Source organism: Dama dama, chromosome 28, assembly GCF_033118175.1.
Source record: "Dama dama isolate Ldn47 chromosome 28, ASM3311817v1, whole genome shotgun sequence".
Taxonomy (NCBI): Eukaryota; Metazoa; Chordata; class Mammalia; order Artiodactyla; family Cervidae; genus Dama; species Dama dama.
The window spans coordinates 23,857,118-24,001,296 of record NC_083708.1 but is presented as its reverse complement, the minus strand read 5'-3'; the positions used below and the strand labels follow the sequence as shown (position 1 = coordinate 24,001,296).

The following is a 144,179-nucleotide window of genomic DNA, read 5'->3' as shown; positions in this document are numbered from 1 at the left end:
TCATATGTATAAGGGAGCTGGTAAAAATGAGAATTCTTAAGAACTAACAAGAAACAAGAGACAGCAAGTAAAGGTTAAAACTCGTTTAGTTATCTTAGCCATTTTAAAATTTTAATATTAAAATTATTAAAATATTAATAATTAATACAACCTTTAGCGGTATTAGGACAACAAATTGTAATGCTATTGAGTGTATTTGTAGACAAAGTGAAAACAGGAAATTAAAGAAAGACGTTCCCAAGAGGGACTGCAAGATGAGACCAATTTTTTCATTTTATTTAAGATATAAACACTTCCTATTCCTCTCTCTCTTTCCTACTAAGTAATTTTTATTTTTTCATAATGGTACCTCAAAGTATGAGGGGGCATTTGAAGAAGGAAAAAAAACAGTCATTGCCACCCTCTTTAGCAGAGTGGGACAAATCTCCAATAAGCTTGGGGAGCATTGCTGATTGTGGAGGTCAGAAGACCTGAGGAACTTGGTGAGGTGGAGCTCTGAACTCTTTTCTAGAGGATCAGGCAGTTAAGTAGGAAAGGAACTAATTTTTATAGAATGCTTAATAGAGAGCCAGAATCATTCTAGCTGTTTTCCATATTCTTGGGCTTCCCTTGTGGCTCAACTGGTAAAGAATCTGCCTGCAGTGCAGGAGACCTGGGTTAGATCCCTGGGTTGGGAAGATCCCCTGGAAAAGGGAAAGGCAACCCACCACAGTATTCTGGCCTGGAGAATTCCATGGACTGTATAGTCCATGGGGTCGCAAAGAGTCGGACACAACTGAGCGACCTTCACTTTCACTTTCAGTGAGCCAGAGAGTGCTATTCTCATTCACAGAATAGCCTCACAGAAGTCAATTTTACAAAAACCAAATATCGAGTAAGTAGCAAGCATAGGGATTTAAATGTGATTAAGTCTGACTCCAAAGCTTGTTATCGCTCTCTCTATTCCACTTTCTCTTTATCCGTAAGATGAAATGACTGGCCTAGATATTCTCTAAGACCCCTTCCAATTCTAACATTCTCTGCATCTCCATCATGTAACCACTTCACTGGACAACTCATTTTATTTTTTCCTTGCTGGCAAAGCAAGGTTTTATTTATTTATTTATTTAATTTTTTTTTTCAAAGCAAGGTTTTAAAATGAGTTCTTTGACTGGTACTATGAGGGCATGAGGGCTTCCCAAGTGGCTCTAATGATAAAGAACTCACCTCCAATGCAGGAAACGTAAGAGACATGGGTTTGATACCTGTGTCAGGAAGGTCCCCTGGAAGAAGACACAGCAACTCACTCCAATATTCTTGCCTGGAGAATTCCACGGACAGAGTAGCTTGACAGGCTACAGTCCATAGGGTGCCAGAGTCAGACAGAACTAAAGAGAGATAAACTAAACTAAACTAAACTCACGCATGCCTGAGTGCCTGATCTTCCTTAACTTGCATTTCTTTCATTTACAAATGCATCCTTTATTTAGTATATGAAAGTGAAAGAGTTAGTCGCTCGGTCATTTCCGACTCTTTGTGACCCCATAGACTGTAGCCTGCCAGTTTCCTCTATCCATAGAATTCTCCAGGCAAGAATATTGGATTGGACTGCCATTCCCTTCTCCAGGGGATCTTCCTGACTCAAGGACTGAACCCGAGTCTTCTGCATTGCAGACATTCTTTACCACCCAAGTCACCAGGGAAGCCCTATTTAGTATATATGTCATATTTAATTTTATAAAAGTTCCCTATCTGAATCTTTGCCTGTTCCTTGAAAAGTACTAGCAGGCTAGACATTAAGTGAGAAATGATTCAGATGGTAACGAATATATGTTGGGAAATTCAGGTGATACTTTCTCTTTTATTTACTCCATTGGTGTAGAATACTCAAAATGTGCTTCAAGAGTTCTGCATTCTGCAGGAAAATTTCTAAAAAATCTACAGAAATGTGGAGCTTGAATAAAGTTGAGATTCTACCTTAATCATTTCATTTTTTAGGTGGAATAACCAAGGCCCAGAAACATGAAAGCAATAGAGTATTCAGTAAACACATGGGCTTTGGAATGACACAGCTAAGACTAAATCTTGGCTCATAACAGCAATGGTTTCTCAGACTCAGTCTTGGTCTGATTCTCAGATAATTATCTATAAAATGAGGATAATTTTAGTATCTACCTGATAAAGTAGTTGAGATGATTACATAATTTAATATATGTAAAGCCACAGTGCCTGACCTGGGATAACTGCTCAGTTAAAAGTTTTTGTTATTCCTACTATCACCTTCATTATCAACAACACTGTCAATATCAGCAGCAGCAGCCTTGTTATTCAGGGCTAGTCAGAGGCAAAGCTCAAACCTAGGCCTCATGAGTCCTATCTCATTATTCTTTCACTTGAGTTTCAAGGTACTCTGCAGAATTCTAAGTTAATAATATTGCACAAAACTGCTTAAAAAATGCCTTCTTTTTGGATACCTCTCTCAACACTGGCAATTCTGTTTCAGTAAACATCACCATATATGTACTTTCCCCAACCCTGCCAATTAGGATGAATGTCCTGATAAAAAGCAATAACAAATAAATCTTCATTACAAATGCAAATAGCAATATTAGAGAGCTGAGACAATGAAATGCATAACCAGTGAGTGACAACTTGAAGTTGACATTTTTCATCAGTCTGGCTGTCTGTGGCACAACTGTTGTCTAACTGTCCCACATTCTTCAGATGGTAGAATCTTTGCATAGAGCTATTTTGTTTTCAGAAAAGTTTTCAACTCATATCTTCCCATGTGAATCTCATTATTCCATTTTACAAGTGAGGATAGTGAAGCTGAGAAGTGACTTGCTGTATATCACCATATGTGAAATAGATGACCTGTCCAAGTTCGATGCATGCAACAGGGCACTCACAGCCGGTGCATTGGAACAACCCTGAGGGATGGGACGGGGAAGGAGGTGGGAGGGGTTTCAGGATGGGGGACACATGTACACCCATGTGATTCATGTCAATGTATGTCAAAAATCACTACAACGTTGTAAAGTAATTAGCCTCCAATTAAAATAAATAAATAATTTTTTTTTTAAAAAGTGACTTGTTCTAGGTGATCCAGTTGGTAAGCAGCTGAGCCTTCACTGAAACCCTGAAATTCTGACCGCAAGTGCATATATGCCCTTCAATTAGACAGTACTCTCCCTTTAGCTTGATTTCTTACATAGACAATTATTTACCAGACCATCAAAACGAGAGGCTTCCCCTGTGGCTCAGCGATAAAGAATCTGCAAGCAACGCAGGAGCCACAGGAGACACGGGTGTGATCCCTGTGTTGGGAAGACTCCCTGGAGAAGGAAATGGCAACCCACTCCAGTATTCTTGCCTGGAGAATCCCATGGACAGAGCAGCCTGGCAGGCTATAGTCCGTGGGGGTCTCAAAGAGTTGAAAATGACTGAAGCAACTTAGCATGCACACAAAATGGGATTTCTATGTTCAGACCAGGTCTCAAGTACTGAGTGGCCAAGCACATTCTTAGAGTAGCAGAAAGATACTAGCATCCTACAAAATAAGTTAGTCTTAAACAGAAAGAAATATTAGTATGGTTTTCTGAGGGGTTCATCGTAGCTGTACTCCTTCCAGACAGAACTAGATACCTGTGAAGATAAAGCTATGAATCTTTCTTTAAAGCCTGGAAACAAACATAGTAACCTTTCCAATGAAAAAAGAAAGAAAGAAAAACTTCACAGAGCAAGCAAGCAATGGCCATCTTTCTAAGTTGTTATCAAGACTTCTGTGCAACATCTGATTCTGGACTCTGTCACTGCCCAAAGCCAAGAAATAAAGAGACAGTGGGAGTCAAGTCCTTTGTAGAAATTAGTGGAGCTGCTGGGGGCTTTGTTCCCTTCCTTCTGCCAAATGGGATGGGACTCTGGCAGCAAAACTTTATAAATCACGAAAACAGTTCTAAGGGCCAAGAAATGACTTCATAGGGAGAGGGAAGGCGATAGAGAAGGAGGTGCTGGATCCCTGGAGCAATCAACTTACGTGCTTCGATATGAAGTTTGATTATCTTTATCTGATTTTTATTACTTCAAACACTCTTGGTCACCAAATACCTTGCATTTTTAGGATCTCTGATTCACTTTTTAACCTGGTGACCTGTATCTATATCCTGGGTATGTGTTCAGTTTTTCCCAACCCATTCAGTTGGCAATACCTCCACAATCCTTGAGGGCATTATCTTGACTTTTGTTAACTGGCATTGGTTTTCATTTTTTATTCTTTGATTCCAATTCATTTTTCAATATTAAGCTAAAACAATCATAGCAGGTTATCATGCAGAAAATGCTGAATTTAATGTAGGGAGACTTGAATTGAGGTCCTGGTTTTGTCATTAATTGTATGACAGTGTTAAGCTTAATTGTATCAAGCTATCTTTAACCCTCAGGAGTTCAGTTTTCTCCTTCATTCAGGGGGGAAAAAATGTTTCTTTCTAATTTCTAAGGCATTAGTACATTCTATAATTCTACATATTTCTGAGTTCCAAATAATCCATAGAAATTTCTATGTAGCCAAACACTGAGGCAGTATTTCTAAGTAAAACACACTCTCCTCCCACTCCAGTAGATTAGAAGAATTTATAGGCTACAGCACATATAGCTAAGGCCACATTTTATTCCAAAATATTTCTGCCCAGGTAAATTAAATAAGCATATATAAGAGCAGTTAAGATTTTATGTATTTGTTCATATCTTGTTTTAATTTGTAACTTTAAAATATATATAATATGGAAATATTAACATTGAAAAATTAAAATAAGGAAAATTCAAGTTGAATAGAAGATCAAGACCATAATGGTAGACAGAAAACAGTGTGTGTGGATTGACAAGGTCTTTAATTGTTATTAACACTGATCTTCATGTCAATCCTCACTGTATGTTTTCCCCTTACTTAAAGATCACAAACTTTTGTATGGGGCAACGAAGTTAACGTTTATTATTTCTGAAGTCAAACATTTTTAAATATTTGTGGTCTTTCCTTATAAAATATCTATCTCATTCTGAAAAACTCTGTCCATATTTCACAGGTCCCAGATCATATCTGAAGCGCTCAGGACTGGACAATTTTATATGTCTTAAGAAAATAATGTGTGCTCTATACTTTTTACAGCATATATATCTGATCCATAATTAAATAGGTTTTAAATCCAAGGTCTGGATCTTTATTGAAATGGTTTTCAAGATAGACCTCCCAGTTATATATTACTATTTGATTCTTTCAACCCCACAGAAGATACACACCAAGTAAAAGCTTGATGACCATCTGGTGGGGATCTTACCAAGGGTGTTCATGCTTAGGGCAGAGTCTGGCTTCTTTTCATAAAAGCTGGTGAAAACTGGGTGTGGACTTCAAGCCTGTGGACCAGTTCTCAGGAATGAGATAGAATCTTGGAGTCCTGGCTAGAAGAGGTCTGTTTTGCAGAGTACTGGACAGCAGATACAAACCAAGGAGAAAGCACTAGTTTTATCACAAGGATTATCAGTCACTATTGGAAGAATTTTATTAAACAGAAGATCCAAGAAACAAATGTACAGACATAGACAGGAAATAAGGCAAAATTCAGGAGCTAAAGAGATCGTGAGCAAGTCAGAAATCAGAGTGGATGCTGGCATATAGTGAAATGTTTATGATAAATGCTATCTTGTCCACAAACAAATGAAGCAAGGCTGCCAGGACTTTTTTGGGAGGGAGAGTGGTACAGGGGATGTTGAATGGTAAATAGATTAGTCAGCTTAAAAGAGCATTATCTTGGATATATAGGTTCACCTCCCCCAACCCCCCACAGTTACCCAGTAGAGAAGACAAAAGTGTCAAACTCTCTTCAAACATTCTGGACCCTCTGCAGCCATCTTAGCACCATTGCCCTGGCAAACTAAATGTAATAGGCCTCTCAGGTCACTCAGTAGTTTAAGTGCAAGATATCTAGAGGATAAGCATGTTTTTGTCCAATTTTGTTTTAGGAGAGAGTTCTCCATGAGCCCATTCCATTCTTCCACATCTTGGGAGCAGAGGCACTTTCTATCGTTCTTACAGACTATCTTTTCAAGGATATTTCTATAACAAAGAGCCTTTGGAAAATAAAGACAGGTTACATACCAGAGCAAAGGGCAGGTCTGTCTATTGTCCCGTATAATAAAAAGTCTGTCCCTTTTCAGAGTAAAGAGCAAGAATGGTTACTGTCCATTATAAAAGATTCGGGTTTCCTAATCTCAGGACCTTTCTCCTTTAATACAACTCACTGCATGGACAGGTATTACCTAATCTTTTGTACTGTCCAATAAGAATGGGGTGTGGGGAAACAGTACAAGAAAATGCTTGATACTCTGGCTTTGGTATTGTTGATAATAAGGCCCTTTGTCTCTGGAGCAGGAATCCTGTGTCATCTGCCAGCATCTATGAAAGTATGGCAGGTTAGCTTAATTTGCAAGGAGTATAAAATCTCAAACAGAATAAAGATCAAAATTACTTGCTTATAAAAGAACTATCTCTGTTAACTGCCTCCAGGTGAAAAGTGATTCTTTACCATAAGCTCTGAAGAGTTTGAAAGCTTAAACTAACCACTGTATGTACTTTATGTGATAGTTATCTATTATATTTTATACACCAAAAATACTGGCTTTATATAACTTTACTTCAAGAGGCCGATGTATAACTACTGAAAAGAAACCCATTTATACCTAGAGAAACATTGAGTACATTCTCTCCAACATACTAAACGAAATTTCCTCTTAATTGATAAAACTTGGATTTAGAAAGGGGCTTCCCTGGTGGTTCAGATGGTAAAGAATCTGCCTGCAATGCAGGAGACCTGAATTCAATCCCTGGGTTGGGAAGATCCCCTGGAGAAGAGAATGGCAACCTACTCCAGTATTCTTGCTTAGAGAATTCCATGGAAAGAAGAGCCCAAATCCTATAACTTTTCCCCCTTGAGTTTCACCTCAGTTATTCTTGATCTCTACTCCAATTTGCACTGAATCTTTATTTATGTCTTTAATATATTCAGTACATTTGCAAGGCTCAAATGGTAATCATTTATAATTATACCAACATGTTGTTTTCCAGTTATCACATCTACAAGATTTATTGGTCCAGGTCAGTCCTGTAAGCCTTTCACTAAAAACTGGAGGAAAAGTGAACTATCTCTACGTGGTACTCTTTTTTTTTTCTTTCTTTCTTTTAACATGGTACTCTTTACATGTAATTTTTTAACTCATTTTTTAAATGTTATTGGCGTTACGGCTAGATTGGGTCAGTCATCCTGGAATATTGTGGGAGAAAGATGCAGTGCAACCAGACAGAATGAAGGATCATACTATATAAATACAAAGGAAGAAACAAAATGTAGAGAATTACATTGAATTTTAGTCAAAGAGGTCATTAAATTCAAAAGGGGTCCAGGAAGTGAGGAGATAGAAGGAGCAGAGGTGAAGGGACAGGTTGTGACCTGGGGCAAACATTCTAGTCCATCCCAAGCTTAGATTATTCTGTTTTATCACTTCCTTATCCCAAACAATTCCATCCATACAAATGTACCACCCTATTCACTTCAGCAAAGCTTGCCAACACTCAGTAAGTTTCAGTTTAAACACATCACACAGATGTTTACATTCAGCAGAGAAATTTGAGAATTTTCATCAGGATATACAAAAATTGAGTCTGGAAGTTTGTGGTCTAACAAGTCCTCCTACTTAAAGTCATTATGGCTAAAAAGGCTGTTGATGAGGGGACAGAAGGACTGAGAGGTTTTACAGACAATGGGAAATATCACACTCATCCCAACTAATCTGTGTTATGAATCAAGTCATCTTTCTGGCCACACCAAATTATCCAAGACCATATTTCTGTGTTTCCTCGATTTAGTGTCATAAAAAAAAAAAAAAAGAGGAATTGTTTATTTCAAACACTACACAATGGAATTCATGGTTTTGGTTTTTTCAGGAATGCATGCTAGGACCCTGAGTAAGCAGGTCTCTTATTTCTATCAATGGAAGTTTTCCCCTAAAATACATGTTCTAAATTGTCATTTCCCTTTTAGTTTCTCATTTTTCACTTTCTGCGCTTTATGCAATAAAAGTCATTGATGACCTACTATATTTAAAGCATTTCACTTAGCACAGAGTACCCAGTGATGAATAAAACAAAACCTCTGCCCTTAAGGAACTTAAAGTAGACAGTTATCTTTGGAAACAGACCATCATAGAAACAAACACATACTGCCATGCCAACAAAAATATTTAGGTTGTGAGTTGGTTTAACTTGCCACATTTATTAAGTGATTTCACCTATCAGAATAAAATACTTTATATTACATATATTTACATGTATATAAAATTGTTGCTATACTTTTATGAAGTTGGAAGTGATGCAAAATCACAAGCGGCCAGACTCATTCTTGCCATGCATTTCTATTAAATAGTAAGGTAGTAGAAATGTAAAAACTAGCTTGAATTAAAATACAGTAACCATAATGATGTGTGGTTTATCTATAACCGCTACAATCCCGTCTCCAGTCAGGCACCCAGCACTTGGTCACTCTTTTTCACCTGTATAAAGGAACAGCTAAGTCATTCTTATCTTATTGTGAATTCATTCCCATCATGAGGTTTGCTTTTTTTTTTTTTTTTTTAGTAAATCCAAAGAAAGTAATCTAAGGAAAGTTTCAGATAGCATGGTCAGGACAGAGATAATACAGGCATTGAAGACCCATCCTACAGCCATCAATCAGCATCACACAGTCATCTGATAAACTCACCTTTTGGGTTTAGCCTTTCAGCAGCCACCTCTGCTTTTACACATAAGATAATTATTACATTGACATCTATGGGCTTCTTAGGTGGCTCAGTGCTAAAAAAAATATCCTCTTGCCAAGGCAGGAAATGCAGGTTCAATCCCTGGGTCAGAAAGATCCCCTGGAGGAAGAAATGGCAACCCACTCTAGTACTCTGGCCTGGAGAATCCCATGGACAGAGGAGCCTGGTGGGCTGCTGTCCATAGGGTCACAAAGAGTTGGACACTGCGGAGAGACTCACCACACACACACACACAGAGGCTATACAGAAACTGCAGCTAAGAAATCTGTATCAGATCTATTAGGAAACAAGGACAAAAATTTAACAATCATTTTCTCCATTGTCCTTCTATCCTAACACCCTCTGCATCAGAGAGTAAAGCCACCTCATGTTCAGTCATATATGGTCTGCACTTAATATCTGGAGCAGCAACCCTAGAGGAGAAGAGAATAAGCAAATAAAATCTAAATGCAAGCATCTGCACTATTGATACTATGTACAAAATAGGTAACTGATGACAACCTACTGTATAGTTCAGGGAACTCTACTTAATGCTCTGTGGTGACTTAAATGGGAAGGAAATCCAAAAAAGAGGGGATATATACATATAGCTGATCCACTTTGCTGTACAGTAGAAATTTAACAAAGGCTTCCCTGGTGGCTCAGCGGTTAAGGATCCACCTGCAACGGGCAGCCCTCTTCTCTGTAATCCTCTTATGAATGTTCACGTTTTGTCATTTGGGGTTAAAACTGAATGTATTCTACTAACTCTTCTTTCTTCCTCAACCTCACTTCCCACCAATGCTCTTGCCATGGTGATACCATACCAGCACAACGTTTCTAAAACACACATAGGTAATTCAGTATGAAACAGCTAGAAGTCTGATAAATCTTCTCACCACTCACCACCTAAAAGAAGTGAAAAGTTGACATACACTGGGAATTAAGACTGACAGTGAACTAACGCCAGACTTTAGGAAGCATTGGGGAAGAATCTTAAAAGGAAAGTTGATGGCACTGCCCACCACAAGGAGAGAAGAGAATACTTATTTATTGAGTACCTCAGTTCAGTTCAGTTCAGTCGCTCAGTCATGTCTGACTCTTTGTGACCCCGTGGACTGCAGCACACCAGACCTCCCTGTCCATCACCAACTGCCAGAGCTTGCTCAAACTCATGTCCATCAAGTCGGTGATGCCATCTGACCATCTCATCCTCTGTTGTTACCTTTTCCTCCTGCCTTTCCCAGCATCAGGGCTTTTTCAGTGAGTCACTTCTTCACATCAGGGGGCCAAAGTATTGAAGTTTCAGCTTCAGCATTCTTCCAGTGAATATTCTGGACTGATTTCCTTTAGGATTGATTGGTTGGATCTCCTTGCAGTCCAAGGGACTCTCAAGAGTCTTCTCCAACACCACAGTTCAAAAGCATCAATTCTTCGGCACTCAGCTTTCTTTATGGTCCAACTCTCACATCCATACACGACTACTGGAAAAAAATATAGCTTTAACTAGCCAGACCTTTGTCAGCAAAGTAATGTCTCTGCTTTTTAATATGCTGTCTAGGTTGGTCATAGCTTTTCTTCCAAGGAGTAAGTGTCTGTTAATCTCATGGCTGCAGTCACCATCTGCAGTGATTTTGGAGCCAAAAAATATAAAGTCTTTCACTGTTTCCATTGTTTCCCAATCTATTTGCCATGAAGTGATGGGATTGGATGCCATGATCTTCATTTTTTGAATGTTGAGTTTTGAGCCAACTTTTTCACTCTCCTCTTTCACTTTGATCAAGAAGCTCTTCAGTTCCTCTTCACTTTCTGCCATAAAGGTGGTGTCATCTGCATGCCTGAGGTTATTGATATTTCTCCCAGCAATCTTGATCCCAGCTTGTGCTTCATCCATCCTGGCATTTCACATAGGGCTTCCCTGGTAGCTCAGACGGTAAAGTATCTGCCTACAATGCGGGAGACCTGGGTTCGATCCCTGGGTCGGAAGATCCCCTGGAGAAGGAAACAGCAACCCACTCCAGTATCCATGCCTGGAAAATCCCATGGACCAAGGAGCCTGGTCAGCTACAGTCCATGGGGTGGCAAAGAGTCAGACACGACTGAGCGACTTCACTTCTACTCTACATATAAGTTAAATAAGCAGGCTGACAATATACAGCCTAGACGTACTCATTTCCCGATTTGGAACCAGTCTGTTGTTCCATGTCCAGTGCTAACTGTTGGTTCTTGACCTGCATACAGATTTCTCATGCTTTCTCATACAGGTTTCTTATATTGAGTAGTAGCTGCTGCTGCTAAGTCGCTTCAGTCGTGTCCTACTCTGCAACCCCATAGACGGCAGCCCACCAGGCTCCCCCGTCCCTGGGATTCTCCAGGCAAGAACACTGGAATGGGTTGCCATTTCCTTTTCCAATATTGAGTAACTACCACATGTCAAATCATCTAGTGGGTCTTTAGACAGGAGTTCAATTCATCACAATCCACTGGATTTGAAGTGTATCAACCAGAAGGAAGACCTAAATATCCCTGGTGGTGTGTGCTGAGTTGCTTCAGTCCTGTCCCACTCTTTGCAACACCCTGGACTGCAGACCACCAGGCTCCTCTGTCCATGCCATTCTCCACGCAAGGATACTGAAGTGGGTTGCCATGCCCTCCTCCAGGGGATCTTTCTGACCCAGGAATCAAAACTCTTATGTCTCTTGGAAGGCAGGTTCTTTACCACTAGCCCCACCTGGGAAGCCCATCCCTGGTGGTGTGTGAGTGTTAGTCGCTCGGTTCTGTCTGACCCTCTGTGACCCCATGGACTGTAGCCCACCAGGCTCCTTTGTCCATGGGATTCTCCAGGCAAGAATACTGGAGTGAGTTGCCATTTCCTTCTCCAAAAAAGCTGATGAAAGTATGTAAAATCAAGATGATAACCGTACTTAGCAGCACAGTCACAATAAAGCATCACTGAGATCTGATTGATCCCTGGTGGTAGGTGCAGGTTTTTGAAGCAGGCAAGGGGCTTCTTTCCACTTCTACTTCCCAAACCACCAGAGACCTCCCTTTCTGCATCTTGGTCTAATCCCGCAAACTCTAGAAAATCTGGGTAGGGATAGAATGTGAACACAGTAGTAATGACATATTTATTTCTAGAAAAGATAATTCTTACAAATAAGATATTGTTACATTTTAGACATAGGTACAGAGCATATTAAAAAGCAGAGACATTACTTTGTCAAAAAAGGTCCATCTAGTCAAGGCTATGGTTTTTCCAGTAGTCATGTATGGATGTGAGAGTTGGACTATAAAGAAAGCTGAGTGCAGAAGAATTGATGCTTTTGAACTGGGGTGTTGGAGAAGACTCTTGAGAGTCCCTTGGACTGCAAGGAGATCCAACCAGTCCATCCTAAAGGAGATCAGTCCTAGGTGTTCATTGGAAGGACTGATGTTGAAGCTGAAACTCCAATATTTTGGCCACCTGATGCAAAGAACTGACTCATTGGAAAAGACCCTGATGCTGGGAGGGATTGGGGGCAGGAGGAGAAGGGGATGACAGAGGATGAGATGGCTGGATGGCATCACCGACTTGATGGACACAAGTTTGAGTAAACTCCGGGAGTTGATGATGGACGGGGAGGCCTGGCTGCTGCGGTCCATGGGGTCACAAAGAGTCGGACACGACTGAGTGACTGAACTGAACTGAACTGAACTGAACAGACAAGATTTGTGGAATATATTGAAGATTGTAGTTTTTAATGTCCTTATGTGTTCAAAATGATGTATAGCAGGCAGTGGAATATAAAGACAGATCAAATTTTTTACAGTGACACTAGATAAACAGTTGCAGTTAGTGAAAATTGAGAAAGAATTCCCTGTACTAACCAGCCATTAAGGCCAGGAGTCTGAGAAGTAGACTTAACCATCACTAAAGTAAATAGACTCTGAAGCCCAAGGGCAATGCACACAGCCAGTGTGTTAGCAAATACCAAGAGTAAATAAATAGAAAAATAAAACAAAAATAAAGCAAGCAAGCTGGACTTCTGGAGAAAAATAAAAAGCAGTGGCAACCTGGGAGAAGTTACATCAAGTTTAAGGCCCAGTGAAAGAAAGAGAACTTTGAAAAAATGTATTTAAGATGTACATATTTGGTACTTTAAGACCCAAGGACTTAGAACAAATGGAGGAGAAAGCCATAAGGGAGAGATGGAAAACCAGCATAATATGAAAAACAAGGAAATAGGTAAGAAGAAATCACTTTCTTAAGCTAAAATGTAATAACAGAATTTAAATTCACATTGGAAGACATAAATTAATATATTAGCACTGTGAGAAATCAAATCAGTGATGTAATATACATACCTGAAGCAGTCTTCCAAAATACTTTGAAAAAAGAAAAGACTAAATGGTGGTATGTAGACAAAGTAACAAATATCTAAACATGCAGAGCAACTTTCAAAGCACTCTACATGCATTCCACTTTCTCATTTCTCTCAATAATCCATTTCATATTTATAGATTTAGCAATTGAGGGGAACAATGACTAGCTCAAGAGCACAAAGCAAATAGGGAAAGACTTACAATGAGGCCACTGGACATCAAAGTCTGCTGTTTATTAGTTGGTATGCCATAATTTCCAAGGGAAAAAAGTCACATAAAAAAGAGAATTTAACTGATAAGGGATTTGAAACATTACATGTGGATTTATTACCCATAAAGATAAACCTAGAGAAGAAATTTACATGATGACTATAAAGAAAAGGAATAGCTGATGTAAATTTTTTTCTGTAACAATAGTTGGCAAAAAGATCTAAGGGAAAACTTGTCCCAATAATTTAATATTCAGACAAGTTAGTATTCATCTGTGAAGGCAACTGAAGACATTCAAAGGTTCAGAAGCATACCTTCCTTGTAACACTTATCAAAAAATATATTGACATGTTTAACAAATGTTTACATCATACAATTGTGGCAAAAGTAAATTATAAAATAACAGGTATTATATGTCATTTTTAAATATATATATATCATTAGAGACATATTCACTGAAAATATCTTAAAAGTTATATAGCAAAATATTTACATGAAAGTGTTTTTTAGCCTCATGTGAATTTCCATATTTGTAGTTTGTAATTGCTTATGTCATAAAATAATAATAAAAGTTGAAGTTTAAAAAGATTTCTGAAAGCTAAAAGAAAAATCAAAACTTCATAAGTAATCATATTATTTAGAAAGATTCTAAATGCTGAACTCTGGTTAAGGATAGGCAGGCAGTTAGCTGAGAGCAACAAGAGTTGGCCCTTCAGCTAACTATCCAAGAGCTATCTAATCCCACCAAGCAGTTTGCAAGCCCCACCCTTAACACACCCTTACCAGTACTCCAAAAATAGTCAGAGGAGGCAGAAAAACCACCCCCACTAGCTTCACTGGCAGGACTTCCCCTACTCTAGCACATGCACAAACCTCACATTATTCTGCACTAAAGTAACCTTTGGTGGCCATTGGACTCATTAACTGCTCATAATTATTCCATGAATACATACATCTAATTATAACAGACTGAATTATGGGAAGGACATCCACAGTAGAGCATCTTGTTATATAACCTGCAGTGGTCAATCAAGGCTGTCAATCAATGGCCCCCTGGATTATGCAAATAACCCTGCCTTAAAAACTCTGTACCCCAGCCCTCCAGGGCCATTTGACTCCCCTGGCGTGGTCCACCTCTCTCTTGCAGTGTTCTCTTTGTTCTTTCTCTGTGTCTGCTCAGTCACTCGGTCCTGTCCAACTCTTTGCAACCTATTCTTTCTTTCTTTATTGTTAATAAACTTTCTTGCAGGGGCTAAGACCTTAGATTCTTCTTTGTGTCCTAAACAAGAACCAATGCCTGCAGGAGGAAGGGTCTCCAGACTCTCCTACTGCTAACAGAATCAAACTGAAATATATGATAATAAAACCTAATGAGAAACTACATGAAAAAATAATTATTTGCTAATAATCTTACATAAAAGTCAGTATTTATGAAAAATAAGTACCTCAGTAGCAGGAAAGGCTGAAGAGTGAAATATTCCCTAACAGTTCATAACACATGTGGGCCCAAAAGCTATCATGAGGAAAGAATAAAAGCAGGCACTTTTAGAAGAAGCAATTTTAGTGGCTGGGAAAATATGGGAAGCTATCTGTCTTCTTTAATTAGGCAAATATAAATTAAAACAACAATGAAATTTTTTTCACATATGGGCTTGGCATAAAGTAAAGATTTATATTATCCAGTACTGTTGAGTTTGAAAATTGCTGAAGTTGATCACAGTAAAAATATGTGCAGATGATGGAAGATGTGGGATTTCAGAGTAACAAGTAAAATTTACAATGTGCATGACATTCATCTCCAGCAATCTCACTCAGAACTTCTGTCTCCCAGAGAAATAAGTGAACATGGGCACATAGCACATAGAAGCACCTGCAAAATATTTATTGCAACATTATGTGTAACAGCAAAAAATTTGGAAGCATGTAAACATAAGTTAAAAGGGAATGGCTTAGACCTTTGTGGCTCATCCATACTGTGGAATACTGTGTTTAAAAGAATGAGATAGAACACTATGTACTGGCATACAACAATGTCCAAAAATCATAGCTTTATGAAAAGATTAAATCTCAGGAAAATGCATACAAGATTATTGCATTTCTTACGAAACTCCACAGAGAGATCCTAAGTATATGAAAATGTTTACTAAAAATCTGGAAAAGAGGGGCTTCCTTGATGGCTCAGCGGTAAAGAATCCACCTACCAATGCCGGAGACAGCAAGTCGATCCCTGATCTGGGAAGACCCCACATGCCTCTGAGTAACTAAGCCCCAGCACCTTCACTACTGAGCCTGTGCTCTAGAGCCTGCGAACGGCTGCTATTGAGCCCACACGTGGCAACTGCTGAAGCCCATGTGCCCTAGAGCTCACACTCCACTACAGGAGAGACCACCACAGTGAGAAGCCCCACACCAAAACCAGAGAGTGGCCCCTGCTCACCGCAACCAGACAAAAGCCTGCACAGCAACACAGTCTCAGGACAGACAAAAACAAGGAAATAAGTAAACAAAATTACTATCTTTTAAACTAAATGTTAAAAAAAAAAAGAAAGAACCCTTACAATTCAATAATAGAAATAATAGCCCAATTTTTTAAAAAAAATCTAGAAAATGAAAAAAATGGGAATTATTTTTTTAATTCCTACATTTTTATATTTCAATGTAGGACTTAATTTAAAATAAACATATATCTGTCAAAACCAAGATTTCCTATAAACAGAGGCTAAGTTAAAGATTAAATCTTACTAGCTTCACTTGGGAAAAGAATGCAATCAGTGGCTACAAGAATGAATGAGAGAAACCAGCAGATGAGACAAGGAAGTAAGGAAGCAGAAACAACATGGACTGGCACAGCTTCACAGGAAAGTGTGGTTGGGGACATGTCCTGGCAGGCCACATGGAACATCCGTTCGCACGCTGAAATAGTTGGGGATGAGATGGGAGTGAACTAGAGAATCAGCTCTCTCTCATCGCCTATTTCTCATTGGTCAACTATCCCTTCACAAGTTAACTCCTCTGTCCTTCTGGGTTGTATTAGTCATCACATCTGAAGAGTCTTTGGGAAAGGCATATCTCATGCCCAAAGCTCAGCGCTCAGCAGAAAGCAGAACTAGTGGGAAGAGAAAAAATTGTCATGCATTTAGTCAAGTTGAGCCTGCTTTACATGCTGCTGTAGATCTCCCTCCATCAGGTGCAATAAAATCTACCATCTTGCCAGGGGAATCTGAGACAACAAGTGATATTTGGGAATGAGGCAACACTATAGTGTGGTGGTCAAAGATCTCCATTGAGCAAATAGCCAAGACCCTGGAAGTACATGGCATCAAGTGAATGTGAGAAGATGCATGAAAGTTTAATTCTACCACAGATATATTAATTATGTAAATTACTAACTACAGAAATAAAAATAAATAACCTAAAAAAATGAGTTATTAATATATTTTTTACCTTCAATATAAGAGACACTAATGAACTAAAGCATTTTTGAAAGTATTTTAATTCTACTAGTTAAGCAGGAGTAAAATTTAAAGTGGAATGCTTACTTTCCAAATTTCTAGACAAGTCAAAACCAAACTATAACTCATCACTAGTAAAAAGGAGACTCCAAGGGAGCACAAAAGTCATGAAACATCAAACAAAATACTAAAAAAGAAAGATTTAAATTTTGCTGAATGGTCAACCTCCCTGTTAAAAGGAAAAATACACAGTATCAAAGCAAACAAATCAATACCCAAACATTTATTAGGAAAACATTCCTCATCAGTTCTGAGACCTCTCAGAGCACATAAATGAAAAGATATTAATTTTATTTAATGCAAAACATCTCCAACTGTCAGTAGAAAAAGTTAGTCCCCAAATGAGTAGATGAATACAGATGCCTATGCATAAAATCTAATGGCCAGAACTAATTCGGAAGTTTGAATCTAAATGCTTTACTTAATTATTTTTAATGGACTGTATCTTGTCTATAGTAATATAAACATGATTATATTTCCCTGTTTTCTAATATGAAAAAAATGATCATTTTATAAATCATGGAAACCACAGTGGCACTGAGATGTTTTGATGGGGTGAGGAGAGACACAGCACAGAAAGAGTGTGAATCCTCATGATTATGGAGAAGATCCTTTGAGAGCTTTACTTCTCTATATGTTTTGCATTTTTTAAAGTCTTGGCATGAAACTGAACAGAAGTATAAAGGCAACAAGAGAAATCTGTCAGTAACAATTCAGATAAGATTTTTAAGAGAGTTCATTATGATTAAGATAAGCTCCTTACTTCTGTGCCTCTGCTCCAACATAGCTTTTTTTCCCTATAAACATTTTACATATTTTTCTGCATTATTGTAAATGAAACTTCATTTTTTTTTCTTCTCTACTTCAAAGACTTTTAGTGGCTTTCCCAAAGCCATGTCTAAATGTTTGAGATAATTGTCGCACTACAGAAATTTACATATGTTGTCGAAGTCCTTACCATTTACCCTCAGGAAACTTTGCAGTTAAAAGATAGTTTTTTCTGTGTCATCATTGCTATCCTTGATATAAGCTGCACCCCAAAACATAAAATATGAAGGATAAAAAACCATATATGCAGGATAAAAGCAAAGACTTATGACTATAAGTAATGCATAGGTTACTATGAAGACTACTCTTCTGACACTAACTTTTTCCCAAGGAATGATCTTGGCGCTGCCTTTATATATCTTTATAGAAAAACACATTAACTATGATGTGTTTAGTTCTAGATTCTGAACATTTTTATGGTATTAGTGTCATTCTTCCAAGATATTCAAGCACTAGCTTTATCAGTCATTCATTTTGAGTTTCAAAACAGACTTGGGTCCAGTACACGTGAACACATCAATTTGCCAGTTTATCTATACTTTTCAGCCATTAAAAAGAAACGAAGAGGGATTAAAAGAAAGAAGGGAGATGATGACACAAATCTAAAATCCTGAAATATTGAGAGCAGTTCAGTTCTATGAAAACATCATAAAATTTATGTTCATTTTATCAGTATTGGCCATATATACGCTATACTTTACCAGCAACTGACATCATTATCAATAGCATGAAGTACCTGCCTGAAAGCCAAGTCAGCTCTGAAACCAAGAGAAGAGAATGATACCAACCACCTTCCGAGGGCAGAGAACCAGCTGCTCCTTAGTAGAGTCACAGTGGCTTTAACACTCAAAGTACTCCTCTGTCATTTAAAGACACACCTTAAACTGCAAAAGGAATCATCAGAGACACAGAAACGAAGCCTCTAAAATCATAGATGATACTATCTCTATTGTGAAATTCTGCTCAGAGTTTTGATGTAAAGGATAAAAATATGTTTCGTTTTCTGCCATATCAATAGATTGATTTTAAATGAAAACATCTTCCTTCTACAAGGAAGGCCTAGAAATTAACCTGGAATATAAGTTATCACAAAGCCTCTGCAATCTATGTTAGACATTGGACACTCCACACTGTTCAGCCTTCTGGAACACCAAAAAAAATCAGTTGAATAAAACATCAATCCAAGGTACAGAACTCAAATACAGAATGCCATGAACTCCTACCAGAGCTCATCTTTGCAAATGGCATTTATCCCTCTTTAATAGTGTTTCAACCTGGCCTTTAACATCAATCTTTTTGACACTTCTGATTCTAGTATATGATATTACCATTAATATAAGATGTTAATTTTCTAATACATATTTAAATGGAGATGAAGTTCTCTTACCCTGGTCATCACACCAGTCCAGAAGAGGCACAAAGAACTATGGCAGAAGGATGAGATAGGAATTAAAAAGAATGGATAAGAACTCTGCCTTCGGCCCTGCACTGAGCTCAGAGGTGAGGAGGCCTAAGTGAAAGAGAGTCAGCATCAGGGTAGAAGGAAGAACACTCTGCCACACTCACTGATAAAGCCATAAATGTTCATGGTATGATAACGTGAAGGACATGATGATGCACAAAGCCTTCAGGTCCAGAAATCTCAACCCTGCCACTTAATATTTTATCATCAGGGATTTATGCCTTTGCAATTACCAAGGGAGGGGATCCCACAGTGTAAGTTGATGGCCAACAGGAGTGAAATGGTAGCCACTTGAAGAAAGAAATACAGAAGAGCTAAAATACAGGATGAAAGGTTTGTGATGAAAAAGGCCACTGAGGGAGGGGGGATCGGGATGGGGAATATGTGTAAATCTATGGCTGATTCATATCAATGTATGACAAAACCCACTGAAATGTTGTGAAGTAATTAGCCTCCAACTAATAAATAAAAAAAAAAAGAAAAAGGCCACTGAGAGGGTAGGTAATTTTGCAAGTTACAAAAAGAAAAAAAGATCAATTCTACATGCATCACTCGTTTCCCTGGATAAAAGTCCACTCCCTAGTAGAGGAAAATGACCAGTAAGAATCAAAACAAATAAAACATGTATTGAACACCTAGCATATAATTTAATTGGAGAAGGAAATGGCAACCCACTCCAATGTTCTTGCCTGGAGAATCCCAGGGATGGGGGAGCCTGGTGGGCTGCCGTCTATGGGGTCGTATAGAGTCAGACACTACTGAAGCGACTTAGCAGCAGCAGCATATAAACGTCTTGTCATGGCTGTGGGCTGTAAGGAAGAAACAAAATGTGGAAACCAGAACAGGAAGAAAAGGAGGCATAATAACAGAAAGTTGCAATGATTAAGAAACTGTGAAGCAAAAGTTTATACACATTTTGTGCTAAATATAAGAATTTCTAATTTCATGTCCAGTTCTACTTGGAGATGTGATCCTGTTGTGATATGGAAATAAATTGGTATCTGATGAGAAAAATCCTGGCTACTCCTCATCCCCAAGGGCTACATCTATAAGAATGAACTATATGAAAATGTTTTGCAGATCTTAAAAGCATTCACTCAAAATCTGCTTTGAGTAAATACCAGCTTATAGCAGCCAGAGAATAAAATAGAAACTATAATTTCTTAGAAATAAATATGTAAAGTACACTAGAAAAAGATATTCAAAATAATTTTTCCTCCCTTGATCCCTAAAGAGAGAATTTCCTAAACCTATTTCCTCAAAAATATAGGAGCTGTCTCTGCATTCAAGGAGGAAGCATGAAGAATTGCAATTAGTGATACTAAAATGAACTCCATGTCTCCTTAAGTAAGTTTCTAAAACTAGGTGGTTTTTTTTTATTCAGTAGCATTCTTTTATTCATCCTTGAATAAATATTTGAGCATTTCCTATGAGCAAGTCATGCTGCTTAAAATGAAGAATATAATCAGATCTACACTTAAGGAGCTTTAAGATGTGCTGAAGATCCCTGGGTTGGGAAGATCCCATGGACTAGAAAATGGCACCTCACCCCAGTATTCTTGCCTGGAAAATCCAATGGACAGAGGAGCCTGGTGGACTACAGTCCATGTGGCCACAAAGAGTCGGACATGACTGAGCATGAAGAGGTAAGCCATGTCCAAAAAACAATTATGAGGCAAGATAAAAAATGATAATGCCAAAAGAAAAATGAAAGCAAAATGCCAAGAAAGTTCAGAGGAAGCAGAAATCATTCCCATAATGTTGGAAGGTACGAGGTGTTTTTCATGGAGCACACATCAACTGAGTAGGGCCTTGAAGAACATGGAGGATTTCTATAGTTGCAGAGAGCAGCTGGAGGAATTCCAGATGAAAAAAAAATACTGACATAAAAGGAGCAAAAGGCCCAATAAGTGTTTAGGAGAAGAACATGTAGTTCAGTTATGTATGTTCAGTGATGGTCCAAGTATTTTAAGAACAAAACACTAGACATCCACAATTTATCTAGAAGTTCCTGGCTCATTCTCAGATTTTCAAGGCAGGCTTTTATACAAATGGTAAATTATCTTCTGTTGAAATAATATCCTAAAATTTAGATCTGGGTCTTTCTAACTCAATGCTCTATTTTAGCAGAATTGAAAAACTGACTTTCGAAGAGGATAATGGTATTTCCAACTTCATACAGCTAATTAATGGCAATGTTAGGACTCATAGTGGAGCTTATATTTTGATGTGGAAGGAAGAATTTCCCTGATTCATAAATACTTTCCCACTCCACTCTTTACCTCCCCAATCATGCCAAAACATGCATTGGCTCACAGGCTGACCCATGCAGTCTATAACGAAGGAAGGATATTTTCTGTATAAGATGCTACTTGGCTTGTATAGGGAGTCAGTCCCCACTTTGGCCTCATTGGCTCCAGGTTCTTATCACCTCCTGGACTGGACCTTTATTAACTAAGGGGGCCAAACAACAATGTCACCAAGAAAAGGAATTTCTAAAAAGAACCAATAGCAGTTGAAATGCAGGAAGTATAACTTTCTTAGATTTGACTCCCTCTAGAGTATGCTGGAGGAAAAGACTTGATCCAGTGAATTCTTTTTCAATACACATTTTAAAACAAGAAAAGCTCTTGATACAATATTCCCCCCTTCTTCCACAAAATCTACAAAGTTTCTTAAAGAAGAAAAGCCATAACAATTCCATTATTCTTAATGGATAGAGCTAAAATGTTTCTGCTGAGGAAACTATTGATTTATATCTCTAACTCAGCACCTGCTGGTACCAGGACAAGAGGTCTCTAAAGTCAAGTCGTTAAATACTGGCTTTGTGATTTATAGTATTAAAATTCCAAATTCCCAATAATATCTTTAGTGTGAGGCAGCTGGTGGTTTTTCCAATGGGCTAGCATTTGATAAATGCTATCAAATAAACCTACCAAGAAGCCTTTATTTCTACAAATTAAAGTTCACTAACCAAATTCAAATATATTCAGCTTTTTCACATGTATAATGAACATACAGTTACTTGTAAATGTGAAAATGTTATGCATTTTATTATGGCAAGATATATATGTATTAGTTCCAGACTGCAAAAACAAAAATCAGGGACTTGCTTAATTCACCTAATATCTTAACATTTGGGTACCTTTAAGAGATTTCTTCCACTTGTTTTGCATTTTCAATCTCAAGTAGGTTTATTAAACAGAGAAATTTTCTCAAGGTCATTGAAACCTTAAGTATCATACATTGATAACAATCGACATAACTATGAAATCCCTCAAAGGAATAATACTTTTGCTAGGATAATCAAATTATATCTAACCACTTTTGTTCTTTCTAGCAGGAAACCTACCTAAAGTACATCTATATATGTGTGCATGCATACTTAGTCTCTTCAGTCATGTCTGACTCTTTGTGACTATATGGACTATAGCCTACCAGGCTCCTCTGTCCATGGGATTCTCCAGGCAAGAATACTGGAGTGGTTGCCATTTCCTTTTCCAGAGGATCTTCCTGATTCAGGGATCGAACCCAGTCTCCTGCATTGGCAGACTGATTCTTTAACAATGAGCCACCAAGGAAGCCCATTTATGGATATAGATACATGTTTTAGTGACCTGTTTAGTGAACTTCTGCTATTCTAGGTTGGTAAATCCTATTTTAATGTTATTTTATTATCTACCATCCCCAAATTTAAATAGTGCATTTGAGGGGACAGGGGTGGGGGAGAATATGTGCAGCTTTGCTGGGTCTTAGTTCCCGGACCAGGGATCAAACCCAGGCCCTGGTAGTGAACGCATGGCGTCCCAAACACTGGACTGCCAGGGAATTCCTGAAGAAACCATAAAATCTTAATTTGAAAATGCCTTAATACTCATCCGAATTTATGTAGGAATTCTACTCTGCAGGAAAACATATTCCACTTTAGGCAACTCTCATGGTCCAAAGCAACCCTTATGTTCTTCTCTCTCAACAAAGCTCCTATCAGGAAAGAAATCTCTCTTTAGGCCTTGGGTCTCTGGCTACTAGTTGATTAGTAAAGTATTTGGGCCTGTCAACTAATATTAATAATTAACTTGATTGATTAACATACATTAAAGAGACAGAGAAAAGTCATGCTGGTGGGAACCTATATAAACTGGTTACTTATTTGAACACTACGGTATATTGAGAGTTCATTTTGACTTCATTGAATATTGCAAAGCAGATAACTGCTCAATTTCTGCAGGATTTAGAGGGGGAAAAAAACTTTTTCATAAGTTGCAAAATGTAGTGACTAATCTTTATTATATTGTATTACACAGTTGTATGATCACTCCTGATGTCAATAGACCATTTCCCATTCCACAGACTGGACTCACTTGACTTTCTGTTTATTTAAGTGACACTTTTGTTTGAAATTCTTGGTGCTTCTTATCCCTTTGAGTCACAGACTGCGTCTGGGAGCCTCTGCTCTGGCACTTTTAGCACCTCATTAATTACTAACTGTAGCAAAGTCCTGCTGTTTTGCAACTCCTCTGCCTTTGTTGGGAAATCACAACCCCTTTCTAGAAGGAGAAGGCAGGACAATAGTTATCTGCCAAATGTCCAGTTTGGAAGCATATTACAAAGGCTAATTATCTTAAGGTCTTGTAACTTCCCTAGATATCCAAGCTTAGCAAGATAACTCATTGTGGCTCTGAAGTACCTTTAAACTTAGCACCAGAGACACACCCAAGAAACCTTTGCATTCAGCTAACTGTTTTTAAGAGAAGTTAAATAATTATTAAAGCTCTAAGTGAGAAAAAGTGATGAAACAGAGTAAGTCTCCAAGTTCACACAGACATCTTTTAGAGGGAGAAGCCCAAAGCATAATATCCACAAGCTTAAGAGAACCCCCAACTTCTTTAGCACTTGTCTGAATCTCCCATTTGGCTTTCAACATGTGCTCTGCTTCACAGTTGTTTATGTTTTTGTGCATACAAGTTCTGACCATCCCACGCCCCCCACTTCCAATAAATTTTAAGCCCTTCAGAGGCAGGGGTGGTATCCTTTAATATTCTTTTCATCTGCAGCACCTAGTGGAGTACACTGCACATTTCTCTACGTAGGTATTTAAAATACACGGTATTTTCCTACCACAAAAATAAAACAAATAAAATCTAAATAGTTCTATAAATGGATGCAAGGTCTTGAATGACAACTAACAATTTTATGAAGGATTCATCTTAGATACCAATTTGGTGCTCTATGTCAAGATGGTTGATGTATTGAACGGATGTGAGGATCATATCCACACCGGTATTAGAAAACCAGATCTGAAAGAGACACATGCAATCCAATGTTCATCGCAGCACTGTTTATAATAGCCAGGACATGGAAGCAACCTAGATGCCCATCAGCAGACGAATGGATAAGGAAGCTGTGGTACATATACACCATGGAATATTACTCAGTCATTAAAAAGAATTCATTTGAATCAGTTCTAATGAGATGGATGAAACTGGAGCCCATTATACAGAGTGAAGTAAGCCAGAAAGATAAAGACCAATACAATATACTAACGCATATATATGGAATTTAGAAAGATGGTAAAATAACCCTATATGCAAAACAGAAAAAGAGACACAAATGTACAGAACAGAATTTTGGACTCTGTGGGAGAAGGTCAGGGTGGGATGTTTTGATAGAACAGCATCGAAACATGTATATTGTCTAGGGTGAAACAGATCACTAGCCCAGGTTGGATGCATGAGACAAGTGCTCAGGGCTGGTGCACTGGGAAGACCCAGAGGGATGGGGTGGGGAGGGAGGTGGGAGGGGGGATCGGGATGCGGAATACATGTAAATCCATGGCTGATTCATGTCAATGTATGGCAAAAACCACTACAATATTGTAAAGTAACTAGCCTCCAACTTATAAAAATAAATGGGAGAAAAAAAAAAAAGTATTGTTGCCCTTTGTTTCAGGAATAAAAAGACTACACATTTTTGAAATCAGTATTCCTCAACTTGGAGGCAAAATAATAAAAGAAATCCACAGAATAGCTTTCCACAGTACTGAAGAACGCCTACTCATTCCTTTCCTATTGAATCCTAAGACTCTCAATCACATTATCCATTCTGATTTGCTCTCTGTCTTCCTCTAAATATTCTGGTTATCTTCTCTGAAATGTTACCTTTCAGCACCACCCCTTTCCCAAACAAAGTGATTCAGAGTTGTTGAAAATCATTCACTGATCTAGGTGCAGCAATGACTCTTGATTAAGATAAGGGGATGCAAACTGATTTGAGCCCCACCCACCTCCACCTCTGCTTCAGATCAGTTCAGTTCAGTCGCTCAGTCATGTCCCACTCTTTGCGATCCCATGGACTGCAGCACACCAGGCTTCCCTGTCCATCACCAACTCCCAGAGCTTGCTCAAACTCATGTCCATTGAGTTGGTGGTGCCATCCAATGATCTCATCCTCTGTCTTCCCCTTCTCCTCCTGCCTTCAATCTTTCCCAGCATCAGGGTCTTTTCCAATGAGTCAGCTCTTCACATCAGGTGGCCAAAGTATTGGAGTTTCAGCTTTAGCATCAGTCATTCCAATGAATATTCAGGACTGATTTCCTTTAGGATGGACTGGTTGGATCTCCTTGCAGTCCAAGGGACTCTCAAGAGTCTTCTCCAACACCACAGTTCAAAAGCATCAGTTCTTCAGTGCTCAGCTTTCTTTATAGTCCAACTCTCACATCCATACATGACTACTGGAAAAACCATAGCTTTGACTAGATGGACCTTTGCTGGCAAAGTAATATCTCTGGTTGATAATAGGCTGTCTAGGTTGGTCATAGGTTTTCTTCCAAGGAGCAAGCGTCTTTTAATTTCATAGCTGCAATCACCATCTGCAGTGATTTTGGAGCCCAAGAAAATAAAGTCTCTTACTGTTTCCATTGTTTCCCCATCTATTTGCCATGAAGTGATGGGACCAGATTCCATGATCTTAGTTTTCTGAATGTTGAGTTTTAAGCCAGCTTTTTCACTCTCCTCTTTCACTTTCATCAAGAGGCTCTTTAGTTCTTCCTCACTTTCTGCCATAAGGGTGGTGTCATCTGCATATCTGAGGTTATTGATATTTCTCCCAGCAATCTTGATTCCAGCTTGTCCTTCATCCAGCCCAACATGTCGCATGATGTACTTTGCATAAAAGTTAAATAATCAGGGTGATGGTATATAGCCTTGACCGACTCCTTCCCCAATTTGGAACCAGCCTGTTGTCCCATGTACAGTACTAACTGTTGCTTCTTGACATGCATACAATTTCTCAGGAGGCAGGTCAGGTGGTCTGATATTCCCAACTCTTTCAGAATTTTCCACAGTTTGTTGTGATCCACACACTCAAGGCTTTGGCATAGTTAATAAAGCAAAAGTAGATGTTTTTCTGGAACTCTCTTGCTTTTTCAATGATTCAACAGATGTTGGTAATTTGATCACTGGTTCCTCTGCCTTTTCTAAATCCAACTTGAACATCTGGAAGTTCATGGTTCACATACTGCTGAAGCCTGGCTCGGAGAATTTTGAGCATTACTTTGCTAGCATGTGAGATGAGTGCAATTGTGTGGTAGTTTGAACATTCTTTGGCACTGCCTTTCTTTGGGATTGGAATGAAAATTGACTTTTCCCAGTCCTGTGGTCACCGCTGAGTTTTCCAAATCTGCTGGCATATTGAGTGCAGTACTTTCACAGCATCATCTTTTAGGATTTGAAATAGCTCAACTAGAACTCCATCACCTCCACTAGCTTTGTTAGTAGTGATGCTTCCTAAGGCCCACTTAACTTCACATTCCAGGATAGCTGGCTCTAGGTGAGTGATCACACAATCATGGTTATCTGGGTCATGAAGATCTTTTTTGTATACCTCTGCTTAGATCCTATCAGATATTTTGAAACATATATCTTATCCCATATTCTCTCTTTCCTGTGTTTACCTCCCTGCTTTGTGGGTCTATTCTCTCTTACCATCTGGTAAAAGGATATAGGGGCACTGACTAGAAGGAGGGCAATGCCAAAGAATGTTTGAACTACCGTACAATTGCACTTATTTCACATGCTAGCAAGATTATGCTCAAAATCCTTCAAGCTAAGCTTCAGCAGTACATGAACCAAGAACTTACAGATGTAGAAGCTAGGTTTAGAAAAGGCAGAGGAACCAGAAATCAAATTGCCAACATTCATTGGATCCTGGAGAAAGCAAGAGAATTCCAGAAAAACACCTATTTGTGCTTTATTGACTACACAAAAGCCTTTGACTATGTGGGTCACAAAAAACATCAGAAAATTCTTAAAGAGATAGGAATACCAGATCACCTTACCTGTCTCCAGTCAGTTGTTCCATATCAGGTTCTAACTGTATGCAGGTCAAGAAGCAACAGTTAGAACTGGACATGGAACAACTAACTAGTTCAAAATTGGGAAAGGAGTACAAGGCTGTATATTGTCACCCTGCTTGCTTAACTTCTATGCAGAGTACATCATGTGAAATGTTGGGCTGGATGAAGCACAAGCTAGAATCAATATTGCCAAGAGAAATATCAACATCCTCAGATATGCAGATGATACCACTCTAATGGCAGAAAGTGAAGAGGAACTGAAAAACCTCTTGATGACGGTGAAAGAGGAGGGTGATAAAGCTGGTTTAAAACTAAACATTCAAAAAACTAAGATATGGCAGCCAGTCCCATCACTTTATGGCAAATAGAAAGAGAAAAAGTGGAAGCAGTGACAGATCTTATTTTCTTGGACTCCAAAATAACTGCATATGTGACTGCCGCCATGAAATTAAAAGACTCTTGCCCTTGGAAGAAAAGCTAGACAAACCTAGACAGCGTATTAAAAAGCAGAGACATTACTTTGCAGACAAAGTTCCTTATAGTCAAGGCTGTGGTTTTTCCAGTAGTGATGTACAGATATGAGAGTTGACCATAAAGAAGGCTGAGCGCTGAAGAATTGATGCTTTTGAATTGTGGGCTGGAGAAGACTCTTGAGGGTTCCTTGGACTGCAAGGAGATCAAACCAGTCAATCCTAAAGGAAATCAACTTTGAATATTCACTGGAAGGACTGATGCTGAAGCTTCAATACTTTGGCCACCTGTTGTGAAGAGCCGACTCATTGGAAAAGACCCTGACACTGGGCAAGACTGAAGGCAAAAGAACAGGGGAGCACAGGATGAGATGGTTAGATGGCATCACTGACTCAATGGACATGAATTTGAGCAAAGTTCGAGAGATAGTGGAGGACAGAAGTGCCTGGCGTACTGCAGTCCATGGGGTGGCAAAGAGCTGGACATGACTTAGCGACTGAACAAGAAGAAGAAGCACTGACTAGAACCTCCTGGGAAATGTTTCAATCATCCAGGTGCCCAAGCACCAGAGATTCTGATTTAACTATATTGAAATAGAGCTCACTAATTAGTACTTTGAAAGTGTGTTAGTTGCTCAGTTGTGTCTGACTCTTGGTGATGCCAGAGACTGTAGCCTGCCAGGCTCCTCTGTCCATGTATTCTTCTGGCAAGAATACTTGAGTGTGTTGACATTCCCTTCTCCAGGAGATCTTCCCAACGCAGGGATAGAACTCAGGTTTCCTGGATTGCAGGCTGATTCTTTACCGTTTGAGCCACCAGGGAAGTACCTTGAAAAGCTCCCTTAAATGATTATATTGTGAAGCAGCTTCTCAACCCTGAATGTACATGCAAATCACCCAGGAAAATGGTTGAACTGATCCAGTAGACTGATTCAGCAGATCTCGGGTGGGGCCTGAGGTTTGGCATTTCTAGTAAGGCGGTCTCTGGGGTGTTGCTCATATGAGCAGCAGGGCTTATTAAATTGACATCTTCAGGAACAGAGTCAGAGCTAGAGCTCGGCCTTAGTCACCAGCCTCTCCTTCCCTTCTCCCTCTCACCTACACACATCACTTATATATTTTAGATTCCAGTGGTGAGTAAGACTAATAGCATGGAGGGAAAGATGAGAATAACCTGCCGACCTGTCTCAATGGAAAAACAGTTGGGTGAACGAATGTGACAACATGCCAGAGCGCTTTACATAGTCGGTAGAACTGAGCTCTCAGGAACTGCTGCTGAAAGGGAACCTGAACATTCTGAAGGAGCAGGTACACAGACTCAAAGGCGAGAGAGAAAGATTTGAGCCCAAGTGTTTCCTTTGAACAGTGAGAACTTCAGCACCTGAACTCCCCTTTCCCTATATCTTTATCAGATTTGCTTCAAAATCTGGCTTAACACTCAAATCTTCAAACACTGACAGCTTGACTGACTGACCTAGTTCTTCTCATTTCTCTGTAGTCTAAAGAGTAACCTTTTTCTAGGGATAAGAATATATCCAGAGCACAAGATTTCCATGGTTCTTATATTTCTTTATGTCTTCTTCTTAAATAAATTATGAGTTCCTGGGGACCTATGTCCATCATTTTTTGGTATAATTTTCACAAGGGTAATAAATTCATGTTTATTGTTCACATGGCAGACACAGTATTCTCACTAATCAGCAGTGTGGAAGCAGAATCCAAGTGGCTTTTTTATACATGGAACTAATTTGAAAATCAATGACAATTTCATCAGTACAAGTATAGGGTAATACATGGAATAAACACATGGCCTTATTCAACTGAGGAAATTATCATTTTTTTTTCCCCTTAAGTGCAACTGAAAAAACAGGGCCACTTGTATAGCAAATTCATATTGGAATCCTATATTATAAAAACAAATATGAGCCTCAGGAAAATAAAAACAGAAATATTAGATCTCCCTTCTATTATATTCAGAATTCATCTGACCCTAGATTTTGCAAATACAAGTAAATGAAAGTCTATGAGGAATTATTAAAAGAATCAGAATTAAGGTGTTTAATCCAAGGAAATTGGTAAATTCATAATATTCTCTGTATGAAGAGTTCTTCCTTTGAAAGTGGTAATGAGGATCAATGCAATACCCAGAGAAGGTAGTTAAGGAGTGTTGGATAAATGGTAGCACACAAAAAAATGAACTAGTTAATGAATGTGTTGTTTTTCCCCCATTGATGTGAAACAAAAGGATACAGATTTCTAAAATAGTGATGAAACACTGAACGCTAAATGAAACTACATGTAGAATCTTGGTGTGGTCAAAAATATCCTAGAAATGAGAGGGACTGGGCTTTAGTCTCAGCTTTGCCAGTGTGATTTTGGGCAGGTCATCTAATCTTTCAGGACTCAGTTTCCTCATCTATAAAACAAAATAATATATACTAGGTGATCTCTAAGAGCACTTCCAATTCTAGAAATCCATGAATTTTGCAAGTCGAATTAAACTAAAACTTTCATTAAGAATTGGAAGTGTTACCAGCTTCGGGGCAGTTTTTGGTTTGCCTTCAGAATTTAAATTCAGGACAGAAACTTTATGCTGGCACAAGTGGCATTAGTGTTAGTTGCTCAGTCGTATCCGACTCTTTGAGACCCCGTGGACCGTAGCCCACCAGGCTTCTCTGTCCATGGGATTTTCCAGGCAAGAATTCTGGTGTGTGTTGCCATTTTCTCCTCCAGGGGATCCTCCTGACCCAGGGATCTAACTTGCCTGTCTTACGTCTCCTACCCTAGGAGGTGGGTTCTTTACCACTAGCACCACCTGGGAAGCCCATAAGCTGCATTAGAGTGAAATAAAATTTGTTCTGTACTTTTTTAAGCTTGCAAAGAAGACTGGAAATCCCTCCCACCAAGGTCTCTAACAGCAGAGCAGGCTTTGTGTCTCAGGGATTCCTTAAGCATTCTGCCTCAGGTTCTAGTGGCAGCAGGTTTCCCTATAGTATTCCAGCTCCCATCTAACACGGTCATAGCATGGAGGCCTGTATATAAAGTAATCCTAAAGCCCCTTAGGGCTTGGTGTTCCAAAGTGCCACAATCACAGTCAATGGGTGCACTTCAGAGGGCGGGAGCTGTAGCATCAGAGTGAAATATTTGCCAATATGAAAAATTAGAGTAACTACCAAACCCTTCAAATTCTCTAAAACGTGTTCATAGCAAACATATCCTACTCCAGGGAACCAGCTATGCAATCTTTCAGTTAATTTTGCCCATTATCAGTAAGAAACTATTGAATCTTACCTTGTAAATGATTCATTATTATTATTTTTATGGAAATTGTATATTTTAATTCTCTAATTTATTCTCCTTCTGCACACTTATTTTCATTCACATATGCTAGGACCTATGGAGAAGGAAATGGCAATCCACTCCAGTGTTCTTGCCTGGAGAATCCCAGGGACGGGGGAGCCTGGTGGGCTGCCGTCTGTGGGGTCGCACGGCGTCAGACACAACCGATCGACTTAGCAACAGCAGCAGGACCTATGCTGACTGAAAGAATCAAAATCTGACTTTAGGGAAATCTTAGTAGCCCACTAACTACAAAGTTTTGTTTCTCACTCCTGCTGCATGTCCAACTTAGCCATCAACAGGCTGGGAGTAAGAAGACTGGCCACCATAGTCCCCCAGGGACCTAGTCTGATGAAGGCTTCATTTTGTCAAAATTATTTTTAGGACAATCCATTCTTTAATCTTTGACACAATCTTCTCCTGTGGTAAGGGAATTGCAATAAGGTATCTAACTTAAATTTTCATTAATGCTTCATTTGCTCACCTCTAGAAAACTAAGTTCATCCTTGAAACAGTCACATCTCCCCTTCTGCTGCTTTTTTTTTTGCAGCTTCTGTTTCTGTCCTTACTTTTCAACCTCCCATAGTCACTGAGCATGCTTATTAGACACGTCTCCCACATAATCACATTTCATAATGTCCTGCACATGCTGATCTTCTTTCCTTGCCACATGTCAGAGATCTGTTAAGAAAAAACAACCTAATTAAAATAGTTCATTTGTTCTTAACTTTCTAGGGGGTATGAGCATTTAAAATTAATTTTTAATTATGATGATTTCAAGTAGTATACATAATGTTGTGAACAATTTCAGCAATGGGACTGAACAGGTGAAAAATATATATAATCATGAGCACACATAGAGGAAAAGGTAAAGCAAGCTATATATACCAATATAATTACTTGGGGGAGACATCCTCAGGTTATTACTTATCTATTAGAAGCTGAGCTGGCATCAAATTTCTAACTACTATACCATATGTCTCTAACAAAAACATGAAAGACACCATATTTTATATAATTTATGATGCTACTAAAAATTTTAATTCTTATGACCACAGGTGATGAAAATTCACCATAAAGTCAGGCAAAATCACTGTGGCATTCTTAAGTCAGAGAATCAATGAACACCCAGGGAGTAAAGATGTTGGTTTCACCTTATTAAATTCCTTATGTTCCTCTGCACTAAAATGATAAGTCCATTTGTCAGTGTTAGTAGGCAAAAGGAAGGCTCTCAGGAAGAAGGCATTTAAACAGTGGTTCTTTTTCATAAAGAGGTCTCTATGCTGTATTCACAAATCTTAAGTCACGCTTATCTTAGCCCATGAGACAAGAGAGAAAGGAAGGAAAATAACAGGCCCGAGTTACCTCCATATAGGGAAGCTCTTATGACTCCTCCCAAGACAACAATGCCCCAACAATTTTTTCCTCCATGAGTTCCAAATGATAACAGCTCTCTACTTTTGGACTTAAGTCCAAAATTTTGTCCTACAAATGTCCTGGAACTCTGTTGCTATTGCTCAGTGGCTAGGTCGTGTCCAGCTCTTTGCAACCCCATGGACTGCACCTTGCCAGGCTTCCCTGTCCTCCACTAACCCCACCTGCCAAATGGGAAAAAGTCAAAAGCAGGCTAGCATCCACACGCCAGAACCACCAGCAAACCAGAAACTTTTCTATTCCTCATACAGGTTTAAAAATGTCTATATTTGGGACATACCCCCCAGACCAATGTGAAATCAAACTACGTTTCTAGAAAGAAAGGCTTCTGTGAGGGAAGAGAGGAAGGAGACACTGGCAGAGCTAAGTCCATCCTTTATCACTAATGTGTGAATTAGACTTAGGTTTCAGAGTAAGGCGCTTCTAAAGTGGGGGAGGGTTAGATCAACCAGTGGATGAGACTCTGCAGGGGATGTATGGGCAAGGTGGGGTGACCGAAACACTGTCTAAGAGAACATGTTGCAAAGAAATACTTGGACGTCTATGGAATGACGGAGCGCAGGGCTGGGGCAGGAGGATGAGAGCAGCCGGACACCAAGGAAGACTGACTTTCATATTTTGTTGTTGTTGGTTACTATAAATATATGCAAAATACTTCTAAGAAACTGGAGAAACGAAATGTCATTTTTCTCACATGAGTGGAATCCACCCACAGTGCAGCTATAATAAACTGGTCAAATCATTAACCCACAAAGACCCCTGCATAGGTATCAGCCATTAACAATACTCCCACATAGTCAATACTGAGCCACATTGAATTGCTGGAAGAGGAGGAGGCCTGATACCACTCCAGGAGTACGGCCTCCTCCCTAGCAAGCAGGCAGCCAACCTTGACCACTGACCTTCACAGAGCAAAAAGAAGGAGAGCTTATCCCTCCACCTTTGAGTTAGGGCCAGTCTAAGCAAGGGAAGGAATCCTTCCTTATCTGCATTAAGGTTCACTATTAGTCCTTTAAATGTTGCCCATCTTAGACACAGAGCTTATCACACCCCGCCTTCCCCCAAAGCATTGTTCCTCTTTCCTCTTCCCACAACATGCCACCAGCCTTATCACACAGTATTTATCTCCTGGAAGCTTTCATGGTTTATGTGGCTCTCTCCCTCACTGAGGGGCTTCCTGGTGGCTCAGTAGAAATGAATCTGCCTGCAAAGCAGGGAAATGCAGGAGACAGTGGCTCAAGTTTGATCCCTGAGTGAGGAAGATTCCCTCAGAAAGGCTGGCAACCCACTCCAGTACTCTTGCCTGGAGAATCCCATGGGCAGAGGAGCCTGGCGGGCTACAGTCCATGGGGTCGCAAAGAGTCAGACACAACTGAAGCGACTTAGCACACACGCTCCCTCACTGAGTGTTCTCTACTTGAGGGCAAGGTCCTAGTCTTCAGAGTTTTGTATCTCTAGAGCCTAGCATGGTGCTTACCATATGGTCAGTGAATGCTGAAATAAGGGTGACCAGTTGACCAAAACCAGCTACCTAAATGTATTGATTAACAATCAATGTGAACCAGAAGCAGCAGGTAAATATATAGACGGAGAGAGGTTGTTTCTGTTCTGTTTGTTTTGCTTTTTAATAGAATTGCTTGGATGAGATATTTCCTTAAAGCTTGTTGAACATGCCCTTATGTGTCTCTCCATGACATTCTATTTCTGTCCTAAACCATTACATTGTTTTTAACCAGAACGCCAATACAACCTACACAGTCATCACTTCCACATTCTGGTCTTAAAGACTGTGCATGAATTTCTGGTCCAGCCTGGTGTCCTTCAAAGGAGGCACCATCAACGTACACTTGTGAAACAAATGGGTACCTGATTTACCTTTCCTGTGTAATCACCTTATTTCTGATGCCCAGCTATAATTTTGTATATGAATTTCACTTTGCTCATTGCCATTCTGATTCTAGTTATTCACTCTGGTTTAACCCACAGCTTTGCTCCAAAATCTGTTGTATGCCTGCTTATTTACATCAGAAGCCTTCCTGGCTTGGAACCCTGCAACTTCGCCTATTATCCACCCCTTTACCTATCTCAGTTTTAATCAAGAGTACATTCCTCTGGATATGGCTGATGACATGGTCGAAAAAGCACTGACTAAGTCAGATGGCCTAGTTTCAAGTCTCAGCTCTGACACTTATGTGTCACTTAGGGAGGGACCTTGCAAGAATTTTTGAATAGGTGGTGTTTTTGTTTTTCGTTTCTTTTTTTAAAAAAGATTATTTATTTGGCTGCACAGGGTCTTAGTCATGGCATGCAGGAACTTTTAGTCACATCAGGTGAACTCTTAGTTGCAGCATGTGGGATCTAACCTGGGATCTGACCAGGGATCGAACCTGGCCCCCCTGCATTGGGAGCACAGAGTCTCAACCACTGGACCACCAGGGAAGTCTGGAACCCCACAAGAATTTTTGGAACATACTTTTACAAAAAGGACTATTTATGATAGCACAAAGGGGAGGGAAACAATAGGAGACGTTAAGGTACCCAGGAACTAGCCATTTTCACTCCTAGGTAAACAGACAGGGAGAGCCAATGTTGTTATTGAAACCTGATTAAGAACTAGGGCCATAGAAACGGGGCTGCTTGACAGAGCTGTGGTCGCCCCTATGGATACAGCCACTTCTAGAATGATGCTGAAGCTGAGAGGGAGCAGAATCACTCTTTCCTCCCATATTCTGATCTCCTCCTGGTGGTCCCATTAACCAAACTGAATCAGGAACCAGAGGAAGAAAGTTCTGGTGATTAGTCCATAGAAATCAACAACTTGGGGGTCAGGGAGAGCAGAGAACATAGCTCTTGAGGGTGACATAGCCAAAGAGTGTCAATATAAGTTTAGGCAAACAACTTTATCTTTCTGACTTATGTTGTCTCATCTATGAAATCATGTGCTTCGAGGCTGTTTTGAGACAACACATGCAAGAGCAACAGCGAAAAAGTTGTTCATTAAAATTATCATGTAGCCTTGCCCATGACATCTTATAGGATTTGAATGTCATTGACAGTAATCCTTCCACCTACATCTGTGACCACAGCCACTCAACCTTCACCTTTGACTTCCTGAGCATTTCCTGGGACAAAAGAGACATGGATATCAGTCCTCATCCAAAGACAGGAGTAGGAAAAAGAAAGGAATAACACAGAATAAAAGGAAAGACCACACACTCAGTGAAATCCATGCGCCTTCCCCACTTACAATTCCTAAAAACAAAAAGAGATTGAGCAGTATCTCCAAGAGGCGCGGAAGTCCTTTTCCCTAATCTCTCTGGGTGTGTGCTCAGAATCCAGGATTAAAATTTGTTCCTCTTTGTCCCCAAGTCTAGAGACATCTAGACAAATGAAACTAGTCCTGGATCTGACTTGCCAGGCCAGTCATCTAGGATTCTTGTAAGGGCTTAGGCATTTCCAGAAAATCAACACATTTACAGGCAGATTTCTAAATCTGGGCCTATTCAGTTAAACATAATTCTGTAAGTGAAAGCTGTGATGTCACATAACTAGAAATAGCGCTGACATTTGCAATTACAAGCATGTCTTTCTTTTTTGGATACATTGCCATTATTTTCAGAGCTAAGAGGGACTCCGCAGATGATTGGATTCAGAACAAGGACCCACCTTGATCCCTAGATTTCTTGCCCTTCGTATCACAACACACAGCCTCTTTCTATTGATATTCTGTAGCCAAACAAAATTTTCTGAGGTAGTAAATAATTTATATTAAGTACTACCAGACATTCACTATTTAAATGAGCCAGTAATCAACTGATTTGTGAAAGGTTTTTAAAAACAGGCACACCAGACTGCGTGTGCGCACAGTTGTGTCTGATTCTTTGCAGCCCCAGGGGACTGTAGCCCACCAGCCTCCACTGTCCATGGAATTTTCCAGGCCAGAATACTGGAGGAGCATTGCCATTTCCTACTGCAGGGGATCTTTCTGACCCAGGAGTCAAACTGGAGTCTCTTGCATCTCCTGCATTGGCAGGCAGGTTCTTCACCACTGTGCCACCTGGGAAGCCCTTACACCAGATGGTGCTCACCACAACTTTCCAAGTGTCCCATAACTTCATCTGGGAGGAAGAATATTCTTTCTCGTTCACAGAAAGTAATTCATCATGGGTCTTGATTTTCTCATGTTCTTAGTGCTATATAACCATTTAATCATTTTTTAAATTGCTATAATAATTCTGTCTCCTCTGTTTCCCTCTCTAAAAATAGTCATTTCCTTCATCTACTCATTTCAATGGCTTTTAAATACTGCTGTCTGCTCTCTGTTTCAGGAGCGACTTCCAGCTGCATCAGTTACACAGACCCCACCCGCAGTACCCTGCTTGACTTAACTCACTCAGATGCCGCCAGATCTGAGTAACTGGAGAGCTGAGCGTTTTCAGGGTCTGCATGTTAGCTCTGTGGTATAATGACTGATGTCAGCCCGAACTTTGCCAAACATCTCTCATCACTACCAGTGATGTCCCATTCCAAACTCTAGGGCTTGCTCTGTCTTTCTGGCGCATGCCTCCACCACCACCACGGCCCCCCACCCCACCTCACATATTTGCAGTATGGATTCAACAATATGACAGTCATTTTCTTTCCTTAAAGTGCCACTGCTGCAAGGGACAAAAATAACTTGTTACTGTTGTCACTGCCTGGGAGGGGGAAGTAAAGAAAGGAGAGATGAGAAGCTGCAATAACTAGTCTGGATGTGTTTAACCCTCTCTCTTTGTCCAAAACTCTTCTCTCCTCATGGGCTGACTCAAACTCCTGGTTATCTAAACTCCCTGGAACTGTAATGTTTTCTGGAGAAAAACAGACAGCAAGCAAAAGTTGACTTCTAGGCTAAGCCTATGGCTTTTAACTTGCTTTAGGCTTGGGCCCTAGAATCCATCGGCAGCCACATACTTCTGTGAGCATCATTTTCTTGATTAAAAAAAAAAAAAAAAAAAAAAGGACTATGTTGTACAAAATAGGCCATGGCAAGCTTTCCATAAGCTGCAAGGAGAGTGGAGGGGACATAAGACTCAGCCAGGCAAGAAAATACGCATTTAATAGTATGATAACATGGATCAGGAAAAAGTTATTCTAATGCATAGCGTCAAGAAAGAATACACTCGCCATTTATTTAATGTTTTCCTTATGTTTCCTCAGAGCAGCACTTACTCCTTGACAAGCTTTTCCTGCCCACTGCATCTTTTCTGGGATGGCTCAGGAACTGTAGCTTCTCACTGTGTTTGTTTATTTATTGACAGGGCCATTCCTGCCCTCATCCAAATGAACGTATGTCTGCACAGCACACAGTGAAAAGTAAATGTCTTTCTTCATGTTTATTTCCCTGAACTTGTTCACCAAATTGCTTTTTTACATCCCCTTTTTGCAACCTCACCCCATCCGGCTCAAGTATCTAGGATTAGAAAAGCCCTCTCTGGAGTCCTTTTCAAAGGGAGCCTCCCACAGCCTTTAAATCCCCATGTTTTATGGTGCAGATATTCAGGATCTGAGGCATTAAGGAAGAAGGAAAGCAAAGCTGGCTGAGAGGGGCACAGAAAACTAGAGTAGCTTCTTCCTTGAACAATCAGTATTGGAATTGTCCTGTTATCTGCAACTTTTCTGGTTCAAAATAATAGACTCAGTCATTTGGAACAGGACATTATGCAACAGATAAAGGAAGGGAGTGTTTGTGTGTGTGTGATGTATAGAGTGTGTGATGTATAGAAAATACAGCTCCACCATGGAAAGAGAAATGTTGCAAATGACAATCATTTTTAAAATAAGCCCCAAAAGATCACCTTGATGGGTTGTTGTTTTCTGCAGAATAAAGAACCTAAAGAAAACTATTTCTACCTTCAAAATTCCCATGCAGGTATGCAAAGTAATAGATGATATTTAATTAAGGAATTCACAAGGAAAGGCCAGTCTCTCAGATTCTAATTTTTAGCACCTTCACAGGAGTGTTTATTTCATGCTTCCTTCCTATTGCTTCCAGGTCATTTCATCTCCTCACTTTGGGGATGAATAACAGCTACATCTTCATAGACACACAACAATTTGAATGAAGCATTGCAAGTTTGCAAAATGGGATGGATAGAAGCAATCACTTTTTTTTTTCTCCTCTTATTCATCAACATATAAATTAAGGCAATCCAGTAAGAGGGATTACAAATGGATAAAAGAGAGAAAAAGACAGACCTTACTGTTTTTCTGCAAGGTGTTACCTATTTTCTAAGCCTAAATTTTTGAGCATAAGCATTAGCAAGGTGTCTTTGAATCAGGGACTTTTTCAAAGCCACCTCTAAGAAGCCTGGGGCTGTGTACAGTTGTAAGGCCATAGAGCAGAACCCTGGAGACAGTCTGAGTAATACAGCACAGAGGACAAATTAACATCAAAATCACTTTGGGGGCTTGTGACTTTCAGCTTCTTCAGTAAGTACTGAAAGCTCTTCGACTTGTGGTACTGGAGAAAAGAGATGGGAAGCTACCACTGATTAATAAGAGCCTGGGTGTACCCTGCTCTGAAGGGCCAGCCCTCAACTTTCCCACCTCGGGTAGGGGGGGCGGCGGTGGGAGTGGGGCGAAGGCGCGGGAGAACAACGAACCTTATTTACTGCTGCCAAGGACCCCTACCTGCACTGGGAACAGGAATAGCGGACCTTCTCCTCCTCCCCCCGCCCAAGCCGGGAAAAATCTTTCCCAAGATCATTCCCAGTCCCCCAGATGAGAAACCAAATTGCACACAAGATCTTCTGGAGAAGATTGAGAGAGAGAGAGCGGCGCAGAGCGAGGGCGAGCTGACTGCGGAGGGAACTGCCCGAGAGGAGGAGGAATCTTCCAGAGCCCCGGCAGAGACTCCCTTTGGGAGAAAGTCGCAGCACAGTTGAACTTCCAAACGGTGTGTGAGAGCACACACCTCTGAGACCGACCCGCGTCGGGCAGGTAACGGGCGGTCAGACTGACCGCGAGTGTCCACCGAGATTCCTGCGGACCAGCCGCCCTGCGCCCGACCAACTGCAGCGACTTTTATTGAAAAGAAAGAAAGGAAAGGAGAGACGCAACCGAGGAGGGGCTCGAGAAGACGGGGAAGGAGTCCGCAGCCAGAAACCCTCCAGCGATCTGCCCCGGAGTGCGAGGAGCGAGCTGCCGTGCGGCCGGGGTTGCGCGCGGGCGCCGGGAGCCGGGACGCTCGGCCGCAGGGAGGAGCGGAGCGCGCCCGGCCTCGGGCGGCGGAGACCCGCCCAACTCGGCAGTCGGGCCCGGGGGGGCGGGGAGGGGGGGGGGTCGAGGGGCGGGGTGGTCTCGCGGCCGCTGGACCTTCCACCTCCACACTCGCAGCCGGAGCGCGCCCACCTCTCCCCGCGAGAGCCGCCCTTCGGAGGGCTTCCACTGCGCTCGCAGTGCCTCCTCGGCTCCCCCCACCCAGGCTCTCGTTCTCCCGCCTTCTTCGCCGCGTCCAGAGATGCTCCGCCGCAGACCCGGGACCCCTTAGGCGCCTCTTCCCGTGCCTCTGCCAAATCGCGACGCCTGTACTTTTCCAGCTCCCTCTTTCCCTCTTGAAATTGAAAGTTATTGAGGTCGCTCGGGGTTGTTGCTCCAGCAGTTTCCTTCCCCGCCCCCAAGCTCCCCCCGCCCCCCGCAGCCGCCCCCCTCCCCCTCCCTCGCCCTGTCCCTCCCTCGCGGCCTCCCTCCTTCCCTCCCTCCACCAGTGGAGCCGCTCCTGCTTGCGAACGGCAGAAGCAGCTCGGGGTCTCTCCGCCGCCCCTTGGCCATGGCCGCGGTGCCCACGGCGCCCGCTCCCCTCCGTTCCCGGGACCCCCGCCGCTGCCGCCGCCACCTCTAAAGCCCGAGGGGCCGCCACCGTCGCCACCGCCCGCCCGGAATCCCGCGCAGCCGCGGCGCACCATGCTACCTGCGGCCACCCTGGCGAGGCCGCTCGCTGCTTCTGGAACCCTCACTCGCGGCACTGACAGCCACCGCACGGGAGCCCCCGCAGCTCAGGGCTCGGACAGTTTGAAAGTACAATAGTTGGTTTCCCCGACCACCCGACCCCGCTGCGTTTGCCATCCCGGCTCGCCTGTCGGATCTGAGTGGAGAAGTTGTCCGCAGCTGGGGTTAGCGCTTGCTCTCTCCGTTACGCCTAACACCTACGTGTATTTCTGAAACAGTCAATCTTAATTAACAATCAAAAGAAAAAAAAAAAGGAGCAAAGGAAGGGAAACATTATTGGGTTACTATGCACTTGCGACTGATTTCTTGGTTTTTTATCATTTTGAACTTTATGGAATACATCGGCAGCCAAAACGCCTCCCGGGGAAGGCGCCAGCGAAGAAGTAAGTGCAGGCTTTTTTACGCATTTGCTCCCTCCGGCCGCGTTCACCTGTCGGGTCGCTTTCCCTTAACTTGAGTCGGCTCACAGCAGCGGCAGTCCTCGCACCCACACCCCACGCCTGGAGAGGAGGTAACAGTTTAGGCTCCGGTGTGTCACGCCTTCCCCTCGGCGGCCCCTCTCTTGCCCCGCATCTTCCTGGGTGCCATAGCCCGGCGGACCCGGCGCTCCTGTGCCTCCCGCGCCCCCATAACCGCAGGTTAGCGGAAAAGTTCGCTCCTTGGTTAAGACCAGCTCAGGGGATGTGTGCTTTCCTCCCGAGACTGGGACCGGAGCCTCCAGCCCCCAGGCATCGCGGACGCCCGGCTGGCGGGGTGCCCCTGAGCCACTGTGTGACCGGCGGGGGAGGCGCGGCCGCGGCGCCCGCTCACCTTGCGTCGCCGCCTCGCGTGGGGAGACCTCGCGGGGTCCTCCCGCGGCGCTGGGGTCGCGAAGAGCTCTCCCGCCACTCGGGAAACGGAGAGCCAGCGCCTGCGCGGCCGCTACCCTCAGCCACGCGCGAGTGGAACGGTAGGGCGCGCCGGGCGCTCTGGGTTCGCTTGCCTGCGCGCTGGCGGAGCCGCGCGGCGTACCCCTCGGGGGATCGCGAGGGCTGCCGAGCCAGCCGCTGGGAGCCAAGGGCGCCAGGTTTCCAGTGACAATCTTGCCTGTCACCCGGGACGGCTTTTACCGTCTCAGGCCCTTTCAACTGGGTCCCCTGGGGGCAGACACATAGCGAAGCTGGGGTTTCTCTAAAGACTCTGGTTCGCTTCCTCGCTTCCCCTTATCCTGACTCCAGTTCCTCGGAAGGTTGGCTGGTGTAGCCTTCCTAGGACTGTGCGGTAGCTGGGATGAAACGGGTACCCCCAAGGGCACCCCCAATGCGGCTTGGTCTGTTTCAAGGTGGCGTCTTCCACAGATGAGGAGACAAACCCGAGAAAGGCACCTCTCCTTGCTCCCGGGAAGCCTGGCGCGCCGGGCGCTCTGGCTTCTGTGCAGAAGTGGGGTGTCCCTTCTTCGCAGATAGAGCCAGAGCGACCCGGACTCCAGTGTAGGAAGCGCTGGCGGGGACCCGGAGGGAGAAAGCTTCCCGGGGCGCAGAAAACGATGCTATTGCCTTAACCAACTCAGACCGCCGCCGCCGGGGAGCCAATGACGCTTGGCGGCGCCTGCTCCGGCGCGCAGAGCCAGCTCCCAGCGCTGGCCCGCGAAGCCCCTCGGGGTACGCGTGGGTAACGGCGCAGAAGATACAGCGTGGGCTTGTGTGAGATGGAGATTTAGTAATCGCTTGTCCGCCGCTGTTTGTGCCCTGTCCCTGGACGTGAGGGTCCTCTGAAAGCTCCCTTTGTGCCGCTTGCCTCAGGCAGACAAGGTTTGATTCACCTGAAAATTGTCTTTAAAAAACATAGCTGAGCCAAAGCGCCCGGGGCTCCCGCCCAGCCTCGCTGCCTCTGGGTTCTCGTGGCAAGAGGCAGGAGGGCCTAATCTAAACACGTCAGGGCATCCGATTTGTTATTCTTGGCCTCTGAAAGGTTGGTCTTCGAAACTCTTCGACCTACCTTTCCCCTCGAGCCTTGCGGCTGCCTCACAAAACAAATGGCTTGGGACTCGACCCTGGTTCCTGGCAGCCCCCAGGTCCCCTTCTTGCAAAGTCCGGCCCGAGGGACTGAGTCTCTCCCGCAGGTCCGTGGGGAGAAAGAGATGCTAGGCACAAGTGGCAGCCTCCTGCCTTCCCATCCCTCTTCCAGCCAGTACCCCACCCGGCGCCCATGGCTCACACCCTCTTTCACCCTACCGAGCATCCCAGGGCAAGGAGCCCCGCAATTGCAGGGGAAGGACAGGGTCTTGTGTGTCAGTGTTAGAGTTGTCTCCGATTCCGGGGTCAGGGTTGGGGGGTGGGGGTGGGGGACTGTTTGCGATGAAATACACCGGCAAGAAAGCTGACCACCATTGGTTCTCACTTCCCCAGCAAGGACAGCGGTGCAGGAAGCTGCCCAGTGGTGCTACCCCAAGTCTTCTAGGAGCAGAGGGGGATGATGCACCTTTGATCTGCCTTCATCGTCTCAAGGCCAAGTCAAAGGCGCCCTCTTGTTGTGCAGCGGGGATGAGAGACGGAGTGGGTGGAACTGTGTTGAAATTCCGATTGTGCTGTGGGTGTGGGGCCGGGAGAGAATTCCCCTAGCAGGGGATGCTCCTTGCTCCTTCACGCTTGAATCTTGCCTTTGCTACTGGGGTTTGCTGGTGCAATTATGGGAGAGGGGCGACCCCTTGCGTTCTTTAAGGAGACAGATTCTCTTGGCAGGTGTAGCATGGGGCTTGTTTGTTTTGAGAATGGGGAAGGGGAAAGAGGGTAAAGAGAGAGATTTGTTCCAAAATCCAGAAATTCAAGGTCAGATTGCATGTTCACATACTCATTGTTTGGGAAATCTCTGGGGGAAAAAGTTTTCTCAAATAGGGACTGGTAAAAGGTTGTTTCAATGAAAAATAAGGTAGTAGAGGTATTCTAGAAAGAAACAGTCTTTCCCCCTTTTCTTCAAGAGACAATTAAAGTATTTAAGGGTATCCATTTTGTCCTTAGAGTTAAATAGCTTCACTCTCCTAAACTTTAAAATCTTAACTAATGATAGAAAATTGAGGTGCATGCAAGAACTATTTTTCAAAAATTTTAAAGCGATTTCTTGAATGTTTTTGTGGAAAAGTTTCTTGCAAAAAAAAATCATTTGCAGTGTTAAATATTATTAAGTATAAGGAGCCATGACTAATCCTCAGATAAAGGAGATAAAGTTATATCAATAATTTAAACAGGAGTTTGATACTCTAAAAAATACTTATTGGGTTATGGATAAAGATCTGCCTGCAATGCAGGAGATGTGGGTTCGATCAGGGGTCAGGAAGCTCCCCTGAAGAAGGAAATGGCAACCCCCTTCAGTATTATTGCCTGGAAAATCCCATAGACAGAGGAGCATGGCATGACAAGAGTCCATAACATGACAAGAGTCAGACACAATTTAGCCACTGAACCACCACCACCATGGTGTTATGGATGAAAAAATACCCAATAACTTTATTATTTACTTGGATTCATATACAGCTCCTAGAGTTGACTAAGTTGAATTTACTTAAGATAAACATGGAATACATCCTCATTCAACAGTCCTCAACCAGAAATGTTTTCAGAGGATGTTACATAAAGAATCCTCAATCCAGTTTTAAAATCATTTCCCGCTCAGCCTTTGCTACTTGATAGAGTTAGCTTCTGAATTCTAGATTATCTGCTAGTAAAAGTAAAGGTTGTGCTTGCCATAATAACCACAGTGTCTTACAATTGCACCACACTTTAACTTGAGTTATTTGCTAGGGACCCTATATAGCCACTTGAGGTATAGAGGCTGGTATTAATATACCCATTTTACAGGGAAAGAACCCAAGAAACAGAGGCTAAGTAATCTATGCAAAGCCATAAGATACTGAATGGAACTTGTCTCCTGCTATTTATGCTATATGCTAATACATGTCTGAGAGTAGATGTCAGGACTATTAGATAATAAATCTGATTGTCTCCAAACCATCATTTATCCTGTGTTTGGAGAATAAGCTCTTATGGTTGACTGGACATTTTTGAACTGTTCTTTATATGTATTATACATTAATGATCTGTGTCAAAGAGTTAAATACCTGATAGTTCGCTAAGTATAATATATTATTTGGTTATTAGGAAGACATTGTAGGTTCATATTATGCCGGAATACTATTGTGAGAAACATCAGATGCCATTATGGTATCCTTTTTATTTGATGCCATCTATTAATTCATTTTTATTTGCTTAGATTCCAGATAGATCCAAGTTTTGGCAAGTCATTGTATGCACAATAATTACCAAGCACCCATTGCGCAATCTATAAAATTTTTTAAAAATATTTCATAAAGATGTTTGAAATAAAGGAGTAAGAACACAAGAGAAATCCTTTTAACGGTGACAGACTGAAAAATGATGAATACAGTGGCCATTGCTCATGATATCTTGGATGCTGAGCTATTCTCTGAAGTTATGATACACTCTTGATGATTAGGGCTTCCCTGGTGGCTCAGAGGTTAAAGCGTCTGCCTGCAGTGCAGGAGACCCGGGTTTGATCCCTGGGTCGGGAAGATCCCCTGGAGAGGGAAGTGGCAACCCACTCCAGTATTCTTGCCTGGAGAATCCCACGGACAGAGAAACCTGGTAGGCTACAGTCCATGGGGTTGCAAAGAGTTGGACACAACTGAGCGACTTCACTTCACTTGATGATTACATAACTAACTTGGAAAATAACAGGTTAACTGTAAGACAGAAAAATCATTCATTCTACTATACATTTTGTAATATTAATTTTGAATGAAAGTGTGTCTGGTTTGGATATTGACTACAGTGCATTTTTTTCACATAGCCACTTTTGTCACCAGTCTACCTTGTTTTTGAGAGAAACACTGTTTAATGGATGGAGATATGAGCAAAATTTGCTAGAGAAAATATATTCTGCAATATATCATATGATATCTTCATGAATCAAAGCCCCAAATTCAGACTCTTAAGTAAGCAGTGATGGCAACACCTAAATATAAGCAAAGATCTATTTTTGTGAATTCTAATTTAATCATTATTACACTATCAAAATTGTTTCTTAAAATATCTCTTTGTCATACTATTTTAATCCTTTATCACTTCAATAGAATGATTTTACTAAGAGCATTAAGAATGATAGTTTTTAAATACTGTCTCTTTAGTCCCAAGTTATTCTATGTAAAGTCATTGACAATATAATAGGCATAAAATTGATCAATGTCATCACTTCAGTATTTTTTAAGCATGAAATATGAACGGTTTTTTAGCTTGTAAGTAAATAAGCTTTGTTCAATCGTTTCTCCATTAAGTATCTCCTGGAATTTGATATTCTACAAATTAGGTCCCCAGAAAGTGATGAATGGGGAATTACAACATGTAGTTAATTTTGATTTTCAAATTATGGGGAAACTTTCGCCACACTACTGCAAAACAAGTTTATTAGTCATCTGATCACTTGAGGCTATTTTAATCTGAACAGAGATCTCCAGATTGCTATTTCAAATATTTTCTAGTTAAATGGTTAATCTTTTTTTTTAAAAAATGCAATCGTTCTTTTAAATTCTGTGTATTATTGATAGAATACTGTGCGCTGTCAGATCCCTATGTAGAATTAAGACAACATGATCCCTCTGCAATTACAAGAATAAACTATCAAAAAAATAAAACTATTCCACACAACAGTTTTCTAAATCATCTTCCCCCTGCTTTATCTCTATCCAAATGTTTCACTTTGGACATTGTCCTAACCTCTCTTCCCACTTCCTCACTATTCACTCTCCCCAGCCCCCAAAACATTTTTTTCCAAGTAGTGAATTCTTGAAATGCCATCAGAGTGGGTATTATGTTTCATGAAATGTAAGAATCAACTTTGGTTACCATTAGGAAAACATCATTCAGTTTTGAGAGCATGGTAAAGATCATGTAAGACAGTGTGTTGAAATTATATGTTTTACTTGGTTAGGACTTTTTCTTCTCTGAACAGTGCATTGTACACTGGCATTCTTTTGAGAATGATCATTTGTAAGAGTGTTGCATCATAAATTATATAGATTTTTTTTTGTCTTGCTTTTGATTTTGAGGAAAGATGTGGGTTGCTTTCTTGATTGTGAATTTTTTCGTAAGGTTTAAAATGATTGGATTATCTTAAAATTTACCATATGTTGGCCAACCTAGTATGCTTGAAACGCTTTGTACCTATATCTTAGCAAACATATAGCATATAAACATATAAGGTATAAAATACATATCTGTAAAAGATGCTGTCCATTTTTTCTATTTACTTAATTCTATCCATCAGATCTTTCCATTCAGGATTACTACTAGTATTCTGATTAAAGTACGTATCCAACACAGCTGAAAAGAATGGAATGTTCCATTCTCAAGGATTGTAGGGGTGCTGATGATGCCATTGAGTATTAAGAAATCCCACTTTCTGCTCCGAAGGTATTTCAACAACATGAAACTTTTAAGAAAAAGACCTGAATTCTTTTTACCTAACTTCTCTTCCCACTTCCTCACGATTCACAATTATCCAAACCATAAAATGTTTGAATAATTTCAAAAACTCATTTTAAAAAACACATGGTTGCAGGTGCCTCTTATCTGATAAGAATGTTTCTGCCTTATTTGTAATCTTGGCAAGGGAACCAGTACCATCTGCTGTCACTAAAATTCTTCTGGAAGTTTTTAAGGAAAATTTAACGGTCCTAAAGGATATGATTGCCCAATTAAATACATATTTAATAGCCTTTAACTCCCTCTATGCTTTATGCCTTATGCAAGTATCTAACCCAGTCTTCAAATTACTACCTTATGAGGCTCCCCTCTGACCTTCATAATGTGATGGATAACAGCAAACATCATAAATCCATGCTAGAGCCTGAGACCTAAGACATCACTGAGGGAGAATTCCAAGTGTGTTTTGGGAAAAGTAGACAGAAGTAGAAGACCTGGGTTCTAGGTCCAGCGCTGCTAGTAATATCTGAATAGCCCAGACAAACCCCTATATCACACAAAGCTTCAGTTCCTCATCTGTGAAGTGAGGTGGTTGGTTAAAATTTTAGATCTAAACGATTCATATAGTCTCTTCAACCTTTAATCTTTTGGTCTAAGAGCATGAACCATGAGCAGAAGTGGGGAGTTATTTCTTCTAAACTTAGCTATCTTATTTAACTAAGTTTAGTAGATGAAGAATATAAATGAATATAAGAAGTATTCATTTATTGTAAGTAAAATGTAAATTCATCATATAAACATTAATAAGTAACTTATCAACATAGAGACTGAACTAATTATGTTATCCCACACACACCCCCCACATCACAATTTCTAGTGCCAGAAGACTGTAGCCATAGCATCAATCCACACACTCCATCTCCAGCATGTTCATTTTGTCCTTAAGCATAAGAGTCACAGGGAACTGGTTTGGAATCCCAACCAGAGAGATGCTTCAGAACTCCCTTTCATGACAGGTTTTTAGAAGGGGCCTGTGCTGGGGGTGGAAGTGGCAATTACAGTGATCCAAGTTTAAGTTATAAAACCCTGTGTTATGAGAGTGACTGAGCAGAAGAGTGCCTGTGAACGGAAAAGAGGAAGAGAGCCACATTTGTCACCAAACTCTGGAGTATAACGACTCAGGTCTGATGAAAAACAAGGCACTTCATCTGGGCTTCCCTCATGGCTCAGCTGGTAAAGAATCTGCCTGCAATGCAGGAGACCTGGGTTCGATTCATGGGTTGGGAAGATCCCCTGGATAAGGGAACGCTACCCACTCCAGTATTCTGGCCTGGAGAGTTCCATGGACTGTATAGTCCATGGGGTTGCAAAGAGTCAGACATGACTGAGCAACTTTCACTTCACTTCATCTGTTTTAAGGAACCTAATATATCATTCTCAACTGTGGTTTCTCATTTTTGTAGCCCTGTTTGTGCACATAAGAGAGTGGTCACTGGTATCAGGAGCTTTAATTTTACGTTGCCAAGACTTCCAACTGAAGATCATACTTGTAAGTCTCATCAACTGTGGAGCTGTATTAGTTTGCCACAGATCTTAGGAGACCTAAAAAAGTTTATAGTAAGGAAAGATGTTTCCTAAAGTGTAAAAGTGATTTTTTATGTCATGCCACTTGGATCTAACATCTACTCATAACATTCTACTTTCAAGCAGAGTTTTCGAAGGACACTCTCTTAAAATAAGAAATTCCCCAGTGGGGAAGAATGGAGGGAAGGCTAGTTAGGGACTTTGGGATGGTCATGTACACACTGCTCAATGTTACGGGGCAGCCTAGATGGGAGGGGAGTCTGGGGGAAAATGGATACATGTATATGTATGGCTTAATTCCTTCACTGTTCACCAGAAACTATCACAGCAGTGTTAATCAATTATATCCCAATAAAAAGTTTAAAAATAAAGTAAACACAAATTCTCAGAATGGATTGAAACTTGAAGGAATTCAGTCCATCTATATAGAACATGAACTACTTCTGCAACATGCCCATTGAGTAATTGTCTAGCCTCAGTAACAACCAGTTAGGGCTTCTCTGGTAGCTCAGATGGTAAAGAATCTGCCTGCAATACAGGAGACCTGGATTCGATCCTTGGATTGGGAAGATCCCCTAGAGAAGGGAATGGCAACCCACTCCAGTGTTCTTGCCTGGAGAATCCCAAGGACAGAGGAGCTTGGCTGGCTACAGTCCATGGGGTCGCAGAGTCAAACATGACTAACACTACTCAGTAACAACCAGGTCCCATGCCTTTGCTTGCTAGTCAAGTTGGGTCTTCTGTATCAGGAAAGAGATTATGTTTTCTAGCATGCCTGTTCTTCTTCTGAGCAGTTGACAGGGGCATGAGATTGAGATTTAGTTACGTTAAAACTTCTTTCTAAAATGGATACACAATAATTCAATGCACCATATTCACTCCCAAAAATTGCCCTTAGAAAACTAGCTGGTAAGCACATTTATAATTATACCCCAATACAAAGCACATTCCTGAGAGTAAGTGGTAAAGCAGCCCCCATTTTATAACCACATAATACAAGCCACCACCACACAATATAAAATGACATAATTTGTGAAATGCTTATTTTAGAACACTCTTTTCTTAACATATGCTTGATTAGCTGGTAAGAAAAAGAGCAGCTATTTTCCCATTGTTATGTACCCTCATACAATGGGACCGGACATATGTGAACACGGTCATCTCACCAAAGGCTGTTCTATAAGAAGAGGTGGCATCAGTCACATTTAGATGATAAAGAGGTGAAATGTTATGACAAAGTGTGTATAGATACCGCATGGCAGCTATAGTTTTATAGTTCTCAGAACCACTGTTATATTCACATGCATTCTATCTGAATGTGCATGTATATTTATTTATTAAAGTGAGTAATGTGATGATGATGATTTAAATAGGTGCTGTGTGTTAATCACCTGTGGGTGCCAGACTTTGTCCTTGATGTTTTTGCAAATATTATCTGAGTGCTCACACTTAACCTGTAAGACAGGTGCCAATAGTCTCATATCAGTTGCCTGAGGTCGCTTGAGTAAGATGTGGTACCTGGGCTTCCAGCTCAGGACTGACTCCAAAACTCATGGCCCTCCTTGATTTTTTCATGTCACTTCAACTGTTGGGATTGGAGTACTTGAAGCAATCTTGGCGGGGGATGGGGCGGGGGCTCTCAAACCCTACCCTACTTTTTTTCTTTCCCTTCCTCTCTTGCTTAGTATCTCTTCCTCCTCATTTAACAAACCACAAGCCTTCTTCAGACTTTTACTCCAGAGCTTGCTTCTGGTATTCTAATACTCTTTCCCACATCTCTTGCCTTTCTTGGTTGTTTTTCCTCTCCTTTCTTAAACCTGCCCTACGATAGTTTTTAAACATAGAAAGTTGCTTAGAAGCAATAGAATAGCACAGTTTATATGAAGTACTTGAAGATTATTCTTCCCATCTATAGTGTGCAATTCAAGAGAAGACTAACTAAGGCATGAGAATGTGGGCAAAGTCTGTAATTTTGCAGTTAAATATCAAAATCCTTCTATGTAATTTATAACCACAATAGATATTTCACTGGCTAGTGTTTGTTATCCAGAAAAGTTATCTTTATGGTGCTTCATAAAATCTCTTATTTATTTTCCTTTTACCATGAGCATTAACAGTAACCTCCACCCTGAATTCTTGCTTTATGGGCCTTGGTACAGTGATTTTCAACCCTGATTTCAAATTAGAATCACCTGGGGATCTTTAAAAAAAAAAAGTCAGACTCCACCCTAGACTAGATACAACCATCTCTGGGGATGAGACCTGGACATATGCATTTTCAAAAACAATCCTGGTGATGCTAGTTCAGTTCAGTCACTCAGTCGTGTCTGACTCTTTGCGACCCCATGAATTGCAGCATGCCAGGCTTCCCTGTCCATCACCAACTCCCAGAGTTTACTGAAATTCATGTCCATGGAGTCAGTGATGCCATCTAGCCATCTCATCCTTTGTCATCCCCTTCTCCTCCTGCCCTCAATCCCTCCCAGCATCAGGGTCTTTTCCAATGAGTCAACTCTTCTCATCAGATGACCAAAGTATTGGAGTTTCGGCTTCAGCATCAGTCCTTCCAAAGAACACCCAGGACTGATCTCCTTTAGGATGGACTGGTTGGATCCCTACGCAGTCCAAGGGACTCTCAAGAGTCTTCTCCAACACCACAGTTCAAAAGCATCAGTTCTTTGGCGCTCAGCTTTCTTCACAATCCAACTCTCACATCCATACATGACCACTGGAAAAACTGTAAGCTTGACTAGACGGACCTTTGTTGGCAAAGTAATGTCTCTGCTTTTTAATATGCTATCTAGGTTGGTGATAACTTTCCTTCCAAGGAGTAAGCGTCTTTTAATTTCATGGCTGCAGTCACCATCTGCAGTGATTTTGGAGCCCAAAAAAATAAAGTCTGACACTGTTTCCCCATCATCAAAACTGAGAAGTTCTATTGAAATCTTCATCTGAGGATAACACTGAGAGCTGAACAATTTGAAAACAATGCCAGTTTCATGAGAGTTAGACAAAATAGACTTGTGGGGATTATGATAAGAGATGAGAGCTGTGTCATTGAACAGATAGTAGTTTAAAATGTAGAGCATTTATTTATCTGATAGCCCCAGTTTGTTAATCAGTTGAGTCCTGTTCAAACTTGTGGCGCTGACTGGTACGGCCGAGATCATGTGATTTAGAATTGTCTTGTTCAGAGAGTCTAAGGAGAGATACCAAAGTGCCCACAGTAGGACATGATGGAGAGTGTAACAGATGCTGCTGTTGGTTTCCCTGATGGGAACCTTGCTGCCAGGAGAAGTGGATTCAGGAGTCAGAGTGCTTGCTGTTGAACTACAGCAGGGGTGAGGGAGGCAGTAAATAGGATGGAAGATGAGGTATCAGCCATACCAAAGATGTTCTTCAGAGCTACATCATCATAAACAACTGTTTTCAAGTCTTACAGATGATTGTGCCCTAGAGTCCTCTTTGTTTTCAGGAAAAGCGAAATGGTTAGGAAATAGCCTCTAATAAAAAATAAACATCTTTTTCTTTTATGGTTTCTACAATTCCCGACTAACTTTAGATTGACTACTGGTGATCAATGAAACTACTATAAACAGCATAGTTTTAACTCTGTCTTAATGGGTGAAGTTTTGCAGTAGGTTGTTTATCCTTGAACTTACTGTTCTTCCTTCCCTCCTAATGTGCTCTTCTTTAAGTGGTTATCTTCATTAAATCTTGTTTATTATTTTCTAGCCCACGAACGATGTTCAGACCTTGCCATAAGCCAGGGAAAACTCCATGTAAAAGTGAAGTGGAAGTCTGGGCTTCCTGTCAGACTTAATTCTGCTTGTTAAGGGGGCTCCTTGGGAGAATTTGGGTTCCAGTGAGTCACTAGGCCAAATCCCAATAACCACAATTGCCAAAAGCAATTAGACTGAGGAAAGCCAGGCTTTGGGGGCAGAGGGTCATCACAGCACGCTTGAGCCATTGCTCCGTGGTCAGACCTAGTTACTTGTCCCTGGGGATTGGGAGCAATCATGAGTTACAGACAGCAGGAAACCCACCAGAAAACAATGCTTTTCCACCAATTTTTTTCCTCAATAGGTTATTCACCCTACGCATGCACGAGATGGAAACTTGCCGCCAGTATACGTGCCCAGTGCAAATCACGGTCATCTTATAAACCACCTTGTCTGCCTGCATGAGGGCAAACCACACATACAGAACTCCAGATGTCACCACTGTACGCGCTCCTCCTCCCTTCCTGAGTAGATAAAAAGAACTCCAGGAATGCAGCCTGAGTCTTTGTACAAGAGGTGTCCGATTAGGATGGGGAGGGAAGGGAAAGGATCTTTGTAAACATCCTAAGGCCAATTTAGATATAATATTACTGAGGTAATATTTGGAAATAAGAAAACAGAAGTACATTACACAGGATAGGAGCTCTAAAACCTCTAGAGCTAGGAAAACACCAAGAGCAAACTTAGGATTTCTTTTACTGAAAACAGTACCATTTTAAAGTGTGGCGCTGTCCTTAGCTAAGTCAAAATTATTAAGAGCTAAGTGGTGCTCTGATTTTAAGCTCTCAATATGTTAGAAAGTAGAAGCTCTAGTGGTAAAGAACCCTCCTGCCAATGCAGAAGACGTAAGAGAAGTTGGTTCGATCCCTGGGTTGGGAAGATCCCCTGGAGGAGGGCATGGAAACCCGCTCCAGTACTCCTGTCTGGAGAATCCCATGGACAAAGGAGCCTGGAGGGCTAGAGTCCACAGGGTCACAAAGAGTCAGGCATGCCTGAAGCAACTTAGCATGGGAGAAGATTGTTAACCTTTCTATAGGAAAATACTCAAGTAGCACATATATATCTATCCTTAATAATCTCAGTGAAAGTTCACCTTTGAAACTATTGGCATTGCCTCAAATACCCAGAAAGGTTACTCTGTCACCTCGAGTGTTGGATCTTTAATTGAACAAAGACACAGAGTCCCCACTGATCAGTGTCCTAAATGTGGTAAGTCTGACATTCTTTTATGATTCAGAATGACATCCGTATACTTCAGTACTCCCATGATCTTAAACCTTAGACTCCTATGACCTGAGTCTGTCTTTGTTTAAACATGTGGATGGGTGAGATTGCTTCTTTTTAAATCCACAGAAAGGCAGGAAGTCAGATTCTTATTCTTGCCAGCCTTCTGTGGCAACTGGCAATCTCCAGGTAACACTGGGCAAGTAAACTCTGAACTCATACCCTTTGCCAAAGAGTTATCATGAACTGCTATCAATATGATGGCAGTTTAATGAATCATGTATTTGATTTTCTTTGGTCTTAAATTTGACCATGAACTGATTTAAGAATGGAAGAATCTTAACTTTTGGAAACTTAGCAGCAAAATGTGCTTACTTGTATCATACTTTTTGATGACATGTAGTTTCTGCCATGAAATACAAAAGATATAGACTAATGTTGCCTGACTCTTGAGAGTCTTGAGAGACTCTTGAGAATCCCTTGGACTGCAAGGAGATCCAACCAGTCCGTCCTAAAGGAGATCAGTCCTGGGTGTTCATTGGAAGGACTGATGCTGAAGCTGAAACTCCAATACTTTGGCCACCTGATGCAAAGAGCTGACTCATTTGAAAAGACCCTGATGCTGGAAAAGATTGAGGGCAGGAGGAGAAGGGGATGACAGAGGATGACATGGTTGGATGGCATTACTGACTCAATGGACATGGGTTTGAGTAAACTCCGGGAGTTGGTGATGGACAGGGAGGCCTGGCATGCTACAGTCCATGGGGTCGCAAAGAGCTGGACACAACTGAGCGACTGAACTGCACCTGAACCTAAACGTTGCCTGGCCACAAACTAAAGGACCACATATTGAGCCTCTTCCCCGGTGGCTCAGACAGTAAAGAATCTGCCTGCAATGTGGGAGACTTGGGTTAAGTCCCTGGCTCGAGAAGATCCCCTGGAGAAGGGAATGGCCACCTACTCCAGTATTCTTGCCTGGAGAATCCCATGGAGAGAGGAGCCTGGTGGGCTACAGTCCATGGGGTCACAAAGAGTCGGACACAACTGAGCAACTAACAGTTTGACTTTTCATTGAGTCCCTGAAGGTTTGTCTCTTACAGATTTCAGTCTTATTTTCCAATGTATGACCAATTTGTTGATCTAAGTTTAAAAGGACCCTCATTACTATTAGATAACAAGAAGTAAAGCCCAAAAGTAGTATCCTTAAGCCCCTCTGGTCTCAATTCACACACTCATTTGATGCCAATATTAAAATGTTAACTTGTAGCCCCCTCCACAAAGACTATTGTAATTTAAAATGGGCAGTGTCTCCTGTAGCATATTTCTAAGACATCCATCTAGCATTCCAATTCTGTCCAGAGCTTCATGTAAATCCAAGCTTTTAACATAAATCAGTGGGATTCCCTTGGAAGCCAGCTAGACTTGCAAGATCATGCCGATGCATTCTTGGCCCTAGTTCAATCAATAGCATGTGCCATTCTACCAAGCATGGAGCCTCCAGGAGCCAGCCCTAATTCATATGTGTTTTCAGACTTGTGACCATTATGTGTCCATACCTCAACATTTAATTTTTAATAGAATAAGGGAGATTTCCGGCAAGAGTAGCTCTAGACCATTTCAGGCTACTTCTAGTTTTCAGTACCCACATGGACATCTCCTTGACTTTCCCGGAATTCATTGTCAACTGTTTGCCTTTGAACTTAATAAACTGCCCATACTATAATGGAGTGCTTACAAACCCAGAAACCTTTGTGGAATCGTTTTTTAACCAAACTACTTCTTTCATAGACTTTGGGGGCAGAAGTACCATCGTTCATCAGATAGGAACACATTTCAAGTGAAAATTGCCGAGATTTTCCAGTGTAGGATATTTTCTCTTCCCTTTCTAGCCCAAACTTAACTTCCTCATCAACTCCTCAAATTCTAAACCATTACTAAGATGAGTCAAATAGCCTTCATTTTAGGCTCTTCCAAAGAAAAAACAAACACAGCGGAGTTAATTTATAAAACACTGCTACATTTATCTTGGCAGGTTTCACTTCTCTCCTGTCTAACTCTTGCATGCTGACTCTCTCGCTCAGCAATTCATGGAGGGAACAAGACATTTCTATATATTAAAGCACCTTGAGGGCCATTGCGTAGAATGATTTCGATGTTTCTTCACAGTTCCTGTACAAGATTCTTTCCTCATGTACAGTTTGTTTGCTGGGTCTCTGAAACCTAAACCGTCCCTTTTACTTTAAACCTAAAGCCAATAGAGAGCCATTTTTATAAGAGCAATAAATGAAAGTGGCTGTTCAGATACTTCACTTGAATTGGTCTACACACTAAAGTACCTTTTTGTTAATACAACCCCCTCATGTTCCAGCAAGAAGCTTCCTGAAAATCTAGGACTGCTTAAGATTAGACAACCAGGGGCCAGGAATTCCCCCCTCTCCCCAACACCAGCTCCCTGCTCCTGGGAGTATGCCAGCAGTTTTGCAGGATTCATTCTGACAACTGTTCTGGTGTAAATATTTAGAGAAATCCTTTCCATTAGAGATGAGACAAAGTGTAAGTAAGTGTTCCCAAATGATAGATCTTATTAATGTTTGCAACAATAAGCCTTATGCTATCTGATGCCCAGATCCGATATGGGACACTAGAGACAATGATGAAGGGGGAAAAAAATCAAGACAAGAGTTAGATTGAACTCTATGGAACCTGAGCTGCAAAATATTATTTTAAGTTATCACCAGAGAGATGACAGATCCGATATGGGACACTAGAGACAATGATGAAGGGGGAAAAAAATCAAGACAAGAGTTAGATTGAACTCTATGGAACCTGAGCTGCAAAATATTATTTTAAGTTATCATCAGAGAGATGACATGTTTTAATGTACACAGAATGTAGGGGAAATGAGTTCGATTAAATTGAGAATAGTAAAACTTGGCTACTGGTGTTTTTAATGATTTAATAAGAAGTGAGGGGCAATTACAGATTTTTTTTATCAACCCTGCCAGTTAAATACAGTTCTTAGCTATTTCTCCATATTCCCAAGAAAATGAAGTCATACATCTGAGATCCTATCTGATGTAAGTTCTCATTTCTATATTATTCAAGAACTACTGAAAAGGATAATGGCTGGGCTCTAATGCTTATATCAAATATCACTTGTTAAAACAGGGTGGTACCCTAGCCTCAATGGGTAGAAGAACAGTAGCCCACATCTGTGCTTTCCTGTTTGTATGGCGTGTTCAAGTGTTTTCTTTGTTTTTTTTTTCTTTTTTTAACTTTTTTTTCAAGTGTTTTATATACTAGGAGATTACCCAGCTAAGTAATTTAAAGCATTGGAGGCTTCACTGACTGAATTTTAAATTAATTCTACTATATTGATGATTACTGTGATACTTGATTAGAAAAGGTATTCATCCTTTACACCAATTATTGTTTCTTTCTTCCCTTGATGATTTAAGGCCTACATTAAAAAATTAAAAGCCAAGAATTTTAATTCAGTTTCTATATTGACAAGTCACAATCTGAGATTTCTTATTAGTATATGTCATTTTTTCTTCTTTATAGGAGTAGGATTCTTCTTCACTTTCCATAGGATTTTTTTTTCTGCTGAAAATCATTTTAGAAGAACAATGCTCTATAAAGAATATTATTAAAATATCTACAATGAGATTTTATTCCTCCTTGTTTTGAGTCTAATTTATTATGACAGCCATTTGATGCTGAGTCTCCAGTTGGATCCCACTTGAATCCTGTATTTGTTGATGATTTAGCAAAGAAAATAGAAAGAGATTTAAGGAAGATGAAATGGAAACTTGGTAAACTTCATTGAAGGAGAATATCTTTTTCCTTGGCTTTTTAGAATCTTGATCTTTGTGAGTTTGGACTATGGTTAGAGAAATGCCACACAAGAGGGTGGGTGAATTGATTTCTGATTAACACTCTGCTGTATAATTTAGACAAATCATTTAGTCTGTGATTCAGTTGCAGCCATTATAAAATCTGATTTTTAATCTTTTTTTTATTTGAAAGCAGGAGACTGATCTTGAAGTCCCTGTGACAGTAAGATCAAAGAACTTTCCCTTTCTTCCTTGTAGCATTCTCTAAACTTGACAACTATTCATCAAAACTTAAAGAATATGGAGTTAGGGCTTGAATGCAGCGTAAGTTTCTCTTTGTACTTTCATGGGGTTTTTTAGATCGTATTTTTAAAAACTAACAAATGGAAAAGAAGTTCTATTGGGGGAAAAGTTGAAATTAAACCTAGCCCTTATCAAAACAGCATAAATTCATTCATTTATTCATTCAACAGTTATTTATTGAACATTTAGTATGTGCTGAGCTTACAAAAGTGAGCAAAGCACATGTGAAACCTGCCTTCGTAATACATCACAGTGGTTAAAGGGAAAAGAAACATGAAACCAGAATTAAACAATAATCAGCTTACAATAAATGAGAACTGTTAAGCACTCTAAGCTGTATAACTTTTCTTTTTTAAGGCTTGCATAAATATAACTGGAAATCAAATTGTTTACAAATAAGCCAGATTAGCAAGACACGCTAAGCTATATAGCTTTTCTTTTTTAGGGCTTGTTTAAATAGAATTGGAAATTGAATTATTTACAAATAAGCCTCATGAACATCCAGGTTTTTCTCTGGAGAATAAGGACAGTAGATCTATTGTAAAGAAAACACAGGAAAGTAGAAGACAGATCAACAGAAAACACTGGAATTTATTGAGTCTCCTGGTATTTTCTTGTTTGAAAATTTATGACCAATGAATAGGAGTCATCATTTAGCATGACCTTTGTGACAATCATAGGAAGTTTGCCATGCAAACCATAAAAGTGGTTGACATTGTTAGGTAAAGCTTGTAATGGAGCGGCATGGTTTAGCTGAGTGAATTTCTTTTTTTGTCACTGAACAATATCTATAGTTGAACTTTCACACGAGTTCATTAACTGGAATTTTATCAAACAAGCATTAAAATATTGTATGTTTAAACATAGTGCATTTTTGCTCATATCTCAGAGGCATTTTCCAAACCTTTTATAGTAACCTTTGACCACTCACTACATGGAACATACAATCCAATCTATTAATACTTAAAGCACAAGTTTGGCAAATGCATGTCAACAAGTTATTTGGATTTCTCTATAAGTCTGTTAGTGATCTTTCCTAACATCACTTGATAGCTTTAAGTCGATCAGTTGTCAGAATTCAGATTCCTGAAAATTATATGACCCGCTTCTTTTCTGTGTGTTATTACTAGCCTGTGAAGGATTTTGAGTAAAGAGAGGTGACCCTCAAGTGTTTTATGTGTGTTATCTCATGTAACCTTCACCCCAGTCTTGTACAATATCAATATATAGTTAACTATTTTAGAAATGAAGAAACTAAGGCTTAAACTAATTAGGAAACAGATCAAAATGACATAGTCAGCAGGGGTCAAACTAAGTGTGTACCCAGATCTTCTAGCCTGAAGCACTGTTTTCTCCGTTACACTCTGCTTTTCATTAAGTCCATTAACCATGAAGGCCAGAGGAGGTTTAAGTGAGGGAAATTCTCTTTCTGCTACTGAGACAGAACTACTAACGCCTTCTTAGACAAGTGAGGTTGAAAGAGTAAACTGGGCTTACTGGCAGAAGTGGTTACTTGGGAAGTATAAGCCTTTAAACTGTTGTTACAGCAGGGGCCTGATAAGATCACAGCTACTGATCTGAAAAGTCCACTGTCACTGCTCAACAGGAGTAGAAGTGGTGGTAGGAAATGGAAGATGTGAGCTCTGTTCATAGCAAAGGGATTGGGGAGGGGAATGGGGAGGGCGCTTGGCTCTCTGGCTCTAGCCAATGGGTGGTACCATTTACTGAAATTGAGAATACTAGAGAGAGAGCCATGTGGATTAGGTGTACAACATGTTTTAATAGCTAGGAAGATTGGAGGAAATTATGTCTGTGGTATAATTCCCTTATGTAACTTAAGAGGAAAAAGAGAGGCCAGAGAAGTGAATTACTTGACCAAACTCACTTTGCAGTGGAGCCAAGAGGAGAAACAACTCCTGTGGCCATTCTGTAACACCAAACACCACACAGCAGATGGTTCCAAGGACTGATATTCCAGAGAAGTGCTCTGTGGATCTTCCAGCAATCTGATTTCCTATTTGTTTAATTAATGGTCATTTCAAAGAAAATTATCTGTTCACTGGCTATTTATTTCACAATCTCTTCATTTTCTTACTCCAAGATCTAAACCTTAAAAAGTCCCTAGTGTAACAAGACTCACAAGAGGACACAATTTAAAAAAAAAAAAATAACTCAATTATACATATTCCTATAAAATAAAGTTGTCAGTTTTCTTGTCAAATGTATTCTTATTCTATTCCTGGGAATGGTAAGTTCAAATCTGGTCCTGAGATGGTAGAGTACCATCATGCCCATTATTAACAATAACAAACATATCAATATATTAGCTTGGTCAAAAATTTCATTCAGGTTTTTCCATAAGATGTTATGGAACATCTTACATCTTATGGAAAAACCCAGACGAACTTTTGGGCAACCCAATAATTTTGTGTAACTTATAAGCACTTTTTCATATTTGTCTTGATTTTTTCAATATCCTATGAAATGAGCAGAGCAGGTTTTACCATCCTCACTTTATAAATAACGCTCAAAGATGTTAAGTGATTTGTATAAACATCATAAAGGTGGTAAGTGGCAAACCTCAGCCTCAGGTTTCTTACAGGGGAATATGTCTTTTGTTTTGCTACAAGTTTATAGCCTTTCCTGCATTGGCAGAATCCTCTTTTATCTTCCTGTGAAATTACTACTATTAATAAAATTTTCTTTGAGTCTGACAACAAAGGCATATAAATTAAGGGAAATCTTTGTTATGGATGAGATTATTCTTACTGACTGATAAGGTGAATTGGTGGTTCTTGAAGTTGCTTTCTCATTGTAATACCCAAGCGTGAGCTCATCCTGGAAGGTGGGATGTGGGGAAATTCTGAGGGAAAAGGGTACCCCAAAAGGGGGACCATTTTAAAGAATGAACAAAAATGCTTTTAAATCTAAGAATAAAATTCTAAACCCATGACTCCCTCAATAGTCCTTATAGGCTAAAAGAAACTAAAAATACAAATTCATAGTAATGTATTAATTTATAAAATTATTAAAGATAAAATACTTTCCCATTTTGTTATTTCATTGTCTATAATCATTTACTTTTGTTATATATAAGGTCATGAATTAGGACCTTGAAATTAGCTTCCTTATTAAAATTGACTGAGAGCTTTCTGATGATACAGTATCCAAAGGAACATGCTTATTGCGGGCATGATAGAAAATGAACCAATTTGGATTTCTTTTTGTTACTAAAGATTTTGGCTCTATAGTCTCAATGGAGACTGATCACTTGTCATGGACCACAGGAACATTTCTTTCATCCAGTAAGGAAGATAGAACATCAGAGGTATAACAGTCAACTGTCTGTGCTCCTACTCTGGGCAATACTAATAACTAACTTTCCAAGACCTGTCTTCCACAATGACTAATCACAGGGAAATGAACATCAGGGAATGATCTCAAACCTTGGAAAATGTAATGGGATATTGATCCTGTAAGAAATTACACTTAGTGTCAGCATTTTAGCTCTCTTTGGTTTTGGAGAACTCTTAGATTCCATTCCTAAGTTCTCACATGCTCAGGTGTAATGATTAAACTGCTGGATCACAAGCACTGTGATTCCCAGCTTTGTGTTCTGAACTCATATAATGCAAGAACAACTTTTCCTAAAGTCCCATCACCTTTCAAAACCATGATGTATCCTTGTTATCGTCATGGTCAGCTCCTTGGCCTGCTTCCTATGTTTAGTCTTAACTTTCTCTCCCCTCTATTTCTCTCCACAAATTTTACATTCCAGTCAAACCAAAAAAAAAAAAAAAAAAAAAAAACCCTGAAGAGTGCCACTAATGCTAGGAGATCCTTGTCAAGGCACCAAACTCCATAAACCTCAGCTTTTGCTTTTTGGGGTTTGACTTTTCTTTTTAATAAAATGAGGGGGGTTAGGGTATTATTCTCTATGGTATATTGTGAACTTGTTAATATGCCTTGTCCTGTGCTATGGCTTTGGGATATAAGAGAAATAAGGCAAGTCCAAGCCCCAGGACCTCAAAATAAAACGATCATTTTTACCTACTTTTCTCCCTCCCTCATCACTTGTCCTTCTGGCTTGCTTTCTGAATTCCCTTATCTCAGTTACCACATCGTTTTATGCCTGGTCTCCCAAGTTAGAAACCCCCAACTCAACATGTATTACTCCTTCATTTGCCCATTGAAAACTAATTGTCAAATCCTGTCAGTCCTGCCCATCTTCTTTGCAAATAACTTTAAGATCTGTGCTTTCTTTTTAACATCCAGTTAATGCTATACTAATTGAGCTGACAGCAATGCCAGGTGCAGAACAGAACATCCTACTGACTCCTTCAACTTTAGTCTTCCTTCTCCAGTACATCTCTTCTCACCATCAGAGAAGATTCACTTAAAACCAAATTAGATCACATCTTGGATTTGTCCATAAACAGTTCGTCCAAATTACACTTAAGATTAAATTCAAACCCCCCACCCAGTTTCTCCTTCTTTCTCAAAATCCAGCTCAAATCTGCTAACTAGGTGTTTTCTTTCTGCCTGGTTTGTACACAGAGTTAACCACGCTGGCTTAACCGAGTTTGTAATCTCTAACCATACTTGAAACTCCTAGGTCTTATCTATCTTTCCATCCTAGGCACTGGGTATTGTCTGACAAACTGTCTTAAGGAAAACAGAAAGCATATTGAGCATGGTCTATGGTATTAGGTTGGTGCAAAAGTAATTTTGGTTTTGTGTTGTTGAACTTTGCCATTTGATATTGGAATACATTCTTAAAATGTGGTTATGTTCTACATAATTTTAATGTGCATTTCTTTATGTTTTTTGCTAATGAATTATCACTTGCTGTTTATTTTATATGCATTTTAGACTATGGAAATGATGTTAGACAAAGCAAATTCAAGCAGTTTTCTTATTTGAGTTTAAAATGGATTCATAAAGCAGCAGAGACAACTTGCAACATCAGCAACTCATTTGGCCCCAAAACTGCTAATGAACATGCAGTGCAGAGGTGGGTCAAGAAGTTTTGCAAAGGAGAGGAGAGCCTTGAAGATGAGGAGTGCGGTGGCCAGCCATTGAAAGTTGATAAAGATCAGTTGAGAGGATCATCGAAGCTGATCCTCTTAAAACTACACCAGAAGTTGCCAAAGAACTCAACATCGACCATTCTACAGTTCTCTAGCATTTGAAGCAAATTAAAAGGTAAAAAGCTCAATAAGAGGGTGCCTCATGAGCTGACCACAAATCAAAACAATAGTTGTTTTGAGGTGTCATCTCTTCTACACAACAACAATGAACCATTTCTCAATTGGATTGTGACATGTGACGAAAAGTGAATTTTTATGACAACTGTTGATGACCAGTTCAGTGGTTGGATGGAGAAGAAGCTCTAAAGCACTTCTTAAAGCCAAACTTACACCAAAGAATTTATGGTCACTGTTAGGTAGTCTGCTGCCTCTCTGATCCACTACAGCTTTCTGAATCCCAGTGAAACCATTACAGCGAATCAATGAGATGCACTGAAAACTGCAATGCCTGAGTTTGGCATTGGTCAACAGAAAGGGCCCAATTCTTCTCTACAACAAGAGCTGACTGCATGCCACACAACCAGTGCTTCAAAAGTTGAATGAATTGGGCTACGAAGTTTTACCTCCTCCACCATATTCACCTGACCTCTTGCTAGCTGACTACCACTTCAAGCATCTCGACAACTTTTTGCACAGAAAATGCTTCCGCAACCAACAGGACTCAGAAAATGCTTTCCAAGAGTTCATCGAATCCCAAAGCATGGATTTTTATGCTATAGGAATAAACAAACTTATTTCTCATTGGCAAAAATGTGTTGATTATAATGGTTCCTATTTTGATTAATAAAAATGTGTTTGAGCCTAATTATAATGATTTAAAATTCAGGGTCCAAAACCATAACTACTTTTGCTCCAACCTAATAGTATGCTTCAAAGGGCCCCTAAAACACCCCCAAAGAAAGATATTTAACTGATTAAGTTTATTTGGTATGTTGGATTACTTGGGAAGTACTGTCAAATGAGGGCTTCCCTGGTGACTCAGACGGTAAAGAATCTGCCTGCAATGCGGGAGACCCAGCTTCAATCCCTGATTCAGGAAGACCCCCTGGAGAAGAGAATGACAACCCACTCCAGTATTCTTGCTGGGAAAATCCCATGGACAGAGGAGCCTGGTGGGATATAGTCCATAGAGTCACAAAGAGCTGGGCGCTACTGAGCAACTAAGCACATGAACTTTGTGAAAGACAGATTTACGTTCACTGTGGGGAGATGTTTTAATATGTTCAATATGATGGGATGCTGTAAAATAACTACATTGTTTGCCCCCAGATATCATAAGATTTGCTTTACTAAACATGATTAAATAGACTGCTCTGGGGAAGCTGTTTGAACTAAATCCCTCTAAAGTTCCAAAGGTTTATGATTCTATCAGCTGGAAGCTGGTTAATTTTATGGGTGTCAGTGTTCTCATTTGAAATTTAAGAGAGAAGGAAGAGTTCTAAGATCCCTTAAAATTCCACAGCTTTATATTCACCATTGTCCCAAATATTCTTTTTATATTCCTGTTATGAACATTCCTGTTCATAACATTCCATCTCTTTCCATTTGTCTAAGTTCTTCTCTTCCCTCAAGTCCCATAACTATTCCTAATTGCTCTCTGCAATCTTCAAATACCTCGACCATCAGTAATTGCGCCTACCTTTTAATGTCTGCTGTACTTCATTTCTAAACTATATATTTATAGCCCTCAGAAGATAAACAGACTATTTTACTATGGTATTATAGAATTCTTGAGCCAGGGACCATGTTTTGTTTTCCAGTCCCTAGTAGAGAATTTCCAGTAATCACTGAGTAAGTACCTAGTTGGGAGGATGGCCATGATTTGATACTGAGAGTATGATATTAGTATCATCTCCATCACATTCACCTAGAGTGCTTGTTATAGATGGAGCTACCTAAGCCCGCCTCTTCATTCCCAAAAGCAAAGAGTTTTGGAGTGAAACCTGTGCATCTGCATTGTTAACAAGTACTACAGGTTGTTTTCACACATAGCAAAGTTTAGTCTAGATTTTAGTCTGGACATACTCTAGAACCTTCAGGTTTTTTGTTATCATTCTGGTACCACTTCCATGGCATGCCTGACCTCTTTCCATCTGTTTAGCAAGTTCTTGTCTTCAGTGGATTGCTAGAGTCGCAGAGGACCTCTTGCTCAGAATGTTGTATAAGACCATCTTGGATATTCATTAAAAGTTGTGTCTGCAGTCCTTAAAAAGTAGCCCCTCTCTAGGACTGTTAGTGAATCCTTGGCTCTTCAAGGTTCCCCAAATCTCCTATCTCCTTGCTTGGAGGCTTTTGAAGAGTTATTATTGACCAAAGCTCCCAGCTGCCTTGAATAAAAACGGACATAATACAAGAACGTGGTTGGTACTTCTCAGGTAAAACAAAATGTCTTACACTTACTGATCTGTAACAGGTACCTATAAGAGTGGGCTTCCCAGGTGGCAGTCGTGGTAAAGAAACGGTCTGCCAATGTAGGAGACATAAGAGAGGTGGATTCCATCGCTGGGTCAGGAAGATACCCTGGAGGAGGGAATGGCAACTCACTCCAGTATTCTTGCCTGGAGAGACCCATGGACAGAGGAGCCTGGCGGACTGCAGTCCACAGGGTCACACAGAGTCGGACACAACTGAAGCGACTTGGCACGTATGCACACACACCTGTAATAGTGCTGGGTGCTTACACAGGCTCTCACTCAATTCCCTCCCCCCACCCCACTCTGTCTATCAGGTAGATATTCTCAGGTTACAGGTGAGGAAGCTTAGGTTCAGAGAGGTTACACAACTGTTGTCTATCTAAATAAATAATCAGACTGTGAACTCTTCGACACAGATTATTGGTTTTATTCATCTTCGAATGTTCACCAACTTGCCCCATGTCTGGATGTTTAGAAAACTCAATCGCTTAAATGAATAGCTAGATGAAGAGGTGCATTTTGCTTTTCCAGCTAGTAAATGTCAGAACTCGGTTTAAGTCCAAAGCCAGTTCTCCTCCTCCCAGTCCCTGTGCTCCTCTAGGAAGCGTGGAAGCCCCATTTCTGACTGAGGCAGTGCCACGGTGAGTGGTACACATAAGTACGAAAACACATCCTACTCACAAAGGTGCATGTCTGCACCTTCTGTTGTGTCAGCAATTTTGTGAACCTAGGAAAAAAATCCACTTTTTTTTTTTTTTTTCTGCTCAGGATTTCAGATGTCAAACATAAAGCTGGATTTATTTAATGGTATACCCACTATTTGCACATCTTCTTGTGCCTGTTAAAATACCACAAGTCCCTTGCCTGCTGTTTGCTTATGCTAAGACTTCAGCATGAGATATGCCACTTGAGCATGCTATGTGGTGAGAAGATCCAAGTTTATTCCTAATATAACAAAGTGGAGTTTGTTTTTAGCACAAACTGAAGTTTGTTTCATTCAAGAATGCAAACTTAGTAGTTATGGAATCACACCCATGCAGATTCATTACCATTAAACTATCACATTTTCTGTTTATGTTGATTTCTAATTAATTCTCTCCTTAAAAAAAAAAGGAATGGCTCAGCCAGACCAGAGCACATAATGATTCCCACTGTTGGATGAACACTGTTGGATCTGTCTCATGAAAAACGCTGCTATTACCACCCACTAACTCATCAACAGGTCCTGGCTCTCTACAGAATCTGGGTCTCCGTTACCCCCATCCACGCCTTCTTGTCCTCTATTCACCTCCACTTGGGAACATAGCCACTTGGAGAAGGGGAAGCTCTCCGGCTCCTACCAACAGCTGGAGATGTTGATTTCAGTACCTTATGTATTACACCCATAGCAGAGTGCATTAACTTTATAATAGATTTTCTACTTGTAGTTAAGGGGAAAAAATTCCACTATTTTTGATTCTACAAATGCTTTTTGCTGCAGTTTCAGCATCGACTACAGCTATTGGTAGGTCACATGAAAACTTATACGGTTTTCACTGCGTTTGAAGAATCAACTTTGGAATTAGCCCTTAGGTTATTTTATTCATTTAATGGGAGGAAAAAAGGACATAATAGTGGGATTCTAAAAGGAAGGTTAGATCATAAGTGAAAACGATAATGTTGTTGCTCTAAATTATTTAGACTGTGTCAGTATGTGTCATTAATGGCAAGAATTCAGAAAAATACACACAAAAAAAGATTATATGCAGAATGTTTTACTTTTTCAGAGTTTGTTCTTATGACATCTTATATATTTCATAATGTTTTTGTTTCTCCTCACCACTACCAAGGCCCCCTCCCCTCCCCCCCCCCCCCACACACTCCAGTACAATAGAGTGAAAATTTAAAACCCCAAGGAAAACTAAAATTACTGCTAGAGAGAGATGGGAGAAACAAAAATGAAATGACATCTTCCCAAGAGCAAAGTACAGGTAGAACAATGTACAGGCTCTTTGGAGATTGGAATCTGAATGTAAATTCCTAAGTTATGTCTAGTTAGAACATTATCCTTTAATATAAAACTTGGGACTTCCCTGGTGGCTCAGATCGTAAAGCATCCACCTACAATGCAGGAGACCTGGGTTCAATCTCTGGGTCGGGAAGATCCCCTGGAGAAGGAAATGGCAACCCCCTTCAGTAATCTTGTCTGGAAAATCCCATAGATGGAGGAGCCTGGTAGGCTATAGCCCGTAAGAAAACCTTTGTTTGTGGAATACAAGATGTTGGTTCTGTTCTATAACCTATAAAGTTAGCGAAAATTAAAGTGGATGACTAAATCAGGCAAAAATGTGTTCTTTCCTTTCCTTCTGATGTCTGCTTAGCAATGCAGAGTCTAAAGGGTCTTGGTAGACATTCCCAGCTATTTACTTTGGTCATTAAGGGTCTGTAGGATCTGGTTCTAACCTCCTTTCCTAAGCTCGTCTCATACCAGTTACAGCGCTGCAGCCTCATTGGTTCCCCTTGGCTATTCCTTCTGCCCTGTTCTTTCCCACAGTCTTTGTACTGACTGAGGCTCCACCTGGAGTACTGGCCCTCAGATTTTCATGGCTGAGTCCTTCTCATCCTCCCGGTCTCAAAGAAAGGGTAAACTTCTTAAAGGGGCCTTTCCTGACCACCGTATTTAAAGTAGATTCCCAGAGTTATTTTCTGCTTTATCCACCTGTTTACTTCCTTCACAACACTCATCACAACCTTTGACCATTTAATTTTTATGCTGACTTGCTTATTAACTGATTAACATCATGAGATTGGGAACCAGATGTCTTATTCACTCCTATGTTTTCTGTACCATGTGTAGTGTTGGGCACATGGAAGTTATCTGAAATTTTTGTTAAAAACCTTAGCACTGATCTCCACTATATACATGTGTGTATAATATCATATATATGTATATGTTATATATAATAACATATGATATATAATGTATATATAACATATGTAATATTATATGTAATATTTTATGTAGTACATATGTATTACACATAATACTATATATACTCTTGAGAGTCCCTTGGATGGCAAGGAGATCCAACCAGTCCATCCTAAAGGAGATCAGTCCTGGGTGTTCATTGGAAGGACTGATGCTGAAGCCGAAACTCCAATACTTTGGCCACCTCATGTGAAGAGCTGACTCATTGGAAAAGACCCTGATGCTGGCAGGAATTGGGGGCAGGAGGAGAAGGGGACGACAGAGGATGAGATGGTTGGATGGCATCACCAGCTCGATGGACGTGAGTTTGAGTCCTAACTGGGCTATATTCAGCAGCTGGTGAATACATTCCTCTCTGAGATTGCTAGGAATTTTGTGAACCCATTGGTCTGGGCACAGACTTTCAGAGTATCAGAAGTTGATTCACTGGGATAAAAGATGTGGCAGACTCGATTATTTTAACTGCTTCATGTTCATCACCGGGAGTTGGTGATGAACAGGGAGGCCTGGTGTGCTGCGATTCATGGGGTTGCAAAGAGTCAGACACGACTGAGCGACTGAACTGAACTGAACTGAACTGATACATATATACACACGATGCAGCCCACTTTCATCTTTCACTTCTAGTTCTGATACTATAGTCTGTGGATACACAAAGCACAGTCATTGGCCACCAACTTGGCATCTAGTTCCAAATATTCATCATATCTTAGATTTCGGGAAATCTATATCTGCCATCACTTGCTAGCCATGTTCTTAATATTTTGAGCTGGCTTGATTTTAGTGGAAAGTCTAGCTAATTGCTACTTAATGTTAGGTCTGTTTTATTGCTGTGGTTTTATTTTAAAGTATTTATAGAATATAAATATTAGACTCCCTTCAGGAAATTATTATTCAGTAAGAGAACAAGAAAGATCTTCCAAGTTTTCAAAGAAATAGTTTCCATTAAAAACAGTATGTTTCCCACATAATAATGGTGGAGTCCTAACTGGGCTATATTCAGCAGCTGGTGAATACATTCCTCTCTGAGATTGCTAGGAATTTTGTGAACCCATTGGTCTGGGCACAGACTTTCAGAGTATCAGAAGTTGATTCACTGGGATAAAAGATGTGGCAGACTCGATTATTTTAACTGCTTCATGTCAGCTAATGTCTGTAATGTTGATTTAATAAAATACCAAATAGGATGTGTGAATGTCATGTGTCTAACACAAAAACATGTGTACATTTGTATATTTACATAGCATAGGTGAATTTTAATACATTTAATGATGAAAACATTGGTATACAAAAACATTAAAATTATCAGATGATGCACAGTATTTCAACAATAGAATATATATGTATGTATATATAAACATGTCACTCTTTCAACAAATTATTAGTTAAATATAATAATGGATGACTATGCTAGACCTCTGTTATCCAGATATCATTATTTAAGAATGTATACAAGTACATATGCAAATATTATACGTATATAATTGTATACATTGTATGTATACAAATGTTTATGTATAGAAGTATTGTACTTATATGTACAACAAGTAATCATATTTATTCAAAAACTTTTGATATTTTGATGTTATACCTAATAGTCCCAAGTTGCCCAAATGGTTCTAGAGATCTTAACTATAGTCACTTCTGCCCTAAAAGATTTAACTTAGGAATAAATAAGAAACATTGACTCTCAATATTTTCTGGGGTTGAATCAATAAAATTTGAAAGAGACTGCCAAGTTATTCAAATTTTTAGTATTAGATTTTTGTTAAAGTGAATATTGCTAAACATTCCAGAGGAACCATGGAACATCTTTTTCTGTGACCAAAACATTGCATTAAACTTAAAAATGATTCTATAACAATTAAGTCTCAAGATATGATAGAAATTTGCTGTCCTTACTTAGGCAGGAAAAAGGTCTACATTTTCTCTAAGTGAATTGATAACTGAAGTAAATGTCACCTAGAAAACTCTGTGTGTGTGTGTGTGTGTGTGTGTGTGTGTGTGTGTGTGTGTGTGTGTGTGTGACTGAGCCTTGCAGCACGCCAGATCCTAGTTTCCCAACTGGAGATCAAACCCATGCCCACTGCATTGGGAATGCCAAGTCTTAAGCAGGAGACCACCAGGGAAGTCCCCTAGGGAAGCTTTTATTATATTATTTTGAGTGATTTATTTGATAATTAATGAAGCAGCCTCAGAATATATGCAATATAAAATCTGATTTCTTTACTATATGTTCATAGATACAGTTCATTTAAAATCAATTATTGGGCTTCCCTAATGGCTCAGATGGTAAAGAATCTGCCTGCAATGCAGGACACCTGGGTTCGATCCCTGGGTCAGGAAGATCCCCTGGAGAAGGGCAAGGCAACCCTCTCTAGGCTTCAGCAGCATGTGAACTGAGAACTTCCAGATGTACAAGCTGGATTTAGAAATGGCAGAGAAACAAGAGATCAAATCACCAACATCTGTTGGATCATAAAAAAGCAAGAGAATTCCTGAAAAATATTGGCTTCATTGACTACGCCAAAGTATTTGACTATGTGGGTCACAACAAACTATAGGAAATTCTTAAAGAAATGGAAATACCAAACCACCTTACCTACCTCCTGAGAAACCTGTATGCAGATCAAGAAAAAACAGTTAGAACCAAACATGGAAAAACAGACTGGTTCAAAATTGGGAAAGAAGTGCGTCAAGGATATATATTGTCACTCTGCTTATTTAACTTAAATGCAGAGTACATCATATGAAATGCCAGGCTGGATGACTCACAAGCTGGAATCAAGATTGCTGGGAGAAATATCAATAACCTCAGATATGCATATGACACCACCCTTATGGCAGAAAGTTAAGAGGAACTAAAGAGCCTCTTGATGAAGGTAAAAAAGAAGAGGGAAAATGCTGGCTTAAAACTCAGCATTCAAAAAATGAAGATCATGGCCTCTGGTTCCATTACTTCATGGCATATTGTTTAGTTCAGGTTCAGTCGCTCAGTCATGTCTGACTCTTTGCAACCCCATGGACTGCAGCACACCAGGCTTCCCTGTCCATCACCAACTCCCGGAGTTTACGAAAACTCATGTCCATTGAGTCGGTGATGCCATCCAACCATCTCATCCTCTGTCATCCCCTTCTCCTCCTGCCTTCAATCTTTTCCAGCATCAGGGTCTTTTCCAATGAGTCAGCTCTTCTTATTAGGTGGCCAAAGTTTTGGAGTTTCAGCTTCAACATCAGTCCTTCCAATGAATATTCAGGACTGATTTCCTTTAGGATGGACTGGTTGGATCTCCTTGCAATCCAAGGGACTCTCAAGAGTCTTCTCCAACACCACAGTTCAAAAGCATCAATTCGCTTTTTCCGCCCGCTCCCCACACCCCTACCCCCACCCCCACCCCAGAGCACCGCTTCGGCCTCACTGCGCTCGCTCTGAGCTCCGGGCTCCTGCTAAGCCAGCGCAGCTGTCGCCTCCCTCCAGTCACCATCATGATCATCTACCGGGACCTCATTAGCCATGACGAGATGTTCTTTGACATCTACAAGATTCGGGAGGTCGCGGATGGGCTGTGTCTGGAGGTGGAGGGGAAGATGGTCAGTAGGACAGAGGGTAAGATCGATGACTCGCTCTTTGGTTGAAATGCCTCCGCTGAAGGCCCCGAGGGCCAAGGTACTGACAGCCCATTAATCACTGGTGTAGATATTGTCATGAACCATCACCTGCAGGAAACCAGCTTCACAAAAGAAGCCTCCAAGAAGTACATCAAAGATTACATGAAGTCAATCAAAGGGAAACTTGAAGAACAGAGACCAGAAAGAGTAAAACCTTTTATGACAGGGGCTGCAGAACAAGTCAAGCACATCCTTGCTAATTTCAAAAACTATCAGTTCTTTATTGGTGAAAACATGAATCCAGATGGCACGGTTGCTCTGCTGGACTACTGTGAGGATGGTGTAACCCCATATATGATTTTCTTTAAGGATGGCTTAGAGATGGAAAAATGCTAACAAAGTTGGCAGTTACTTTGGATCAATCACCTGTCATCATAACCGGCTGGCCACTGCTTTTCATCCACACAACACCAGGACTTAGACTGATGGGACTGATGTCATCTCGAGCTCTTCATTTGTTTTGAACGTTGATTTATTTGGAGCAGAGGCATTGTTTTTGAGAAAATGGGTCATGTAGGTTGTCTAAAAATAAAACGCGTTTAAACTCATTGGGGGAAAAAAAAAGCATCAATGCTTCTGTGCTCAGCTTTCTTTATAGTCCAACTCTCACATCCATACATGACTTCTGGAAAAACCATAGCCTTGACTAGATGGACCTTTGTTGGCAAAGTAATGTCTCTGCTTTTCAATATGCTGTCTAGGTTGGTCATAACTTTTCTTCCAAGGAGTAAACGTCTTTTAATTTCATGGCTGTAGTCACCATCTGCAGTAATTTTGGAACCCTTGTGGCATATAGAGGGCAAAAAAATGGGAACAGTGAAAGACTGTTTTCTTGGTCTCCAAAATCACTATGGATGGTGACTGCAACCATGGAATTCAGACGCTTGCTCCTTGGAGGAAAAACTGTGACAAACCTTGACAGTATATTAAAAAAAACAGAGACATTACTTTACCAACAAAGGTCTGTCTAGTCAAAGCTATGGTTTTTCCAGTAATCATGTATGGATGTGACTCTTGAGAGTCCATTGGACTGCAAGGAGATCCAACCAGTCCATCTTAAAGGAAATCAACTCTTGAATATTCATTGGAAGGACTGATGCTGAAGTTCCAATACTTTGGCCACCTTATATGAAAAGCCTACTCATTGGAAAAGACCAAGATGCTGCAAAAGATAGAAGGCAGGAGGAGAAGGGGATGACAGAGGACCAGGTGGTTGGATGACATCACCAACTCAATGAACATGAGTTTGAGCAAGCTCTGGGAGATGGTGAAGGACAGGAAAACCTGGCATGCTGCAGTCCATGGGATCGCAAAGAGTCAGACGTGACTGTGTAACTGAACATGAACAACAACAATAATGGATTCCTTCTGCATAACAATTACAGTAGATGTTAGTATTTGCATTTGAGCTTTAGAAGGGAATTAACGTAACGCAAGGGCTTCCACGGTGGCTCAGCAGTAAATAACCCACCTGCAATGCAGGAGTTGCAGAAGACACAGGTTTGGATTGCTGGGTTGGGAAGATCCACTGGAGGAAGTCATGGCAACCCATTCCAGTATTCTTGCCTGGAGAAGCCCATGGACAGAGGAGGCTGGCAGGCTACAGTCTATAGGGTCACAAAAAGTTGGGCACAACTAACACTACTTAGCATGAACACACAAAGTTGAGAAATCATTTAAATGGTTAAAGAAACAAACTTAGATTCCAATGCTGCAGTTGGTTTTATATTTCATAAATACTAATATAAAGGTTGTGTCTTTTTCTAATGCGCAGTACCATTTAAAACTCCATGTTCTGGATATTTTATTTAAAAAGTTGAGTTAGCTCTCATGACAAGAGCCTTAAGGAATGGTTGCATCAGTTATGCATCATAAGTTTATCAAACAGAGAAAAAGTAGGAAGGTTTGTTTAATAGCTAGAGAAATTGAAGTCACTGACACAGATAGTGTCCACACTTCAGACACTGAAAATTGGTCTAAGTTATACATTTAGATATATTCTTCATACTTAACTTTCATATACAAGTTAAGAAAAGATGCTTTCTTCTTTCCCAATTTTAGGAAAAGTCATACAAATTTCACCATGTATTTGATGCATTGTAACCAGAAGGTCCCAATTTAGAGTTTCCATGAATTCTGCCCATTTTTCACTTTATATTTATCCACATTACACATCTAAAGTTTACTTATATGTAAATAGGTTGGTTTGCTGTTGTTTAGTCTCTAAGTCATGTACAACTCTTTTGCAACCACATGGACTGTAGCCCACAGGCTTCTCTGTCCATGGGATTTCCCAGGCAAAAATACTTGAGTGGGTTACCATTTCACTTCTCCAGAGGATCTTCCCAACCTAGGGATAGAACCCACGTCTCTTGTGTCTCCTGCATTAGCAAGTGGATTCTTCACCATTGTGCCACCTGGGAAGTCCTAAATAGATTGGTGTCAGGTATCAAAGGTCTAATTTCTACTCTTGGATCTAACCTCACTATTTGTCCAGTAGCTTATAGCATTTCATTGAGTCCTAGTCTGGGGTTCCAAAATAAGTAATTGAGATAACTTCTGTCCTTACTAACAGTCATTTCCATGCTTATATTATTTGTTTATTTACTGACTGCACTGGGTCTTTGTTGCAGTGTCCAGGCTTCTCTAGTTGTGGTGTGTGGGCTCAGCAGTTGCAGTGTGGGATCTTAGTTCCTCGACCAGTGATCAAACTCAAGTCCCTTGCATTGGAAGGCAGATTCTTAACCACTGGACCAGCAGGGGAGTCCCTCCATGACTAATTCAGCCTTCTGAGATGCACGCTTTGAAAGCAAAAGTGATATAGAAATACAAAGTATTACTGAAATTGTTGTTATTTAGTAGCTAAGTTGTGTCCAACTCTTTGCAATCCCATGGACTGTAGCCCACCAAGTTCGTCTGTCCATGGGATTTCCCAGGCAAGAATAATGGAGTGGGTTGCCATTTCCTCCTCCAGGGGATCTTCCTGACGCAGAGATTGAACCCATATCTCCTGTATTGACAGGCAGATTCTTAACCACTGAGTCACCAGGGAATCCCTATTACTAAAATTAGCTGATGATACATCCTTTTCTCTTCCTTATTTGGACTACTGTTCCTTCTTTTGGCATCTTTGGAAACCTCACCCTTTCAAGATGTCCTCTGTAATTAAATGACTCCCACATTCATCTCTAGGAACCATCACAACATTAAGCTCCATCTACTAAGTGTCACTTTTTGGATATTTCACAAAATCTGCAAAATCAAAGACCCCAACCATGTTTATATTTGTAGACCTTCTTATTCTATGTACCTTGCCCTTCCTTCCAACTGAAGGCTTTTATTTAGCAGTCCCTTTCCATTCTGTTTACTGGCCAAAATGCAAAACACGAGTTATTTTACGTATTCAGTCCACATTCTGTTGGTCAGCATATTTGATTGACTCCACCTCCCAAGTATCCTTGGAATATGCATTCCTTCCTCACCACATCACACTGCTTCTGCTGTATTTTAAGCTTTCATCTGTCTTTTTACCTTGATCATTGCTTTAGTCTTCTAGTTTCCATGCCAGCCATGCTGCCGGGGAAATTTCCCATCTATAATAATACAGATGTGGTTATATCACTCACCAGATTTAAGTCCTCCAAGTCTACAGAATAATTTCCTTGGGCGAGCCCACAAGAGGTTTTGTAATCTAGATCTATCCTGTGCTTCAAAATTTTCTTGATATGCCTTATACCTCCATTCACTACTAGTTCAGCATCAGTTGCATGGAACTCATGCCAGTCTCCTTGATGGGAATGAATGTGGTGTTCCCTCCTCTGGCCCCACCATGGCCTCTTACATACTGCTAACTTCAACACATTTTCTAAGATTAAGTTCAAACATTAGATATTCTATGAAACTTCCCCACCACCAATCCCTCCAATGCTCAAATAAAATAATAATACAAAACATTGTTTGCAAAGAAATGATTTGGAAATTGCAAATGAAGGTATTACTAGAGTAGGGGGAAAAGAAACAGCATGACAAGTATTCTATTTTCTCTCAGTATTATAAGATTTTAAGGCTGAAAGGGTTGTTACAGTCAATCCAGACCAAAGTTTTCTGTGGTTTCCAAATAAAAAGTAAAAACTCTTCCCTTAAGATGAAGTTTGGGAAATTTGTATCTAGTTGTGTAATACCAACTGCATAACTTGCATGATCCTTATACAGGGTTCAAGAAAGCAAAATGTCGTGATACTCAACTACAAAAGAATCTAGACTCATAGAATCTGAACTTTGTAGTCTTGATTTTTTTTCTTACTTCCTGCAACATAATCCTTAACCCTTCCTGAATAAGTAAAGTTTGCCATTATTTGTAGCTGCCCATGTTCAAAATTCTCTGATTAAAAACAAACAGGTATTTTCTTTGCCAGCTAGAACAATTACATCTTTAATTTTTCAAAACTATGTTGTCAGAACCTTGAAAAAGCAGATCAGAGTTGTAAGTATTAAACTTCATAATTAGAAAATATCCTAAATGGCTACGCCAAAGTAATTAACACAGTGTCATAGTGGAATGAAGAAAACTGGGGGAAGGAATGCTATTTTGTCAAAAGCTTTTGTCTCAAAAAGCAAAATATGGGGGGGAAAAGAGTAATTGTAGTACCATGTGTAAGTTGAATGTGCTACATTTCATCAGTAAAAGTTTTAAAGAGGGGGTTGAGCGAGATCACTTTAGTACATTTCATAATTTGGGACAAAATTGTTATTCCTGGGATGCCTACAGAGGTCTCTCTTGCAGAAGTTTCCAAACATTCAAAACCCAAATTTTTAAATAAAATTTATTTCAAGATATATCCAGTTTTGAGGCTCAGAACATGTAAATCATGTTTATTTTTGTAACTAATCTATTTAACCTTATAGTTGACAAAAGTTTCAAGGTGCTTAAACTTAAACACTTGTGTTCCTTGGAGCAACTGTGTCTCAGAGACAGAGAGACACATTGATGTGGACCAATCCAGTCCATCTTCATTTAAATTCAATCACTTGCTTCCTTGAGCTTGAAATGACTTTCTTTCAAACTGAGGTCTATTTTTCCATGGATAATTTTTATGAAAGGTTTTTACAGATTTTGACCCACAGCTATCACTTGTTGAAATGGATCAATTTGATTCCAAACACATGGAGTTTTCACCCCCCTTTCTTTTTTAGGGTCTTTCCCCGATTAAAATATGTACACATTTTCTGTAAGTCTCTAATACTGGAGTTACTGGCATGAAAAATGACTCTGTTCCTTGGAAGGCAGCATTCACTTACAAGTCCCCCAGGTCCTGTAATGTCTAAACCTCCTGTGCCACTTTATATGTCCGCCCCACCCGATGGAGGAGCATGTGCAGGAAAAGCAGACTTCCCTTCCCCCACACATTTCCTCAGTTTATTTACAAAATGTCTTGGTATGAGAATGAGCTGCTTGTGGTTCCTGTGGCTGATTCAGGGATGGTTTCCTCCAGGCAGAGGATGCTGGTCAACTGAATGACCTCTCAGCAGCTAACCCGTGTGCCCCTGTGGTAAGGCTGATTGGGTTTATGTGTACCCCTTCTAACTAAGCCTGTTTTTGCAGTGAAAGACTTTGCAATAATCAAACATCACTGTGAAGACAGATTTAATAATTGAAGATCCCTCCCACCACCAACAGAAGAGAGAGAGACACGGGGATACCTTTGCACTCTTGTGCATCAGTCCTACTTCTCTTAGGGTCAGGATGATTTCCTTCTGCATTCCTAAAGGGACAATAAAGATGTTAATATTGTATTTGAATGGAGAATACATTAGAAGAAAAAATCATCCCAAACACCAGCTACATGAGAGATGCCCCTCAGTCAGCAAATTCCATCTGCTCACACACAAGTGTCTATAACTAGTTAATAGTCATTAAAAAAAGGTTTAAAGTTATGAAGATCTTGAGTAAACATGAATCTTCCAAATGTTTGTTTATATTTGTTCAGACTTGCTAATGAATAGTCTCACCATGCATGTTGGTGACTCTCAGAAATCTTAGAATTCTCAGGAACATGTGTAGTAGCAGCCCTTAGCATGGATTGGTCATGTCTTCACCAAATGTAGATTTCACTTAAGTAAATGAAAGATGAGGACACAAAAACTATGACTTCTCTCCTAATAGATCAAATATTGGACACAACTTATAATAAATATTATTCAATATTATAAATACTTAGTATGATCCACATGGAACAACTGGTAAGGTAAATCACGTTTTCACCATTATATCAATTTGAACTGGTAAATATCATGTGAGCAGAAATAATTCAGGAAATCATTGGCAAGGAGTGAAGTGCTAAATAGCTACATAGCTTCAGAGTCAATTTGCTTTGAATCAAAGAGTAAAATTGTGTTTTCTAATACACCAGAGTTTAAAAAAGATATCCTAGAAAGTAATGTTCCTTCTCCAATTAAGTCCCAGTCTATGTTGTCATCCTTATTTGAAAACTTTAGATACATACACCACATACATGAAAAGCAAAACTAATATGTACTGATTTCAATGAAAGCACAAAATTCTCATCTCTAATCTACTGGGATGCTAGTTCAGTAAGGATACTTCCACTCAATTTATATTGTCTATAAATATTTTGAGGCAGTATATTCTTATTTTTCAAATGCTTGCATTTTTAAAACTTTGAAAGTAAAAACAATGCATGTATGTATTCAAGGGAAACAGCAGATCACAGAAAAGAGAGGGAAAAATTTTGAACTCATTCACCCATTACCACCAAATTGCAAGCTAATAAAAGAACATGTGTATCCTGCCCAGAGAACGTCATTGAGCTTCTATATTTATGATTTAACTGTTATTTTTGTCTTTCTACATTTGTCCCCCCAGTGCATCCTAACGTCAGTCAAGGCTGCCAAGGAGGCTGTGCAACCTGTTCAGATTACAATGGATGTTTGTCATGTAAGCCCAAACTATTTTTTGTTCTGGAAAGAATTGGCATGAAGCAGATTGGAGTGTGTCTCTCTTCATGTCCAAGTGGATATTATGGAACTCGATATCCAGATATAAATAAGTGTACAAGTAAGTGCCTAAACAAAATTATGTTTTTATCTCATCCTTGGGGGATGGCATCACTGACTCGATGGACTTGAGTTTGAGCAAGCTCTGGGAGTTGGTGATGGACAGGGAAGCTTGGCATGCTGCAGTCCACGGGGTTGCAAAGAGTCAGACAGGACTGAGCAACTGAACTGAACTGACTGGGGGGACTTTCCAGATATGAAATGGCCTCTAGCATTTTTGTAATATTCAATGTTAAGTAAATAATAGTCTTTACCTGACAATTAGACTAAGCCATACTTGAACTTAGTCCTCAGGGCAGGAAAATTTTCACTACGCTAAAAAATATTCCAGTTTTGAGAGGTGTTTTTTGGGTTTTTTTTTTTTTTCATTGTAAAAAACAGAACTGAGAATGTGGTGATTATTCATTGAACCTGTAGAAAAATATGGCAAGCACCAATGTCATCTGGGTTCCCACTGCTATCACAGAATCCAAGTATTTAATGACTGAAAGAAGCAATTCAGCTATTCTTGCTTCAAGAAGGATTCTATTACAACAACTGAAATATTGACTTATCAGTTGGAATTAAATGTTGGAAACACTCTCAGATCACTTCTCTTGCAGACCCTGAAAGTCTTCTCTCCACACTGTAGACCCAGGAACCTTTCAAAACATGAATTAGCACACAGCACTTCTCCAGCATACACCACATATGGCCCTGCTTTCCTCTCCAAATTCCCTCCTGTGACTGCCTCTCGACCACTTTGCACAAACTTCACTGGCCTACTTGCAGAATCTTCTCACCTCAAGGATTTTGAAATCATTGTTCTACACTCCTTGTCTGGTAGTTTAGAGAGCTCTTTGCCCACACCCTCACTTGGCTGGCTCTCTCCCTTCATTTAAGATGCTACTCAGATGTCATCTTCTGAGAGAGGCATTCCATGACCATCTTATCCAAAATAATCAACCTCTTCTCCTTATCTGTCATTTTTCGTATCTTTTTCCTACCTTTTGTGTCTGTCTTAATTTTTTTCCAGAACACATGTCACTCTGGAATAAGTCTGAAACAGACTGCCTAGTTTCAAAGACCACTCTGTTCCGTGGTCTTGAGTTAATTACACAATCTTTTTGAGCCATAGTTCCCTTATTTATAAAATGAGAGATCATAGGGGCTACCTCATTAGGTTGTTGTAAGGTTTAAATGACTTAATATTGTAAAATATTTGTAGCAGATTACTCACGGTAATCACCATATAAGGGTCAGCTATCATTATTGATCACATCTCCCTTCTTAGAATATAAGCATCATGAAGTAAGACTTTATCTCTCCTTTGTATGCTGTTGTCAACCTGTATCTAGAATGGTGCTTGGCACACTGTGGGCAATCAAATATTTGGTGAATGAACAAAGAAATCTCAAGAGCAGCATGAAGGCAATATCGTAGTACATTTCATGAAAGTTCTAATAAAACATTTTTACTATCATTTAATAGAAGTAGACATGTAGTCTTATATAACATTCTTGTCAAAATTTTTTTCACAAGGCAATAAGAACAACAATTTTGAAATCAATGACTGATGTACATCAACTAAATGATTGTGGAGGAATCTTGAATTCTGTTTGGCAAAATAGTTTTGAGGCTGTGTGTTTAACACACAAGTTGCAGGTGCCAGTGTTGTAAGCATACAGAACTGGACCCACAAAAAATAGTTAACTCACAATAATGGAAGTATATTTCTCTTTTCTTTTTTTGTTTTCAGAATGCAAAGCTGACTGTGATACCTGTTTCAACAAAAATTTCTGCACAAAGTGTAAAAGTGGATTTTACTTACACCTTGGAAAGTGCCTTGACAATTGCCCAGAAGGGTTGGAAGCCAATAACCACACCATGGAGTGCGTCAGTATTGGTGAGGACTTAGGAGGTTTGAGAAACATCAGAGCTGATAACATCAGTCTCCGTAGAAGTACTGCTTAGAGTCCTGCCTCACAAGAACCTGAGGGGTTCCTCTTAGAGGCTCACTCCCTTCTTTACAAAGATAACATCTTAATGGGCCTCAGCATGTATTACAGTAAATTTAACACCTTGTGGGTGCCCCATTATTTCTTAGGAACTGTCGATAACTGTTTCAACTATTGTGATCATTACAGGCTTATTTTGTTTCATTATTTAATGAAGTTTTACTTATAGCAATTTATAGGTATACACACACATATTTCCATATAAATATATATATATATGCATGTGTGTGTGTGTGTGTGTGTGTGTGTGTTACAAATTTAATCTTGAACTACATTTCCACCTTAGGTTAAGAGTTTCCACCTAGGTCTAATGTCAACCAGTGACCAAAGTTATTTTCCAAAAGGAGGAAACATATTCTCTGGATCCAGCCCATTAATACTCAGTAAATGAATCAAAGATTTAAAGAACTGGATATGATAAATGCTTTTTAAAAAATCACACTTTTTTCTCTCATACTACTTACTTTGCTGGAATTGTCTACTTACACAGGTATTCAGAGACAAGAAGAGGATTTTGGACTTACTCAAACTGACAGAAGGACACAGTCCCAGGGTCTGATTAATTGCAGGCTGAGTTTCCTGGAGGGGAGGTTCCTCAGACAAGTTGTTTGTCTAAATAACGGATCACTGTCAGGCTATATTTTCCCTCTTTTAAATGGTGTGCAGCTACTACAGCTACAAGTTTGATGAACAGTTGGGGAGCAGATGCTCAACCAAATGGGGAAACAGCATACTAAATCTCAAAATCCCCTGGGCAAGGGCTGCAAGACCCTTTGATGCTGCAGTGATGTTGGCATATGCACACAAATGTCCCCTTGATTCAGTACAAGATAGTCTCCAGGACACCCCTGGGGTCCCCACAGACAGATCCATTAGAATATAAAATACTGGAGTAATAACTCTAAAGTGGTGCTTCAACCATTTCAGGTCCATATGAGACTTTTGTTTCTAAACAAAGTTTGTGTAAGAATGAAACAAATAGATGATATTTTAAAGATAATTTCAGAAGCATCTGGGAAACAACTTTCCTGAAACAGCGCATGGCTCAATTTGGTTGAGTCTTTATTTTTTTCCCTCTAGTCAATAAAAACAGAAAAATAACTTAGAAATAGAGTAAAAGATACATGAGAAAGCACTTCACATTCATCTCTCTGTAGGTCCTGAGGGCTGATGATTAGAGGTAATAACTTCCAAACTGTGGAGAAAATAGGAAACAGTTCTGTGGAATATTCAAGGACAGAAATTCAGAATGAGTTGCAGAAAGTTAGTGGTGTTGCTCTACCTAGGAAAGGGGTGAATGTTTAGACTTTATCAGTTGTAGAAGGGGTAGCATCAGTCCTTCAAAGGCCATTTATCTTAATGCTTATCAGATGGAGCATTTAACATCTGAAACTGTGGGGTTAGCTATTAAAGCTTCCTGGTAATTTATGCAAAGTAATTTAGATAAAGATTGGTATCACAATTAAATTTAAGAAATGTATATATTTTAGAATAGGGGTTAGCAGTCTAAAAGCCATTTAGTATATCTGACTCCTTGAATAGATCGGTGTAAATCAGGAGTCCCCAACTTCTGGGATCTAATGCCTGATGATCTAAAGTGGCACTGATGTAATAATAATAGGAATAAAGTTCAAAAAAAAAAAAATGTAATGCACTTGAATCATCCCAAAACCATCCCCTAACCCCTGGTCCATGGAAAATTTGTCTTTCGTGAAATAGATCCCTGGTGCCAAAAAACGTTGGGGACTCCTGGAATTGACCTCAGACATAGGAATAAGCAAATCAACTTCTTTAGTTCTCGGCTGGCTTTTGTTGCTTGCTCCCTAAGAGATGCCTCCCATTGCATGGTATCTGGCCGACAAGCAGTGTGTTGGCCATGCCGTGGGTTTGCCTCAGAATTTCATGAAAAATGGTGACCTGCTTGATGACCATAAAGAACTGTTAAAGGCTGTTCCTTTAACAAATCTGAAAACTAGAACCCAGTGAGCTGAAACAGTGATCCCAAGGACACAATGTGAGTTATTGTCAGTGCTATAATTAGTACCTCGACTCTAGCTCTCTAGGACAGAGGTTGAAGGATGTGTCTCTCCCTTTGCTAAAATCTATACCATATGACTGTGTTTTACCCAGATTTTAAATTGAGAGAGCATGTCATAAACCGAGAAAACACTACCCTCATACAGAGCTAGGGTGAAAGACTTAACATCATAATATATCCACTTCTCATGGTTTGCAGGTCAAATTAAGCAAAAATATCAAAGGAACCCAACTTTTTAGTAGACCTGTTACTTCCACTTTGTGCTCCAAATATTTGTCTCCTTTCTGCACTGTCATTCTGCCATTGTCATTGCTCTTCTTAGAGAGCTGGTGTTCAAGTAGTCATAGAAGGAAAGTACCTAGCTCCAAACAGTGAGTAGCGAAGTATATGGCCTTGCTACATTCCCTCCGGAGCTATGCAGTCAGACAACAAGAATGAGAAGTGAATGATGTTGTAAGACCATTACTAGTGAAACATTCAATTGAACTTTTCTCCATTTCAAGAATTCCTTTTACAGCATTCCAGGCTGATGATCAACCACATCATGACCACTTCCGGGGACTAGAAGCTAATTACATTTTTGAGACACTTGTTTCACTATTGAACAGTAAAATGTTTCCAATGTTAAGATTATTCTTAATGCAGAAGATAGAAGAAAGGCAGAGTTGAGCAGTTCTGTGTTTTTCCTTAATTACCTCTTAACCAAATAGTGCCCCAGACCTACACTGTTCATTTAATAACCTGTTCAGTTCAGTTCAATTCAGTCGATCAGTCGTGTCCGACTCTTTGCGACCCCATGAATCGCAGCACGCCAGGCCTCCTGTAATGACCTGAATATTACTTAAATCACCCTTTTTGTTGTCTTTACATGTTCAACAAAGTTGCCATTTTTTTCTAAAAATATTTTTTTGCACATAAACATTAAAGGCTCATTCCTTCTTCTCTCAATACTTTTTAACTGTCTTGTCATGTTAGAGCCCTTTATCGTCTGAACTTGTTCGTTTTGAATATTTTTCCTCCTCCTTCTTCAATGGAATAATATAAGGTTGTCAGTAAAATTTCATTTTTAGAACCATTCATCATCTGACTGAAGCTACCTATGTTGTAATTTTTTAAATCTGTTTCTCTGAAGTTTAGATATGCTTTTTCCTAGAGCATCTTTGCTCTTATAAAAAAGCTCTAAAGTTTGGGTCATTTCCACATCATATAATTTTTTTTCTAATTTAGTACTCATAGTTCTGGCATTAAATGAATGCTGGACAAAGTTACAGCTCACAAACTGGATTTTTTTTTTTTCCATTTACTTTCTTGGAGGTATTTTTATTGTTGTGTACTAAAGCTCCCCTACGTTTTAATGACTAATATTGGGATCAGAGATATGACCTTAACTGGCAAGAGATTATGATGTCATTAAGTGATCTGGTTGCTCTATTCTCTAGCCAGTATTGTAACAATATAGCTGAGCATGAAGACTCTTTTGAAAGTGGCTCAATAAAGTTCATTTAAGTTCATAGAAACTTAAACTCACATCCATTTCCACTCATCTCTGTGTTGCACTCAGATACCTGAAAGTGACTGAAAAAAGCATGTGGGGAAAAAAATGTATTATGAATGGTTTTAAATTTCTAAAACATTTAAGTTATATTTCTTGAGATTGTATGAAAAATAGTATTCTGCTCTGAAATAAGGATTCTTTACATAAGAAGCCAGCAAAAAAGGTTACTGGGAATTTGTTTTTGTAGAAAGAGAGTCTTATATCATCTGAAAGGGTTACTGTTGCAAGTCATTCAGTTGTTGTAAGTCAAGAAGTTTTATGAACATAAATATAAGAATATAACCTTGCAGGTACATATTTTTATAAGTGTAAAGATCTATTATAGGCGAGACCTTGGAAAGCCAAGATTGAAAAGATTGATACGTACAGCAAAAGGGAAAAATTCTACGAAAGAAGCTTTAGAAAAGGATATTAATTCATCCTAGATACAAGCCAGTCAAGTGAATTCTAGAAGCAGTTAATCAGCTGAAATTGACTTGGAATTCACTTAAAATAGACACTGCTATGCCTGATCTATACCAATTAATAATTGGCAATATTACAGTACCCAACAGCACATGAAGCAGCAAAGGCAGTGAGTTGTAGGCCAAAGACCCGGATTCATCTTTTGCTTAACCATTGTCTCATACAAAAGTTCTCAAAGTGTGTTCTCAGTACCTGCAAATCTGTATCTCCTGTATCATAAAAAATGCAAATCCCAGGTCCCACCCAAGGCAATTGAATCAGAAACTCAGGGTTGGGACAGGTCCAACATTGTTTTAGCAAGCCCTCACTGAAGGTGATCCTGTTGCACAGTGACTTTGAGAATCAATTCTTGAGAATGACTAACCTAGCAAGCTATGGTCAGTCAGTTCAGTTCAGTTGCTCAGTCATGTCTGACTCTGCAACCCCATGGACTGCAGCACGCCGGGCTTCCCTGTCCTTCACCAACTACCGGAGCTTGCTCAAACTCAATGTCCATCTAGTCGGTGATGCCATCCAACCATCTAATCCTCTGTCATCCCCTTCTCCTCCTGCCTTCAATCTTTCCCAGCATCAGGGTCTTTTCCAAGAAGTCAGTTCTTCTCATCAGGTGGCCAAAGTATTGGAGTTTCAGCTTCAGCATCAGTCCTTCCAGTGAATATTCAGGGTTGGTTTTCTTTAGGATTGACTGTTTTGATCTCCTTGCAGTCCAAGGGACTCTCAAGAGTTTTCTCCAACATCACAGTTCAAAAGCATCAATTCATTGGTACTCAGCTTTCTTTATAGTCCAACTCTCACATTCATACATGACTACTGAAAAAAACCATAGCTTTGACTAGACCGACATTTGTTGGCAAAGTAATGTCTCTGCTTTTTAATTTGCTTTCTAGGTTGATCATAGCTTTTCTTCCAAGGAGCAAGTGTCTTTTAATTTGTTGGCTGCAGTCACCATCTGGTCAGGATCCATCAATAGTCTTAGCAGAGCTTCCCTGGTTGCTCGGTGGTAAAGAATCTTCCTGCCAATGCAGGAGATGCAGGTTTGATCCCTGATCCAGGAAGATCCCATGTACCACGGAGCAACTAAACCCATGTGTCACAACTATCGAGCCTGTACCCTAGAGCCGGGAGCTGCAGTTACTGAGTCCTGTGCCACAACTACGGAAGCCCGTGGGCCCTTAGAGCCCATGCTCCACAACAAGAGAAGTCACTCCAATGAGAAGCCCATGCACCACAACTAGAGTAGCTCCAGCTCACCCAAACAAGAGAAAGCCCCCAAGCATCAGTGAAGACCCAGCATAGCCATCAACAAATAAATAAATTGTAGCAGTGCTCTAGAAATTATAAAGCATTGATTACTCATGAGTAATTACACTAATGCCTGAGTTAAAATCTACAGTGAAAAGTAACCCCAATGCAAGAGTGAGTTTACCTGGTAATAGGAGGATTAAAAAGGGGGGAAACATTCAATTCCTGCCTTTCCCTTTTTCCTTAAGTCATCTTGCCCAATTTCGCTCTGCAGGATTTCGGCTCAGAATTTGGGCAAGTACTGATGGAAGCAAGCCTTTTTGTTTATTTAACAATTGTGAAACTATGTGTGAGCGAACTGAGGCTGTTTCTGGTGTCCTGTTTCAGTGCACTGTGAGGCCAGTGAATGGAGCCCTTGGAGTCCATGCACGAAGAAAGGAAAAACATGTGGCTTCAAAAGAGGAACTGAAACACGGGTCCGAGAAATAATACAGCATCCGTCAGCAAAGGGTAACCTGTGTCCCCCCACCAGTGAGTCAAGGAAGTGTACAGTCCAAAGGAAGAAGTGTCCGAAGGGAGAACGAGGTACAGTCATACTGACAACATGTGCTCGGTTGGATCCACGTGATTTGATGCAAATTTCACTGTTTCTTAGGAAACATTTAGTATAATCACTCATGTCTAAAAACGTCTAAAATGTGTAACAAAGAATATGTTGGTTGTAAAGTACAGAATCTTGAGGTGGTGATTCTTAAAAATGGAGCTTGATATCAGAACTTTACACACAAGTGTGCTAAATGACTCCTGGAGAAGGAGCTGCATTATAATGCATCTATGTCTATATCTTCCTTTGGGCCATTATCTTTCCTATCATGTACCTTCCTAGTACCTGGAAGACTCATGGGAAGCCTCAGAAATGCAAAGTCTAACAGCATTTGGTACACACATGAGAATGGTAAATACCAGCCATCAACTTACTCCTTTTTTCATTTCCTCCAAATTAAAGTAGTGCAATTAGGTGTTAAGCTTTTATAGCAAAACATGTTTTAAAAGTTATATATTTTATTAGCGTAATACAAGCATTAATGACAATTTATCTACAGATTTTTTTCCTATTACACTAACTTTATATATCAGATTACAGAACCTACCAAACCAATATTAAATAACTCTGTGTAAGGGCTTGTTCTGAAGTCTTGTTAGAGCCAAAGAAAAGTCATTTATCATTTAATATGATGCTTTCTGGTGATTAAACATCTATCTAGAAGATTTGCTGTTGTTGACTTAAAATATAATTTTTCCATCTTTCTTTCATATCCCCAGCACCACTGCCTACAAATACGCTATGTACCTATTGGTAGTAATCTGCTGAGTCTATAAATGATCCTTTCAATTAATTAACTGAAAAAGTTAATGCTATAAAAGAATTCAACTATAGTTGAACTTCCTTTGCTTATTTCATTCATTCATCATTTTATTGAATTTGTACTTTATAGCCACACCAAGTGCTAAGCACTTGGGATTCTCAACTAAATAGGGTACCATCTCTATTCTGAAGTTACACTCAGAGTCCAGCGGAGGGTCAAGATAAGTTTAAGCAGATAGTCATAGTATCACATAGGAAGGGAGACTTGGTGTGTGAAAAAACTCAATGGAAACACAGAAGAGAGTGCTGTGAAACTTTAACTTTGCTCATGCAAGAAAGAACTTGGGCCACCCATCCTCAGCAGTATCTTCACTGTACCAAAAGACCAAGCTGACCGTCATCAGGATGGGTGCAGCCTGCCATGGCCATCAGTAATCAAGTAGTTAATGTGACAGACTTCTTGAATACATGGATTATTTTAAAGGAAATTTCAAACTTTTGTGAATTTATAGGAGGTTTTGATTAAAATTAAGTTTAAGGAATGAAAGTTGGCTAGTGAAAAAGGTCTTTCTGACATTTGTTACCAATTAATTTAAAACATCTTAGATTTTAAAAGTTGGATTTGGAAATCAAATATTTCATCACTCTTACTTGGTAAGCTCCCATAGCCGTACATTTACTTATGTTTACTAAATTTTCTTGAAATTTAATGATTCACAGGTGGTCTTTGTTCATATTATTCTTTGCACAAAGATTCTACATTACTAATCAGTATTTAGTGTACTTTGCTTTTAAAATATAAGTGAAGAAAATCTCATCCAATAGATAAATTATAATACTAATTACATTTTATTTCTTTTTTTGAGAAAGTAGTCTTCTAATATATTTTGCTAGCACTGACTTAAACATTAACTTTGAAAAATGTTAGGTTTTAGACTAGCAGCAAGTAAAATAAATGCCATAAGAAGTTTAAAATAATAACCTGTAACATAAGCTTGACTTGAAGTTTCTTTCTGGTCTTTTTCTTCCCTTCTAAGTAGGATACAATGACATTTTATGTTTACAATGAGAACTGTATACAACTAGAAAATTTTAGGTGCTTTATTCTTTTCCAAATTTGATAATCAATAGACTACCGAGTAGAAAGTGTGAATTACATGTATAATTATGTTCAAGATTCAATTCCATTTTTAATTTTCACTCATGTTTTTATATGTCTGTCAAAAGTATTTTCTCAAGTAGCCTATCTAGAAATTTAAGATAGGAAGGAAACCACTTTTCTCTTCTTTCCTTAACTTCTCTAATCTATTGATTTTCTTAACTTCTCTTAATAATAACTCAAAAGTCAAATAAATATCTATTTGAATATGAAGAAACCAAATAGAAAAGTAATTATGACTTCCGAACTTGCCACTCCAGCAAATATCACATCAAAATCATACTTCTACCCAGAGTCTTCTCATTTATATTGTATATCTCAGAGCTATACAATAAAGTGATAAATATAAACACAATAAAGTGATGACGATATGATTTTTCCTACCACTAGAATAGCTGTTACTTGAGCTGCACCTAAATGCTTGTAGATTTATAAAATAACATCTTCTAGGTTCGTGGCTGAGCATTTCCATATGAGCAAGCTAAAAGATAAGATTTTATAAACCAAAATTTAGCCTGAAAATCTTGAATTTAAATTTACATCTATCATCCCTGCCTAAGAGGTTAACAATAGACAGAGGTAGATAATTCTTATTTGGAAAAGGTATGGAGCATGTGTTCAGGATTTTTTCTGCTGTGTTGTAATTGCCAAAGGCAAGGTCTCCAGGGAAGAATGATAAGATCCAGAAATCACTTTTCAAAATGTACACAAAGAAGAAGCTGAATAAGAGGAACTAGATTTTAGTAACAGAATGGATTACTCTAGTTGTGAGATGGATATTTATACACACGAAATTTTCACATATATATATGAAAAATTGGTTGCAAAATCTTACACATACACACATTTTTCTTACTGATATTCTTCTCATGCTTAGAATAATTATCATAAATTAATCCAAGGCAATAAATGTCTTTTCTGTAGCCCCAAATCTAAACTTTTCTCTGATATACTACTTGCTTGCACATTTAAGATTGTTTCCTTTTACCTGACATGCAGCCTTTTAATCACTCTTAACTTCATCAATTATAATCTTTTATAAGAATTTATTACCATTGCAATAGTTTCTAGTTGAGTCTATCTCAACTGAATTATGTGTATCTGAAATGTCACAGATATGTAACATGTATTTTTAAGAGATTATGAAGGCTAACACATATGCTAGTATCACATATGCCTTAAAACAAAATATTTGAAATAGAAATAAGCAAGGAAAAAACGCACTTTTAATAATTTCCAAATTATGCTTATTAACTCTTTTGATATATTGGGTGTAACCATCTTAGATAAGGGGAAGTGAAGCAGAGCAGGGAAGTGTATATGTGTTTGCATTTGCAAAAGCGTGAATTTTTTGTTTGTTTGGAGTGGAAGGTAGATGCAAAGAAGAGAAGATCACCAAAATGTTTCCCATTCATATGTAGATTCCTTTAATTAACTGAAGAGAATTTCCGATAGATACTGGGTTTTGAACAAATTTACAAAGAATGAAAGAAATTTTGTCCTTTGGTGAATTGCATGAACAAGATCCTAATTAATTACATGCTATATTTAAAATTACAGCAAATTTAGTTTTTAAAAAAGGAAGCAAATAAAAAGTGAATCTACTTTGTTCCCAGGTTTGCACCTCTGTCCTCTGGTTTACTTCTTAAAATATTTGTAACAACCACTCCAGTGATGAAGAGTTGAGTTTTCTACAGGAAGGATTCATATTAAAAATTCATTCAAATTCAAAACAAGACATTTAGCCAAAATTTTTGGAACCGTTCTCAAAATCCAAATAGAAGGCTTCATTAGCTCAAAATTGTAGGATGCCAACTGGCTTAGAGAATTTCGATGATGTCCTCTCACCACCTTCCCCTCGTGGAGGAAGACCAGCTGGCCTGCAGACACTCCTCCTGTTTAAGCATTGGAGGGTGGGTGCACTCTGCTCTTTCCCTGCACACAGTCGGTACACTGGCCCTTTGACATGTCAGAGAAAATTCCACAAAGTAGAGAGCTGAGATAAGGATGGCATTAAAGACTGGATTACAGCCAGTCGTGAGTCTGCTCCCCAGTGTATACATCTTCTTGTCAGAGTTAGAAGAGGAGGATGCTACAGGCATCTAGGGGGCAAGGCTGCTAAATATCTTACAATGCACAAGACAGCCCCCCACATCAAAAATTATCTGCCAGTTTAGTCCATCCTAAAGGAGATCAGTCCTGGGTGTTCATTGGAAGGACTGATGCTGAAGCTGAAACTCCAATACTTTGGCCACCTGATGTGAAGAGCTGACTCATTGGAAAAGACCCTGATGCTGGGAAAGATTGAGGGCAGGAGGAGAGGGGGACAACAGAGGATGAGATGGTTGGATGGCATCACTGACTCGGTGGACATGGTTTGGGTGGACTCAGGGAGTTGGTGATGGACAGGGAGGCCTGGTGTGCTGTGGTTCATGGGGTCACAAAGAGTCGGACATGACTGAGTGATTGAACTGAACTGTGCCAAAGAGGAGAAACCCTGAGGTAAACTCAACCGTTTCTCTTTGTGATCCTTCTTTAGGGTCTAGTCAGCCCCTTACCTGAATGGTTTTTTGTTGAGATTCTGTGAAGAACCAATGTAAGTTTTCATTCAACCAAGGCAAGGTTTCATTGCCACCAATGGAAACCTGTGCACAGTGCAAACCTTTGGTAACAAGAACAATTTGGTGGAACAGAGGGGAAATTTTTGCCACCCAATTTCCCTGGTGGCTCAGACCATAAAGAATCTGCCTGCCATGCAGAAGAGCCAGGTTCAATCCCTGGATTTCAAAGATCCCCTGGAGAAGGGAATGACAACCCACTTCAGTATTCTTGCCTGGAGAATTCCAGGGACAGAGGAGCCTGGTGGGCTACAAGTCCATGGGGTTGCAAAGAGTCAGACACAACTGAGTGACTTTCACTTTGAATTTAAGATATTCCAATACCATACAAAAAGATTTAGCTATGTTTAAAGCCTCTAAGAAAAGTAATCTATTGCAAATATATAATGCCTTTCACTCTGAGATATGGTCCTTAATATAAATGTGTGGCCTTTCTCTTAAAGGCTAACCCCAGCTTTTCATTTAATGTCCCCAGTGGAGATGCCTGTCATGTGTTTGGTGAATGTTTAGCTCATTTTTTTTTTTTGGCTGCACTGGGTCTTTGTTGCTACACATGCTTTCTCTAGTTGCGGCAAGCGGGGGCTACCGTTTGCAGTGCACTGGCTTCCTGCTGTGGCGGCTTCTCTTGTTGCAGAGAACAAGCCCTAGGTGCGCAGGCTTCAGTGGTGGCAGCGTGTGTGCTCAGGAGTTCCAGCTCAGTCGTTGTGATGCGTGAGCTCAGGCGCCCCACGGCATGTGGGATCCTCCCAACCCAGGGATCAAACTCGTGTCCTCTGCACCGGCAGGAGGATTCCCAACCACTGGGCCACCAGTAAAGCCCCATCGCTCTCTCTTCACCAAGACTAATTATGTGACTATAGTCATCTCTGTTTCTTAATACTTTCCTGTCTATCCGGTTAAACCATATGCAACTGCCATTTTCTTGCTTATAAATGTGTGTGTGTTAGTTGTGTCTGACTTTTTGCAACCCCATGGACGGTAGCCTGCCAGGCTTCTCTGTCCATGGGCTTCTCCAGGCAAGAATACTGGAGTGGGTTGCCATTTCCTTTTCCAGGGGATCTTCCAGACCCAGGGATCATACCCCGGTCTGCTGCATGGGAGGCAGATTCCTTACCATCTAAGCCACCAGGGACTAGCTCGTACTTTGCTTGTCAGTGGTCAAATATTAACAATTTCATGGGCTTCTCTAGTGGTTCAGTTGGTAAAGAATCTGCCTGCAGTGCAGGAGACCTGGGTTCAACTCCCAGTCGGGAAGATCCCCTGGAGAAGGAAATGGCAACCCACTCCAGTATTCCTGCCTGGAGAATTCTATGGACAGAGGAGCCAGGCAGGGTGCAGTCCATGGGATCACAAAGAATCAGACCTGACTGTGCGACTTTCACTTTCACTAGAGTTCAACCTAATACTTCAAATTCTAAAAATTCTCTAAATTCTATAAATACTCAAACGAGACTTAGAGTACCATTGTTACTGACTAAAAGATTACAGTTTGTATATGCTATCACCAAATACAAATTTTGAGCTTTTAATATTAATACAGGTGTGCTGCTGTTACTGATCTCTAAAGACCACATAAAAACATGGCTCATCTAGTACATTTCAGTCATGTTCACTCATGGCCTACGCACTGATTTATCTGATTATGTATTTTTTCCTTCACTATGTCACTCAACTCTTACTCCTCTCTTTCCCGCTAATTCCAACCTAATCTTTGAAACATTAAATCAACTTGCAAATTCCACAGCTCTGTGTCCAAATTTATTATCCATGTGGTTAAAAGAGTGTTATTGCATCTGTGATAGGCCCCAGCTTCTCTCATGGATTCCTCTGACATTGACATTACAATGGCAGGATCTTTGCAGGCATTCTCTATTGCCCAGGTTTGTGGGTTGAAGAGCATGCTAAGATCCTTTATATGTGTACAGTTTACTCCCCTCTGTAATAATGGAACTGAAGGGTCACATCCAGCACCTAGATAGATTTTGAAAAAAAGTTAAATGACAGTTATTAGATTTCTTGCTTTGAACACACTTTATAAGGTCATTGTATGTTCTTAAACTTCTGTTAATGAAAAAGTTCTGCAGAAGATGCCTTTCATTTCATGTTTTGCAATCCCAGGTACTATACTATTTTTTATAATTTAGCCAAGAGGTATTATCTCATGAAAATTAATGCCAAGTTTGTACCATTCCATTTTCGTAGGTTCTCTTAAGATTTGAGGGCTATTCACAATGGACATTATTCACAGTGTGAAATACTTAAGTATTACTATTATCTGTGCAGTCTGTGCTGGTAGAAGAATCATTTTTAGGCTTCACCAGTGTGTTGGTACATACGCTACAGCATCTCTATTCTAAAATTATTTTTACAATAAATCTTTATAGCGAATTATTTTTTGAAAATGCCTATATTTTCTGAGATTTCCTTTTTTTTTTTTTAATAAATATCTAATGCTTTCAACCCATCGGTGTGTGTAACATAGTGCACATTGGTCAGGATGTTGAATCAACTAGTAGCGATAGTATACAAAGCCTTCTTCAGCCCCTAACCAAGCAATGATCTTGCCATTGTTTACATCCTGTGCATTGGGATGAAACTGGTGCAGTTAGTTTTTGCTGCATAAGAAATAACCCCCAAACATTCAGGCTTAAAACAATAAATGTGGATGGGCAATGTGGGCTGGGATCCACTGTGCAATTCTGGCTGGTTCCCTAATGTGGTAAACTGGTTGAGGACAGAGGAAACTGCTATTTCTATCATCCTCAAGGTGGCCAGGAATTCTATAATGTTGTAAGAGGATGAGAAGCAGTCCTATTGAGCATGTGCTGAGAACTGGCATAATTTTATTTCCACCATGTTTTGTTAGTCTATGCAAGTTACAAGGCCAGTCCTAATTCAAGAGTTAAAGAAATAGATTTCCCCTCTTGCAGGGAGAAGCCCCCAATACTTTGCTATTTGCTCTGCATATACAGGGATGAATGCAGAACTGTAGCTGTTTTTTTCCATCTACCACAGAGGTCATTCTCTTTGTAGTTAGATGAGTGTGACGGCTCTTTTATTCAGCATTCTCTTCCTGTCTAAAGTAATGTCTCTTCCTTTGTAAAAACACACTCAGCGGTTGATACAGGCGATAATGTATAGGAGATTATTTCTATTGTACTTTCCAATTTGTAAAGGGACGAGTAGGAATATTAATAATAATTTTTTAAAAAGCCAGTCAAGAAACCCTCATACACTCAACAGATATCTGTTAAAACACCAGCTTTATGCTAGGCACTTTACGGTGCTGAAGATATATTGGGTTGGCCAAAACGTTCGTTCACATTTTTCCACACCCTCTTACAGAAAAACCCGAACAAACGTTTTGGCCAACCCAATAACAGTGCACAGGAAAGACAGAAGTCCCGGCTATCATGAATCTCTTTTTCTAACTATTAGTGTGTTTATGCGTGTGTGCTAAATCGCTTCAGTCGTGTCCTACTCTTTGCGACCCCATGGACTGTAGCCTGCCAGGCTCCTCTGCCCATGGGACTCTTCAGGCAAGAATACTGGAGTGGGTTGCCAATTCCTCCTCCAGGGGATCTTCCCACCCAGGGATCAAACCCATGTCTCTTATGTTTCCTCCACAGGAAGACAGGGGGTTCTTTACCACTGAACCACTGGGAAAGCCCGTCATGGTTTATATCGGGCCACAGAGCAAAGACCATCAATGATCAGCTCGCTTGTAGCATCCACTTGTGTGGACAGTTTTCATAGTGATTTGTTCTGTCAGTAGCTGCAGTTTCATTAGTTTGTGTTTACAAAAACATTTGTTTATGCTGGCAAAAACGAACTCTCTCTGCCTGCTTTTCTTTCTGGTCTCCAGGCAAATCTTTTTCTCTGTGACCACCATGCCGATGTGCTAATGTGTGTTTGTGAGATGACTGAGTAGGGTTAAAGGTACAGCTTGTAGCTGTGGAACAGAGCTGAGTTAATGGGCCCTTTGGAGAAATGACCCTGAGACCTTGGCTTCATGTGCAGCCTGTTCCAGCCAGCTGAGATCCCTGCCAGTGAAGAGGGTTCCCTAGAGAGAGCCTCAGAGAGCATCAGCATAAATTTAAATTCTGGACCCCCAAGTATAGTTTCCAAAAGGGCCTTCTTGTCCTTTGCTAATTACAAAGTAAACATTTCTCCAGCAAAAAAGACACTTCCTCCTTTCATGCTGCTGTCCTCCTTCCCACCTCCCAAACACAGTCACTCCTTGAAACTGCTGGTGTTGCTGAAACCTCTTTGGCAAAGAAATCACCTTACATTTGAAGGCACAAAAGAATTATTCTTTCCTTAGATCATTATCTTGTTCCCTTTTTTAATCTACTCCAGTAACTTCTTCATAGAAGCATTATAGACTAACTTTGTAGATTGTTAACAGCCTGACAGAAAAGACTAGTTACCTCCATCCACCCGCCTCCCAAGAGGCCAATACGACCAAAGTTATAACACCAAGCCAATACAACCAGGTTACAATAAAATTCCCTGACCTCATTGAAACAGAAACATTCTCAAACTTGTTTACATTAAAACCCTATCATTTTTAGCATCATGAAATGGAAAGATCACTTGAATGGTTTCACTCTCATACATTGCTCTCAAAGCAGACCCCCAAATAGATTATGGTGTACTTTTGTACTAAAGGACAAACCCAAGCATAAAATTTCTAGTGCAGTGGCTGGCACCGGTGGGCTATTATCAGTAATAGGTGCAAAATGGGTAGAAACTCTTCAAAACCCATTATTCTACTAAGTTTCTGCTCTCTTTCACATGAACTTCACTTTTATTTTCTATTCGATTTGTTTTTTCCTTTTGCTTAAAGCACCTCATTCTTCATGTTCTAAATCGGAAATGTTTTCTATCACTTTTCTTACTGTTTTTAAGTTTCTTTAAAAGATTATTTGCAAATGTTGTAATTATTAACAGTAAAACAGTTTTATGTCAGAGTATTTATCCTTCATTGATAGTCCTTTTTCACCGAGCTCACTGTTACCCTCTGTGTATTCACTAGGATATTTAAAAATGACAGATTTCAAATTACCTTAAGCAGAAAGGAACCTATTGGCTGAAAACACAGCTTGCTCTAAGTGCTCAAAGGATGTCAATGGATACATCTTCTTTCCTCCTTCTTGCTATTTCAGTTCATCCTGCCTCTGTTTGTGTTTGTTTATTGGCATTGTTCTCCCTGCTACAGGGAGACTGTCTCTACTCACAGGGAAAGCTTGGCTGGGGACGCCCTAACTCTGCATCCAGGTTGCTCTCAGTCCAAAAGGATAGTAAGCTCTCTCTTTCAGCGTCCATTCATCCAATCACATGGAAGATGCAAATTGACCCTGCTTGACTCATGTGTCTGCCCTTGAACCCATCACTGTGGCAGAGGAAATGGAGTGCTTGATTGGTTTGCCTCAGTCACATGCCCACTGTTGAAGCCAAGGGACACACAGGCCATTTTGAGTGGCAGTTCTATGTAGAAATAAGAGTGCTAGGCTGAAGAAACAACAGATGCACATGATACTCTTCCAAAAAACCAAAAAGCTCAAAATTAAGAAGCTTTTTACTCTTCTATAGGGTAAAAAAAAATATTAGTCTTTCAGCCGTGTCTGACTCTTTGCAACCCAATAGACTGTAGGCCTCCAGGCTCCTCTGCCCATGGAATTCCTCCAGGCAAGAATACTGGAGTGGGTAACCATTCCTTTCTCTAAGGGATCTTCCTGACACAGGGATCAAACCCAGATCTCTTGCACTGCAGGCAGATTCTTAACCTTCTGAGCAACCAGGGAATTCCAAAATTAAAAAGCTTGTACTCTTCTCCAGGGTAATCCTTATCCAATATTATTTATGGAAAAAAAATGTTTAAGTAAGAAAGTGTAACCAAAGCTTTACTTCATCTGTTTTAGACTAGACAGGCATGTCCAGCATAATGCTAATATTTTAACTGATTTTTTTTTCTGATTTTTCTGATTTGATATAAACCATTCTTTGTGAGTAAATGGGCTCTCTCAAATGAATAGAAATAGAATCCACTGTTCCTATGAATGGTTTCTGGGATTGATTTGTGCAGGCTAAAGTAAAGACATGTCCATTTCCATTTCTAGCAGCTGAGCATTCTGTGTGAAATGTACCAGTGTGGGTAATGACCTTTTGCTTGATTATGCACCAGGCCACTGGAACTTTAAGATTAACTCAAACCTAATTACTGAACTCTTATGTTTATACTGTGTATACACCACCCGGTCATAACTCTATCCTTTGTGAGCCCAAGCTGCCATAATTGAAAAATATGTTTTGTAAAAGCTTGTTTTGTTTATTTGTTGTTTCTGCTGGAAAAGCCAACTTTTGTAATTTTTGCAAGAGATCAAATTTAGGAAATGGTTTGTGAACAGAGGCCAATTATGTTTACTATCTCAATGCAAAATGTACATTTTTAAATGAGATATCCCTTTTACGCTTGTCTTATGTGAAAACTAATGTCTGGAAACACAGTGGCACTCATTTTTCATTGATATTTTTTAATTAATTAATTTTTTATTTATTTTTGGCTACCCTGGGTCTTCATTGCTGCAGACAGGCTTTCTCTAGTTGCAGAGACTAGGGGTTACTCTCTAGTGATGCATGGGCTTCTCATTTCAGTGGCTTCTCTTGTTAAAGAACACAGGCTCTCGGTGCACAGGCTTCAGTAGCTGCAGTTCATGGGCTCTACAGTTCAGGCTCAGTAATTGTGGTGTACAGACTTAGTTGCCCAGCAACAAGTGGTATCTTCCCAGGCCAGGGATTGAACCCGTGTCCCCTGCCTTGGCAGGCAGATACTTAACCAATGGACCACCAGGAAATACCTCACTGATTTTTTTCTTTTAAATAATATCACATTTTAGGCAAGGAAATATCAGTATACTGAATTCACACTTGGAAAATATAAGTAATTGCTAATTCCAAAAATGAGTCATAGAAATGTATACATATCTAATTAATTACAACCTGTGAACAAAAAGTATTATCCTAATCTATAGGAGAATGCTAATTAGATAGCTAATTATTTTTTTATGGACTGTAGACATATGAAATAGTGAAATATTCCTCAAGGTAATAAGTACAAACTGTCTACAAGCAATAAATGCTGGAGAGGGTGTGGAGAAAAGGGAACCCTCTTACACTGTTGGTAGGAATGCAAACTAGTACAGCCGCTATGGAAAACAGTGTGGAGATTTCTTAAAAAACTGGAAATAGAACTGCCATATGACCCAGCAATCCCACTTCTGGGCATACACACTGAGGAAACCAGATCTGAAAGGGACACGTGCACCCCAATGTTCATCGCAGCACTGTTTATAATAGCCAGGACATGGAAGCAACCTAGATGCCCATCAGCAGATGAATGGATAAGGAAGCTGTGGTACATATACACCATGGAATATTACTCAGCCCTTAAAAAGAATTCATTTGAATCAGTCCCAGTGAGATGGATGAAACTGGAGCCCCTTATACAGAGTGAAGTAAGCCAGAAAGATAAAGAACATTACAGCATACTAACACATATATATGGAATTTAGAAAGATGGTAATGATAACCCTATATGCAAAACAGAAAAAGAGACACAGAAATACAGAACAGACTTTTGAACTCTGTGGGAGAAGGTGAGGGTGGGATGTTTTGAAAGAACAGCATGTATATTATCTATGGTGAAACAGATCACCAGCCCAGGTGGGATGCATGAGACAAGTGCTCCAGCCTGGTGCGCTGGGAAGACCCAGAGGAATCGGGTGGAGAGGGAGGTGGGAGGGGGGATCGGGATGGGGAATACGTGTAAATCTATGGCTGATTCATATCAGTGTATGACAAAACCCACTGAAATGTTGTGAAGTAATTAGCCTCCAACTAATAAAAAAATAAATAAATAAATAAAATAAAAAGCCAAAAAAAAATAAAAAATAAGTACAAACTGTTAATCTCTGATATTATGCTCCTCTGGTTTCCAACCAACACTAAACTCATAAAGGAATCTTGTTTTGTTTCAGATTGGTTTGTTTCAATAGTTAAGATGCAGTTGACTAAAGTTTTTTTTTTTTTTTTGACTAAAGTATTTTTTGGACAAACTGGTGGTGGATGCACACTTGTCCAGTTTTTCTAATTTTTCTTTGAAATGTGTAGGAGAAGGGAGTTTTTCTATTTAATTCTTCTCCCTAGGACCTTTGGCTTCCTCCCATCTTTCATGCCCTTAGTGTCCCTCCTCTTGCTTTGTGTCCTGCCTCATCACCCTTTCCTTCCATTCATGCAGGTTTCCTCCATTTTCAAAGGATTATCTGTTCATAGAATCACAATTTCTTCTTGGGTTCACAGTTGTTAAAGTAGTTTAATACACACAGTGTCAGCCTACTTAAATAAAAGAGCGCTGAACTAGTTTGACAACCAAAACATCTCAGTTCAGCTCTGGATTTGCTGCTTCTTTACTGTCTTTGGTTAATTTTCACAAAAGGATTATTTTTAATGACAGTAATTGTATACATGCTATGGCATGTATAGATACCAGAATGGCATACTACCAATATACCATAATAGTACACATAGATAGCAAAATGTTTTCCTCTTTTTTGCTTTTAGCACTACAACAAAAATCTCTATAGTGTTAATGAACTGATGCACTCGTTTTCTACCAGAGGTTAAAGAGGTGGTCATTTCAGTTCAGTTGCTCAGTCGTGTCCCACTCTTTGTGACCCCATGGACTGCAGCACATCAGGTTTCCCTGTCCATCACCAACTCCTGAAGCTTACTCAAATACATGCCCATCAAGTCAGTGATGCCATCCAACCATCTCATCCTCTGTTGTCCCCTTCTCCTCCCACCTTCAATCTTTCCCAGCATCTTTTCCAGAGTCTTTTCCAATGAGTCAGTTCATCGCATCAGTGACCAAAGTATTGGAGTTTCAGCTTCAGCCTCAGTCCTTCCAATGAGTATTCAGGACAGATTGCCTTTAGAATGGACTGGTTGGGTCTCCTTGCAGTCAAGGGATTCTTGAGAGTCTTCTTCAACCCCTCAGTTCAAAAGCATCAATTCTTCGGTGCTCAGCTTTCTTTATAGTCCGACATGTATGTATAGATCCATACATGACCACTGGAAAAACCATAGCTTTGACTAGACAGACTTTGTTGGGCAAGTAATGTCTCTGGTTTTTAATAGACTATCTAGGTTGGTCATAACTTTTTTTCCATGGAGCAAGTGTCTTTTAATTTCATGGTTGCAGCCACCATCTGCAGTGATTTTGGAGCCCAAAAAGATAAAGTCTCTCACTGTTTCCATTGTTTCCCCATCTATTTGCCATGAAGTGATGGGACCAGATGCCATCATCTTAGTTTTCTGAATGTTGAGTTTTAAGCCAACTTTTTCACTTTCCTCTTTCACTTTCATTAAGAAGCTCTTTAGTTCTTCTTCACTTTCTGCCATAAGGGTGCTGTCATCTGCATATCTGAGGTTATTGTTATTTCTCCCGGCAATCTTGATTCCAGCTTGTCCTTCATCCAGCCTGGCATTTTGCATGATGTACTCTGCATATAAGTTAAATAAGCAGGGTGACAATATACAGCCTTGATGTACTCCTTTCCTGATTTGGAAGCAGTCTGTTGTTCCACATACATTTCTAACTGTTGCTTCTTGACATGCATATAGATTTCTCAGGACAGGTGGTCTCGTATGCCCATGTCTTGAAGAATTTTCCTGTTTGTTGTGATCCACACAGTCAAAGGCTTTGGCATAGTCAATAAAGCATAAGTAGATGTTTTTCTGAAACTCTCTTGCTTTTATGATGGTTCAGCAGATGTTGGCAATTTGATCTCTGGTTCCTCTGCTTTTTCTAAATCCAGCTACAACATCTGAAAGTTCACAGTTCATGTACTGTTGAAGTGTGGCTTGGAGAATTTTGAGCATTACTTTGCTAGCATGTGAGATGAGGGCAATTGTGCAGCAGTTTGAACACTCTTTGGCATTGCCTTTCTTTGGGATTGGAATGAAAACTGACCTTTTCCAGTCCTGTGGCCACTGCCGAGTTTTCCAGATTTCCTGGCATATTGAGTGCAGCACTTTCACAGCATCATCTTTTAGGATTTGAAATAGCTCAACTGGAATTCCATCACCTTCACTAGCTTTGTTCATAATGATGCTTCTTAAGGCCCATTTGACTTTGCATTTCAGGATGTCTGGCTCTAGGTGAGTGATCACACTGTTGTGGCTATCTGGGTCATGAAGACCTTTTTGTACAGTTCTTCAGCATATTCTTGCCACCTCTTCTTAATATCTTCTGCTTCTGTTAGGTCCATACAATTTCTGTCCTTTAGTGTGCCCACTTTTGCATGGAATGTTCCCTTGGTATCTCTAATTTTCTTGAAGAGATCTCTAATCTTTCCCATTCTATTGTTTTCTTCTATTTCTTTGCACTGATCACTGAGGAAGGCTTTCTTATCTCTCCTTGCTATTCTTTGGAACTCTACATTCAAATGGGTATATCTTTCCTTTTCTACTTTGCCTTTCACTTCTCTTCTTTTTACAGCTATTTGTAAGGCCTCAGACAACCATTTTGCCTTTTTGCATTTCTTTTTCTCAGGGATGATCATTATCCATGCCTCCTGTACAATGTCACAAATCTCTGTCCATAGTTCTTCAGGCACTCTGTCTATCAGATCTAATACCTTGAATCTATTTGCCAGTTCCCCTGAATAATCATAAGGGATTTGATTTAGGTCACACCTGAATGGTCTAGTAGTTTTCCCTACTTTCTTCAATTTAAGTCTGAATTTGACAATAAGGAGTTCATGATCTGAGCCACAGTCAGCTCCCGGTCTTGTTTTTGCGGACTGTATAGAGCTTCTCCATCTTTGGCTGCAAAGAATATAATCAGTCTGATTTTGGTATTGACCACCTGGTAATTTCCATGTGTAGAGTCTTCTCTTGTGTTGCTGGAAGAGGGTGTTTGCTATGACCAGTTACTTTTCCCTTGTTATATGTCCCAGGACATATTCTTGTTATTTGTTCCACCTAATCCCCTAGCATAATACTTTTTCAGGATTTTTGTCATTTATTTCTCCTTTTTTAAATTCTAGATGCAGAATTGAAAACACTAGGTTACAAACCAGCTTTAAATTGGCTAGGAGCTTAGGAGAACTACTCTGAACACTTTTTATATAAACTCTAAGGAGGTCAGATGTAGAAAAATCTCAGCTGCTGTACTTGGATCCCATGATCCACTGACCACTTATAATTAATATTAATAAATGGCAGATGACAGATGTTTATTGCTTAACTAAAAATGTGTGTGCAATACTAAATTTAAAAAAATAAGTTAGTTTAAGACCCAAAGGACTTGAATATATGTATTTAGAATATTGAAAAGAATAAAACTACCAACACATGATCCAGAATCTTCTAACTGCAAAAACCCAAAGTTCCATAGGAAACATAAAACTGTTTTTAATTCATGATATTAGATATTGGATTTGCCATGAAACTCTGTTCCTTTAAACTAAGAGGCCTGTTTCACAAACCTACATTTCTCTGAAAAGGAGGCTTATGAATCATTAGTAAACCCTTAATTATTGATATTACAGTCTAAAACCAGATTGTTTAACATATTTAGCTTTTATAGTCAATTTTTTATTAAAAAATTCAAATTCTGAGTTGGTTTAAATCTTAATATTCCATGGAGCCCCACTAAATTGCACAACAACTGGAAGAGAATTTTCTCACTGCTGGACACTAAGGGGTAAGGTGGGGTAGTTCAGTTTCCTAGTTTCATTATTCCTGGGAACTTGATAAGATGATTAAAATGGAGATGAGACTTCTAGTTATTAAAGAAGAAATAATAATGGTTTTCCAGGGTAATTATAGTGTGCCTCAAATTACCTTTTTCAAAAAGCCAAAGAAAATAATTTGCTTGGTTTGTATATCCTTGCCTGCATGCATGCTAAGTCACTTCAGTCGTGTCCAACTCTTTGAGACCCTAAGGACTATGACCCACCAGGCTCCTCTGTCCATGGATTCTCCAGGCAAGAAAGCTAGAAAATAATTTGGTTAGGTTGTATATCCTTGCTGTATATCCTTTACTCAAACCCAATAACCATATCCATTGACATATATTCTTTTTGATGGGGCTGTGATTTAACAATATGATTTGTCTAAACTTAGCCATTTTGCATAATTATCTCATGTAGTTCTTTTCACTATTTCAGATATCTCTGCATTTCTATTATCAACTCCATTTTAAAAATGAGGAAATTATGACTTTGCATTTGAGTGCTTAGTCACTCAGTTGTGTCTTACTCTTTTTGACCCTTTGGACTGTAGCCCACCAGGCTCCTCTGTACGTGGGGTTTTTCAGGCAAGAATACTGGAGTGGGTTGCATTTCCTTCTCCAGGGGATCTTCCCAATCCAGGGACTGAAATTGAGTCTCCTGAATCTCCCTCATTGCAGGCAGATTCTTTACCCACTGAGCACCTGGGTGCATGTGAGTGGGTGACTGTAAATCACACATAGGAAGCTACAGACATAGAACTCAAGCTCAGACCTGACTCCAAGATCAGTGAGATTTCAAGTAACTGAGGCTGAAAAAAGTTTATAACAACCTTAAGAGTGTTAGTGACTTCCCTGGTGTCACTAACTAAGAAGTTGTGACTTCCCTGGTGGCTCAGAAGGTAAAGTGTCTGCCTACAATGTGAGAGACCCGGGTTCAATTCCTGGGTTGGGAAGATCTCCTGGAGAAAGAAATGACAACCCACTCCAGTATTCTTGCCTGAAAACTCCCATGGATGGAAGAGACTGGTGGGCTACAGTCCATGGGGTCGCAAAGAGTTGGACACAACTGAGCAACTTCACTTCAAGAGTATTAGCTAGTAAATAGATGATTCAGGACTAGAATGTGGATATTTTGTCTGTTAATCCAATCTTCTTTCTATGCTATGTCTTTCAACATTTTTGCCACATGTTCAAGATGACCATTTGTTTATATTTTTCCAACCTTTTAAAATTATATATACCACACATGTGGTTGGCATTAGCTGTTATTTCTTACTGTCATTTTATTGCTGGTAAAATTGAGAACCTTCTATTTCTACCACGAAATCTGCTACATCTTTCCTGTTTTACAATCATTCTGTTGTTCAAAGAACAAACTCGAACTTAATGAGCAAATTGGCCTTTTGCCTCAAATCACACTGCTGTTTTAAAGCCAAATGGTTTTCACAAATTGCTAACATCGTATTCAAATGGAGTAAATGGTTATGTTAGCAGCATCATGCTGCCTAAACAAAGACACTGTCCGTCAATAGTCTGTGACCTTCAGGCTCTAAGTGTCTTAGTGCAGTTTTCACAGGGTTATGTTTAAATATGGAACCTAATAAAGATCCTCATTTGGGTTTTTAAAAGGTTATGAAAAATAATACCTCATCCAACTACTATAAAATAACAAGACAAAATGAAATTCACAAAACACAAAAATGTATTTCAGAGGTTGAGATTTGCAACTCAGTTTACAAAATATATATGTCTCCTAAGTGTCGCGTGAATCAGTGAATATGCCAGACGTGGAGCAAAGTTCCCAGCCCAGGAGGCTTCCAAGCCTGAAGCAAGATGTAAGAGGATAGAGTTCCAAGAGAGAACACAATGTGCATGTAGGAATAAAGCAGATGCAGCATGACTTTTGGTTTGTTCTTTGGGAACTCACGACTGTATGGAAAAATCACATGCTGCTCTCAATTGCTCTAGACATCTGCTGAAGGCACGTGAGATTGAGGGTAGGGCGATGGTGTAAAATTCCTCCTAGAATATAGTAGCTTAACTTCGAAACTGTTACAGAAGAAAAGTTTATTTCTAACATTATAAACATATAGCATGTTCCTCCAGGTAGGGAAAGAGAGGGCAGGAAGCTGTTTGTTTGCAAAAAGATGGGAGCATATATTTCCTCTGGTAGTTTTATTAGGTATCTATTTACAGACTTTAGTTTGGGCTGTCAAAGACCAGCCCACTTCTAATGGTGTGCATGTTTGTGATACCTTGCTCTTGGCAAAAGCTTAACAATTTAAAGAGGCTTTTAAATATTTTTTAGACATGAAATTGAGCTCACAAAATAAGCTTAATGGCAAGTTAGTCAAAAACACATGGATATGTTGCCTTTAAATTATATACAGATTTTCAGAATTAAGATGTGGTAAAACCTACTAGTGATCTATTGAGCCTTCTAGAGCACATGAAACATAATTAGACATCTTCAAATTCAAGGATGGCCTCATGGAAATAAGAACAAATTGGTGGTTGCCATTTTGGCCTTGCCTGTGTGTTTTTACAAACACTTCATTTAATCTCATTTTTGAATGGTGGATATGCTCCCATCAGGAAAAGAACAAGAGGTGTGAAGAGAGCAAAAGAAACATGGGAGGTTAAAAAATCAGGGTAATAGTTACATTATGAAACTGCTTCTTTGCTGGATTTTATTTTGTTGTTGCTGTCCTGTGGGAACATGAAGACCGTGGCTTTACAAGTTGACCTCACTCCCACCATAGGGCTTCCCAGGTGATGCTAGTGGTAAAGAGCCTGCCCATCAATCCTGGAGATGCAAGTTTGATCCCTGGGTGGGGAAGATGCCCTGGATAAGGAAATGGCAACCCACTCCAGTATTCTTGCCTGGAGAATCCCATGGACCGAGGAGTCTAGCAGGCTACAGTCCACAGGGTCACAAAGAGTTGGACGCAATGTAGCGCGCACACACACACACACACACACACACACACACACACACCAGGTATTCTCTGGCACCATTAGAATGTAATTAGTCTTACTTCATTCTCCTCAAAAGTTAAGTACACATATGCTAAAAAGTAATTCAAATAATGCATGTGGAGTCAAGAGAACTGGAAATGTCGTCACCAACTACTTTTTTTTTTTTTTTAACAAAGTCCATTGTATGATCTATTTGTATTTATTATCAGCCATATAATAAAGTTCCATTTGAAGTACTCAGTAAAATTTTCCTAGACCAATTTGCAAGAATGTCTGATAGAAATAGTGTTTAGATTTACAAAGAAGCTTGCTACCCTTGGGCAACTTTATCTTAATGCGTTAAGCTAGCTGGGGAATCATTATGAGTAACTCCTTTGTATCCCTGACTTCAGGTACAATTGCATGAAACTTTATTCAATTTTAAAACTCTTTAGTGAATAGATTTTGTAGCACATTTAAATACAAAAAGTAGTGATTTTCCTAGCTTACTGAATTCGCCTCACTCTCATTATGTTCTATAATTCATTTTTCCTCTAGCATTTATTTTCCTAGTATGAGTTATTTGTTGATTCATGGTTTTATCCTTATAATTGACAGTGTCTCTTATCTTTGGGTATGCCCATTTGTTTTGGTTTGTTCATCTGTCTGACTTAGAAAATTGAGTCCTTTTACTGAAGAGAAAGTCCCAAAGCATGGTATTTAGTTTTGTTGAGGTGGGGGGGGGCGGGGTGGGGGGAGCGGGGAGGGGTTGCGTCTGCTAAATATTGAAAACTCAGAAAATCCAAAGAAATAGCTTTCCTGGTGTGAATTACAGAACATGTTTGAACGATATGCAGTTGTGACACTTTCCTCAAATGCATATGATTGATCTATTGTAGTCAAGTGGAAAATTGGTTAGGAGAGCTGCTTCAGTTATCAAATAATACTTCCTGGTAACATGAATTTTTTTTTTTTTTTTGGTAAATGATATAAAAGACTGGAAAAGTTTATATTTTGTTAATAATTTAAACACTTCTAAAATAACCATTTGTTTCAGTATTAATTTGCATAACAAATCCTCTTTCTACCTGATGATATTGCAAAGGTCAATTTCAGCATATTTATCATAGTTTGTTCTGAACATATATTCCAAATTCATATACTTAAGCTGAATTTTTTTTTTTTTTAATTTCTTTTATCTCCATACTGGTCTCAATCTGAAAACTAGTAGGAACAGATCTAGTATTAAACCCTGAATATTCGTAAATACCGTATTATTAAGACTGGCTTACCAAATTTTCTAATGCTGGTGAGTGAAGACACTTCATTTTGAATGAGGGTATTATTAGCTGTATTCCCTCCAAGATTCATCTTAAATTTTTTGTTATGAGCAGTGTGTATTTATAATCGAAAAGATCACTATTATTTTAAAACACAAAGTGCCCATTTGAAAATGATATGCTGTTGGATGCTTCGTAATGTTAAACAGATGCAGACATAAAGACAAAAGCAAATTCCAGAGTATTTTTGCAGCCATGAAACCACCATAAAAAGAGTGTTTGTGACCCCAGTGTTACCTTAACATTGTCTTCAGCATTTCATATTTAATTATAATAGATAACTCACCAATATAATAAATATAGATTTATGAGATACTTTAATGTTCTTAAAACAAATGAAAAACCACCCAAGAGGAGCCTCACCAACCCTGAGGTTGTCCAGATTGCATTGGCTAAGATTAAGTAGAAGATCATTCATCTCCAAGGGTCATGCAATTAATCTCAGAGTGGGAGTTAAAGCAATGACTAAGCAGAAAAAGAAGCTGAAGTGCAAGCCTGTAACAAAAGGAATCGACGCTCCAATATCAGGGAACTTGTTATTTCCTTTCTGTGTGTGTGAACAGACCTAAATGCTCACTCCTAACTATCAGCTTCTTTGGGTCCTAAAATCCCACTTGTTTTATTTTAGGTCAGCCATTTTTCATGACTATTCTTAATATGGCCAAACACATGGAGGGAATAAGCCTTTAAAAGAACATAATGTGTTTTAATGTCTAGGAAGGGGGTGAAAAAGCACTTTATCTTAGGAATCACCAGAAAGTAATTAGGATGAATTTATAATAATCCAGGATTTAGACAATGAAAAACCTCAAGATACATTATAAAAGAAGAAATATTCCACTCTAGGGTTTATATATTTATTTAATTTCAAATAAAAGTCAAAGTTTCAGTTCAGTTCTGTAGCTCAGTAGTGTCTGACTCTTTGCATCTCCATGGAATGCAGCACGCAAAACAATGTTCAAGTTTATCTTCATTTAACTCAGGTGACAGTCGTTACAAGACATGAATTCCTTGTTGCTAAATTACAATACTCTTGATAATCCCTATGATTCTCCGGGGCAGCAAATTTTTACCTCTAATAAACACTACCTATTTCCACCCCCCTCCACCCTACTAAGTTCTCAAACCTAACATTTTAAACCAAGACTTCTTTTAAACTTGTTCTTTGCTTAATGGTAGAGCCTTCCTCTAACTGGAGAGAGTTCTGACCCCAAAATTGGCCTGCCTTGGGGGTTTTTAATGTGATATGCCACGGCTGATGGCTCCCAAAAGTGACTGCTAAGTCTGCTGCTCACGTCAGTGTTCCCACTGGATATTTTGCTCATTCTTTGGGAATTTAGAAGAATAACAAATAACCAACAAATCATCAAAAGCTATAACATGTTACCCAATTCTTGGGAATAAGCCAGTGAGACTAAAATCTGCTTAAATTATCACGAATGTGAATTCCCAGCCTTTCAAGCTACCAGATTGTACCAAATGCTCACCAACAACAATTCCATATCTCAGCTGTACAGAAGAGGCACATTCATCTGGTATCTATCAACCATGAGGTCTTGCCTCCTTCTTAAACCCAGCTGGCCGTCCAACAGGCAGGACCTGTACATTGCTCCGAGCAGAAGATAGTGCCCTGTCAAAAAGAGGACGTGGATGCAAACATAATCTGAAATTAGTTTATGGCTGGCACCAAATATTCCATGCCAGTAAGAAGTTCTGATCACAAGAACTGAACTCTATATTCAATTAGAATTTCTGTTAAGGTGTGACTAGTCAGTCAGGAACTATAAAGATGAGAGAATCTCAAGGAGTTTTTGTAACATTTAAAGTTGTTGTTCAGAGTTGGGTGAACAACTAAACTGGCTAAACAGGAACTGAAAAGAAGTTTTTAAAATGTAAATTAAAAAGATTTGCATCTACTTTGTCTCTCTTTTTTTTTAATAACTTGAGTAAGATAGATGAAAGACAAAGGGAGAAAGGACTCACAGGAAGCCAAACTTTTTACAAATGTGTTTGTTTTTCCTCAAAAGTCAATTATTTAATGGCTGTCCAGGGAAAGGAGTAAGAGACAGCCAAATAGTGGTCTTAAAGTTTTGTTTTTGTTTCTTGGGGTTTTGCTGAGTTTTTTTCAATGATTGAATAGAATAATAAGTTTTATTTCACTAGTATTAGTCTCAGACTGTGGGTTACAGTCCTTTGACTCATTTCTGAAATAGAATGACGTGTTTAATGAATCTGGCATTCATAGAATATTAATAGGTATTTACCTAACTGTTTCTCTAGGACTTTACATTCTGTGAAAGAGTCTATAGTTATATTTAATTCAAAGATTGAAATGTTAACTAATTTTATTTCACTGTATATATTTTTAAACAGTAGATTATACATTAAGTTGACAAGTACTGACATTTTATAGAATTTGGGTTGAACAACAACTTTAAATGTTACAGAAACTCCTTGAGATTTTCTAAGCTATATACACATGCTTAGTTACTAAACTCAAAACAGAATATATGTCTTAAGGCAACTTAAATTTGAGCCCTGTTTTCTCACATAATAATAAAAATGAAAGACAAGTAACATGATTAAATTTTGGGCAACTTAGTTTTTAGGTACCTCTTCAAAGATTTTCCTAAAATGATTGGAAGTCTAATAAATTAAAAATATTCTCCATGCTATAAATATGCTCAACTGTAAGTCAGAATAGGCTTCCCTGGCAGCTCAAATGGTCTACAATACAGGAGACCTGGGTTCAATCCCTGGATCAGGAAGATCCCCTGGAGAAGAAAATGACTACCCACTCCAGTATTCTTGCCTAGAAAATTTCATGGACAGAAGAGTTTGGTGGGCTAGAGTCCATGGGGTCACAAAGAGTCGTACATGACTGAGTGACTAACACTTCACATAAGTCAGAATAAATAGTAAAATATCTATTTCCTATGAATTTTCAAAGAAAGACATGCTGGGTTAAGGGTCAAAATCAACATGAAACAACATTTATTGCCTTGCATTACATATTATATATGATATAATAATAATATTATGTAATCTTAAACATTTCCAAAAAATATTTATCTCTAGTTAATTTATATGAATCAATAAAATATGTGGATATACAAAATAGATATTGTTCTAGATTGCAACTAGGTTTTTTCATAGTATACTTCAAAAGTATGAAAATATTGCTGGGAAAGGAACATCTGTGTCTTTTCACATCTAACTTTTCTTGATTATTTCTAAGAAAGCAGACTAAACATGCAGTTCTGACATAATACAGCATCCCATTTTGATTTCTGGTTAGCTCAGAAGCCTTCACTGGCTGAAAAAAGTCTCTGAAAAGGGCAAAACTTTCTGACCTCAGGAGGTTCTGATAGGAAGAAGTAAAGCAATGAACACTGTGAGTTCAGAAAACATTGGAATAAATTCCCTGAAGCTCTATAAGCACACTTGTGTGGGTGCTTGGAGGAAGGCATAATTTCATTCTTAAAGAATCTCCCTGTTTTTACATTCTTTCATTTCTCTTAAAGCTGATCTTGCAGATGATATACTCCAGATGAATTTCTGCTTAATAGGAATCGTTGTTCACCAATTGATGCAGAAAATGTATTCACCATACATGTAAAAATAAGATGGAAAGGACCCATCTTGTTTTACAACTTTGTCTTAAAATTAATCAGATCATATTCAGGAGAAGCAAATCTTTGGTTCTCACAAGAACTGGATAAATATTAGAGGCTATGATCTTTTTAAGAAATTAGTATTTCTGACATTTGGCTGCTTTTGATCTACTATTTTTCACTTGATCATCAGTGAATTCAGTTTCTCCAAATGTCCAGGAAGAAAGTTGCCAGAAAGAAATTTATGGTGCTTATGTTCTAAAAGTCTGTGTAGACAAGCGAGATGTTATTCAGAACCAAGATGATCCATTCAAGTTTCCTAGAGCATTTAAATAGCAAGACAGTGGCCTTCAAAACCATTTTGGCATATATTTATGAGCTGAAATATAAGAAAACCATTACAAAGTTTGGGCTCATATTAGTTTTCTATCACTACTAAAATTCAGTGTCTTAAACAACACAAAGTTATCATCTTACAATTCTCTTACATCAGAAGACCCACCCGTGCCTGATCACTTTAAAATCAGGGTGTCCAAGGGGTAGTGTCTCTTTCTAGAAGCGCCAAGGGAGAATTCAGTTTCTTGCCTTTCCCAGCTTGTATAGATTGCCCACATTTCTTGACTCTTGGCCTCTTCCTCCACCTACAAAGCCACAGATGGCAGGTTGAGTCTTTAACCATACCATATCTCTGACTCTCTCTTCTGCCTCTTCCTTTTAAGTTCTTTTAAGGACTCATGAGGCCTTCCCCAGTGGCTCAGCAGTAGAGAATCCACCTGCAAAGCAGGAGATCCAGGTCCAATCCCTGGGTTGGGACGATCCCCTGGAGAAGGGCATAGTAACCCACTCTAGTATTCTTGCCTGGAGAATCCCATGGACAGTGAAGACGGGCAGGCTACAGTCCTTGGGGTCATGAAGAGTCGGACACGACTGGACATGTGTACATAAGGCCTCGTGAAGGCTTACCTAGATAATCCCAGATATCCTATCCATCTCAAAGTCACATGAATAGCAACCTTAATTCCATCTACCTTGTAAAGCAGCATATTCATAGGCTCCAGCTTTAGGACATGGACAGCTTTGGGAGGCTCTTATTCTGCCTGACACTAAGCTGTTCCAGCAAAACAAGCCATGCTACTTATAAATTTGAAGGGCCCCCCCAATTTACATAATGCTCTGTGAAGGGGCCCTGGATAAATGATTACCAAGCCAAGGACCAAACATTAACTGGCATTGCCCCTTTTTATGAAGTGAAGACTCACAGTGATGATTTCCTCCATAAGAAATTGCTGACAGATTCAGCTGTCTACCCAGTTCTTTCATTACTCTATGTGTCCCTTCTGACTATCCTCACTGACTTAAAAAAGAAGTTAATCGTTCTCATAAACAGACTGTAGAAAATATGACTAAATCCATCATCTCTAACTCATCAGGCTTGTGTTGTGCATATTAATCAGAGGACAAACTGAAGCCTAGAAAATTGAAAGCTGAATGTAACGGTACCATGAGTAAGCCTTGTATCCTCACTGCTTCCAGCTGGGGTGACGTGATGATGCCATTCTTCATATAGAACAGTTTTATTTACAGGATCACACCATCACCAAAAACAAAGATCCCTTTACTAAAAAGAATGTAAAGAAACTGACAAAGCAATATCATTGTGACAAAGGCAAAGTAAGTCTAAAAAATAACTTGATGTCCTATAAGAAAATCTGTTTTCATGAATAGAATTGTCAAACTCTTTTGTTGATTAAGCTTTGTGGTATTACCACTTGCCCAGCTTTGCATGGTTCTGGCATTGAACATTCTGTCTATTCATCCTTTCATTTGACTTTATGAGTTGAGTAACTACTGTATTCCGGAAACCATCCTAAATGCAAGAGGCGAAAATGACAAGGAGGATACATAAATCTGTAATGTGACTCACTTGAGAGTTTACAATTTCATGTGAGAGTTGGTTGTAAACAAATAATGGTAAAATAGACAGATGGGTCGGGTGTTCTGGAAACAGAGGAGGTAAAGTATAATTGGTTCTTGAAGAACAAGTAGCATTTTTCTAGCTAAAGAAGCTTTCTATTAAGGACCGACATCCAAGGCACAAAAGCAAAAAAAAGAGTATAATGTGATCAGTATAATGTGATTATGACACATGTGGTTTTAGCTAAATCAAAGACAAATTAGGGAAAGAAATGGCACTCAATAAAAGAGCCTGGAGTCAGATTCTGAAGGACCTTCTAAGCCACATACTCCCAACTTTGGAAGTACAGGAACCAGGGAGATTAAAAAAACAACAGACCAACAGGAAGGGCAGAGCAGCCCTCTGTGCTGAGTAGGTAACCTGACAACAGGGTAGGAAACATCTGGAAGCAAAAAAAAAAAAAAAAAAAAATGCAATGTCCCTAGTTGTACAAAATTATACTCTAGAGATGGTAAGAGGCTTGAACTAAATGAGAATAAAGAGACTGTAACATGTTTGAGAGACATGTAAGAAGTAAGATTTTTTTTTTAAATTTTACTAAAGCACATGGACTTGAGTCATAGTCCTAGACAGCATATTAAAAAGCAGAGACATCACTTTACTGACAAGGTCAATATAGTCAAAGCTATGGTTTTTCCAGTAGTCATGTACAGATGTGAGAGTTGGACCGTAAAGCTGAGTGCCAAAGAACTGATGCTTTTGAACTGTGATGACGGATAAGACTCTTGAGAGTTCCCTGGATAGCAAGGAGATCCAACCAGTCAATCCCTAAAGGAAATCAGTCCTGAATATTCGTTGGAAGGACTGATGCTGAAGCTGAAACTCCAATACTGTGGTTATCTGATGCGAAGAGCTGACTCATTGGAAAAGACTCTGATGCTGAGAAAGATTGAGGGCAGGAGGAGAAGGGGGTGACAGAGGATGAGATGGTTGGATGGCATCACTGACTCAATGAACAGGAATTTGAGCAAACTCCAGGAGATAGTGAAGGACAGGGAAGCCTGATGTACTGCCGTGCGTGGGGTTACAAAGAGTCACACACAACTGAATGACTGAACAACGTAGACTTAAGTGGGTTAAGGACTTCCACCAAAAGTCTTAAAAAATTAAGTGCCCCTGAAGTTTTATTTTAGTCCTATTAGAGCTTTTCTATTTTCAAAGGTGACTTGGTTTACTCCAGTCTTTTGTATTTTCATAGAGACCACCACCACCACCATCATCATCATATTTTAGGAGTTAAAACTTTATAACTATAAATAACATAATTATATAATTTTTTCAATTTTCTAAGTAGTTGTTCCTCACACCTATCCCAACTAGTGAGAAGAAGAGGAATTATCTGTTCATGTTTATAAATGAGGCAATTAAATTGGAAAAACTTCACTTAAGGTCACATAGCTGCTAAGGAACATAGCCAAATATAAAATGCACATTTTCTGATACCCGTTTCACATGTTTGACATTTAATTTAATGCCACACATATTTTTAAGCTCATGCATATTTTTAAATGAGGTCTTGAGAGTTTAAGTAACATTCCCCAAGGATAGACAATGACTAAATGGTTTGGCAGGGAATCAGACTCAGATCTGTCTAACTTCAAAGTCCAAGGTCATACAAGCTAGACTCTACTGCATCCCTACTCACCTTCTGGAGAATAACTAAGGAAGACTTCATGGACAAAGCAGCCTTTGAAATGTATCTTGAAGGATGTCTATAGGCAAGGAGTGATTTTCAAAACATTTAACAACTAGTATAGCAAAATATGTGATTAATCCATGTGTGAATCAAAAATGTTAAATATATTAGCATACCTAAAGAACACAAATAGTTATTATGTGTTATAAGCAATAGGGAAAACCATCTATTAGAGCCTTTGGTGAGCTCTGAAATATTTGCTGATTTTTAGAAATCACTGGATTGTTTTCTGTTAGGACAGAATCATCACCCACACCCCCATACCTGTTCATACTCAGGGAAGGCTGCCCACAAGACAGCCTTTTGTGCTTCGCTCCTCAAGTCTTCTGGAGCTAAAAGGGCCAATGAAGTTTGCAGGATCCAAAAATGTACTTGATTAAGGATGCACAGGGCTTCCCTGGTAGCTCAGCGGTAAAGAATCTGCCTGCCAATGCAGAAGACACGGATTCAGTCCCTGGCTTGGAGGATCCCCTGGAGAAGGAAATGGCAACCGACTCAGTATTCTTGCCCGGAAAATCTCATGGACTAAGGAACCTGGTGGGCTGCAGTTCATGGGGTCACAAAAGAGTCGGACACATCTTAGTGACTAAACAACAACAAAAGGATGGCCAGGGTGTGATGGAAAGGGAAGGATTCTCCTTCCTGTCCCTCCAGGCCCTAGCCCAGCAGAGACAAATCTGCCAGTCTTATTCCTGCCTTCCTTAAATATTCTTACTCCTCAGCATTTTCAAAATTAGTTTTAATATTTTATTAGCATTATTAATACTTATTAATATTATTATTAATAATACTATTTTGGCTGCACTGGGTCTTCTTTGCTGTACGCAGGCTTTCTCTAGCTGTGGTAAGCAGGGGCTACTCTCTAGTTGCAGGTCTCAGATTTCTCATCGCAGTGGTTTCTCTTGTTGTGGCACACAGGCTTTAGGCACTGTCTTCAGAGGTTGCGATGCGTGGGCTTAGTTGCCCCGCAGGATGTGGAAACTTCCCAGAGCAAGGATTGAACCCGTGTCCCCTACATCGGCAAGCAAACTCCTTACCACTGGACCACCAGGGAAGTCCATATTCCTCAGCATTTTCAATCACCTCCTGACTACTACCCTCTTTCCTAAAAATCCCCTGGAGAGAAGACAAAGTTTTATAGCAGTCATTAGTCACATATTCCCCTTTCTACTTTCAAGTGGTCTTCAGGGATACAGGAAGATTCTGTATTTTTCTCAGAAGATAAAAAACCAAAACATGAGATATTAATAACTGTTTATTCCTTTAAAACATTTTTTGCTATTTCATTCAGCCTTTTTATTTCCAAGACCTTCTTATTTGATTCTTAAATACTCAATTAAACAATAAATATTCATTTTCATGGAGATTGAGTAAGAGGGTGTTCCTTCCTTCAGAAACTGTCACAGTTTCTTTCATTTTCAGCTCATTTGGCTGAAGTCTTTCCAGGACTTTCTCTGGTTAATTGCATTACACGTGCCATTTGCTGCCCTTGCTACACCCTCTTCAATTGACAGTTTCATCATATTATCAAATGGCCCGTCATTATAGTGGAATTCCACTGAATGCAGAATTCGGTGCATTACAAGAGCCACAGTCATTCAAAACTCAAAAGGAAATCAAGCTTCTGAGACTGTGTAGTACCAGTTCAAAAGATTGGGCCCAAGACTGGGCCAAGATAAACCAGGATCATTTTTCATATTTTAGAAGAAGGCTACATTCCTAACTCCACTGAATAACACATCATTTATGCCTGCTATAGATGATAACTTGAAGAAAAAGTTATTTTGCCATCTTTCAACTTTTCCCTTCCCTTCCTTCTCTGTTTCCCCTCTCTGTCTCTCTCCCTAACTACCTCTTATTCTCCAGCCTCAGAAAAAATTTTTGTTAGGCCCCATTTCCCAGTTTGGGGCTGAGGAGTTGGTCCACATTCCGAGTTTCACTGAAACCTTAGAGCCTTCAAATCTCTAACACTGTTCTGGAATTGAAGTTCCTCCTCACAGTAGAAGGCAGTCAGATCTTCTGTAATCTATCTGCACCCTGGACTTCCAAGATCTCTTCTGAAGCGGCCTTGTGGATACTCCAGTTATTCACCATTGGTTTGGTCCCAAAGATGATCTTCTAGAGCATGACAAATCAAAATTTGTTCCCTGCGACCATGATGTAGCTCTCTGGAGTGGGTTGTAGTCACTTGAAACCAATACTGAAATGGAAGTGGCTAACTGGCAGAAAAGTGACAGCGTTAGTCACTCAGTCATGCCTGACTCTTTGGGACCTCATGAACCACAGCCTGCCAGGCCCCTCTGTCCATGGCATTTTCCAGGCAAGGATACTAGAATGATTTGCCATTTGCTTCTCCAGGGGATCTTCCCAACCCAGGGATCAAACCCAAGTCTCCTGCACTGCAAGCAGATTCTTTACTGACTAAGCTACCAGGGAAGCCCCTAACTGGCAGAGGACTCCAAAATGTCATTCATTAAGACAAGTTGTTCAAAATATTGGGTAATCACAGCACGCTTTGGAGAAGGAAATGGCAACCCACTCCAGTATTCTTGCCTGGAAAATCCCTTGGACGGAGGAGCCTGGCAGGCTACAGTCCATGGCATCACAAAGAGTCGGACACAACTGAGTGACTTCACTCACTCACAGCACGCTTGCATGTGTGAGAATAACACCAAAAGTATCTCTGTGCATGCCTGCCCTTCCCCATCTCTCCCTCAATAGAATGACAGGCATTAAATCAAGAAAAAAAAAAGCATCATTCATATTTTCACTTAGTCTTTCAACAAATATTTATTGAGTCACTACTGTGTACAGGAGGCTTGTGACAAAAAGCAAGGCAAAACTGCCACATTCTTCTGAGCAATGGTAGCAACACTTACCTGTGTACCCAGGTGTGGAGGCCTCCCTATTCCTCCAAGTGCTCTGTACATAAAATTATGCAAATGAATCAGGAACCCACTACTGGAAGCCCCAACATTATCCACCCCAGCCGAAATAACCCATTCTGTGAATTGTATTTCCTTTTCAAATATTTTTATAGGGAAACAGAATTAAGGTTGAGTTTCTACAAAGATAAGCCCACCATATTTTCACTTATTACTACTACAAAAAATAGAAATATAATTATATATATATTATATACATAAAATATAACTACTTTTACAAAAAATATAAATATAATTCAATATCATGATGTATTACAAAAGGGCCTAGAAATATATAGGTCAGAATTCAGTAGATAATATATATATAAAATACATATAATGTACACTTAGAAACCCAATCAAAACAATGGAAGGAAATGAACTAGTTGGTCATGAAGAAAGAAGAGGGAAATTGGGCTTTTCATGATAATGTCAACGTTAGGGGAGAAAGTCCACATGTAAAAGAGTATTCAAAGAATGAATATAATTTTTAAACTTTTCTGCATTAATCAAATGCGTATTATGGTATCATATTCTATTTTTCATACAACATTTTGAAAATTTGCAAAGAAAGAAAGGGTGCAAGTTAATTTAAGTTTAATTTAACATATGGAAAATGTTTGATAAGAAAAAAAGTCATGTATAATTTAGCAATGTCTCTTAATTTTAAAGGTTTGAGTTTCTGAAGGATTCTTTTAATTGGCTAAATCCCCTTTTAGACTTACTGAAAATTAAATTGGAAAACAGGCTTTCTGTCATGAATTGGTATTTTTAAATCCACCAGAAAAATAGAACTTTTCCATCTGTGGTGGGAAAGGACCTATAAATAAATATGTGCATATATACTTATATATATACACAAACATACACATTTGTTGCACATGTGTCTACCCTCCTAACTCCTTTCCCACCCTAACATGCATCAGTACAGTGAAAATGGAAGCACAACAAAAAACTGTAAAATGAGATATGATAAAATATTACTGTGAGTGAGTGAGTGTTAGTCTTTCAGTTGTGTCCAACTCTTTGCAACCCCATGGACTGTAGCCCATCAGGCTCCCCTGTCCGTGAGATTCTCTGGGCAAGAATACTGGAGTGGGTTGCCATTTTCTTCTCCAGGGGATCTTCCCAACCCAGGGATCAAACCCAGGTTTCAAATCTTGCTTAATTATCAGCTTGATATTTCTAGATTAGTGAACACTCAACTGCTAAAAACTTAAATTGTTTGTATTCCATTCGAGTATATGTAACTACTGTTGATGAAATAATTACAAGGTGCTGTCTTGTTGGTCATGAAAATGAATGTGAAAAGTATTTCTAATCAGAATAGATATTTGCACCAAAAGTGAGAGAAAAAGAACTAAAATAGCTTGTGTTATCTGCTAAAGGTGAAATACGCCCCTTATGATCTTATTTGCATGAATGAAGAAAATTTATTTCTTACACATTTTAATATAGTAAAGGCTACATGGGATTTTCCATGTTTTCCAAGCTAGTTAAAAAGTCAATAGTTTAGGATAAAGTCTATAATAAAAAAGAAAAGTGAAAATATTTGAGGATGTACTGAAGGTGTGCTAAAAATTAGCTTTACATAAGTAATCAATAAATTTCTGAAAACAGTAAATTACGACTATAAAAGAGTGTGACATCTTTACTAAAAATGTGGAGTAGCACATGCTAAATGAGACTCTTGGTGGTTGTTTTTCCCCCTGTGATGTAATTCCAGATTAGAGTTACATTTTTTCCCCCATAGAGCAGTAAAAAGCTTCAAAGGAAGGAAAGAGTGGGATGTGGTAGGATGAGAATTAGACAGCACAGTCAGCTGGTACATAAAATGATGAAAGAGACTAGAATAATATCAACATCTTGTATAATCAATCACTGCAAATGTGTCATCAAGTACAAGGCCATCTCCAACTGTCAATACAACCGTGTAGACAATCCGGGTAAGGGGGGAAGTACAGCACAAACATGCCTATCAACACTTCTTTTTTTGTCTCAGAAGAACAAAATTCTGAGACGAGACAAGTTCTTGGAGCAAATGGAAATTTATCCAAATGAAAATCAAATGATAAATGCCAAGAGAATATTCTTTCTTTGGATTTATTTCAGTTCTTTAATTTAACCAGCTGGAATGAATTTTCAAGTAGCATTCTGTTCAGCCTTTTGAAATGGAGGACTTTCCTGTTAATTGGAAAGTTATATTTCATCAAAGATGAAGACGGTGCTCTTGGCTTAGAGATTCTCTTTTAAAAAAATAAAAAAGCATTTGGTGGATATTTACCATAAAAAGATTTCAGAACCTGTATTTCAAGTATGAAAGACTGAACTGTGAGCCTACACACCTAACTGAAGAAAAAGAAGAAAATTGAAATACCAGTGTTATCTTAAGCTCTACACGAAAATGCATTATCACTGTGTTCTCTCTCGAGAGGAATATGCAAGGATGTAAAACAGTTTAAAATATCAAGTGTTAATTTTCAGAATCAAATGTTGATATAACTGAGGTTTCTGATCTTCTAAGGTAAATGAATTGGGTAAGTCAACATATTGAAGCATTTTTAGTTGTTACTTTGACATGTTTTGTGGGGACTGGGGTAACATGATTGTCCACCCAGAAAGATTTAAAGCAAGAAAATGAAAATTCACTAGGAAAAAACATTTTTAAGGCTCAGATTTTCAAAGCAGTCTACACTTTGAGCAGTATTTTCAACTTATTGTTGACTAGTGATATATTAAAATTGTTACATTTAATTTTTAATTGACACAAATTAGGAAAAAGTAATTTATCACAAAAGTGAAACTTTTTAAAGGATTAATTATAATGAAGTATTAAAGAAATAATTGTTCATCCTTCTTAAAGGAATCACTCAAAATATGGTCTGAATGATAATTGTGAGTTCTGCTTTAAAATAATTTTGCAGGAAATCCCATCTATAATACTATCTTACATACTTTAAGTTTGGCAATATGCATATGGTAGGAATTTTCTAAGAGGCTATTCTACTGGGTGTTTTTTTTTTTTTTTAATATTTAAATGACTGCAATCAATTTTTTTAAGGGTGATATGAAAAAAAAATTGATGGAAACATTCCACAGACTCACATATATTCTCTACCTTGCTCTATGAGGTGGTGGCCTATATAGCAGCTACCATGAGTTGAAGGTGGGCCATGAGGAAGGAAATGAGGTAGAGAATGAGTGCTACAGCAAAGATAAACACATCCATTCATTCCTGAGATAGTCATTAATACTTTGAGAAGACTGATCTCAACTGAAAATTTCAGAGAGGACATTTGACAATGCTACAAGGCAGGCTTCAACAGTTTTTGAAATAGCAGTACTGGCCACATCACTATCTGAATTTCTGAAGATAAGCAATATACACATATCCTCCTAAATTCACAAACAGTATGTTAAGCAGTCAAAAACTCATATGCAGAGTCAATTTTTTCCAAGGAGAGCCGTAATAGTAATTTTACAAGCTAGTAGTGAATTGCATGGTAGAAGGAATGAACCAAATTTAATTGATTTAAAGCTGAAATTTACCAACACATTCTTTGACAGCAAATGAAAATCAGAATGTTTACATGCTTATCCAATAGATAAAATTGTATAAGACCCAAGATCTAGTTCAAAACACACTATGCAAACATGCTTAGATCAAGAAACTTTCGACACATAAATTGTACGTGATTTAGTTTCCAAGAATGTTGTCATCTACCCTAATGTGCTGGGTAAAATTTCAAAGTTAAGTTAAGAAATTTTGCACTTTAAAAAAAAAAAAAATACACTGAAATTACTAATTTCAAATGAACTTTCAAACCAAAGTAGTTGATTCAAAAGAAATCAGCCCACATAAAAGAATATTAAATTTAAAATAGTTATATAATATAAATTGTAATGCCCTATTGTATTTTTTAAATATTGTAAAATAAAATACAGGATACACTTTAGTTTTATAATGGCTAAATTGTGCATATTGCAAATAGTAAAACATTTGAAGTTTCTTTTTTCTCCTTGTACTTTTTAACTATTTTAATACTGATGAATACTGATGACTTACAAGAAGAAGTCATCGTAGTATGCATTATTCAATATCTTTAACCTTGGACTCTAAGTTAATGCCCCTTTTGAGTGCATAAAGTCTACAGGGTAGTATTCTGGGCAACAGAAGCACTGTGATAGACTGGAGTTACCTTGGGAGAAAGGCTTATGAAAAGTTCAGTTGGGACATGGAGCCAGAATTCAAAATTTCACATCCTATATCTTCAGTGAGTAATGAAACTATTTAAACAACTGAAGGAGAGAAAAAAATCCATAAAGACCTGTTGACAACAATCAATAAGAAACATATTTGCTTTGGCAAAAGCAAGTTCATTATGCTAAGATATTATGGAAATACAGATTCTAAAAAGTTGTTATTATTACTATTTATGCTGTCTGCCATAAAATGAAGTTATTGATAATAGAACTGCCTTCAAACCTCAGTGGGATTTTGAAATTTGAATTCATACAGTTTTTCTTCCTCTTTATCTGATATTAAATGTTATTAAATGTAGCTAAATATAAAAATCTCTGATAAATTCTATTAGAATGTTAAAAGCATAGTAGTAGTAGTTTTAAAGGTCAAATGAAGTTTCTAAGTTACATATGAATGATGAAATATATAAATGATTTCCAAATTGCATGTATTCAATATGTCACCCCTATATGATTGTGAGATGGGTGGAAATAATGAAAATTGACGTGTAGAAATAAAACAGAAGCCTGTAATGCATGATGTAAATGAACGGTGCTGTCACACAACATCTACTGCAAAGTCCTCTTAGATTCTGAAGAGCAACTGGGTGCTCAGGAAACTGGAATTTCAAGAAGTTAATGAAGTATGTTCTCGTCTTTACAAAACCTCTATGTTTTCTTGTGTTAGTTCACACCTGGACACTGTCTTTTCTTTTTTGTTTTTTTGTCCTCATCAGTCTCCGTGTAAATAAAACAAGAATACAAGGATGTCATGTCACATTGTACTCTCAAAATAGAATGTGAAGGCAGAGAAGTGTGGTGGTTTTCCTCATCTTTTTCCTCATCTGGAAAGATGTTTTCCTCATCTCTTCATGGAGGTGATAACAGAACTTATAGACACAGTACTGACTCTTAGAAGTATGGCTGGCACTTGGATGTGTTCATTAAATTTTAGTCATCTATCATTACTCTTACTATTTCTAAAAATTGTGATTGTTTTTGTTCAGTTGCTAAGTGGTGTTCAACTCTTTGAGACACTATGGACTGCAGAATGCCAGGCTTCCCTGTCCTTCACTGTCTCCCAGAGTTTGCAGTTTTCATGTCCACTGAGTCACTGATGCCATCCAACCATCTCATCCTCTGTTGCCCACTTCTCCTCCTGCCCTCAGTCTTTCCCAGGATCAGGGTCTTTTAGAAAAAGCAAGGGACTTCCAGAAAAACATCTACTTCTGTTTCATTGACTACACTAAAGTCTTTGACTGTGTGGATCACAACAAACAGTGGAAAATTCTTCAAGAGATGGGACTACCAAACCACCTTACCTGCCTCCTGTGAAACCTATATGCAGGTCAAGAAGCAACAGTTAAAACCAGAACTGGAACAACAGACTGGTTCAAAATTAGGAAAGGAGTACATCAAGGCTGTATATTGTCACTTTGCTTTTTAACTTACATGCAGAGTGTATCATGTGAAATGCCAACTGGGTGAATCACAAACTGGAACCAAGATTGCCAGGAGAAATATCAACAATCTCAGACATGTAGATGATACCACTCTAACAGCGGAAAGTGAAGAGGAACTAAAGAGCCTCTTGATGAAGGTGAAAAAGGAGAGTGAAAAAGGTGACTTAAAACTCAACATTCAAAAAACTAAGATCATGGCATCCAGTCCCGTCACTTCATGGCAAATAGATAAACAAAAAGTAGAAACAGTGGCAGATTGTATTTCTAAAAATAGACAGACTAAGTCATCTTCATCTTGATTATTACAACAGGATTACTAATTGGGAGTTTAAGGAGCAAAGAGAGGAGAGACCTAATTAATCCAGCCAAGGAAAAGGTTACAAGAATGGGGAAGATTTTTCTGAAGGTGTGACATGCAAGCACTTAAGTCTGAGTTAGATCCAGGGATACTAGAGAATGCGTTCTAGGGAAATGCATCAGTGGGATTTGTAAGCATTGTGGGTTATGGTGAGTGATGTGCAGGGGTGACTAGGGAGAGCAGGATGAAGACTTCAAAGTTGACAACTACATAAGCAAGGGCCAGGTCACAGAGGATAAGCGCCCTGGGTGCCATGGTAGGAAGCTTGGGTTTATCTTCTTTAACCTCTGAAAATTTACACTCAGTACCTTATAGTCAGGACAGTCTTGTTACAGAATCCCCAAAAGAATGGGACATAAATAGGTTTGTCGTCGTTGTTGTTGTTTAGTCACTAAGTCATGTCCCACTCTTTGTGAACCCATGAACTGCAGCACGCCAGGCTCTTCTGCCCTCCTCTATCTCCCGGAGTTTGCTCAAATTCATGTCCCTTGAGTTATTGATGCTATCTATCTCATCCTCTGCCACCCCCTTCTCCTTTTGCCTTCAATCTTTCCCAGCGTCAGGGTCTTTTCCAGTGAGTCAGCTCTTCACATCAGGTGGCCAAAGGATTGGAACTTCAGCTTCATCATCAGTCCTTACAATGAACATTCAGGACTGATCTCCTTTAGGATGGACTGATTTGATCTCCTTGCAGTCCAAGGGACTCTCAAATCTTCTTCAGCACCACAGTTCAAAAGCATCAGTTCTTTGGCACTCAGCTTTATGGTCCAACTCTCACATCTGTACATGACTGCTGCAAAAACCATAGCTTTGACAGACAGACCTTGGTTGGCAAAGCGATGTCTCTGCTTTTTAAGATGCTATCAAGGTTCGTCTTAGATTCCCTCCCAAGGAGCAAGTGTCTTTCAATTTCATGACTGCAGTCACTGTCTGCAGTGATTTTGGAGCCCAAGAAAAAATATGCCACTGCTTCCACCTTTCCACCTTCTATTTGCCACAAAATGATGGACGCCGTCATCTTAGTTTTTTGAACGTTGAGTTCCAAGCCATTTTTTTCACTCTCCTCGTTCACTCTCATCAAGAGGCTCTTTAGTTTCTCTTCACTTTGCGCCATTAACAATAGATGAACACCTCTTATTTTAACCCTTTTCAATTGGTAGCCAAAATGCTGTTTTAGTCTTAATGTCTTTGCAAAAATGGGCCCAAGATAATTTCCCAAATTACAGCATTTAGCAGAGCATGTAATGATACATCAAATTATTTTTCTGCAAGTAATTACTCAGAAGCATCTTGGAAGTTAGATGGAAATACAGTTGAACTAATTCATGTATTAAACAATGGTTGACCCTTATACAACTTCAGAGGGTTAATCCAAGTATAATTTATAGTCACCCTCCATATCTGTGGTTCCCCTGCATCTGGGGATTTAACCAACCAGAAGTTGTAGTACTGTGGGATTATTGTTGAAAAATATCCATATATAAGTGGATCTGTGCAGTTCAAACCTGTGTTGTTCAAGGATCAACTATACAGAGTAGATAAAACAGGTAGCTTAAATTTCCGTTTGGAGACATTGTCTGCCTATTTTGTTTTAAGTATCCATTATACCATATTTGCACTGTATTTGAAATAAATTCCTAGGCTAAAATAATAGAAAGGAAATAAGTATTTCTGTTCTGTTAAACACAAAAAACGCAAAAGGTTTTAATGCATTTCTCAAGTCGATTCTACTTGGTGAAAATATAGCTGAGAAGGAATTTAGCCTTGTTGACTTTCGGCTCTGTTCTGCACCACTAGGTCAAGCTGTCCTGTGTTTATATAGCCCACAATTCAAAGACCTTTAAATATGTATTTACACAATAGATCATATTTGCTGAAGAAGTCATGCTGTAGCAATTTCCCCTCCTTTGCGAAATTTCTTCAGTGATGTCTTCACAAAAAAGGGGAAAAAATGGAATTTTCATCCTCTAAACATAAAATTCAGGTCCAGCTCTAGGTCCAAAAATCATCAGATTAACTCCTTTTTCACATCATTTGTGCTCTTTTGAAAGTATAAAGTCTTGGCTTCTCAAATGAATTTCCAGCCATACCCAATAAAGAGAAACTACCTAACAATTAATTTCATACTTCTGATGAGATACTCATTTAACTGGCTTGATGGTAGATTCTGTGATATTTAGTCCTCAGTTCATAGAGTGTGGGATACAGTTTTAGCTTTCTGAGAAAACTTAGTGTTTGAAGTTGAGCTACTTAAAGCTCAATAGCTCCCCTTAGTGGTACCTTGCAAGAAATTCACCAAGAAGCAGCTTTTATAAAGATCTATGGAGAATCCCAGGGACGGCGGAGTCTGGTGGGCTGCCGTCTGCGGGGTCGCACAGAGTCGGACACGACTGAAGCGACTTAGCAGCAGCAGCCACAGATATTTCTAAACATCCAGAAAATTGTGAACTGACATTCCTAATCTGAGTAATTCTCAATAAACAAATTCTATTTGTGATTCTAAGGAGAACAATTCTTCTATTCATAACCCTATTACATTTAAAAAGATAACAGCATTTTCTGTGGTTTTTATTTTTACTTGGAACTTAAAATATGTAATACATAATTTAGGAAATATTATTCAAGATCACTTATTTTGTTCTTTTTTAATATATTTATTCTTTTCAGTTCATACTTTTGTTTGAACATATTTTAAAAACACAATCTACAACTAATTTTTATTTAGTATATAGGTGCCTTTTCCAAATGTACCTAATTAGAAAATTTGACTTAAAAATTAATGGCTACACGGTCCAGCACCTGAGTCCTGGCCTCGCTCCTTCCTCGTGAACAAACATCATGAGCTTCAGCGCCCAATCCACCTTCTCCAACTACCGGTCCCTGGGCTCCGTGCGGTCGTCGGGCCACCGGGTCCGACCGGTCAGCAGCGCGGCCAGCGTCTATGCAGGCGCCGGGGGCTCGGGCTCCCGGATCTCCGTGTCCCGCTCCACCAGCGTCCGGGGCGGCTGGGGGTCCGGGAACCTGGGCGCCGGGATGGCTGGGGGTCTGGTGGGTGTAGGGGGCATCCAGGGCGAGAAGGAGACCATGCAAGACCTGAATGACCGCCTGGCCTCCTACCTGGAGAAGGTGAGGAGCCTGGAGGCTGATAACCGGAGACTGGAGAGCAAAATCCGGGAACACCTGGAGAAGAAGGGACCCCAGGTCAGAGACTGGGGGCATTACCTGAAGATCATCGAGGACCTGAGGGTTCAGATTTTTGCAAATTCTGTGGACAACGCCCGCGTCGTTCTGCAGATTGACAATGCCCGTCTTGCTGCTGATGACTTCAGAGTCAAGTATGAGACAGAGCTGGCCATGCGCCAGTCTGTGGAGAGTGACATACATGGGCTCCGCAAGGTCATCGATGACACCAATGTCACCCGGCTGCAGCTGGAGACTGAGATCGAGGCTCTCAAGGAGGAGCTGCTCTTCATGAAGAAGAACCATGAGGAGGAAGTAAAGGGTCTACAAAACCAGATTGCCAACTCTGGGCTGACTGTGGAGTTAGATGCCCCCAAACCTCAGGACCTCAGCAAGATCATGGCAGACATCCGGGCCCAGTATGACGAGCTGGCTCAGAAGAACCGAGAGGAGCTGGACAAGTACTGGTCCCAGCAGATTGAGGAGAGCACCACAGTGGTCACCTCGCAGACTGCCGAGATAGGAGCTGCTGAGATGACCCTCACAGAGCTGAGGCGCACCGTCCAGTCCCTGGAGATCGACCTGGACTCCATGAGAAACCTGAAGGCCAGCTTGGAGAACAGCCTGAGGGAAGTGGAGACCCGCTACGCCATGCAGATGGAGCAGCTCAATGGAGTCCTCCTGCACCTGGAGTCAGAGCTGGCTCAGACCCGGGCAGAGGGGCAACGCCAGACCCAGGAGTACGAGGCCCTGCTGAATGTCAAGGTCAAGCTGGAGGCTGAAATCAATACCTACCGCCGCCTGCTGGAAGATGGGGAGGATTTCAGCCTTGGCGATGCTCTGGACAGCAGCAACTCCAAGCAAACCATCCATAAGACCACCACCCTCCGGCTCGTGGATGGCAAAGTGGTGTCTGAGACCTCAGACACCAAAGTTATGAGGCACTGAGGCAGCAGAAGCAGGATCCCCTGGGGAGCAGGGAGTCAATAAAAGTTGAGACGTTATTGCATATCAAAAAAAAAAAAAAAAACAAAACAAAAAAAAAAATTAATGGCTACAGTAAATCAAAAAAACATACCAGATATCCATGGGAAAAGTATAAGAAATTAAATGGTCAATGCTGTGATATGAAATAAACTTTTTGAAAGCACATGTTTAAGAAAATTGGACTTCTATTGATCTCTAGTTATGGTTCTTAATGTAGTTGCACAGAAGAATAAACTGGAAATGAACATGTTATTAACTCCTGGGCCCATCATAAAACTACTGACTCATAATCTCCAGGAGTGGCACTAGGAATCTATTTTTCAAAGTCATCTGTGCTTGGAAACCCAGTTTGCAGAAGATCCTAGGAAATGTTTACATAAGTGACAATACGCTATTGTATTCATGGGCTTCCCTGGTGTCTCAGACCAAAAAGAATCCACCTGCAATGCGGGAGACCTGGGGTTCCATCCCTGGGTTGGGTAGATCTCCTGGAGGAGGGCACAGAAACCCATTCCAGTATTGTATTCATAGAAAATAACTTCAGAATCTCAAAAATGTCAGTCACCTACTCAGTTATGATTTGCAACAAATATTGGATAATATGTGGCTATATGGTCTTCACAGAGATTTTAGCTAAATTTTAGCTACTCTTTTAAAAGTCAAGGCTCAAAAATAAATACCAGTCATCACCATACTCACTTTATGGGTTCTTATTACTTTTAGAAGTGTTTCTGAAATAGAAAATAGCCTTTTCTAAACTAGTCACAGAAACACCCAAATTCTGCTTTGCTCTCAAATTCTGACACTTGCCCTCCTCCAGTTTTCAGTACCACTGGTCCTCGGAACAAACTCCCAAAATGGCAATCAAGTCCTGTCTGTCGTTCCAGTTTCTCTGGGTAATATACTATATATAGACTCTGATCAAACCAAGGGAGTCTACTTTAGTTCCCCAGATTCACCATGTCCTTGCATGCCTTCATGCCACTGACATATTGTTCACTGCCTGCTGTGCCTTTTTCCCCTCATCAGCCTGGCAGACTCTCATTCATTCTTTAAAGCTCAGCTTAAACATCACCCCATCTGGGGAGTCTTGTTCGATCTCCATTGGCAGAGTTCAATGCTTTCCTTGCTCTGCAACCAATAGATCTTGTGCATGCTACTATTTTTGCATTAGTATGTGGCTTTATTTATTGTATCTGTCTCCATCTCTCCCTTGTCTCTCCAGGTTTTAACACACTCCTTGGCAGAGATAGAGGCTTAACTCCTGTTTGTATAATGAGTTAATAACATTAGCCCTCATTTCTCCCATGATTAATGTGTGCCATGTACTACAGTAAGTGCTTTACAAGCATCCTTAAAAAGTTTAGCAAGTGGTAATGATTATCCCCATTTTAAATATCAGACAATTAATCCCAAGAGATATCAACTTGTCAAAAGTCACACAACTAGCTGGTGGCAGATATAGAATTTGAACACCATGTTTTTCTGACTAATGTCATGTTGAATGTTCTTAAATGTTGTACTTCTATGCAAGGACTAATTTCTTTTTGATGGTTTCTATCCAAACACGGCCCTCATAGCTGGGACATGGAAGCATGATGAACATTCTTTTAATCATTGGAGCACTCTACAACCCAATTCTGGTGCACGTGTGTGCATGCACACACATAATCAGTGAATGACAAAGCACAAATGTATATGTAAGACTGTGATAACTGGAATGGATAGTTTGCAAAATCACCAAAAAAATGTATAAAAATAACTCCTGCCCACATCAATGAAAAGTCAGCAGAATAAAAAAAGAAATCCCCTTTAATGAAAACCTGACAGAGTTTCCCAAATTGCATGTGATTTTTAATGGACTAGAGACACTCTTCTGCATTTTTATTTCTTGGACAAGAGGAAAATATATTACTTATGCAAAAGGATAGTTAGCATTTCCAACCACTAACACATGGCCTGTAAAAAATAATAATCTCATTTTTCTGTTGTGCAATAGCCCTCTGTTAGGCAACAGCAACGTACAATGTGCTAGTTTCCTGTTAGTTCAGTAGAGCTTCCCCTTTCACTCACCGCCCAGACTAAATAGTTACTCCTTGGATAATAAAACTCTAATACTGAACTTCAAGCTACTTCCAAGAATGTTTCTGCCTGTATTAAGAAATAATCATATCAGTTTGCTAATAAGCAGAAATGCACTGTAAGTTGAGTATGTTGTCACATGTAGCTAGCAAACATATAAATCAATCCATGACCAAGAAAGAAACAATATATTTTTTATGGTTGGGATCACAGCTGTAAAATGTTGGACCATCATCAAGAGAACAATGTCAAACACTGAACTTTTGGATGATTTCCATAAAAATAACATTTTGTTTAGGGTCAGTAGTTTTTATGGAACTTTGGAATGAATTTCACTGATGATATTTTTAGAGTTGAACTTGAACACCTCCAAAATGCTCTTCAAATGGAAATATTATGTAATCTAACCTTTTCAGCCATGTTCTTTGGAAAATCAAGCACATACCACAAAAACCAGCATCTGTCTCAGTTTGTACATATTTATGAAAATTAAATTATAGTACACATGCAAGACAATAAATTAACTTTTCAGTTTTCTCTTCATTACTAAGTTCATGTCAGCACTGAAAATGTGTAAAGCCAGCATGAAAAAAAAAGAAAACACCCTGAATTTCTTCTATAGAAATCTTATCAATACAGCAATATTCTTTTAAGCGAAAAGAATAGTGGAATTCATCAATACGACTAGTCAGCCCTAGACGTAACAGTCAACTCTAATATTTTTTGTTCTCTACATATCCCAAATAATTTGCCTGATATTTTATTTACGTGGTCTGAATTCTTATTTTTGTTTACTCTCCTTTTAAAGTCCAAACTTTGGAGATTTTTATGTTGAGCCCAACAAGGCAAGTTTTCACAAAGTAACTGGAAGACTTTATAAATATAGTCTCAGACAAAGCTAGTTGTGGCATAAAATCCAAGGAGACTGTGTTGGCTGCGCATACATATACAGTGTTAATAATGCTGGTTCCTAGAATTCCATAACCAGAGCTCAAGAAAAGGAAAGCCAAACCACTGAATTCAATATTTGCAGCCTATTTCAGGACGTGAAAATATTTTGGTTCTCCCATGCAAATAATTTCTCGAAAATACTTTTGTTCAAAATGACTTTTTGTAGACTGAAACTAATTTCAGATTCTGTATGACTCAGTATGTAGGGATACGTCCAATCAGAATTTCTTCCACACCCAGGTATACTTAGTTCTTAGTTTTCACTTACTGTATTGATTTGAATCAGTAATTTTTTACTGGGATATGTGTGTTATGGAGATTGCTAAACCATGCCCTCAAAATGACTTTACGATGTAGGTTGTATGTGTAAAATGTTAACATATTAATAAAATATAGCTAATATACTAATTTGAAACTTAAAAAACAATTCATCTAATTTGGTACCAGACTCATGCACTTTGATCAAATTGCGGGCTGAGTCACTTCAGTCGTGTCTGACTCTTTGCCACCCTATGGACCGTAGCAACCTGCCAGTCTCCTCTGTCCATGGGATTCTCTAGGCAAGAACACTGGAGTGGGTTGCCAGGCCATCCTCAGGGGATCTTCCTGACCCAGGGATCAAACCTACATCTCTTATGTCTCCTGCATTGGCAGGTGGATTCTTTACCACTAGACCACCTGGGAAGCCCACTGATCAAATTACTCTCTCCTAAAACCGCTAACGGTTACCCAAGGCCAATTGAATGAAATTCATTTCTTCGCCCTGGCTCCAGTCTTTCTTTCACTATGCTTCCTACGTCAAAACCTTTAAAGTTGCATTGACTTCACTTTTTAAAATGTTTCACTCTGTGTATCTGAATAAATCTGTGCTTCAAACCCTGTTCAAGGTCAAGATTCTCATGGAATCCTGTATATTTCAATAAATATCTACTCATTTCGTTGAAAGAGATAAAGTTCTTGCCCTCGTGGCTAATACCATAGGTTTATTGATAAGTCATAGTCACAGGTACCCCTGCATGTAGATAATTTTCAATAAAAATTACTTTCAACATATAAATATTTGTATTAAAATATAATTATCCTCACCCTTTTTGCATATTTGTTGTGCAAATTAATTCTCTTCTAATAAATGACATGCAGATGTATCAGTTCAGTTCAGTTCATCTCAATCACTCAGTCGTGCCCGACTCTTTGCGACCCTGTACAGTGCAGCATCCCAGGCCTCCCTGTCCATCACCAACTCACAGAGCTTGCTCAAACTCATGTCCATCGAGTCGGTGATGCCATCCAACCATCTCATCCTCTGCCGTCCCCTTCTCCTCCCACCTTCAATCTTTCCCAGCATCAGGGTCTTTTGATATGAGTCAGTTCTTCTCATCAGGTGGCCAAAGTATTGGAATTTCAGCTTCAGCATAAGTCCTTCCAATGAACACCCAAGACCGATCTCCTTTAGGATGGACTGGTTGGATCTCCTTGCAGTCCAAGGGACTCTCAAGAGCCTTCTCCAACACCACAGTTCAAAAGCATCAATTCTTCGGCCCTCAGCTTTCTTTATAGTCCAACTCCCACATCCATACATGACCACTAGAAAAACCATAGCCTTGACTAGACGGACCTTTGTCAGCAAAGTAAGTCTCTGCCTTTTTAATAGGCTGTCATAGCTTTTCTTCCAAGGAGCAAGTGTCCTTTAATTTCGTGGCTGCATTCATCATCTGCAGTGATTTTGGAGTCCAAGAAAATAAAGTCTGTCACTGTTTCCATTGTTTCCCCATCTATTTGCCATGAAGTGATGGGACTAGATGCCATCATCTTAGTTTTTTTAATGTTGAGCTTTATGCCATCTTTTTCACTCTCCTCTTTCACTTTCATCAAGAGGCTCTTTAGTTCTTCTTTGCTTTCTGCCATAAGGGTGGTGTCATCTGCATATCTGAGGTTTTTGATATTTCTCCTGGCAATCTTGACTCCAGTTTGTGCTTCATCCAGCCCAGCGTTTCGCATGATGTACTCTGCATGTAAGTTAAATAAGCAGGGTGACAATATACAGCCTTGACATACTCCTTTCCCAATTTGGAACCAGTCTGTTGTTCCATGTCTGATTTTAACTGTTGCTTCTTGACCTGCATACGGATTTCTCAGGAGGCAGGTCAGGTGGTCTGGTATTCCCATGTCTTGAAGAATTTTCCACGGTTTGTTGTGATCCACACAGTCAAAGGCTTTGGCGTAGTCAATAAAGCAAAAGTAGATGTTTTTCCTGGAACTTTCTTGCTTTTTTGATGATACAATGGATGTTGGCAATTTGATCTCTTGCCCTTTCTAAATCCAGCTTGAACATCTGGAAGTTCATGGTTCATGTACTGTTGAAGCGTGGCTTGGAGAATTTTGAGCATTACTTTGCTAGCATGTGAGATGAATGCAACTGTGCAGTAGTTTTAACCTTTTTTGACATTGCCTTTCTTTGGGACAGAATGCAAATCGGTAACTGCTACTTGGAAAATTTTGAAAACAAAATAGAACCTTTTGTAGGAGTCAGATAACATATACACATCAGTAAGTTTCTTGAAAGAAAGGATTAATTGCTGTCTTGTCTGACTCTTTGCGACCCCATAGAGTGTAGCCCACCATGCTCTTCTATCCATGGAATTCTCCAGGCAAGAATACTGGAGTGGGTTACCATTCCCTTCTCCAGGGGATCTTCCTGACCTAGGGATCAAACCTGGGTCTTCTGTATTGCAAACAGATTCTTTCCCATCTGAACCACCAGAAATCTATTTGAAAATTTATATTAATTATCCATCAATAGCTATCATGTAAAATTATACTCATACTAAACTTACAGAAATAGAACCTTCTGGAATTCAAAACTATCAAATATTAATTGCTTCATCATATGTTGCATGTGTTTCATGTTTGCATTGCTTAAAGTATAGCACAATAGCCTACATAAAACTGATTGAATGAATGATTTAAATAGTAGATAATTTCGTATCTACGGGTATGGTATGCAACCTAAGAGAAATTCAACTTGCCTTTAAAAACTTTGAAAACTGAAATTGAACATGACTGAATGCTTTTTAAAAGGTGTCTCCTTTCATTTCAGGAAGAAAAGGAAGGGAGAGAAAAAGAAAAAAACCTAATAAAGAAGAAAGTAAAGATGCAATACCTGATAACAAAGGTCTGGAGCCCAGCAGGGAAACTCCAGAGCAACGAGAAAACAAACAGCAGCAGAAGAAACGAAAGGTCCAAGATAAACAACAGAAATCGGTATCCGTCAGCACTGTACATTAGAGGGTCCCGTGAGATTGTCGTAAACTCGTGATGCTGCTATCTCCACCAGATGCCCAGGACAGGTGCTCCAGCCATTAGGACCACAAACGGACAACGTGTCAGTTACCGCTCAGTCTAAACAACATTCCAGATAGTTGCTATATTCTTCATACAAGCGTAGTTAACAACAAAGAGCCAAAAGATCAAAGAAGGGATGCTTTTGAATGTTTCTCTTATGTGCTTCTGTGCATTTTTAAGAGACAAGAAATTTTGTACATAATCATCAATAGGCTAGAAGCTGTAACAACCTAATGATGACAGCTGGAGAAGCAACATCTTCTCCCTATAAAAACATGTTTTCAAGCTATTGTTTAAAGAAGCAAATGATAGTTCTGCAAACTCACAAGATGCTGTGTCCCTTCAAAAGACACCAGAGATCAGAGGAGAGAAACACCTTTCAAAGGACAGTGTTCTTTTGTGCAGGAAATCTAGGGAGTGCTCAGATATTAAGGCCTGGCATTTGGAATCATAGGAATTATCACCACGGAAACAACTGTTTCAAGCTTGGTTCTCTTGCCCTCATTTGTCCTTCTGCAAGAAGCGTGAGAGTGCACATATTTTCAGAATTAATATACTGTATGGGATTGGAGGAAGGCAAAATGTGGAAGAAACCATAGAGCTGGAGATGATTTTTGTGCTTTACAAAACTGTGAAGGGTTGTAATTACCTGGAACAGGTCTCCAGTCTATGTCCGCACTGTGTGATTCAGCCTCTGCTACCCCTTGGGTTATATGTCTGTAAACATGTACCTGTAACTTACTTCCAAAAACAAAATCATACTTATTAGAAGAAAATTCTGATTTCATAGAAAACAAAAACTAGAGCAAGGAAAATATAACATGTTTGCAAAGTCGTGTGTTTTCTTTCTCTCTCAACTGGGAAGGGGAAGAACAATCTTCTTACCTGCTTAATTGTCCACATGGAACTAAAAGGGATACTACTTTCTAACAAAGTGTATCTAATAGGGGGGAAGGCCACCACAATAAATATATTTGTTGATAGTTTTTAAAGTTTTGTTCATTTTATTGTTTTATTAAAAAGTTGTTACTCTTAGAGACTCCTGAATTAGGAAAGAGGATTGTGTATCCTATGGAATTCAGAACATATTACATTTCTCAGTGTTTGCTTTTGGAGTCCAGCCTTATCTGAACTGATGGAAATTTACATATAAAGTATTAGAAGATATTTATCCCATTTTTCTTATTGTGATTAAAAACTTCTAGTTATAGATGCAGGGGCCTCCCTAAATGATTTCATTACTCCCCCTTCCTTGCTTCGAAATTTGTATCTTTTCTTGTATGTTGCGTTCCTCCAGCATCTTGAACATTTGGCCTTTTCTTCTGCATGTTTTTTCACTCTCTAGATCTCTTTGGGGAACTGAAGTCACCCTATCTGGAGGCTTCACCAGTATTTCAGAGAGGCCACAGCCAGCCTGGGGCAAGAGGAGACAGGTGCCACAGAATCTCCTGACCCACCATAACCTTCCTGTTGCAACGGAAGGACACACAGCTATCCTGTCCACCAGTCTTCCTAGCCCTCTAAAGAGCACTGCTTTCTGAAAAGCTGGCAATGAGTCTGGTTTCTTGCTGCCAATTTCTGGCCACTCTTTCCCTACAGACTGTACTCTTCATGCAGATTGTTTGCCTTAATTCTCTTTTCCTCTTCCAAGATATAAAATTTTTGAGTGATGTGTTCCTGCTTCTTATTCTGAATTTTCTTTTCTTGTCCACGTGAGATGTGTTATGTATAAAAATAATCCTATCTTCAACTACAGTTTATATCACCAAGGAAAAACAAACATTTTCCTTACAGAGTTGTGTTAGGTGGAAGTATAGTCCCATCTTCTAGACCTTAGAGATGGTTTCTAGCACCATCTTTGTCCTCAGTCTTACCTAGTCAAGCCTATGTGGCCAAATAATTTTTGTGTATTTTCTATGTTTATCATTGTCTTCATCCTTTCAACAAGCAATGACTGAGAAGGTCTACACCTGCATATGCAATGCGGAAAAAAGGTTAAATAAACCGGGACACAACAACTGTGGCAAATGATTATCATGTCTTCCCAGGTATTTTGACTACAGACTTATACTCTCTGGTCCCCCAGACAATGGCAGATAATCTAAATCCCTGATGCAGCACATAATTACAAGTAGAATTATTACAAAGGAAAAAGAAATGAAAACCAGCATTAATAGTTACATATTGGGTGAAATGTAAGTGAAGACAAAGAAAACATCAATTTTAACTGCAGTTCTTAATCCACATGTAATTAGATCTTTAAGCACGTGAAATCATTATCATCTTCAAACTAGCAGCCAACTCAACTTTGGGAAAATCTGTTTGACTTCTGATAAAATTCCTATACTAGTCACTGAAGGCATTTATGTTAGTTCAAGGTGATGTCCCTAATAACTCCTCATTAGAGACAGTGTCCTTCTGGGTTCCCCAACTTTGCTTTTCCAAAAAGTGGAAATGTACAGGCTCTTAGATGAGAATTAGAAGTTTCACCACTCAATATAATAATTATTCTGTACATAATAAATATCCAGAAAAACAATCCCACAAGCCACACATATGGATCAATTTTTATCTTGACTAACATGTGATATTATCCATATGTGTGCTTAGTCCTTGAAATTATTACATTAACTTCTTATTCCTTGAAATTACTACATTAATTTCAAGGAATAAGTAATTCCTTGAAATTGTTACATTAACTTCCAGGAATAAGTAATTCCTTGAAATTATTACATTAATTTCAAGGAATAAGTAATTCCTTGATGTAATAATTTCAAGGAATAACTATATCTGTGGGATTCAGTGGAAATGAAATGAATATTAGTAACCAAAATGTAAACACAGGTTTTGTCTTAGACCTTGTTAAGGTTAAGAAATCACATATTCTTAAAAGTAAGCATTTTTTTTTTTTAAATAAATGAGCATAAAGACACTGAGGAACTGACTAGACTCTATCTCAGTCCAACTGCAACTATTTCTGGGTAAATTAGTGGGAGACAAGGCCTCTTTCTCGGAGAAGGCAATGGCACCCACTCCAGTCCTCTTGCCTGGAAAATCCCATGGACAGAGGAGCCTGGTAGGCTGCAGTCCATGGGGTTGCCAAGAGTCAGACACGACTGAGCGATTTCACTTTCACTTTTCACTTCCACGCATTGGAGAAGGAAATGGCAACCCACTCCAGTGTTCTTGCCTGGAGAATCCCAGGGACGGGGGAGCCTGGTGGGCTGCTGTCTATGGGGTCATAGAGTCGGACACGACTGAAGCGACTTAGCAGCAGCCGCAGCAGCAGCAAGGCCTCTTTCTAAAGCTGATATGTTACTTCTTGTAATACAGAGTTAGTATGGAAGCCAATATAAATTCATCCTCCACTAAAGAATAAGATTACATAAAGATGGTGGTTGGATCAACTGGGACTTTTTCTGTTGCAAACAATAACACTTCACCTGTTTTTTTAACCTATTTATTTTTAATTGAAGCATAATTGCCTAACAGTATTGTGTTGGTTTCTACCAAACATCAACATGAATCAGCCACAGGTTTCCCCATGTCCCCTCCCATTCTCACTTCCCTCCCCAATTAGGTTGTTACCAACCTACTTACCAACCCCTCCAGGTTGTTCCCAAGCCACTAACTTAGTAGATGTGTTATCATTTTTATTATATTCCTACTTCTGGATCCATTAGAAAAATGAAACAAAACCCCAAAATTGTCTGTACCTCCTTCATGCTAACCAGTTATCCTTTGACTAAATTATATTATGTAATTATCTCCAAAGCACAGTGAGCAAGTTATTGATATATTTGCTGTTAAACTGAGGAAACTGAAGCACAGAGAAGCACTCAAAGTCACAGAACCAGTAATCAATAAGCCTGGAAGTCACTTCCGCTCTGCCTTGCTCCTTCCCCTACCTCGTAACTCTTTGGAATTCCCTGGTGATACAGTGGTTAAGACGCCATGCTTCCACTGCTGAGGATGTGTTGTTCAATCTCTAAATCGGGGAAGATGCACGTGCTATACAATGTGACCAAAAAAAAAAAAATCATGTTTATTCTTCATTCCAAAGAAGTCCATAAATGTATTATGAGAGTATTTTCTTGTGATCTGAACTAATAGCTCATAAAGAAGCAGCAGAGAAGTCAAATCACAGAAGCCTTGGCCCAGGATAAGACTCAACTCTGAATCTGAACTCAAATGTGACTATGTGTATGAGTGTGTGTTGGGGGCGGGGGATAGGATGCGGGCTCCAAAGAGTCTATGGGCTGGCTAGTAGGAGATTTGATGGGAGGATTCAAGTGTGCTCAGAGGGAAATGGGAAAAATGAGAATTATGTGCCCTCAGAAAAAGACCGGCAGTCATATACAAAAGGAATGGCAAGTATGGCTGCTTGGGAAAGTCCTGGATTGCTATAGCCATTCTTCATTACTGTGTACTGACTCTCAATCCAGTTCTCTTCCAGTGTAAGCAGGATATTGGCCAATTCTAGTATCTTTTCCTTGAGTCCTTGTCAAGGGTTAAAATGACATGGGAAGAAGCATCAGCAGGTCTTTTTCACTACTGGAACTGCCAAAACAACTTCCTTCAGATAATTCCTCACTTTCTCCTAGCTACTTCAGACATTCAGTGTCCTTGTTTCAGTTGCTACATGTCTTTTCTTGCCCATCCTGCCTCTCCAGTATTTCAAAGAGCAGCATATCCATCATATGGGCAGGTTTTAAGAAATGAAGAAAAGAAAGATGAATGGAGGAAAGTAAAGACAGAGGTCAAAAGAGTAACCACAGCTTTATTCATAGTCATTACTTATTTATTTGCTTATTTATTTGGCTGCACCAAGTCTGCTGCATGTAGGATCTAGTCACCTGACCAGGGATCAAACCCAGGTCCCCTGAACTGAGAGAACAGTGTCTTAGACACTGGACCACCAGGGAAATCCCCATAGCCATGAAAATTCACTTGTAAGAGAATCTCAACCAGTAAGAATATTTTATTAACTGGAAAACTGGCAGCATGACAATTTCAGAAGACTGAATTTCATGACCATATATAGTTTGAAAAATACCTTACACTTCTATATCTACAGTCTGTACAATGAAAAATATTGTTCAAAATGATATTGAGACAATCAAAAATATTGAATAATCTACTAAAGACTAAGTTTTACTTTTGAAAATAGAAAATTAGTAAATCCTTATTGGAAAAGTTTTTGTACCATTAACATCAGTTACTATTTTAGTTATCCCTATCAAATTTCCATATCACAAGTAGATTTTAAGCAAGAAAGAGTTTTTCAACCCACTTAACAACCCATTAAAATTTTTGCAGAGATGCCTACTTTTATAATAAAATAAGTGCTTTGAAATTACAAAGCACAGTAAATATACAAGCTACTATTGTTGCTAGCCAGTCACTAGCTAAAGCAACAGATTGCCTTTCTCCATTCGTCACACTGTGAGACACTGGAGACTATTTTTAGAGGAAATTATCCATATCCCTCCCAAGAAGGGATTAATAAAAGCACTCATTCCTGAGTTGACAGACCCCATATTTGAGAATGCAGCACGCAGTCTTTTCTTCTGGCTTATTTTTCTGTTGGGGCTTCCCTGGTAGCTCAGTCAGTAAAAAATGCCTGGTGTGCAGGAGACCCCAGTTGGATCCCTGGGTCAGGAAGATCCCCTGAAGAAGGAAATGGCAAACCATTCCAGTATCCTTGCCCAGAAAAATCCGATGGAAAGAGGAGCCTGGTGGGAGTCCATGGGGTCACAGAGAGTCACTACTGAGCAACTTTCCCTTTCACTCTATTTTTCTTATAGCTGCTGTCATTGGAGCTACATCAAAAATGGGGAAGGGGACACCACTTCATTTTGTAAATTTTGTGGTGCCTAAACACAGTAACATAAGTTCCCACTAAATCTTAATTTTATACTGGAAACGTTTTTGACATTTTTGAGTGCGTTGTTGAATGTGCTCTCTGTCCCTGGATCATCCACACTCTTGCCGAGTTCCAACCCCCCCAAGAGGCAGAAAGTTCTTTAACAACTCAGTCAACCATCTGGCCATGACAGTCTCAAGGTCTGAAAAAAAGAAAATAGAAGAAAACGTATGATTCCAAAAGAATGGGGGCCCTTAGCTTTACTCACTGACAGCTATGCATTACCTCTCTGCTTCTCCCCAAGTGAAAGTGAAAGTTGCTCAGTCATGTCTGACTCTTTGCGACCCCATGGACTGTACAGTCCATGGGATGGATTCTCCAGGCCAGAATACCCGAGTGGGTAGCCTATCCCTTCCCCATCAGATCTTCCCTACCCAGGAGTTGAACCGGGGTCTCTTGCATTGTAGAGCGATTCTTTACCAACTGAGCTATCAGGGAAGCCCTGCTTCTTCCAAGAATGTTATCCAAAAAAAGAAGAAAAGCCACATTCCTAGCCTTAGGGCATGGGGCACTGGGCTCTTCCTGATGGCAATGTCAGTCATCCTGGACTGTAGCCTCTTGCTTTGGTCCTATACTTTGCTTGGTTGTTTTTTTGTTTTTTGTTTTTTTTTTTTTTTGGTTGGCTAATTTGAGAAGGGAAAAAAAGTGACCTAATGATTTAAAAATTAGGAATAAGCTGGAGAAGAAATAGTTTAATAAGTTGGAGAAGAAATAGTTTAATAAGTTCCTCTACTCAATGTAAAACTAAGGAAAGACATTATTTTACACTTCTTAAAGCAGTAGTTTAATACAATCAAAACAAAATGAAACTAGGACTTCCCTGGCAGCCCAGTGGAGTTATGACTTCGTGCTTCCACTGCAAGGGGCTTGGATTGGAGCCCCGGTTAGGGAAGATCCTGCATGCCATGAGTCAAAAAGACATGGTACAAAATTAAAAATAAAAACTAGAAAAAACAAAAATAAAAACACTTGGTATTTAACATCCTAGGGATTGTCTTTATGTGATAACTATTGAGAAGCAGATCCTATTTATCATCAAGTTTGCCCCTACTCATCTTTTTCCCATAGAAAAAAATGGTTATGACTCATAATAAGAGCACACCAAACACTACAGGAAAATAGATTATAATTTTATCCAAACCAGCAGTGAGAGTAATTTATGATTCCAAAAAAGACATAGACAAGCAGAGTCAGTTTAGGAAAGTGAATCATTTTCATGCAAATAGATCCTAACTTTCTTGATTGCCATCCTAGTCTCCTTTAAATGTTGACATTTTTAGCGTGGGAGGGGGGAAATGAATTATTGTGGTAAACCAATATTTCCACTTGTTGACTGTGGAATATTTAAAGCATAGCTTAATATGCAACATGTGAAAGAAAGGATCAAGAGAATAGAGCTTAATTGGAATCCATATGATCCAATCAAATCCAAAATGCTACTATTTATAGAAAGGAAGAGATCATTAGAATGTGCTATTCCATGTCTCCAGATTTTTCAAATTTATTATGAAAATTATCCTTTCCACATCATCAAAATAGATTGTTTGGTCATAGCCATTGCTCCAGGCTGAAACAATATGAAATTCAGGGCCAATATCAATTTCCTTGCCTCTACCCTTTCCACCCCTCAAAAAAACCAGCCAATTAGATAATTTATAAGCAGTTAAATTAACAAAGAATAATTAAAAATTAGTAAGTTTAAAGAGAAATGACTGTAGAAAAGCATCAGTTGTTTCAGATTTGATATAGTCAACTGTGGGATAGTCCTATAAAACTAGTCAGTAGATGTATCTCCTGTCTTAGTCCATTTGGACTGCCATAACAAAATAACTAAGTCTGGTAGCTTATAAATAACAATTCTGGAGTTTAGAAACTCAAGATGAAGGCACCAGAAGATTTGGTATCTAGTTAGGGCCCACTTAGGGCTTCCCTGGTAGCTCAGCTGGTAAAGAATCTGCCAGCAATGCAGGAAACCCCAATTCGATTCCTGGGTCAGAAAGATCCACTGGAGAAGCCATAGGCTACCCACTCCAGTATTCTTGGGCTCCCCTGATGGCTAGCTAGTAAAGAATCTGCCGCAATGCAGAAGACCTGTGTTCCATCCCTGGATTGGGAAGAGCCCTTGGAGAAGGGAACGGCTACCCATTCCAGTATTCTGGCCTGGAGAATTCCAGGGACTGTATGTATAGTCCATGGGGTTGCAAAGAGTCGGGCATGACTGAGCGACTTTCACCTCACCTTTGAGGGCCCACTTTCTGGTTAATAGGTGGCACCTTCTTGTTGGGTCCTCTTGGGGTAGAACAGGCTAAGGATTTCTCTGGAGCCTCTTTTACAAGGGCACCAATTCCAATCATGAGGGCTACATCCACATGACATAATAACCCTATCTCCTAATACCATTACAACAGGCATTAGGATTTCAAGATATGAATTTGGAAGGGGACACATTCAGACCATAGCACCATCCACTTATGAGTCATCATTTAAATGAATAAATAATCAAAAGATAGATTCTGCCGTCCTTATTATAAAGCTAATAGCAACAGTACTTTGAGGGACCAATAGGGCTAGCCAATTAGATTTAGTATTTCCATGTGTATAAGTTACATATTCTCTTAAAATTTTTTATCATCTCTAGATAGAAGTTAAAGCTTTATATTATTTTGCAATAATTGCTCTACCATCTCTGGCATCTGTTGTAAATATTAATGTTTTTCAGCTTGTAAAAATGATAAGAAAACATTATTGCCTTTGTAGTTATAAAACTTTATAAGTTTTGATACCAAAAAAACAAGAAAATTTGAAAATACAGAAGTCTAACTTTGCAAAGAATCAGAGTTACTTAAGTCTGAAGGAAAATTCTTTATCTATAAAAATCACAACTGAACTACTGAACTAACTAACATAAACTAAATACTATTTAAGCAGTGCTTCAAAGGGTTGAAAAAAATAAAATTTACCTTTGAGTACCATTTGAAACAGGGAGGTAACCCTGTGTAAGATTATTTTAGACCCTCAAAGAAAAGTAGCATATTGTCTTGCTTTTCCCTGTATCACTTGAAACACTGTACAACACTCACATATTAAGTCAAAAGTGAATTGAGATAACAAATTCATTGCTAAGTTGCTTCTTAAAGCTTGGAAAGAAACATACTGCTAAAGTAGAGGAAAATAATTAAAAGTGAAACTCCCTATACATTCTAATTTGCAAGACAAAGCTTCAGTCTTACTACAAAGCGCTCCATTGTGGTTCTAAAGACACCACACCAGCCCTAATCCATAACTGTCCTCAGTGCTTCCCCAGACTTCACTGGGTACCACACTCCCAGCTTGGGACTTGGCACTGCCCTCAGCTTGCACTCCCACAAACTCAGTCAGTAGATGTATTTCCTATCTAGACTTCCCAATGGAAAGTCTAAGGAACTCAGGAAAGCAGAGGTAAGGGAAGGCAATCTTTGGGGAAAACATTGCTGTTTTATATCCAAAAAAGTTTTTTTAATGTTATTCAATATTGTCAAAGTGTCAGTGAAGTAATCACAATGAGAAAAATGAGAACTTTGTTAAACTTTCTCACCCCGGTTTTGCAATTTAATATAGTTTTATTTTGCAACACATAAAGGGAAAGGATTATAGCATAGTTAAGCACAGGAAGCTTCCCAACCTTGATCCAGCCCTACTGCACACTCATAACCACCTAATGAGCCCCCA

The 144,179-nt window shown here is 39.4% G+C and overlaps 2 protein-coding genes and 1 pseudogene across 2 annotated transcripts; all 3 read left to right on the top strand.

Annotated features, from left to right (window-relative positions):
• The first annotated feature begins 40,661 nt into the window (after window positions 1-40,661).
• RSPO3 (R-spondin 3) lies at window positions 40,662-135,388 on the top strand. Its single transcript, XM_061131713.1, has 5 exons — window positions 40,662-41,159; window positions 79,003-79,194; window positions 80,932-81,078; window positions 86,878-87,075; window positions 134,301-135,388. Exons 1-5 carry the CDS (start codon window positions 41,063-41,065, stop codon window positions 134,486-134,488), a joined length of 822 nt encoding a protein of 273 aa, XP_060987696.1. The 5' UTR covers window positions 40,662-41,062; the 3' UTR covers window positions 134,489-135,388.
• On the top strand, window positions 71,922-72,639 carry LOC133048088 (translationally-controlled tumor protein-like; annotated as a pseudogene).
• Window positions 126,800-128,187, top strand: LOC133048284 (keratin, type I cytoskeletal 18). Its single transcript, XM_061131969.1, has one exon. It carries the CDS (start codon window positions 126,842-126,844, stop codon window positions 128,129-128,131), a length of 1,290 nt encoding a protein of 429 aa, XP_060987952.1. The 5' UTR covers window positions 126,800-126,841; the 3' UTR covers window positions 128,132-128,187.
• Window positions 135,389-144,179: the final 8,791 nt, after the last annotated feature.

Excerpts from the sequence above, each read along its gene's own strand:
- RSPO3 (XM_061131713.1), top strand. The coding sequence starts at position 41,063 with ATGCACTTGCGACTGATTTCTTGGTTTTTTATCATTTTGAACTTTATG. Across the intron at positions 79,195-80,931 it reads AGATATAAATAAGTGTACAA|AATGCAAAGCTGACTGTGAT; the intron begins GTAAGTGCCTAA and ends TTTTGTTTTCAG. Across the intron at positions 87,076-134,300 it reads GTGTCCGAAGGGAGAACGAG|GAAGAAAAGGAAGGGAGAGA; the intron begins GTACAGTCATAC and ends CTTTCATTTCAG.
- LOC133048284 (XM_061131969.1), top strand. The coding sequence starts at position 126,842 with ATGAGCTTCAGCGCCCAATCCACCTTCTCCAACTACCGGTCCCTGGGC.